The sequence below is a fragment of the Adiantum capillus-veneris genome, chromosome 17 (assembly GCF_014529385.1).
Source record: "Adiantum capillus-veneris isolate H3 chromosome 17, ASM1452938v2, whole genome shotgun sequence".
Classification (NCBI taxonomy): Eukaryota; Viridiplantae; Streptophyta; class Polypodiopsida; order Polypodiales; family Pteridaceae; genus Adiantum; species Adiantum capillus-veneris.
Window position 1 is genome coordinate 85,100,793 of NC_140947.1, and position 144,179 is coordinate 85,244,971.

Consider the following 144,179-nt stretch of genomic DNA (forward strand, 5'->3'; position numbering starts at 1 on the left):
TTTGTCATCCACAAATTTCACAACAAGACCAAGTCTAGCAAGTGCAGATACAGACAAAAGGTTCCTTTTGATCCCAGGTACATAAAGTGCATCAACAAGTGTGAAAGAACTCCTTCCTGTGCCACCTCCAATCGCCACACCTCCCTTTTGAATTGTCATTTCCTCTGCAGATGCCGCCTCCTGCCCGCCTCTGCTCACACCTCCCTGCTATGCTATCAGCTCGCTTGTTTTACTCATGGCACTATCGTTGCACTAGTACAAACCACATACTACTACCTACCACTGCAATCCAATTACATTGCTTGAGCACAAAGGGCCACCTCGTACCTGCAGTTTCTTCCCACTCGCTCTCAAAAATCGACACTCTACACGTAGCACGATTCCACTATATACAACTCTCTTGTTGCTGCTCATGCTTGTGCATGGCGGTTGTGGATCTACAACTGTGCCCAGCATTCGCCTTCTAGACCCACACATGTGTCGCTACACCTTTGCACGCGTATGTCAGCCATGCAATAGCGTCGCCTCTGTGGAGACAGATAGAGAGAGTGCGTGTATATTCCACGCAAAAGTTCAAAAATGTCCTGACATGCCGTTTTCTATTGCTTAAATTCATGATAAGAGGGCTCCCTCTGCCTTATAAAAATCCCTTTGTGTGCACATAAGCCATTCAACTACAATTTTCGATTCCTTTGCACTAAGCAATTGGAAGAACACTCCCTCTTTTTGACTTGTTGGCCTCCTATACCAATTTTTTTTTTTTCAAAACTCACAATTGTGAGTGAATTATATTGATCATCCTAAAAAATTACAAGGTCTTGTCATGCTCGTGTTGAGCCATGAAATCCTCCAGGGACCATAATTACATGCGGCTATCTGGGCAGCCACCCCTTATGACCCGTCCCCTTTTTGACTTGTTGGCCTCCTATGCCAAGTTATAAAAGAGTTTCTCAAGTATAGAGGGTGGTTGAAGGACCCCTACATTTTTTGGGAGACATTTTAGGTGAAGGGTCCTTCCCTTTTTTGGAGGCGTATGAGGCACTTATTATTTTTTCAAGGGTCCCCCAATAAAACCTTTAGAGGGTATGTGGAGGAGCCCTCTATAAGCCATTCCTTTTCTATATCTATACTATTATAAAAAGGGGAGGGATTTTGGCTTTCCACGTGGCAGCCTATCCTTCCGTCAGGACCTCGGTGACTCGCGAGAGAGCGACAGAGGGGAAGAGAGAGAGAGAGGGAGTGGGGTGCCACCGCCGAAGGCAACGACTCTATACTATTATAAAAAGAGGAGGGATTCTCGAACCCAGGTGGCAACTTATCCTTCCTTTAGGCCTTCCATGACTCATGAGAGAGAGAGAGAGAGAGAGAGAGAGAGAGAGAGGGGGGGAGCTGCCACTGCCAAAGGAGATGCCTTCATACTAGTACCATTTAAATTTTCATCATCAAATTTTACTTCTCCATCCTACTAAGAGTCGGGTCTCACTTCAATTTAGCGAGAGTAATGAGTTTAGTTGATAAAGTTTTTACTTTGGACTCCCACACTTATTTCAAAAAACAATCCCATGGTAGCACATTTGTGATTAATAGTCTTTTACCTTTTGTTAGGAGTGCACTTTTTTGGAAACAAGATTTCTCATTCATTAGAAATCACCAAAAACAATCCCATGGGTTGCACTTTTGTGCTTAATAGTCTTTTACCTTTTGTTAAGGAGTGCATTTTTTGGCAAGAAGATTTCTCATTCATTAGAAATCACCAAAAGATACTATTAGAAATCACCAAAAGATATTTGGCTCGATTTCAACTTTATTAAACCAAATCTAAGGAGATTCGCCTCGCCTTCCGCGCCTTTTCCAAACCAAGGCACACTCCCCCCCCCCCCCCCTTTCGCATCACATCTTCTGCTTGCGCTTCCATCATCATCTACTTCCTCCCTCACCTTTCTTGCTCTGATTGTGGGCACCTTTCCCTCCATGGAAAATTCCATCCACATTGTCTTGGCATATCAAAATTCCCCCTCCTCTCTCCATTCACTCTCTGTCATGCCAAATCCAAAGCTTCCTTCAACACAACAAGGCAAAGTTTGCCATTAGAGAAGAGCTTGTCAGCACTCAACATACACCATATAGGGGTCAGATCTGGGCCAATGTCGAATCTTGATAACTCAAATTGGGTTATACTTAGCACGGAAGGAGATCCTTTGTTTGGTTACAAAGCAATAGGAGAAGGATAATATGGGGCTCCAATCTCCGCTACAAGGATGAGCTTCATGGGGCTCCATAGATGAAGAGAGCTTTACAATGAAAAGAATGTGTGTGTAATTCTTACTAGTTTAAGATCTCTCTGCGCCCTTCATGATTTGAATTGAATTGAATGGTATCATAGAGATCTCAATGTGTGAATTTAAAGGCATGTACCTATGGATGATGGCAGTTAGGGCACAAGAAATGTGAATCCAAAGCAAAGTAGTTGTTAACACAGAGATGCTCGATACCCGTTCTTTGAACTCATTTCACGTTTGCTTTTCATCAGGGAACTGCATGGGGATGCAGGAGATTATTTTGTGTGTGTGTTTTTCTCCTTGGAGCGATAAGAGAGAGAGAGAGAGAGAGAGAGAGAGAGAGAGAGAGAGAGAGATCTTCCACGCATCCCCTCGTAAAACCAAAATATCTTTTAACTCATGCGCATCCAGGCTTGCTCATCGCATCCTGTGCAACTCCTCCCCTTGTTTGCCACCTTCCTCTGTTTTTTCCTTCTTGTTTAGCTTTTCAAGAGCACTTTCTTAGATTCAGCTAAACAAACGCTTCCAAAATTGTTCATACTTACTTGCAAGATAATACAAAGGAAAAGGTAAGGGTGAAGGAGATTACGTGAATTAAGGAAGTTGTCTCCTTAAAACTGGGTGATAGCATGAAAAGGTGATGCAAAAGTAGTGTCCTTGACACTTCTTGTGTGGCACTTATGGATGGTGCTTTGACACACTTTTTTTAGGTTCTTGTGAAGACTAATAATTTTAAGTTTTTTAAAACTTTGCCGCCAACGACTTTAACGATTTCTTGGCTTTTGTCTGTCCATCTGCCTTTCACGCGTGCTTCTGTAGCTGAGCACCTCTCTCTGGAGTCTGAGCTCTCTTTCCCTCTCCCTGGAGTCTGAGATCTCTTTCTCTATCTCTGCTTACATGCCATGCAACAATCTACAACAATCTGCCTCCATAATCTGCGTCCATCTCTCAGGAGCCTTCTCTTGAAGCACGCAAGCATGGCTTGTGTAGCCCTCTGCCTCATTAATGTCTACCTGGCTTGATGTAAGCCATATTACAGTTGACAGGTATTGGTGTGGCTGGAGAGAATCTGCAGCAGGGTATTGGTGTGACTGATCAAATGTGGCAGCAAGAATTTGAACAGCAGCAGCCTTCTCTCTACTCTCAATGTGGATGGCAGCCCATGAATAGATGCATCAACAGGTTGGGAGAGGAAATTCAGTACCAACATGTTTTTGAGGGTGAGAATAGCTTGGAAGAGGAGGGGATGTTGCACCGGAGGCACTGGCAACCCCACACGAATACACGCACTGATAGGTTGGGAGAAGAAATTCAGCACCAGCCCATGTGTGTAGGTGTGAACAGTTTGGAAGAGGGAAGTGTGCACCAGAATCATTATCTACACAATTTTGCAACTTGCAATGCATCCCACATCTATGGAGGCAGCAATTGGACACCAACAACATCCAAATGTGGATCACATTGGATGGCAGTCCATGAATGCAGACAATGAGTTTGGTTGCAATGAGCAAGCTTCAAATCCAATGGAGTGGTCTCACTCATCTGAAGATCATGTAGAAGACAATCCAATACATGATGGGTTGCCCCCTCATGGCCGCACCGAGTACTCAACTTCAATTCGCCAAGAAGCCACACGCAGGATGCGACAGTATTGGGCCATGACAAAACGAGAGAGCCGTCAAAGGAAAAGAGAACGTGATGCATCATGCTTGTCAATGCCGGAAGATATGAGTACAGTTTGCACAACAATGGTGCTTTGCTGGCAAGAAGCTACAAAAGGCATGAATCGTGAAGCTAAGAAATCCACCTTTCGATTGCTTTTAGAGAAGCCAACTTTTCGACGGTTACACCATGGAGTAGAGAAATCTATACTCTCCAACATACAGGGTACAGTCACCAAAGTCAAAGCATCATTGTCTGAAGAGGAGCTGAAACTTAAAAGGGCTTTATGCATGATGCTGGTGAATAGCGAAGGGGATCCATCAAGGTCTATAAGCAATTCGGAGATGGCGAGGTTCACAGGACTGCATCGATGAAGTTTTGCAGCAGCTAATGAACGATTAAAACAGGCTGAGGCGGGAGCATTTCCATTGCAATTATGCCAACGCCAACAGCCTCAAAGCCGTTGCATCACACAGGAGATAAGAGACAATGTTTTTGCTTTTTGGCAAACAGAGACGCGAGTGTCACCAAACAAAAAGGATGTGTGCCGGTAACGTCTCAGACAAAAATCTTACATTAAGCATCCAATACATTTGCTTGACGAGTCACAGGTATGCTCTGAAAATGCTTGAATTATTTTGTTCTCTTGTATGCAATAGTATAGGTACCATGCGTACATAGGTAGTAACTACATATAGGTAGTATTACATCAAGTATAATGATGTCTATCAAGCCCGAGAGGTGTGTAGGCTCCAAAAGGTAATCTTTTGGTACTTCTGGAGGACTAGCATTCATGAGGGGATTCAAGTACCTCAAGTATACATAAAAGCAATCAAAGGTGCTTTGGGGCAAGCTGCATAGACTCTTCAATACTACCAAATTTTCTATATGTTACTTTGTAGGTGTGTATTAGCTTGAAGATTACCTTGAGTACCTACATGTAGATGGTAGTAATACTTTCCTGTCAGGGGTTGGTTCTCAAAATCACCAATGTAAACTCATAAGTCCTATTTGGGTACTTTTGGATGACCAATGTACATTCAATGGTAGTTTAAAACAACCTTTGTGAACTCATAGGTCCTTTATAACCATGCATGTATACTATTAGGTCCTCTTAGGGTACTTGGAAGCTTCAAAGGTACCTTGAGATTAGGTAGAAGCTACCATGAGACCAAACATGTACTTCCAAAATACCAAATCTAGGTATAGGTACTTTATAGGTAGTCTTTGTGGTGCTTATTAAAGTACCAATGCAGGTGCTTAGGTACTTTGCAGAAATTGATACTTCTTAAAGCTAGCATGAGACCAAACATGTACTTCCAAAATACCAAATCTAGGTATATAGGTACTTTAGAGGTAGTCTTTGTGGTGCTTATTAAAGTACCAATTGCAGAGGCTTAGGTACTTTGCAGAAATTGATACTTCTTAAAGTACCATTTACAATGTCTAAGGTGCTTTAGTACCTAATGAAAGGTCTAGGAAAGTACCATGTTAGGTAGCAAATTCAAGTTACAATGACTTTGACCTTGTTTTGACTACAGGTTTTGATGAGCTTTACTTTTCATTGGACAGGTGGAGCTCTATAGGAGATTCCAAATGCAGTATTCACACATCAAGATCTCTCTCAAATGTTTTGAAGGATTGAAGCCTTGGTTTGTTCGCAAGTTGAAGGATAGGTACACTTGCTGCTGTATTGCTCACATACAGATGATATACATCAAGGAAGCATTCAACCAGATGAGACAAAACAAGACAGGAGTGCACAGTGAAGGGTGTGGCTGTAGTTGTGATATATGCTTCACAGAAGAGGTCCTAGGAAAGTGTGAAGCTGTTTCGTATACGCACAGTAGCATCAATAGCTTGGCTGAGATGGTATTATGTCCAAAGCCAGATGAGTCTACGTTTCATTAACTGTCTTGCTTGAAGCGAGAATGTGATCAATGTGGATCAAAGCGGTTAGTGCTCTATCCAAGAGAAAAATCTGAAAATGCATTCCAGATTTCAGTATAGGTGTTTGAAGACGTTGCGTCAGCCCATCAAGAAGGCAAGAAGCGCAAGGATCTACTGGTCAAGGAGATGGGATGCAAGGACTTTACATCCTTCCTTGAAAATCATCTAACCGTCTACATCAAACACAATTTTATTGCCAGGTGGCAATCTCAACAATTCAAAGACTGCATTCAAAGGTTTCCTAGAGACGTGGTAGTCTCTGTTATAGACTTTGTTGAAAATTACTCTTTCAAGGAGCAAAATGAAATCCAATCAATGCATTGGTACTCTTCACAAGTCACCATCTTGGTGCACATCACTTATGTTCGGGACGAGGCTGACAGGGTCTTAAAATATATACATTTTTACATATCTGATGACAAAGAGCATGACACATTGTTTGTACAGCATTGTATGCAAGTTCATAGTGTGTGGCTATACACGAGCAAGGTTTCAACTTCTTGAAGCGGCACTGGGTCTGGTCAGACGGATGTGCTGCTCAATTCAAGGCATCTAGACCATTTTTCTTTGTATCAAGGTATGCTAGCTTCCTTTGACTCTTAAACAAGCGTGCGAGTTTTGTGTTCTTGCCTAGTCTTTGAGACGTGTGATTGATCTAGGTACTACTCTTTGACTGGCATTGAGATGCTATGGAGTTTCTTTGCATCGGGCCATGGCAAAGGAGAGAATGATGGGGCTGGTGCTATCGTCAAAAGGGCTCTGACACATGAGCAATTGAAACCTGACGCTTGGCACATGAAGTGTGTCAAGGATGTGGTCAATTTCTTGAAACATAAATTTCATGATGAAAACACCTAGTCAGAGGTGACTCGAATTTTTGGGATGTCGAAGTGGTTGATGTACCTAGGTAGAGGAAATAGAATTTCAAGGTGCACTGCGCTATAGAGCTCTCTCATGTTTTTGTTACCCTTGTATGTCACAACGCTGGAGGCGATGCCTTAACAACACACATGTCGAGAACTGGAAGTACATCAGCATCGAACCATTGGATGGCAGTGATGGAGAAAGCGATCAATCAAGTGACGATGAAGGATCAGATTTGCCTATGTATGGTGGACATCACGATGCAATCAGTGATGCTCTGCGTGTAGGTGACAACTTTGCCATGAATGCGAACTAAGATGGAGTAGACTTCTACCTCTTGAGGTGCTCAAAGGAGAAATACAAAACAGCACGAGCGCTAGAGATTCTTGGGACAATTTCATTTTTCCAAATTCATATCTGGTTGAGGGATACTACTATGAGCTAGTTGATGGTACCGAGGATGTTTATTACATCCCTCCTGAACAGCCAAAAGTGTTGTTGGCATCGCACTTGGTTCGATTCATCAAGATACCCTTGGAACCCTTACATGGTGAACCACATAAGTTCAGATTATCTGCAGAAGTTTATGAAAATGTGTACAATAGCATGCCAATGGTCTTGTAGATCTTTCTATATTGGAGCCTAATAAACAGTTGTTTTGCTGCAATTATTGTTCGTTGTATTTGAGTCCTCCAAAAACACATAATCACAAATGTAGCCTCCTGATTCTTACTTTTACCTTTTTGTAACATATCATTAAATTTGGTACTTTAAGTACTATAGTTCAGGTTTCAAGCACTTTACTGCTTGTTCAGGTACTTATAGGGGGTATCTAGGTAGTCTTAAAGTACCAATCACAGGTTCTAAGTGGATGTTCTTCATTGTAGAAGTGTGCAGATTAGGTACTTTAAGTATCATGACTGCACCATATATGTAAATTTGGTACTCTAAGTACCATTGCTAGTAGTCTCCCAGCATTGTCACATGTATTTGTATGAAGATAGTGTACCATTGTGGGTGGTTACACAGTCCCTTTTTAAAATACCTGTTTGCACATTGGGTACACCAAGTACCATGGTTGGTACTTGTAGTGCTACTTTCCAGTGGTAGAATGCTAAAACAACATGATTGTAATGACAAGAGGTTTCCAATATTGAAACATAGCATGGTAGTAGAAGCCTTCATTTGCCTGTCTCACACACCATCCACAGCCACAACCAAGCACACACTACCCACAAAATAAATTGAGTCCAAAACGAAAATGGTGACATAATGGAATAATTATAAATTCAATTTTCGTGTTGCCGACTAGTTACATGTTAGGCAGTCAGTACAGAGGCATTCTGAATGTTGCCAGAAAAAACATCCCTCATGGGAAGTAGGCATATACATGGCTTTGTGGAGAGTGTTAGCTTACAAATAGGTAGCTGTAATGACAAGTCTGCTTATACAAGGGGTTGCTACAAAAGTTGGCTTCACAAAATTACATAAGTTCTTTACAAATACACCACTACATGACAATGTAGAGACACTGGCGCTTAAAGAGCATTGGCATCAATTGTGGCCCTTTCAAGTATTGTTCATAACTGGTCATCTTTCCACCACACCGAAGTGCAGCTTTAACATAGTCGTCCTCTTATGTATGCTTCACATTATTGAAGGTGGCAGCTTTGGCTGACCGATCTGTAGCATCACACCATTTCACAAGAGCCTCCTTCATGTCCTTGGACAAGAAGTCACTACGCCGCTCCTCTAGGCTAGGTATAATGATGTAGGAATCGGGAGGATTATAATGGCATTTATAGAAATTGTTGTCAATCAATAGCACATTGTTCGCATCGTATTGTTGAACCACCTTCAGAAAAATTTTCAAATTCTTGAAAAAAACTGGTTTTCCACATGTCATGGAGAATGTGGCTACATCACATAGCTGTTGTCCTGACCATCCGCTGAAGTAGTCACAAATCCCCTTAAAACCTGTAGAGACTATTCTGTCCACTCTTTCTAGCATTGCTGAACTCCAGATGTAAATATTTGCCCAGCCCACAGCCCAAGCTAAGAACTATATTGCATCCTTGGGAACGAAGAGGTACCTGAAAACTACAACAATTCCCGATCGATGGGCATGCATAAATCATACATATAGCAAAAATTCTGAAAAAGGATCAACCTGTCCCTCGCCTCTTGGATGAGGTCGAATGCAGTAGTTTCCAGATCAGGAGGGTTAGATTTAAACCATGAAGCGCAGAGAACACCATTAAGATCAAACACTAATGCTGGTCGTGTAGGGTTATCGAATGGCAACAATGTGATTGTGCTTGGAACATAGGGTGGTGGATCTCTGTGATTATTATTTCCTCGATAGGCAGTTTGAGAGTCCCCTTTTCTTTTGGTATCTCTGTAAAAGACATGGTTGCAAATTGAAAAGGAATAGACTAAGCACCTTTCGAACACTGTACAAACGTGACCGTTGCAATAAAGCAAAAAAGACAAATGGAGGCAAACATAAAATTCTCATTTGTATTCCAAAAGCAAGAATCAAAGATTCTTGACATTACAAGAGAGTGAAGACACTAAGTGACAAATGTCACAGTTTCTTGCAAACACTAGGCTTTGGGGGGTGGGAAATATTACTGGGATGTCGGAGGGGAGTACTTTTCATGGGGGACTTCTTCGGGGGAGGCAGTGACTCCGGAACTTCCTTGCTCGTCGCTTTTCCATCTCCACCTGAAACCAAGACCCACTCGACTTACACGCAGTTGAGCATGAACATAAGTTACAGAAATGACACTATCAATGAGCTTGACCTACAAACTTCCTCTATGTGCTAAGATGCTTTTCTGAACAATTCATGCGTAAAGGAGTCTCACCATCACTCTCATCCTCTGCTTTGTTAGATTCCTACTGTGAACGGGTGATACCTGTTGCTCGCGCCTTTTTGGACTATCCAGCTGCACCATAAAGGGGGGACAATAAAAATCATTCAATGCCTATAGGGATCCAAGTCCTGTGGCCAAAACAACTTACCATCATCGTGTTTCTTTTGCTTCTTTGAGATCTTCACCATATCACTAAGGAAGACTGGGGAATCTGGATTTGCGTCACCGTGAACCATTTTTTGCACGGCTTCCACTCCCTCTTGCGCTACAGCATACGTCAAAGTAGCATCAGCATTTTCCATTGGTTCAGTTACCTTTTGTTTTGGTTCACCTTCTGTCTGTTCAGAGGGCTCCACCTTAACAGCTGGGGTCTTGTCACCTGCCACATGAGAGCCTTCCTCGCCAGCCAGAGTTTTGTCACCTGCCAAGGATGAGCCTTCCCTACCAGCTGGAATTGACTGATCAACAGACTGCATGTCTGTGTCCACAGTGGGTGCGTCGAGAGTTGCATCAACATTTCGTATTGGCACCTCAGCTGGTAATGTTGTTGCATAAGGCATATGACTGGAACCTACCACTGCACAACAAAAGTGTGCAAAATAAGTTAAAAGCATTCTTAACAAACTCTAGTAATCAAGGCAAACATGGAGAATAAAAAACCAACCATTATGCACAAGCATTGACTTTGCTGATTTCGGAACACTCTGCTTACAGGAGGGGTTGGCACATACTTTCTCTGACGCAGCCCATCCAGCAAAACACAAAGCATGGTATGTATCACCACATGCTAGTGTATACACACACACGACGTCGTAACCCACAAAACCTAAACCACATGCAGCACAAGCTCCTAGAACACTCACTTTGGCCTGCAATTGACTCCCATGCTCGCCAGCTGTGGGACATAGCAACATTGAATCACCTCTCTTCACTTTCACCAGCAAGCTCTCACAAAATTTGACTTGAGCAGCACATGTAGCTTCTGATGCTACCAGGTCAAGAAGTTCTTTTTGCACCACAAAGGGGAAGTAAATATTAGTCCATCTATCCAAGATTAAATGAACTATCATGATTACTTATACATATAGTACCAAGGGATAGCAAGGGTATGTTGAAACCACCAATTGCAATGTATTGTCAAAAAAGTAGCAAGGATACACTGTAGGGACTTATGACAGTACCAAGGATAGGTTCAGAGTACCAATCAAAAGAACTTACAATTGAAGGTACTTTGCAAAAAAGTAATAGGTACTTTCACAATGTACAAACACGTGCATGGTGCTTTGCAAAAAAGGCAAATATGTACTTTTACAATGTACAAACACATGCATGGTACTTTGGAAAAAAGGCATATGTACTTTCACAATATACAAAAACATGCATGGTACTTTGGAAAAAGGCATATATACTTTCACAATGTACAACCACATGCATGGTACTTTGGAAACAAGAAATATGTACTTTGAAAGATAAATGCATATGATTTATCAATAAAACTATGACAAGTACTTTAAAATCTACCAAGTAATACAACAATATGTACAAAGAACCTATGTGAAACTCATGGAACTTGCAAAAAAGGAATAGGTACTTTGACAGTGTACAAACACATGCATGGTGCTTTGCAAAAAGGCATATATGTACTTTCACAATGTACAGACACATGGATGGTACTTTGAAAAAAGACATATGTAATTTCACAATGTACAAACACATGCATGGTACTTTGAAAAAGAGGCATATGTACTTTGGGCCCAAGAAATATGTACTTTGAAAGATAAATGCATATGATTTCTTAAATAAACTTATGAAAGGTACTGTAAATTCTACCAAGTAATACAACAATATGTACAAGTGCCTATGTGGTACTCATGGTTGCACCTTCAATTTGAACTACCATACAAAAAGCTTCCGTATTAATTAGCTCCAAAAAGTACCTTAAATCATAGACACATACATGGACTTTGTGATTTCCACCAGTATCCCTCAGCTTTGTGAAGCAGTGGACAGTAAACTTCCATTGGTGCATACAAAACGTACCATGATCTATTAAATCATTGTCAAATGGTAAATTTTCAAAGCATGACCTATTTGCTACCGCACCTAGCTCTACAAAGCACCAATAATGTCTCATTGGGTACTACAAAAAGTACCATGGTGTATATTATTGCATTCATGCGGTGAAATTTGACAGTTCTACCTCATTTCTACCATCCCTAAGATTGAGTGAAACATCTATAAGGATCCATTGGTACTTATATAAAGTACCATGTCATATTTAACCCTTGTGAAATGGTGGAGTTTAAGTAGTTCTATCTACTTACAGTGCCTTGTTAAGTACCAATAAGACTCCATTGGCACTTGTAGAAAGTATCATGTGAAACACAATCCCAGTCAAGTGGTGAATATTGAGAGTTGATCTTGTCAACATGGTACTTACACTATCCTTTAAAATACCTATGGTGCTTAGACATAATGTAAAACCTAAATACAAGGTTTACTTTTAATACACAATGTATCAGTCTTGACGCGTACCTCTATACGATCAACATCGGCTCCAATCTGGGAGTGGCTTACATCAGCCCCAAGGGCGGTCAACGCACTTATGAGAGCAACGATCTTTGCATCAATCACCAAAACTTCATAATCAAAGTTACCACTTGCTCCCTTCATGCTGGCCTATAGTGTTTGCAGCTCACTCAATTGCCCTTGAAGCACGGCTACAACTGATGATGTTCCCTCTATCTTCCACATGCTTTGGCTTTTCTCTTGTAGTTGGACTCGGGCTGCCACCTATTGTGCTTTTCACACAGTCTAGTTCTGTCTTTCTTGCAGCCAACATCTGCTCCACTTCTGCCAAAATCTGGAGGTTAACAAAGCTGCAATTCAAATTAGATTAAGGGCCCAAACTGCAAGAAATAAAGCCTTTCCCTATCATCCTCCCATGGTCAATGCAAGACTTCGGAGTGAACTGTGTGGTCTGAGTCACTTGTTCACTGCCCTCACTGCAATCAGCCCAATTCTTGAGCTTTTTTTCCATCCCACCGAGGAGCTTCTTGCAATGGTCTAGGACCTGCTCACCAAAAATAGCCCATGCAACCTTCCGCTGACCCTTTGGACTCTGCATGGCAGTTGGACATCTCTCATATACAAAAAGGGTTGAAAACTTGTGCGTGATTTCTTTGTTGGTTGGCATGGCTTGATACACTTTGTGAAACAATAACCTGCATTCTTCTGCATATTCTGGCCGCACTTGATGCAAGAAGAGCCTGCCACCTTTCTCCCTTCTTTTGTGAAAACTGACAGCCAATCCTCATATGTCACATCCTCATCAGACAAATGCTGGTATAGCATGCCTTCCAAGCTCAAACCGTACTCCTCATGTAGGTCATGTCGTGTAAAGCAGAATCTGGTCTGCTTGGGATATTGCGCCTTCGGAGATGCTACCATTGGATTATAAAAACAGCAAATGTGCATGTAAAACAACCAGGCACAACTTTTACCACAAAGTACTATCATGACAGGGTGAGCCATTTATGAGAAGGAAACGGGTGATTATCATTGCTCTTATCAGAGACAGGAAAGGTGTCCTTTGACGACATACTTGCCCCACTCTTTGGCTTGCTGCTGCTAGAATGCAAGCTGGCGGATGACACCATAGCGGGCGATTTGTTTGGTAAGGTGCACTTTCGTGGGGGCATCTTCATTTCTGGTGTACCCATTAAAAAACATCAAATCTTCAAAAATGTATGCAACACCATGAGAGAGAGAGAGAGAGAGAGCATAATTTGCAAAGACATGGCGCAGCATTGTTGCAACTGACAAGCAGCATCTCTCTCTCTCTCTCTCTCTCTCTCTCTCTCTCTCTCTCTCTCTCTCTCTCTCTCTCTCTCAAACACACACACACAGAGGGAGGGAGAGAGGCATGCGCATAGAAACCTGGGCAGCCATCAAGCAACATTTCACACACACACAAATAAATATGGCCCAGCATTGGGCAGTTGACAAGCAATATCTCTCTCTCTCTCTCTCTCTCTCTCTCTCTCTCTCTCTCTCTCTCTCTCTCTCTCTCTCTCTCTCTCTCTCTCTCTCACACACACACACACACACACACACACACACACACACACACACACACACACACACACACAAGGACTAGGGAGAGAGGCATGCACAAAGAAACCTGGGCAGCCATCAAGCAGCATCTCTCTCTCTCTCTCTCTCTCTCTCTCTCTCTCTCTCTCTCTCTCTCTCTCTCTCTCTCTCTCTCTCTCTCTCTCTCTCACACACACACACACACACACACACACACACACACACACACTTCTGACCAGTCGTGAGTAGTAAATGGCTTGCCTGCTAGATGAAGGAGATCGTGACAGTGTCGCACAGCAGAGAGTAGCGCTGAATTTGCTCCAACAAGTCGTATGAAGCTCACGGGCCTCTTTGCATGGAAGGCTCCTCGACGGTCACTGGACTTCCCAAGTGCCAGTATGCTTGCAATGCAAAAAATGATGAATTCTTGAAATGAACCTCCCAAATCTTGGTACACTTAATCAAGTTAATCTAGACCCTCACCCAACGTGAAAGTACCAAAGTGATCCACCATTTTTTCCTCAAAAACTGACCACCTTTTTATGCTATCACCCAAGTACGTAAATCAAAAAGATGAAGCATGACTCGCACTTAGCAATTTGAAGTTCATTGGCCTAATCTCCTCAATTTAAAGTGGGACTCGGCACTAAGAAATATTTTTTTATGAGGATACCAAAAGAATTTGAGAAAAATATTAACTAGGTTTATTTCTTTTAAGCCATTAGTATATTTATTTATTGGAAAAAACAAATAGGAGAAATTGCCAAGCAAATGACCATTCAAGGACATCAAGGTGCAAGCAAAAGTGAGGCCTCCAAAGACAAAGGTGGACCACCCATTCACTTTTTAATGCACGGAACCATATGGAACCTATTCATAGCCCTAAGTTAGAAGCAATCATATATCTCAAGTGAGAAGCATTGAGAAAGCAATACTCGCTACCTAGTCCAATGTCGCTACTTAGAGAGGTCCAATGAGGATTTAGCTAATTAAGTTAATTGATTAGACATTTATCAATCCCTCTCTCTCAAAGGGGAAAGGAGGTCACTTGTCCACAGACTACCTCTACTGCTTGACTTGACACAGGATTGTGATTGGCTAGGCTTGATATAGCCAATGAGCTTCACGCATGAGCTAGAAGCGGGGGTCAACCCAAGCAAGGAGGGGGCTAGCTTAGGGGTATTCTCTCCTCCACTCTCTCTCTCTCTCTCTCTCTCTCTCTCTCTCTCTCTCTCTCTCTCTCTCTCTCTCTCATTGTGTGAAGTGCAAAGTACAAGAGCTCCATCTCCTTCTCTAAGCTTGTAGAGAAGTTGATAGCCTACACCAACACTCTTGGCTATGGAATAAAAATTCAACCAAGAGAATGGAGCCATGCTTCAATGCTTAAGCTTTCCATCTTCTCCATCTTTATTACTATGCTATTATGCTATGCTAAGCAAGAAGAGTGATGATAAGTGAGGAACTATTTCTTTCTCCTATGAATGTTTCTTCTTCCTCTTTCCTACCCTCATTCCCCGCTAGCTCTCTCCACCTTTGAAGGTGTTTGAGGCCTTGGACTGAGGCCGGGGATGGTTAATGCTTTTACAAGATTATGTTATGCTCGTGATACATGAAGCTTTCCATCTTCATTGTATCACCTAGGTCACAAGGAACACAAAGGTTGTATTGTACCAAGTCTCTCTTGATGGGAGAATCTAGAATACAAAAGCCTATTGGAGGGGGATTGTGTCCACATAAATCCGGTCCTCGATTGTTATGTTCTCTAATTCTCTCTCTTGCAAAAGTATTGTTCATGCCAAGTTAATTAAGTCTAATGATTATGTTGCTACCACTAATTAAGATCTCCCTCTATGTTCTCAAAATAGTCTCACGAAAATGCTCACTCTAATTCTCTTAATTCTGTTATTCGCTCAATTCATAGGCCTTTTCCATTACATTGGTATCAGAGCTACTAGTTTCTCTTTTCTTGCTTAAGAAGAAAGGTCCTTAAGTTTTGTATGAAAGGTTGGACTTGTTCATTGCAATAGGGTAAGTGGGACAAGGATCTATTATCTTGGTTGAGAAGGACTTAGTTTGAGGTACACTATTGGGAACCATAGTCTTAATAATGGAGTCTCTCGGGGCTTTCCTTTGGCTTAACCATTATTGAGCTATGATCAAGCTCAACAAGAACCATAATCAACCGAACAATGTTATACCCTCTCGACTAGTCTTTGCAATCTACAATGTCTAAACCACGGGTATGGCTGCTTGAGAACTTATTTTCAAAGGTAAAGAAGAGTAGCAACTAAGGAATTTGAGGGTACCAAAGCACAAAGTAATCTATACATAAGTTTAATTAGCATGGCTGACAATAACTAAGAGAGTAGAATGAATATTGACGACTTTGATTTTGCACATGGAGGTGTTAATGATGATGCCCCCATGTTTGTTAATTATCTTGTTACTAGGTTGCAAAACAAGCTATAGGCAACCCTGCTTTGCAAGCCAAAGTTACTCAACAAATTTGTGCTTATGGGATTTCCCTTCTTCTCCAAGAGGAGAGAGAGCTTAGGAGGCCTCTTGATGAGACTCCCAAAAGAAGACTCTCTCTCACAAGAGGGGAGGAATCCAAAGAACGAGAAAGAAACGAATCCCTAAGTTCCTCTGAAGATGTGGCTCCACGAAGACGGCGGTCTAGACGGTCGCTGATTCCTCCCAAGAGGAAACGGTCAACCCATAGTCCTCCTTGTCACTCCGAAAGGGAAGAGCCGAAACAAAGGAAGAAAAAGGCAAGAAAGAGGTCACCCTCTTCTCCTTCTTCTTCACCTTCCTCCTCTTCCGATGAAAGCAATAGCTATTCTCCTAGAGAATACAAGAGGAGAGGACATTGCAAATATTACCTTGCATGGTGAAGGTCCCAAAAGCTCAAGAAATTCAAAGAGGGAGGAAATAGTATCTCTTTTCTTACCTATGATGGCACCTTTGGTGCCACCGACAAAGTATTTGCCTTCATCCAGCAATTTGATGTGGCCTTTGGAGACGAGGGCTTCACGGAGTCCTCCAAGCTACACCATATAGCTATGCACTTCCAAAAATCTCCTCGTCAATGGTGGGCTAGCCTTCGTGGAAATGGCAAAGCCCCAAAGACATGGAAAACTCTATGAGTTTCTATCATGAAGCAATTCCTTGCAAGCGATGCAAAGAACAAAGTGCTTACCAAATGGCGAATTTTGAAGCTGCTCTCCAACAAGACTATCCACAAATATGTGGACAAGTTTTGGGATTTACATCTCAAGGCTACTGTCTTTCAAAAGATAGAATTCACCGAGCAAAAGCAACAATTTGTGCAAGATTACCTGAAGATATGGCCGAGTACATCAACTCCCAATGGCTTGGTTCTATCACCGAAGTAATCCACCACACTATGGTTGCTTTGTGCATCAATTTCCAACAAGGGTCTAGAAGGAATGCCACGCCCATGGAAAGCAAAGACAAAAGTGATACAAAGGGGAAAAACAATGTCTAAAAATATTCCCAAGGCAACTACTACTACAACAACAACAACAATCGGTCCAAGGAGAAGGGAGCTTACAAAGGTAAAAATAAACTCTATTTTGAAGAGATAGAAGCTTTTTGTAAGGATCACAAATGATTCAAGTGTGGGGAGCAAGGACATGGCTACCGTTCTTGCCCCAAAAGAAATGCCCGCAATGAGACTCCTAGAGCTTCCACCACGATCGAAGCTCCAAAAGAGGATGCTCATTGCAAAGGATCACCTCTCTCCTATGCTTGGGGAAAGGTAAGGGAGCATGATGATTTCATCTTGTTTGACCCTGGCTCTACTCACAACTACATATCAACGGAATTGGCCACTGAGTTGGGCATTCAAGCTTTTTAGATGAGAGATATTGTAACTGCCACCACGATCGAACCTCCAAAAGAGGATGCTCATTGCAAAGGATCACCTCTCTCCTATACTTGGGGAAAGGTAAGGGAGCATGATGATTTCATCGTGTTTGACCCTGGCTCTACTCACAACTGCATATCAACGGAATTGGCCACTAAGTTGGGCATTCAAGCTTTTGAGATGGGAGATACTGTAACTGCCGATGGAGCTTTCAAGGGACAGCACGCCTCCGTTACTCCCTTGATTGGGAAGTTGACACTTCATGTCCAAAGCTACGTCGACAAAGAAGACTTTTTCATCTCTCCTCTCCAACATGAGGATGTTATCATAGCGGCACCATGATTCAACTGCATGGCTTCCAACATGAAGTTCCCTGAAAGGAGAATCTACTTCACCTACATGGAAAAGAGCATGTATATAGATGCTTGTGAGTCCAATCGTAATATACCACTTGTAGATTCACTTGCTTTTGATAAGTCAATGAAAAGCTCAGTTTTTGCATACATGATTTTTGTCAAAGAATCCTTAAAAAGTCCTAATGTTTATGGGTCTATCTCAACATGGGGCCAGATTCAAAAGGGTCCAAATGAGAGATGGTCTATCAAAGATAAATGTTAGAATGGAGCTTAAAGACCTTAGGGTTAGCTTCATTAAAGACCTCCAATGGTTAGTGTAAAAGTCCTTAGACCTTAGGTTAAAGCTAGGCCTTTGCTTGAGGTCCTTGATGGTTAAAATGCATGAGATGCTTGATAACTAAGGTGCATGCTTGAACCGATGCATGTGCTTGAATTCAAATCTAATCCCTAGAAGGAGGGGGCGAGCCCTCGAAGCTAGGGGCATGAGAGAGAGAGAGAGAGAGAGAGAGAGAGAGAGAGAGAGAGAGAGAGAGAGAGAGAGAGGCCATACTCTTACTAACCCTATGCTTGATGACTAGGTGCTTAAGCAAGTAGGGGGCCAAGTTTCTGATCTTGGAGAATTTCTATGACGTGGATGGTTTATTCTTCACAAAACCAAATGACCTAGCTTTGGCAATATCAGACCTAACAAAATTCAAACTCAAAGAGCAGGTTTAGCTCAAGATTTGTATAAAAGCTTACCACAAACCAACCAATAAGAAAGTGCTAGCTTTTGAATGTTGGGTCCACCCTAACTTGGAGAGGATTGGTCGTGAGGATCCTTGCCCAATGTGCTTCAAATCAAGATTTGAGAAGAATTGGAGCACTTAACAAATACATTTATTCTACATCTAGAAATTAATTGTTAAGGTGGAGGGTTGGGAGTTTGGTTTACATGTAGTGTAACCATTGATCAATAGACAAAATTGAATCTATGATCATATCTAAATATCTTGTTAATGTGTTGGGCAAGAGACAAAGAGATTAAAAACCCCTCATCAGACAAGTGACTCTCCGCTAGTCAAAGGAGAGACCTAGGTGGATCTATAGCACTGTTGGTGGAGAGGATGACATAAAGAATGATGGGGTTGACCAAGAGGTGAAATTTATAGACAAAGGAGAAAGCTATGTGGATCTACAACAATGTTGGTGAAGAGGATGACGCAATAAATGATGGGCTAGCTGAAAGTTATAGACCTTGGTTGCACTCTAGAGGGCATAGAGGAGAATCTAGAGATAGATGAATCAATAAATAGAGCAAGCAAACATTTCGATGCAATTGTTAAATTTCACCTTAGAGTGAAACATTATAGTGGTTGATGGAGTGATTGTTTTCTTTTGATGTATGTGATAATTGTCTCAAATGCCTCAAAATCTCGCCTTGAAAGACTATAAAGCATTATTTCTCTCACTCGTCATATAAATTATACTTTTTCAAAGAGGGCCTTCACTAGAATGGGGGGGGGCAACTACCTCTACTAACATAATCTCATCAAGGATAGAGAGTTTTTTGCAAATGAATATGTGAGATTGTCGTGAAAGGGTCTAAAGATTGCTAACATAATATGTTTCATTGGACTAAGAATATCTCATAATCAATAACTCTAATGAATGTTTTTTCCACAAAGGATGTGCCAAAGTTTCTTCTAGATTATTTTATAATCCCATATCAACTTTGTGATTCAAAACCTATATGTTGATGTTTTTACACATCCTAGATTCATGCTTTGCTAATTGTGGATTACTAACACTCATGTACATAAGTGCATAGTATTAAATCAAAATTCAACTTTTCTCACGAACATTGCTTTAGACAAACAACATGGGTCATTTTGATTCATGGTTGAGGATTTTGGTTGAATTTTATGTAGTATGGTTACCCATAGATCAACATGTATCCCCCAATTAAAGAATAGGGCCGTGAGATTGAGCAAAAACCCCTACTATGCCATAATCTTACCATACAAAGTTGGTGGATTGTAGACTCTATCTATGACTACATTTTGAATCTATCCCAAATTGCTAAAAGATTCATATCTGTAGATATTAATAAATTCCACTCATCACTCACATGAATAAACTTATCTCTATTGCCTTTGAGCTTGCACCCTCGCAGTTTACATCCTTTAAGTACCTTCAAACTGAATGTATAGAGGGAATCTTGTCTACTCATGCATATATTTTCTGACTATCCTTTGACCTCAAAAACACCATTGCTCTCAATATGTGGTTGATAAAACATAATGTCATGTTTATCCAATGCTAAGGAAAAATCTTTAAACAATCTAATGGTATATCTATGGGTCTTGCTTGTTCACCACCCTTATGTAATCTATACATACACTCAGTTAAAGACGACTACACTACATCATAAGCCAAATGACATGATGAAGACATAAGATATTTCCATCTTTGCAATAGTTTCCCTCTCTCCTTCGTGGTCACAACCACATTTTATGAAGAGCATGAGGACATTCCATAGTTGGATAGTGTACTTGGAGTCCTTGCTTAAGGTAGAAAAGATGCCTTTAACCCTAATAAACATCCTACAGTAGCATTGCATCCATATGTTTGAAAAGCATTCATCCTTATCTCTATCACTGATAATTTTTAATAGTAGCCCTTCTGTGAGTGGGGCAAGAGGGGAAAATTATCCATAGTCCATGCCTTGTGATTAGCAGTTGCAAATAAAACTTTCAAACAAGAGGGGGGGGAGGGGGTATGGAGGGGTCAGTGTACTATTCAAAAGGTTTCTTTGCCGTACCTATGGCAAGGCAAGAAGCTTAAAAAAATTACTTGGTTAGCCACAACAACTTCCTCCTCATCTAGCTCATCAGGGATGAGAGCTCTACATATAGTCGTTGTAGGAGAGAGAGAAAGAGACGGTGCATCTTGCAGCATTGGTTTTTCTTTTTCAAATAATAGGTCATTCCTTAACTTTTTGTCTTGGCCCTCCATGAATGGGCACATGAGGTGGGGGAAGCTCTCAAGCCATTCCAAATACGGTCTAATCTCTCTCTCTATTTATTGCAAACCATGTGGATGCATCAAGAAAAGTAAGCAATAATAGATTTGGCCATCCTTCTACAAAGGCATAATATCTAGCTCAACTAGTGTAGTATGAAAGGCTTTATATTCTAGGCAAAGCAATAAAACCTAGACTATTAATGGAGGTGGGGGTAGGAGCCCATGGTACCCAAGTTGGATAAGTGCATGAGACCATCCTTCAGTTTGTGGAATAAACGTCCTTTCTTAGTTGTTAGCCATCGTGGAATATTGTCGTTGACAATGACAATTTTCCATATACTATAAGATTGTTACCATATACATGTGGTAGTGATGTGTGTGAACACACTTAAATTAGGATCACCGGGACATTTTTTCCCTTACTAGGAGGTTTTTTCCCCCATGCATTGAATATACGCCCATCACTCTAGGGTTATCTTATCTTTCCATTGCACACTAAGTAATACACTCTCTGTTGAGTGCCTTGAGCTTCCTTTGTATTCTCCAAGTTGTGTGCATTTCCCTGCAATCCTAATTCCAACAATTGATATCAAAGCAAGTTGCATCCTCCCGAGCTTAGTCACCAACAGCTCTAGCACATGCATGCTCACTTTCTTCGATTTCTGTGAGTTTTGGTGTGCCTCAATAGGTTGACAAATACTTCTATTTCCACTACAAGCAGTGCTGTGTAGGCAATTTTGTCATTTTGTGCATAACAGGTCCCTTATAGTCTTCTACGAGTTGTGCTATATGGCACATGTTGGTCCCGCTTCATTTCTCCTCTTTTTGGGCAGTTTTTCACATCAGGTATAGGCATTTGCCATGGCTAACAACAGCATAGATGTTTTCAAGATAGATGGGGATAATTACCCTATGTGGGCTTATATAATGCAACATGTCCTTGTGTCAAAGGGCGTTTGGAATATTCTACAAGGCATTGATGAACATCCTGGTTCTGAGAATGTAGGCGATGTTGAGGATATTGCAGGTTTTGGTGGCAGGTTTGTTGCTGCTAGATCTCTTTTTCCTACGAATGAGCAAGCTCGTTGGGATGTAAGAGATGCGCAGGCTCATGCATTGATTTTGTTGTCTATGAAGCGCACTATTACTCCTCACATTCATTCAGCAAAATCTACAAAATAAGCTTGGGATATTCTGGCTGGTCTTTATGCAAGTCGTAATGAGGCTAAAATTGCATTGATGCGTAAAGAGCTAAAGTCAAAGATTATGCATGAGCAAGATGAGATGGTGTAAGGAGGTAGTCATAGCATAGGATAACTCTGACAAAAGTATCAATCTGAAGAGAGCATCACCTAGGTAGGGCATGGAAACATCACACAACAAAGTGTGAGAGCGTCATCGGACACAATGAATAAGAGGATTCAAGGGGTCCTTCTTCCCATCGTAGAGAGAAGCCATGGATGGGGCTTTCTCTAATCAAACACGCAATCCTAATCATTAATCACTTTGCACACAATCATGTGATTGAAATTTGCCTCCACATCAATCACCCTAATCACAACTCTTAATCACATACCTACACTAGCATGCAATTAACACGCCTACTTCACATTAGTGTGGCCAATCCGGTCCATTCCCTCAATGCTACTACGCGCACATACACTAATCACACACTTTATAGATTGAGAAAGAGAAGGAAGGCATAGCCTTCACACACCATTGCCAATGGTGTGGATAGGAGAGATTAATTAAGAAAGCATTAGAGATCTAGCATTACACTTTCTCATTCCACATAATCAAGAACAAAGAAGACTAATAAGAAAGAAAGTGCATTTGGTTATTAGAAATCAAGAGCTACATGGGCATGGAAAGACCATGAACCTTATGACCATTAACTCTACAAAGAGGAGTCCTCACCTAAGAATGAGTTATCTTTTAGCATAGGGATCTTTTATAAGCATGGACCTCAAGTCATTATGCATTACAATTGAGTTAAGCCCTTAGCCTTAGTCTATACAAATTGGAACTCCTAAATGAATCCAAGACCTTATACAATGTGAATAGGAAATATTGTGCACATCAATAGCACATCCCCAACTTGGTGCACAATCGGTGTAGCATGTGTTAGCCACTAGTAACATTCCCCCCTCCTAATCTGGCGCACGTTGTTGTGTGCCGCTGAAGCAAAGCACGGTGACATGGTAGAAAGCACATCCATGGAGGAATGTTGAGCTACAAAACATAACTCAATTCATGAGTTTCAAAGGCCAACAAAGATGAATAAAACATGAAGTGCGATGAAAGATTATGAAAAGTGAATTTTTGCTTCTAAAAGATGGATCCATCATAGCCAAAAACTAAACCACATAAAGCAAAAAAAAACACCTAAACTATCATACATAGAAAAACACCTAAACTATCATTGAAAAAAGTAAAGCACATCACAAGGCTACCATCCCAAGGCAAGTCAAGCTATGACTCTTGGCTCCTTGAACCCTCAAGGAGGTGTTCCAAGAGTTTACTAACCTACTAAGGTGACGACAAATCCCCATCAGCCTAGGACATCGATTTAGGGCCTTGACCAAGCGAGCCAAGGCGATTCCCCTTGCCTACCAACAATTGCCAATAAGGCACTAGGCCTAACAAAGACACAAACATAACATACAAATTTCCTTTTCGTGTGTCTATTAGCATTTGTGCTACTCTTTTTTGATTCATTTCTTTATTTTTTTGCATTGTTTATTTCTTCCATAATGAGATAGGCTTATGAAAAATGGACTAAGGGACTAAAGGCTTAATCATAGCCCTAGGTCATATAAGAAATGAGTGGATTATTAAGACAATCACTAAGAGTTTAGGACTAACAAGCAATGATCCTACATTAACCTAAGGTCAAGGTCAATTACCCATGATTATCACACATAAAGCCAAATTTTTAATGAGTTTGATATTCACAAAGCAAAGTGTTGAAACTTTCATGTATGCTTAGCTTTTGAAAATGAAAGGAACCATAGCTTAAATGCAAATATACTTAATCCGAGCATACAAGGAGTACAAAGATAAAAAAGAGCATAGCATGGAAGGATTTCACCTATTCGTGCTCTTTGAGCATCCTTGAGCAATGCAACCACTCTTGTGTAGAAGCCTCTTGATTATTTTTATTTGCAAGCCAAGCTTCTTGAAGCTAAGTGTAAGCAAACACAAGATCCAAAAACCATTTATTGAAAGCCAAGAAAAACGCACCAAAAACATTATTAAATCGTAGTCTCATATACCCAAATATACCAAATGGAAAAAACCCTAGGAAAAAAAATTGTCTTTCATTATGCACATGATGCTCTTTAGTAGCAAATATATCTATGCATACACACCAAGAATGAGAGAGAAAATGCTTCTACCTAAGCAAAAATTGCAATGTTAAAACCTCTCGAGCATGATAAAAAGTTGATAGTCACTAGCTCAAATGAAAATTTAAACGTTAAGTCAAGCTATGAGCTAGAACTAATGCAACTTTTAAGTGAAATGAAGTGGCTCTTGAAAGCCAAATAATGCAATATAAACTTTCTCAAAAAGTTGGCTAACAACTAGCTCCATGAACTTTTACAATTTTAGAGCAAGCTATGCAACTTTTGATGGAATGAAAGTTAATGGCTCTTAATAGACAATTTTTTTGAGTTAATGCAATTCCACCTCCCATCATGGATCAATGAAAGCTCGTGTCTTCCTACAACCCTTTAACATAACGCTCAATTGTTAGTGCCAAAGATTTTTGCATACATATTAAGCGCTAAAAATGCATCAAGCAATGTCAAGCCAAATGTTAATGCAATTTCTTTGACTAAATATCAATGCATCATCCAAGTATAGTGCTCAAAAAGTGAAACCCACATGCAATCAAGAAGAAATTTTCATTTAGTGCAATGAGAATGTCAATCAAACAAAGCACTAAAAGAATGCTCATACCAAAAATTTTGTGCATTGAAGCTCATTTATGCATGAAATTCCATATACTATCATACACTCGAGGCTCACACAACAAATATTGCATTCACAGGAAAAGAGAGACAAAGCTTATGGATAAAGTGAATTCAAAACTTTCTTGAGGCAAGTCAAAGCTTGAGTTGGTCCCCTTGGTAAATATCCCTCCAAAATAATGCTCCATTTTTAATGCAAAAAAATATTTGCAATCAAAACAAGCACTAAAAAGATCATTCTTAATCTCAAACCTCAAAATTTTAGTCCAATCTCATAGCCATTCACCCATATTTGATGCTCAAATATAGCACATTTGGCATGCATAGTAGAGAGAGGGAGAGAGATAAAGTAGAATTTCAATTGCTTTGAGTGGTCAACCAGCACCCAATTGGCCGATACCGCTTCAAATACCATTCTACAGCTAGTGCCTTAAAGCATCTTGACATTGAAATCAAACACAAGCTCAACCATGCAAACATCCTCTTCATTGGCTACGAGATTGGCTAATCTTGCTTTCAAACTTCTTTGATTATTTATTTTATTTTTTTCAAATTTACTGGCCAGCTCAAGCTCATCCAAGTCATTCAAAGAGAACAATTCATTTTTTGTCTTGGATAGGCGGAGGGTGAGAACCTCCCCTTCTCTTTTAAAAATTAAAAAGGAACTCTTTAAAAAAATAAATGCTTTGTCTTCTTCTAATGGCGGGCTATTGCTTGCATGCACCTGCGGACGTGACAGAGATGCAATCAAGGCGAGCACGGGTAGAGGAGGAGATGAGCTAAGACTTTGTTTGCTTAATTGTGTGTGTTTCAATCACTCACAAGCGGTGTCACTACAAGAGGTTGTGTGCACTTGTGACGTTTTTAGCGACAAAAATACATTGGGTTTTTATACTCCCCGATGTCGCTAAGACCGTCGCTAATAGCATCGGTACGTGAACGTCGCTATGAGAGTCGCTAAAACCATCACTATAATTGTCGCTATATAGCGATGCATGTAGCGATGCTAATAGCCAGGCTTACAGGCTACCTATAGCGACGTTGCAGAGCCTTATATAGCGACACCCGAGAGTAAAAAAAATTGGTGGCAATGCATTGAATGCCCTACCACCCATCAACCATATTGAATGTTTCAATAATAGAGTAAACCTAAATGAATCCAAGATAAGCCCAGATTCACCTTTGAAAGAGAGTGCAAGGTATAGACCCAAAGTAGTCACCCACATACAAGACAATATAACCATTAACTCCATCATCCATAGTATTGTTTGTAAAATAAAGATACAAAACTTACAAAAGTAAATTGATGACAGTAAATCAATGACAATTTTACACATCATAGGCAAAATCACTTGAATGTTAAGTTTTGCAAATGTAATAGTTACAATACCATTGTCATTATTGAGAAAATATACATGGTTTTCCTATAGTTACAAAAAGACATATACACATCATCTCATGATACATATGTTATGACAAAAGGAAACTAATGCTATCTAGCTATGGCTAGACTGACGTCGTTTAATTAGACGTCTCATCGCTCCAAAGCGGCGTATCTGTCGGATTCTACAAAAAAAAAAAAAACAATAACACAACTTTCTGTAAGTATAAACATATAATTTACAAAACAATAAAACAAATAGAAAGAGTAAACCCTAATACTAACCATGCCGCCGCGAGAACTCAGAATGTCCATCAGGGCGTTTAAGCCCTTTCTGCCTGGGTACTCACACTCGTACGGTGTGGGGTCACGTCCTGTCATCGACCGTTGTTCAAAACATACAAAGAATCCATTATGTTAGAATTTAAAAGTACAAATAGATGTAACTACCAAACCTAAAGAGAAATGCGAAAACACTTACAAAAAGTCTCAAATGATGCCCACCCACCGTTCCCCAAGTGGTGCGAGCTCCCTGCCTCTACTCGCGCTTTGGCTGCCTCCTTTTGTTGCTTCCACTTGTCAGGATTCTCGCGCGCTGCTCGCTTCACATTCTTCCAATCTTCTTTGGCCAGTCAATCTAGTATGTTACAACCATACTTTATTGTTTTTTGCACTTTAGAATGCTTGTGCTTGCAGTATTCGCGCATTCGAACCTTCATCAGGTATTCATTGAAGCAGTCATCCCGTGTTGACATGGGAAACTCGTCATGCAACATGCTGATGACTCTGTCTTTTAATCCACTTGGCACTTCACTCCAGGTGTTTAGTATGTAGTGTCTAAACACCTGAGAGCAAAGACTGCGCATGTGTGAGATCACCTTCTTGCCTTCATCATCCAAGATGATGCCGCTGCTGAAGTAGACGGAGTAAGGCAAGCCCTCTAGCCTGGACGTGTGAACATGGGTGTCCCAGCAGGGGTCTCTAGCGGCGTGTCGTTGGGGGTACGGACGTCAGGTGTCTCCACTGGAGTCTGGGCCATGAAGCGAGGAGTGTCGAGACTGGGGTGACTCACGGAGGAGTAGATAGTGGTATGTAGCCAGGAACGGCCGATAGTCGCACAAAACCTGGCATAGATGGCAATGTCGTGGCTGGTGTGGGAGCGAGAAAATAAGGGGAAGGTAAAGAGCCTCGTTGAACACGAGGCGGTGTCGAGGCATCAGCGGCGGCTTTCCCACAACAACCGCCGCCGCCACCAATAGAGTGTCGGTGCCTAGACGAGTGTGAAGATCGTCTCGTCGACACCGAAGCTTTGGAGCATGTTGAATGCTCCGAAACAGAGGGAGACGCTAAAGGAGTAGAATGACGTGATGGTGCTCCAGAGCGATGACGATCCTCGTACCACTGCCTCTGTTGGGGTGACAAAGAAGAAAGAAACTCATCATCATCCATACTTGCATTAAACATACTAACATTTAATATTAATATTGAATGGAGAAGATCCATACTTGCATTAAACATATGAACATTTAATCTTAATATTGAATGGAGAAGAAAACATGGACAAGTAGAGAGAGAGAGAGAGAGGACTCATAAAGGGGGAGGGATTCCTGTGTAGAGATATTCCTGTGAAGTTCTTGTGAATTTGTCTCCCGTGTGCATTCTATGTATCTTGTACAAACACTGCGCTTCGAGTGTGATGGAGACTGAGGCTGCAATCACGAAGGAGGTGATCCATCTCTGCTCATAGATGCTGCTCGCCCCTCCACTAGATCTAGTTGATCGAGTGAAAGAGACGGATCACCTCCTTCGCGATTGCAGCCTCAGTCTCCATCGCACTTGGAGCGCAGTGTCGTCGGCATATCAGACTTTCATGACACACCGAGGAGTGTCCCTGCTTGTGAGAACATACCTGGAGCATACGTACCTGGAGTGGACGCAATTACGATTAAACACAATTTACATTTCTCAAGTATAGCCACGTAATACAATATATATTGTAAAATGAAGCAAAATTGTTCAAATACAATGTTTATGGCTTTAAGAGGTCTCTCTCTCATCCTCGCATAGCTCAAGATAACTCCCTATATCTATATAGAGCTCTTCGTTTAGGCAGATGTCCTCCGTTTCATTTTGTAGATCCTCTCCATGCACCCCATAGAGAGCAGCAACTTGATGCTTGTCTGGCACCACCTCAGCGGCTTCTGACTGAGCATCTTCTCCAATCTCCTCCATTGTTGCTGCTGTGATTGGTACATGGTAGCCCTCATACGTCGGTGCACTACGAGGGGCTACCTCTATGACGTACCACCAGTTTGATGCAGACTTTGTAGGATGAAATATCACCTGCAAGAGCCACATAACTTACATGAGAGCTTCCAAGCATATAATTTCTAAAATTGAATAGCTTCCAACCACATAACTTACTTGTTCACAATGCTCGGGTAGTACGAAAGTGTCTCTTAGGTCGGTCCATTTTTTAGTTGAATCTACTTCAAGGAAACCAGACTCTCCTCTGCGCACAGTAGCGTTGCGATCCTCCATGTTTATCTTGAACCATTGCATGTCAAACAAAAGTCGACAAAAAATCCTTTGTAATCGATCCTCAAAATCTCTTGAAGCGTCCTGAAGTAAGTGAGTTCCGCCACCACAAGATTTGCATCAGAGGACCGTCGTCGACTAGACTATTCAAATTTTGCCATGATTCCACAATCTTGAGTAAAACGCTTTTTGTCGATCCGTTCCACCCTAAAATGTCGACCTTTACACCATGCTGTTGTGTATGACTTATACTACAACTAACAAAGATAATGAGTGGCCGTTCAAACGTCTAGAAAGTCACTAGTCGTACATTGCAAACTTACCTTGGTCGCGCAACCCCCAGAGTACTCCCACTCCACCTCAGTCACTTCTTCACCGCACTGTTGTGCACTTTTCAATTGGTTGTGCAACCATCTTAAGCTCATGAATGTTGGTAGGCTCTCGAGACCCGCCGGATAATGCATCGGTGGTCGTCTTCCCCGTCTCCACTAGATCCGTGCCCTTTATCGCTCTTGCTTTCCATCCTCGTACTGTGAAATTTACTTTTGCATCACTAGATTGTGAACCATGCAAAATCAATTGATTTTAGCCTTTAGATCTTCTGTCATCTTCTTCTCAACACTGAGATTGCACATGACAATCCCAGATATGCGCTCATCATCTATGGTTCTCCATAGCGTGTCCCGGGCTTTATCAAATCCTTTTAGCCACTCTCCAATGTAAACTAGGGACTCTGATACCAGCCAACCTTCTACCATGCTACCCTCCTGATGTGCCTTCTGACGCACATATCCCTTAAGTGTTTTCATGAAACGTTCTAAAAAGAACATCCATCTGGAATGTATTGTGCCAGCTATTTCCACCTCATCAACTATGTGAACAAGAAGATGCACCTGAATGGTTAGCATTGTAGTAGGAAAGTGTTTCTCAAGCATGCACACAACCTCCGTAGCATTTAGTTTGGTGAATGGTATGGAGTCTACATTGATCTCCTTTTGTAAGATCCATTGCACCAACTTCGCAAGTTTGTAGATTGTGTTATGGAAGTCAGGAGACAAACATCCCTCAATGGCCACTGGTAAAATAAACTGCAAAACACGTCTAGCAATGATATTAAAGTCCACACATGAATTTGTTACACAATTCCCACTATGATATATTCCACTTCAAACATACCCGACACATTTTATGCCACTCGTGTGACTTCAAACCGGTAAGCTTTCCTTCTTTAGTGAAACACGTTCGGAGCAAGTGCATTACGCCAGTGGGGGTCCGGACAGATCGAATGGTCTCTTTTACTTTGCGTTCTTGGGCTCCTGTGAAAATCCATGGCGCTTTAAGGAGTTTTATCAATCCATCGGATGCTGTCTGCGGCCAATATTGCTCCATACGATCCACATTTCTAAGGTCAACCCTGGCTCCCAAAGTATCTTTCTTGCCGATCAGATGGTCTCATAGAAAATTACCCACATTCTTGAATATGTGCATTGGATCGAGCAAGTGATTGATCATGAGTCGAGGCCAATATGGTAACTCGTACCATAGAGAGAGTCTCTTCATCCCTGGGGGCAACTCTCTCCTTCTGCTCTAACCATGCTTGTGTAGACATCCTCGATGGCTCTCTTCCCAAAAAGCCGTCGCGTAACACATAATTCTCTGGAAGATACGCTTGATGACCTTCATAGATTTGCTTCTTCAATGAGGGCGTCCGACGTGTATTCAGTCTAGGTCCACATGTGACACATGCTCTGTATCCGCTTGTTTGAAGCCATGCATGTATACACATGACAATAGATAAGCTTGACAAAAACCAAGATTTATAGTGTTTGAGTTTGAGTGTAAGTCACCTGAGCATTCTGTTGGTCCGGGATAGTCATGCATGGCCAGTGTCAGAGTGCGACGAGTTATAATTGGCAACAACTCGATTTATAATAGATGGATCGAACTCGCCAAATTCACGAACGTGCTGCAAAGAAACGCGTCTTGTCCATCGCACAACATGCTTGCATTGATTACAAGGACATAAGATCCGTGTTGAGAGATAGGTGTTTCGGTTGGACGGCCCCACATCCTCATCACTACTCATAATGAAGGTAAAATCCTTATAACTTGGACATAAATTTAATCTTCTATTGGCATCCTCCGTCTTCTCTCTCTCTCTCTCTCTCTCTCTCTCTCTCTCTCTCTCTCTCTCTCTCTCTCTCTCTCTCTCTCTTTGTTCACACTGTAAACTACCTCACATTATCTACTCATGTCCAATCCCCGCACACCTTAGTCTAGAGGTACACGGAGATCAGAACCACCGAGTTATAATCTTGTCTTTATTGGTCAATGCCTATATTCGTGGGTACGAGAAATCTACATACCCACGTCTACATGATAGTACATGTAGTGGACAAAACCCCTTTGCCTCTTCTCTAGCTGTAGCAATTCACAGCATCTTAACATCTCTTCACAACAGATCTTTGTTCGAGGGATTACTTAGCACATTACATGTTGGCCTCTAATCTGAGTATCATGCCGTTGAAAGCTTTCCAACTTAAGGTCGCATCCGCAGAGAGGAAGAGAGGGATCACCGTTCGTCTAACTCAAATTTTTTTACCGTAATCCCGAAGGTAGACTCTAATATAAAAACTCAATCCAATATCTAATCTTAAATCTAACCTAATTGAACATGTGGTGATTCGTGGCTAATTGAATATGGTTAGTGTGTGAGTTAATAGGTGTTAGATTCTGATGGAAATATACATATTGTTGTGTAACTAGTATTTGCTCTTTGGGCAAAGCGCGCCTTCATTGACATGCACTAAAACCTAACCTAAATCTAATATAATCTTAAATCGAACATAAATCTATATCTAATCTAATCTTAAACTCAAAATAAACATAAATCTAATCTAAGTTTAAATCTAACCTCAACCTAAACGTAATTTAACTTAAATCTAAATTTAATCTAGTTAATCTTAAATCTTGTTTTAATCTTAAATCTAAATCTAATCTAATATTAAACTCAACATAAAACTAAATCTAATCCAATCTTAAATCCTAAACCTAAATGTAATCTAATTTAAATCTAACATAGCTAGCTAATTTTAAATCTTGCCCTAATTTTAAATCTAACATGATCTTAATCTAGCGTAAATCTAAATCTAACCTAATCTTAAACTCAACTTAAACATAAATCTAAATATAATTTAACCTAATCTAATTTAAATCTTAACCTAATCTCTCTCTCTCTTTGTTTTCTCCCCTTACCTCTCTCTTTCGTCTTCTCCCCCTCTCTCTCTCTTTGGGTTTTTATTCTCTTTCTCTTTCTCCCTCTTTCTCTTTCTCTTTGTTTTTCCTCTCTCTCTCTCTCTCTCTCTCTCTCTCTCTTTGTTTTATATCTCTCTCTCAGTCTCTCTCTTTACTTTATCTCTCTCTCTCTCTCTCTCTCTCTCTCTCTCTCTCTCTCTCTCTCTCTCTCTTTTCCTCTCTCAATGTGTGTGTGTATGCACTCTTTGTTTATGCATGTGTGTGTATATGTGTTTTTTGTTTATGCATGTGCTCTCTCTCTCTCTCTCTCTCTCTCTCTCTCTCTCTCTCTCTCTCTTTCTTTCAAAGACATTGTGTGTGTGTGTGTGTGAGAGAGAGAGAGAGAGAGAGAGGGAGAAAGAGAGAAAGAGGGAAAGGGAACATGAGAGAGAGGAGAGGGAAGGAGCATACCTGGCACTCCTTCCTCTCCTCGTGTGTGTGTGTGTGTGTGTGTGTGTGGAGGGAAGAAAGAGAGCGAGAGAGGGAGAGCGTGGGTTACCTCTTTTGCTTGAGCGCTGAAACCTCAGATCTGAGTTTCTGGCGCTCTCGGTTTATTTTTTACCTCTGTCGGTGTCACTATAGGCGTCGCTATAGACGTCGCTATGCAACAAATAGAATAGCGATGACTATAGCGACGCTCATAGACGTTGTGGATTTTCATAGTGCGACGCTAATGTGAAGTTGTGCAGCTCAACAACTAACAAAAGCAAGAGTTCTAGAGGAGGGAGCATCGAACGGGGAAGATTTTTGGTGTTCATAGCATGCAATGGGTTCTGCAAGCAAGGTAGTTGTGATGTTATGAGCTAGAGAGATAAGTCATCCAAGGTTGGCCTCTTTTTGCACCTGAACAACAAGCTGAGAGCTATTGCAGGGTAGTTGTGCATGCAATGATGCGAGGCAATTATTGTGTTGCGAACGCGAGTGTGGAGGTGTTTGTGTGTGTTTTTCAGAGACGACACATTCTAGCAACATGGATCAACTATCGATGAATGGGTCTGTTGTGAGTCAGCAGGTTATGCCATGACTGGTTTGGTGACTTTACAAGGGCAAGACATGGTTGTAGGACTGTCAGGGATGAATGAAGGAGAGGATGGGAGAAGTAGGATCTGGTAAGGCAGGTGGATTTCTCAGTTATCCTTGTAGTACATGGGCAGCAAGGGATTGAGGGTGAATTGAAGGTTGTGGAGCCCATGAGACAAGTGGCATGCTCATCAGGGAGATGGCTTAGAGTGTGGATGAGCACGGAGAATCCGGGAGGGTAAAGCTGGTTCATCATGATGGTAGTGGGCGTGAGACCCAGGCATGAGTAGTGAGGGTATGGCCATACAAGCCAATGAATGCCAGGGCATGTGCAGTGAGTACGCCACAAGTAGGCCATGATTTTTGCAATCTCCATCTGTATTCATGCGAGTTGGTGACTTGTGAGCAAAAGCTAAATTGAATGGTGTGTGTGTGTAGGTGTTTTAGAGGTGTGGCTAATAATTTAGCGAGCATATCGGACAACTGTAGGCCTGCTAAATTTGTAGGTGTGTGTGTGTGTGAGTCAAGCCAACTCAGGCGGGGAAAAGAGATTCGATAATCTATTTCTCAATTGGTGTGGGTGTGAGACAGTCAACCAGCTCAATGGATGCATGCCTGAATGTCGTGGCAGCCAGTGGATGGGTGGGCATTGGCTAATGAGTGGGTGTGTGTGTAAGCTTGTGAGCTGGTGGCCTTTAACTGCTCAACAGCTGCGTTTTAGCTTTGAATGTGGATTGATGAGTCTATTATGAATGTGCATGTTTGCATGAGGCAAGTGGGTCACCACAACATGTGTAGCCAGACAATTGACAACGCCACTGAGTGGGGCCGAGTCGTCCATTGTTCAATTGATTTTTATTGAAAGGTTAACTAAGAGCTTTCTCGCATGGTGAACTAGAGAGAGAATAGGAGGGACTATGTGTGGATGTGTGCTTGTGTGTGTGAATATCATGGCAAATGTTAGCCTTTGTGAGGCAATCATGAGTCTATTTCACTGAGGCTATCAATTAGCACACTTCACATATAACATATTTTTCCATATAAGTTAAAATGGATCGCTTAATTGCATTCAACATTTGATTGAATTTATGCTCCTTTGAGAATGCCCACATCATAGTTAGTCATGCATATGGTGATATGCATTTTATTACAGACCAAGACTTATGCACAAACATTCAATTGATCTAATGAGAATGCATGCATGCTAAAAAATTCAAAAAAACTTTACCTTAATTGTGCAAGGCACACATGCACAACTCTCAATAGCTTGAACTTGATTTGTAACCATTCCAACCTTCTATTGCTCATTTATCAAAATCTTAAATCACTCAAATGCTACCATATTTGTCATTATGGCACACACTATTGATTATGGCACTTGCAAATGCACGAATCCTTGAGATCTTACCATGTCCAATTGGCATGCTCATCAACGTTAATACACATAGATCATCCCCAATTGCATATCAATTGAGTCATTTCAATGAGGCCTATCCAATGACTGGAATTGCCTAACATTCACATCAATTATATGATTGCACATTTATATACCATCAATTTGTTCAATTTTTATGCATGCACACACTCAAGATTAGGTGCACGCACAATTGAATTTTATGGCAGTTTTTCTCTCTTTGGTGCATTATGTACACAATGATCTTTATGCACACACATGAATTCTTGATGAGGATTAAGCATTATCTTCTCTAATGCTTTCATTATCTACCAATATTTTTATCTTTCACTATGAGGACTTGAAATTAATCCAAAAGTGGTGTTGCAAATGAGATTCATATTAGTGGCATGCAAGAATTACCTACAAAAACCACCCAAGAAAGCAATCAATCTCAAGTGGCTAGTTTCTCTTGATTGTGTCGTGTCCGTTGTGATAGGTGGAGTTGGAATTGAACGATCAAGCAAAGGGTTGGATACTCAAGGGGAAGTTGAAGTAGATGACACCGGCAATGAGTTCTTTGGAAATGTGGTCAACATGCACATTTGTTTGGGTTGGATAGATGCTCATAGAGCTTCTTACCATGGAAAATTGCCATGCCTACCTCTTTGTCGCCTTCTTTCAAACCCTGCCATTTGCACGCATGATGATCAGGTAATGGATTTGCAATGTTCCATTGCAAATAAAGGTTACCAACCGACCATGTCAAGGTTCATTGTTAGGGGCCAAATAAATCAAAATGGCTCAAGTTGCCCATGGCTCTCCTTGCTCGACTAGTTTGGAAGGTATATGTTGAAAGAAATGCAAAATGAAATTGTGTGGATGTTGCACATGTTTTGAGTGCATGTTTTTCAATTGATAGGAAGATTTTGATGCTTTCTACAACAACAAGATAGAAGGTCTGCCACGAAAAGGGAGCTTCGATTACAATATGGCACCAGAAGTGTATGAGCAAAGTATTGCTTTCTCAAACGGAGCAACATTTCTCTCGGAAGCGAGGTTAACTATACACCTAGGAGAAGGGGGAGGCTTGTGTTGAGTGCCACAGAGAAATGCAAGAAGGATGGCAATAAAGCCAAGAGGTTGATGGAAGTTAGCATAACTGTAGCTGTGGGTAGTGCAAACATTGACACTAGTTTGCTAGGTCAAATGCATGAGTTCCTGAGGAAAGAGACTATTGCCGGGTTATGTTCAGTAGAGAGGGGAGGCAGTGTTTTCCACTTGCACTTACAAATGGTCATATGGATATTGGCTAGCTCTTTAATTGCCATAAATAGGAAAGTGAAAGCTTATTTAGGTTGGGATAAACATAGTCCGACTGGAGGGAATGTATTGTGCCGAGCACTGAGACAAAAAAATCTACATACCATTCGACAGAATGGTAGGGTACTGCATGAAGGATAGTGGTGAATCTCAATTCCAGAAAGTGAAGCATAATGTAACTGTGAATGAAATAAACAAAGGAATCGAACTATACAGCTTGTATGGAGCGGATGACACGAAGAACCGTATTTGCTTGACACATAATAATACCTTTGACCGCACGTTGATGTACTGGAGATTCCAAATGAGGCATCCGTTTGGGAATGATTTCTTGAGTACGCTGCACAAGATGCTATGCAGTGATAAATATTATCCTTCGTCGACATGGATCACTCCCTATCAAGGGCAAGGAATGAACTTGAAGAAGAGGAAAGCGCTTTGGAGGTGCATGATAGTTCCAACTTTAACTACGTATTAGGATGTTGTGGCGTTATTTGTGTCGGATGATTTGTATAGAAACAAGCAACAGAGAGTGGATTGGTTCATATCTCGCTCGAAGGACATGAAAGAGTAAGTCAATATAATATTCCTTTTCCCAAAATTCCTTTATAACTATGCGTAATGGCCTACACTTTTCTTGGTGAACGAAGAAGGTAACCGACACGAACGCCACAACCGATTTATGTGCACGTGTTCATGAAACAAAGAGCAGTGGAGACACTGAGGATGATGAGAGGCTGCTAGAGATAGGCAACAACTAGATGCCTTTGGTGTATCGAAGCAAAGCAACCGCTATTGCATGGTACCGTGTTTTACAATTTTGATGAATAAACTTTGAGATTACATTTAATTATTACTTTGTTGACATTGATTGCAAGCGGAGGACTCAACAAACGACAATGATGCGGGGTTCGAGAGACTAGGAGAAATCATTATGCAAATTTGGAAAGAGCTTCACGAGCCCAATAGCAAAGGAAATGAAACATTTAAGTCATACGTCTCTAATTTGTTCAAGGGTTGAAGTGTTTTGTAAATACATCTTATGAATATATCTTGTTGAATCCCTTGGTGGGTATCTACCGGTGAAGAGGCTTTGCATACTCTCTCTCTCTCTCTCTCTCCAATTTGGCAATTTAGATGTTTTGAAGGGTTTTAGGCGTAGAATCCGCAAAATTTTACTAGTAACGTTTTTGCTGCCGCATGGCACGCGAGCAGACATTGAATGAAAAGACTGAGCAGGTGGTTGCGGGGCTGAAGAAGCCTTTACAAGCTTTACGAGAGCTCTTGCAATGGCCCTTCCTTTATACGAAAGAGGCTGCCATCCTCGGCCTGCAGGTAATTCGTATTTTCACACGATGAAGCTTTCACTCTCTCTCACACACACACACCACACTTTAAAAAAATAAAATAAAAATCATGATTTAATTTACAAGTGGGAAACCTCAAAACAAGGAAAACCCATAGTAAAAAAGTACAGTAATCGGAGCATAGAGCGTTATGATATGGAGCGTTCTGATGCTCCAAAAGCTAGAAACAATTAAACAAAATCCTGTAAGCTTCAAGAGAGATATCTCCCACATCATAAGCATAATGTAGGGCTTGTCCAAGGGAAAACTTGAAGTAAGGGAAAGGGTCAATTTCTAATGCATGAAACATGCGGGAGTTGCGCTGATGCCATATCGCCCACATAACCCAAAATCTGACCCAATTGAAGAAGATCTCAAACGGAGATTGTGGTGGTTGAAAAACCCCAAAAATCCAAAATCGTCTCTGAAAGATTCCAGATGGGAAACGAAGGCGCAGAGTAGAGGACACATGCCTGATGAAAGTCCGGGAGTAGCAACAATCCCAAAGCAAATGCGTAACCGACTCGTCAGCCCCATGACACGGACACAACGAGCGGAAGCAATGCGTCGTGCATGCAACAAAGTACCAACCAGTAAAGCGTCTACCATGCATCAAGTGCGTTTCTGTAATCGGTCAAGAATATCATCGATTCTTGGAATCGGAAATGTGTTCTTGATGGTGATTTTATTGAGAGCTCTATAATCAATGCACATTCTCCAAGATCCGTTGTTCTTTAAAACCAACAATACCAGAGAGCAGTAGGGTGAAGTATTCGGCTGGATAAGACCCTTTTCCAAGAGGTCTTTCACTTGGTTCATAATCTCTTCATTCTGGGCTCGGCTAACACGGTAAGGTGGCCGGTTCGGTGGTGTGCTTCTAGGTATCAGATCAATGGTATGATCCTTAGGACGAGATGGTGGCAACTCGCCTGGCAGGCACTCGGAATAGCAATCGGCATGAGTGTGAAAAAAATCTTGGCGTTCTTTATCAAGTTCAGACATATTCGTTTTGTGTTCATCATTTAACTCTTTCAAGTAGATCGAGTAAACAAACAGACTGGATTTCATTAATTTGGAAACGACTGAAGCTGATATAAAAGGGACAGACGTGCCCTTCAGTTTTACACCAAGTACAATTTTTCGGCCCTTTTCATTTGTCAAAGTGGCTTTCTTCGCCCGATAATCGACCCTAGCGTTGTTCTTATGGTACCAAGGGACGTCACAACCTTCCAAGGGCATTATGTAAAAGTCCTCATGTCCCAAATACCCCTGACAATGCAACCGAAGTTTGCCAATGACAAGTGTAATGGCTATGTCCCGTTTGGGTGCCGCTAGAATTGCCTCTGCTGGTGGTCCCATTTGATCGGGTGTAATCTCGAGCTGTGCCGCCAATTTAGGTGAAACGAAGTTGGCCTTGGCTCCTCCATCAAAGAAAATCAGGGCTTCTTGATATTTCACTTTGTCCCAAGCTCGACAAAGTTCTGTACTTTCATAAATTGTGCTTGGGTCAGTACCCATGCAATCTGGAACCTGTCCTGCTTTCATCTTGGCTTTTCTGCCACGTTCCTCAGTTGCTCTCGAACTCTCTGGCTTGTCTTCATGTTGATCTTGCTGTGCCTTTTTGAGGCACTTCGCGGAGACGTCCCATGTTCCCCGCATCCAAAACACTACCCTTCTTTGATGTAATCGGGCCTCTCTCGAAGAGTGAGCCGGGGTCGTGTATCCTTGTCTTTCTTTTCTTGGAAACTCTTTCCTTTCTACTTTCATTGTGAGAGGTCTTTTGGGTTCTCTGAGTCAAGATCTCATTAGTGGGGTAGCTCAAATTTCCCGAATGTACAGCAAAACCCCGTTTCACATGACCCGCCAATTCTTGAATAGAATTTAATTTTTGTTGCAAGCAGTAGTCTCGGATCTCTATAGGAAGTCCGCAGTAAAACTGCTCAATCAGTTCCTTAAACGAGACCTTAAATGAAGAGGTTGGTAGAAAAGAGTTCCAAAATTTCTCGCAATAAGCGTCCAAAGAATCTCCCTTGGTCATCCGAAGATAATTCCAAGCGGTTTGAACATCTTGTTTATACTCTTGAGTCAGCCAAGAAGAAATAAAGAGCCTTTTGAATTTCCACCATTTAACTGGAGCTTCTTTCCTCAGAAGAAGAGTGGACCATCATGTTTGAGCATTTCCCTTGAAGAAAGATTAGCCCTCCTAATCTTGGAGTGCTTTGAGTAATGCCCTCAAGAGAAAGCTATGTCAAACTGTTGAGTGAAGGCCAAAGCCCTCTGAGCATCTCAGAACTTAGAAAAGGATTCAAACTTAATCGATTGTCTACCTTCTTTGAATTCTTTTACTTTCTTGCTTTTATCTTCGAGAAAGTCATATTGGTTGGCTTTGTAAAAATGCTTCTTCTTTGCATAAAACATGTGATCGTCGAAGTCTGAACTGTCTGAGGATGATTCCTCTGTAGAACTGTTAGAAACTTGGTGAAATCTAGGCTTCTTTGCCTTTTTCTTGCCCTTTCCGAAGCTTTGCTTTTTACCTTTTCTGTCTTCCTCGCTTGAGTCAAAAGAGCTAGAAAAACTGTCAAAAGAAGAACTGGGTAGACCTTCAAATCGTACACGCTTCTTCTACTTTCTTGCCGATGCAAAAGAAGATTGACGACCCAAATAACGCGGGAAGTCAGTCCTCTTCTTGTGCTTTCTCTCTTGCTTTTTGGATTTGTTGTTTGCGTCCAAAAGCTGGCTGATTTGTGTCTGAACCACCTCTTGTAATCCTTGCTCTGTAAACATCCTCGGAGAAGAAGGTTTCTTGATTGCCGGTTTGATGGGTGGTTCTGTGGCTTTCAGCCACTCGGTGTGCACTTCGGCGATGGATTGCTGAGACAAAAATTTTGCAAATTTCGGATCCTTCGCAATTTTAATCATCTGCTTTATTGCCTCGTCAACCTGCTGTCAACGTTCCATCTCTTCAAGTTCGAATTGATTAGGCCGAGGTGGCCCGTACTCTTCCTCTGTTTGATCATGTAAATCTTCTTCATGATCTCCTCCCACATTAGCAGATGCAGAAGAAGTCGACTGATTCTTGTTGGAATCCATAAGTGTCGTGAGAAAAGAATCGGATTTCCCGGTAGAAGAGAAATCGGCCGTGCTCTGATACCATTATAACAAACTTGGACACCCCAAGTCAAGATTCTAGCGCGACACAACAGAGATTCACTTCAAAAAGTTCACAAAGACGACATGGCCCGGCGTAGTTTCGTGCCCAGAGGTATTGGCCCCAAAGACTGGCACCCCTTTCGGTATTTCTTTTCATATTAATTTGTGTTCAAAGTACAAGAGAGTCGGCAGACGCTCACTCTCAGACTCTGCGTCCAGATGCTCTGAGCAGTGAGGCATAGCCCACTTATTTATTGGTTCAATGGATGCCCAAAATCAGAGCCCCAAAATCTTTTAACTCAAAAGCTTTATGCCCCAAAAGCAATTCCTTAAAAATCTTTTATCCAAAAGCTGCTAAAAACAGCCAGCATAATTTGCGCAATTCCGTATGGATTGCCACGTGAGCAGCGTAATTTGCAGTGCAAAATCCGGGCTGCCACGTCAGCCTGTCGGCGGAATATCTGTTGTCTTGCAGGTTGCCACCTTCATCAGTTTGTCACAGCTCTGCTTTTAGCAACCCCATGTAATCTCTATAAGTGGCCTCAGGGCCTCACTTCTAAGAGCATCTGGACGTAGAGTCTGAGAGTGAGCACCCGCGGGCTCTCTTTGTACTTTGCACATAGATTAATATAAAAAGAATATCGAAAGGGGCGCTAGTCTTTTGAGGCCAATACCTCTTGGCACGGAACTACGCGAGGCTGTGTCGTCTTTGTGAACTGCTTTGAAGCGAATCTCTGTTGTGTCGAGAATCTTGACTTGGGATGTCCAAGCTTGTTACAGAGTGGCCTTAGGGGCTCACTTCTTAGAGCATCTGGACGCAGAGTCTTAGAGTGAGCACCCGCGGGCTCTCTTTGTACTTTGCACACAGATTAATATAAAAAGAAATACCAAAAGAGGCGTCAGTCTTTGGGGCCAATACCTCTTGGCATGTAACTACGTCGGGCCGTGTCGTCTTTGTGAATTGTTTTGAAGTGAATCTCTGTTGTGTCGCAGTAGAATCTTGACTTGGGGTGTCCAAGCTTGTTACAGAGTCGGCCACATGTTTCTTGGGGGGCCTTAGCGAAGGGCCCTGCCAGCACTTTTGGGGATTGGCTGCACTTCAGCTCATTGCCAAAGGAGTTAGTGAGAGACTGCGTGGCATGCGTGGTGCCTTGAGTATGTGCCAGGAGGTTTTAGAGGCCATTCTTGCAGACTAGCATGCACCTCTTGAGCCCATGGCCCCGCATTGGATGGGTGCATTCACTAGATTGGAGGTCTTGATTGCAGTCGAGCGTGCTCGGACAGTGGCATTTGTCTTTTCTTCGAGGTTCAGAGCGAGGGCAGATTGCATCGTGTCCTCTCGAAGTCTCCAGAGATCTCAGAGTGCTCCAACGGATCAGAGTGCTCCAACGGATCAGAGTGTTGGGCATTAGTGCGATATCGTGCGTGCTAGACCCCGACCCAGCCAACTTAGAGACAGAGGGTGGATACTGTGGGCTTGGGAGAGCCGTCCCTAGCTCGTGTTCAGTGGGATCTTGGAGAGTGGTTTTGGCGAGACCCTTTCACTTCCAAAGACCACCCTAGGATTCCCTTTTTTCGGTACACAGCCCGCCTGGGTCGTCACATCCTGACCATCGATGTGAGATCTCTCCAGCAGCAGTGGACCACTGGCCAAGGGAGGGTGTCTCACTTGACTTTTGGACGTGTCTTTGGGATGGCCAACAGCTCAGGAGAGCCACGATGTTCCTGTCACAAACCAGTGACGTGGCATATCCCTAGGGTTGCAGACTGTACACACACCCACCCCGGCGTTGGCTGAAATGCTGATGTGGCTGTGGTTGTAGATTTCCGAAATTCACGCTGAATGCTGACATGGCATGACTGTACGGCACCCCGCGTTTTGCGGGCAGCTGTACGGAAGTTCCCTCTACGCAAAAGCTGGCCTGCTTTATTCTACACAATTAGCAAGAGAGAGAGAGAGAGAGAGAGAGAGAGAGAGAGAGAGAGAGAGAGAGAGAGAGAGAGAGAGAGAGAGAGAGAGAGAGATTTGATTTGATTTGATTTGGTATTAACGTCCGCGGGGGGCCAGAAATGACCCATGGGACCTCAAAGTGATACATAGTCTCCCCTCACGGGGGTGTATGGTGTGGTGTGTGTTATTCTCGTTTTGTGTTCCTATGAGTGTCTTTTGATGCTCAAGTATGCGGGTGAGGTATGTTCCGAGAGTTGTAGGGGAGGGGTCTGTCTTGGATAATAGGTCCGCAAAGGTAGAACAACCGCTTAGAAGTGGTTGAAAATTAGCCCGGATGTGAGCGTATTCTGGGCATTCCAATGTCACATGTGCTTCATCTTCGGGAGCTTGCATTGTACATGATGTGCATATCCGTTTAGAAGCATCAATTTTCAGCCAGCCCTCTGTTTCTATTTTGAGCATATGTGACCTTGTGCGCATCCAAAAAATGGCTCTTCGTGCCATGTGGGGCATGGGTGTTCGTATGTGGGCCTGGGCTTCCATTGGGTTTGTGCTATAGCCTTCCCAATACTTTGTGTTCACATGCTTGCAATAGTATTCAAATGGTGTTGCGTTGTCTTTCACTTGGTGTGGAGGCTATTTAGTAATGCAATGTCAAAATTCAGCATGTGTTCTCCCTCCTTTCCCTCCTCAATAAGCATGTCCACATATGCCTCTACATTCCATTTAGCGAACCATTTCTTAATGTCCTGTATGAGGCTCGATGACAGAAATTTGCTTTTTTTTGTCTTTTGTGGTGCACATCCCGTTTCCCATGCAATGCGGGGGATTCGAGTAGTAGGCATCGCTCATGATATACGTGTACATTTTTTGCAATGCTTTCATTTCTAGTGGTCTCTTGCCTGTCTCCAAGAGTAGCACGGAGTATGGTGTCGTCTTTTTGACCCCCATGTGTCTACATAGAAACTTTTTCTGAATTTTTTCAATTTCATTCCATGTGTGGGCTGAAATGCTTGCTCCCCAGATTTCCACTCCGTAGAGGATGGCTTGCACCACGCATGTCTCAAAAATGGTCGCTTTTATCTCCCATCTTTTTATGCTCCTTTGTGTGCACATGTTTTTAAATTGATAGTACTTGGCATGGCCGATGTCAATTCTATTATGTGCGCATTGTCCCCAAGCATAGTTGCACGGGATGTCAATCCCCAAGTACTTGAAACTGTCGACTTTCTCAATTTGTTTCCCTTGATACATGAGGGGGGCGTGGATATCCATCTTACGAGTCTTTACAATCATGAACTTTGTTTTGTCTACATTGATTGATAGACCCACATTTTCAGAAAAAGCATGTAACGCATCGACCAATTTCTGTAGAGCTGTAATGTCATGGGCGAAAAGAGCCACATCGTCTGCATAGATGAGCATGAGAAGTGTAAGCATCCCGATGGCTGGTTCATCCCCTTCTAGTTGAGGGAGGAAGCTTTCTATTTGATCAATGCACAATCCAAAAAGAGTAGGGGAGAGAGGGCATCCTTGTTTGACCCCCATGTTGCTCGAGAAAGCTTTGGACAGCCCTTTGTGCGTTTTTAGTTGACATATGACTCTATCATAGAGATGTGCTACCGCACTCCTGAGATGCATCGGTACTTTTATGCATTCCATCCTTTTCCATATACCCAGACCGTGTCAAAGGCTTTGGTGAAATCTACAAAGCAACAGTATAATGTTTTTCCCTTTAGTCGACTCTCTTCCATTAATACCCTGAGTGAAACTAGGTGATCAATGGTGCTATGTTTTGGTCGGAAACCTGCTTGTTCTTTTGCTCGTTTTCCATTTGTCTCCGCCCATGTGCTTATGCTTTGTTCTAAGATGCTTCCCAAAAGCTTTGCCATGCAAGATCCTACCATAATGGTACGGTAGTTGGTAGGCTGATTTACATCCCCTTTTTTGTAAAGTGCTTTGATCCAGTTCTTTTGCCAATCCTCGGGTAGCCCTTGAACAATGGCTTGGTTTAGCATTCTATGTATCCACTCTCTGGCTCTCATACCTGACCATTTAAGCATTTCTGAGTTCAAGTGTAGTATATCCGGAGCTTTCCCATTTGTAAGTTTCTGTATGCCTTTTTTAACCGTTTCGAAATCAAAGTGGTCTTGGGCATGGAGATTGGTTTGCATGTGTGGCATTTCTTCCGCATTATTATGCACATATAGTTGTTCCACATACATGTATATGTCATCTGGGCTTATGTCCCCCATAATATCATGTCTTCGTCCTTTTATTTTCAGCCATTCTTTTTTGAGAGAGAGAGAGAGAGAGAGAGAGAGAGAGAGAGAGAGAGCTTTATTTGAATTGCTTTATTTTATCAAGCAAGGCTTGAGAGTCAAAGAAGCTTTATTTTGGAATGCTTTTGGAATTGGCAGCTTTTGGGGCTCTGCTTTTGGCATCCCTTGTAAACCTTTATAAGCGTGGCTTGGGCTCCCACTCTGCAGAGCATCTGGACGTAGAGTTTGAGAGTGAGACCCCTCCCACTCCTTGTACTTTGAGTTGCAGAGTAATACAAAAAGAAATTCCGAAAGGGGTGCTAGTCTATGGGGCCAATATCTCTAGGCACGGAACTCCACCGGACCGTGTCGAATCAATTGTGAACTATGAATTGTTTTGAAGTGAATCTTTGCTGTGTCGCGGTAGAATCTTGACTTGGAGTGTCCAAGTTTGTTACAATGGTATCAGAGCGTGGCCGATTTCTCTTCTACCGGGAAATCCGATCCTTTTCTCGCGACAATTATGGATTCAAATAGAGATCAATCGACTTCCTGTGCATCTGGGGGATGCGGGAAGAGATAACGAAGAAGATTCTCACGAGGAGTACGGCCCGCATTGGCCTACTCAGGCGGAGATCGACGAGATGGAGCGTCGACAATTGACGATGCAATAAAGATGATGATAAATTTTGCGAAGGACCCGAAAGTAAAATTTTTGACCCATACCTCCTTCAACGAGGTGCACTCACAGTGGCGGCAAACCACGGAGCCAACCCTCAAACCGGCATTCAAACAACCTCCTACTACGAGGATGTTTACAAAGCAAGAATTGGAAGAGGTGGTTGATACATGAATTACCCAGCTTTTTGACGCGAACAACAAAGCCAAAAAAAGCACGGCAAAAAGCAGAAGAAAGGAACCAACTTCCCGGATTATTTGGGTCGTCAATCTGCTTTTGCCTCGGCAAGAAAGTAGAAAAAGCATGTCAGATTTGAAGGAGTATCCCATTGTTCTTCTTCTTCTTCTTCTTCTGACAACTCTTCTAGCTCTTTTGACTCGAGCAAAGAAGACAGAAAAGAGAAAAAGCGAACCAAAAAGCAAAGCTTCGGCAAGGGCAAGAAAAAGGCAAAGAAGCCTAAGTTTCTCCCTGTTTCTGACAGTTCTACAAAGGACTCGTCTTCGGATAGTTCGGACTCCGATGATCACAGATTTTATGCAAAGAAGAAGAATTTCTATAAAGCCAACCAGTATGACTTTTTGGAGGATAAAAGCAAGAAAGTTCGAAGAAGGTGGACAGTCAATTAAATTTGACATGTTTTCTGGATTTTGAGATGCTTCGAGGGCTTTGGCCTTCATCCAACAATTTGATATAGCTTTCTCTGGAGGGCATTATTCAGAGTACTCCAAGATTCGGAGGGCTACCTCTTACTTCAAGGGAAATGCTCGAACTTGGTGGTCCACTCTTCTATTGAACAAGAAAGCGCCAGTTAAATGGCTAAAATTTAAGAGGCTTTTTATTTCTTCTTGGTTGACTCGGGAGTACGAACGTGACATACGAACTGCTTGGAACCATCTTCGGATGAACAAGAAAGATACCTTGGATGCATATTGCGAGAGATTTTGGAGCTCTTTTCTACCCGCTTCTTCATTTAAGAAGATCTCGTTTGAAGAACAGATTGAGCGGTTTACCTTGGGACTTCCTACGGAGATCTGAGATCTTTGCTTAGAGCAAAAGTTAGATTCTATCTAAGAACTGATGAGTCATGCGAAACGGGGCTTTGCCATACACTCAGATAGTTTGACTTACCCCACAGATGAGATCATGACGCAGAAAACAAAACAGACTCTAAAAATGAAAGTAGAAAGAAGAAGAGCCCCCAAGATCAGATAAGGATGCATGACCCCGGCTCACTCCACGGGAGAGAGCCAACTACATCCAAGAGGGGAAGTGTTTTGGATGAGGGGAACAAGGACACATCTCTGCGAAGTGCCCTAAAATGGCACCGAAAGAACAAGAGGAAGAAAGGCCAGAGAGTTCGAAAGTAGCTGAGGAGCGTGGCAGAAAAGACATATGAAAGCAGAACTGGTACCGCATTGCGTGGGGCCCGAACTAAATCAGATGAATGAAAGTATAAAACTTTGCCGCAGTTAAGGCAAAGTGAAAGATCAGGAAGCCCTCATTTTCTTTGATGGAGGAGTCAAGACCCACTTCTTTGAATAGGCAGCTCGATTTGGGATTACGCCCGACAGGCTGAGGCCACAAGCGGAGGTAGTCTAGGGGCACCCGGACGGGATGTTGCCATTACACCGATCATTGGCAAACTTTGTTTGCAATGTCATGGGTGTTACGTTTTGAGAAGGCACGCGTGAGAAAGAGAAAGGAGCGGCTTTTTCCACAGCTTAGCATGAGATACTATGGACCTTTCCAGATTTCCGAAAAGATAAATGATGTCTCCTTGCGACTGAAGCTGCCCGATACTTGGAGGATTTACAATGCTTTTCATATGAGTCTCTTGAAGCCTTTTAAAGGCGATGTGCCCGATGATGGGGAGCCTGATGCGCAACCCAAAGTGGAGGAAAACGAGGAGATACTCATTCCAAGACAGATTTTGGCACATAAAGAAAGAAAGGTAAAAGGTAAAATGATAAGGCGGTTCGTGGTTAAAATCAAGAACTATCCTGCATTGGATGCAAAGTGGATGGAGCAAGAGGACTTGGCAGATACTCCTCAGATTGTGAACCTTTACCTTAAAGCATTTGGTTTAGCATAGTCTATTCCAAAATTAAACCCCGAACTTAGCTGGGCAAAATTTGGTGTAGTAGGTATGCACAAGAGGGGAGTCACTACACTCCTTTGTCAACAAATTGCCCCGATTTTGATACTAAAGTCAATGATGTCTCTTTTGAGTTTCAGGGATACTGTGAACTAACAGTATTCTTCTGTATCACTTCATGAAATGGAATTTCCGATAATATGATATTGATTTGTTCTTGACTTGTCTAAGTGTAGGAACCGATAGACGAAATGACTGCAGCATTTCGGTCTGAAAGATCTCGATAGACATGGTTGCAATAAGGATTAGTTAATCGGGCATCTATGAGGTCTTGAGTGGATCTAGATGCGATTGCTAAATACGTTGCCGATTAATCATGGTCTGAGATCCGAATGAATTTTTGAATGTGATTTGTCAAGTGATGTCCTGTGATGCGATTGTCGATTGATACATGTGCTAGATGTGTGTTCCTAGTGCGTTGGTACTAACAGTCAGTGTCTGCTAAGACAGTTTATGGCCTCTGTCTGTTTTGCAGGTGTAATCGAGGGAGATTACAATGCTTTCAAGAGGGGGTATGTCACATATCAGTGACATGGCATATCCCTAGGGTTGTGTAGCAGGCTACATTGTCACTTTCACAGGACACACAGTTAGTACAGTTGGTTTGGGCTGGTTCACACTGGACGGACTCTCTGGGTTGGGCATTGACACGTGGTAGGGATGCAGACGGCGGTCTAGTGGACATCGTGGCCAGGTCACCACCACTCAGTTTGGGGATAGACTTAGATGGTTGACATTTATGAGCCGTTGGTGGCTCTTTATGGTTGTACATATGAGGAGTAGCTGTTGGGTCATGATGATTATCTTCTTCATATATGGTCCAACGTCGTCTACTAGAGTAGCGAGTCTATACACAGCACGTGTGCACTATCCTTGCACATCTTAGCCTCGACACCCCATTGTACCCGTGAGTCCTGGGCTGGAGCTGAGTGTGCTGCCACGCCAGAGTCTGTATCGGTTCTTTGAGATAGTCGAGTTATATGTTTTGGTCTGCTGTTGTGTCTCTGGGTGATCGGTTGTTATCTATTGTTCCTTTGTTTTCAGTCTGTTTTGAGTGAGATTGTCGAGCACATTGCACTGAGGAGCACCCACTGTAGAGAGTACGACACATTATCCGCGCTACAGGTGCTCTCATTTTTGGCACGCCCGATGGGACCTCAACTGAAGTCTCACACTCTGTTGAGTTACAAATCGAGAAGTTAGCTGGGCTTTACCTAGCTTCGTCGACTTTGCCTTGCACTGTGCAGACTTTGCCTTGCACTGTGCAGCCTGTTGGTCTGGTCCTCTCTCCCCTTGGTCCAACCATCCCCCATCCCTGGTCTAGTCCCTCCTCGTCCCTGGTCCAGCCTGGTGGTCTAGTCACTTGCCCTGGTCTAGTAGAGTCTAGACCTGTGTCCAGCCAGTTAAAGGTCTTCTTGTCCAAAGCTTGGTTGGATTTGTGGTCGCTGCATGACACATACAAGGCGGTCATTAGAGCGTTAAAGCGCACTACTGAGTCCTTTGAAGTACTACAACAGAAGAAGACCCTTGGTACCTAGTAGAAGTCTACTAACCTCATCACCCATACCTCCACATACAGCATCACCCATTCCTCCATCCAGCTCCACTTCGTCCAGGTCACCTTCCCCAGTAAAGCTCTCTCCTATTTCATTACAGCAGGCTATTGAGCAACGATCTCTTGAGCAAGAGGCCATGGAGGCGTTGACCAATGTTTTGGCCAAGGTAAACATCAAGTTTCCTACTTTCAAGGGATTCTCCTCAGAAGATGCAAACGACCATGCAAGGAGGTTTGTATCTCTCTATAGAGGGTCGTGGTCTTAATAGAGAAGATGCTTATTTGTTGCTGTTTCCATCAACATTGGATGGCTTAGCAGACAAGTGGTACAGTCAGTTTGCAAAGAACCATTTTGCAACTTGGGCAGCTTTACGACAACAGTTCTGTGCGGCATTCAGGCCAGGTGACTACCAGGAAAAGGTTTTAGATGAGTTGGCCAATATGGTGCTCCGGCCAGAGGAGACTTTTGCAGAACTAATGACTAAAACCAAGTCTTTGGTTGCCAAGCTTCCTCAGCAGCCTGAAGGAATTTATGGTTCAGAAGTGGGTGGAGAAGGCTCTTCCCAAACTTCCCAACAAAAACTCCGAGAGAGTCTCCGACCTGAAGCAACTCTGGAGGAGTTTGTTGCGGCTGCTACTAGGATAGAGGGAGCTAGGAAGCTGTTCACCAACTCTCCTCAAATAGAGACGCCCTCAGTGTTTCGGAAAGTCCTTATGATCCCTTAACTTCTTTACGTAGGGAATTTGAAGCCCTAAAACTACAACGCGCTCTTCAAGAGGAGAAATCAATCTCTCTTAGACAGGAGAAACCCCCACATCTCGAGGCTTTGGATCAAATCAAGAGAGAGCTAGAAGAGCTTCGGTCTCAGCAAGAGACTAAGGCTATGGTATGGTGCAGCTCGTGTCGCTCTCGAGGACATCCTTCACAGGACTGTCCCCTTCGGGCTTATTGCCACTTCTGCGAAAAGTCTGGGCATGAAGACAAGGATTGCTACTATATCAAGGGATTGCGGCAAATACAACAAAGTCTAGGTCCTTCTCTCCAACAAGGGCTAGCACCTGCATCCAACATGGTTTCACTCTATGGCCATCAAAACCCGATGCCACCTCTGCTTACAACACCTCCTATGCAAGGTATGCACAACAACTTTGCATCCCCCAGTTTTTATCATGTTAGTACTTCTTCAGTCCCCCAAAGCTTCTACACGTCAGCATCCGGCCCCATACAGCAAGGGCCGAGACCACCTCGCCTCTCCAATAGGCCAGTTTTGTGCTACAGGTGCGGGGAGTATGGACATTATCAGAGCAAATTTCTGTTGCGAGAAGGGTCCTCCCTTGCCGACATTGCCCTGAAGCTAAGGATCACTATAGTAAGGACTGCCCAAAACAACGTGCATCCACATCTGCAAGCTCAAGCCAGAACCAGTAGGAGTTTACATTCCCAAAGGTTAACCTCATCACAGACTACAGTAAGCACCATTCCACAGGCCCCGCCTTCCACTCTTGTAGTTGCCTCTCGAGATGGGTTGAAGCAGGTGGAAGAGCAGGCCCGTGTGCTCACACGGGCATAGAGAGCTGCTCTTGGTCTCAGCCTCCCTGGCGGTCCAACTTTTTCGTCTCCAGTCACAAAAATGAGTCAAACTCCCCTAGTAGCTGAAAACCAGCAGGTAGTGCCAAGGGCCAACCTACCTCTCTTCTATCAGATATTGATGGTGCTTTCATGGAAGCAGTAGAGGACTTGCAGAAGCTTAAGATACGAGAGCAAGGTCTGATCAAAAGAGAGAAGCCTACAGCAGAGTCTATCTTGAAAAACACCTTTCAGCAAGTGTCATTGTACGACATGCTTCGACTTGATGCAAATTTTCGAAGTGACACCCTTTCCATCATCCAGTCTCTGTATCCTGGTGCAGGGCCTAGTGGCGGGCACCTACGTGTGCAACCCTTGGAGTCCTACACGACTTCTTATCCAGCTTCTCCCCTCACCGACTACAAAAGTCCTCGTCTCACTGTGTCTATTCTTGGGCATCAATTCTCAGGCGTCATAGTGGATGGTTGATTTGGGATCAATCTGATGCCAGAATTTACTATGTTGGCTTTAGGTCTGCAGCCTACCCGCCCTGCTTCATTCATTGTTACATTGGCGGACTAGAGGACAGTCTATCCAGTAGGCATAGTAGATAAGGTGCCTCTGAAGGTACAAGACTTCACATTTAGCTTGGATTTTGTGGTGGTCAGTCTTCCGCAGGTGGATGGAGGATTTCCTTTGCTTATTGGTAGACCATGGTTGTGGCATACTAAGGCACTTCACGATTGGGGAAACGACGCCATGTGGATACATACTCCTGGCTCCAACATGCAACCGACTCGAAGGAGGTATGGATCCAGCAGCCCATTCCACCTGACGGGTTTGACGAAGACCTGCTGCAGTGGTTGGAAGCTACCCCATCGATGCCATGCTATGTGGTCTCTATTCAAGCCTCACCTGTGAGTGTAACACTCTCTCTCCAAGCTTCTCAGGCCGACACCAGTGTCCCAAGCCCTACAGTAGAAAGTGTGCCAGTCAAAGAAGCAAGCGTGTTAGTCACTGATGACCATGATTCAAGTGTTTCTTTGATGGAAGCCGTCGGCCTTGGTGAATCTATAACGCATCACCGAAGGGGGAAGAAATCTCCTATGCATGAGCTCGCTAATGATCCACCCCTTCCTTTAACATCTCCCGGGTCTAATGCCCTGCCCCGCCCCCTCAAAAGCACTCTGCTATGTTTGTGTCTGAAGATTTACCCTTCGAGGAGCTTCCACCAGGATGGTTACAAGAGGAGTATGCAGAGTTTCCAATCGATCAAACACCAGCCCATGATGTCTCGAAGCTTCAAGAGGCAGCTCTCTTTTCAACTTCCTAAGCACCCTCCACAGTTACACCTCCTGACCCGGTCAAAGAAGTCAACCTGGGTGACCCTGGCAACCCTCAGCATGTCCTCTTAGCAGCTTGGTTATGGGAGCATCCCGCATTACTTGATCAGGTAGTTTCTTTTATACACTCTTTTAAAGATGTTTTTGCTTGGTCCTACAAGGATTTGGAAGGGATCCCACCAGAATTCAGTGTCCACACTATCCCTCTGGTTGAAGGGGCTAAGCCTGTCAGAGGCCGAGCTTACAAGCTCAACCCAAAGTATGCAGAGGTTGTCAAGTCAGAGCTCGAAAAAATGCAAGAGGGAGGGATCATTATACCTGTGGAGCACTCTGAGTGGTTATCACCTATGGTGATAGCGCCTAAGAAGCAGTCCAATAAAATCTGTGTGTGCGTAGATTACCGCGCTCTGAACAAGGTAACTATACTAGATGGTTTTCCCACACCTTTCATTGAGCGAGTGCTAGAAGATGTATATATTGTACAGTTTCATGGATGGGTTCAGTGGATACAATCAGTTGGGCATCCATCCAGGTGATCAGATTAAAACGGCTTTCGTGACTCCTGGGGTATTTTTATCTACACTAGGATGTCGGGTTGAAAAACGCTCCACCTTCCTTCAATCGAGCAGTATATTTCATATTCTGTCCTTTACTTACGGATCATCTTCGCATCTTCATGGACGATTTTTCGACCTTCTCAGGTGCTCAATGTTCCACCCCAATGGAAAATCTAGAGTAGCACCTCGCTTAGCTCTCTGCTGTCTTCCTCAGGTGCAGAGAGGCACACCTAAAGCTCAATAGTAACAAATGTCATTTTTTGGTCACTGAGGGTACACTTCTAGGCCATGTGATGTCTGCCAAAGGTTTAGCGCCTGACCTAGAGAAGATCATGGCCATCTTGAAGTTACCACCTCCCATCAACCCGAAAGGTGTTCAAAGCTTTGTAGGCCACATAGGCTATCATCGCTGGTTTATACGAATGTATGCACGGTGGCTCAACCATTGACCCGACTCACTAGTGCTATTGTACCCTTCCAATGGTCACAACCCGAGGCTGAAGCATTTGCATACCTCAAAAAATGCCTCACTGAAGCACCTGTTCTAGTGGCTCGAGATTGGTCTCTCCCTTTTCATGTGCATACTGATACCAGTCAACTGGCTGTGGGTGCTGTGCTGACTCAACCTAGTAAGGAGTACAACCTGGATCGCCCTGTTCACTATGCAAATCGCCTGCTCACCAAAGCAGAGCGTAACTACAGCACCACAGAAAGGGAAGGTTTGGCTATGGTGTATTCTTTACAAAAGTTTCGTCATTACTTGTTAGGGGTTCACTTCACTATCATCACGGATCATCATGCACTACGCTATCTTCTGAATAAACCCCAAGTTGCAAGAAGAGTCTGGAGGTGGTTACTGATATTCCAGGAAAATCGATTTTGAAGTAGTTCTTAGTTCGGGCAAGCGGCATCTCATGGTCGATCATCTCTCTCGCATATATACAGGAGCCCGATACTGGGGTTGATGATGACTTTCCGGATAGTCATCTCTTTAAGGTCGACATGACCCTAGAATGGTATGGAGATGGGTTATATCTGCTCTCTACTGGTCTATATCTGGAGAATGCTTCTCCCTTGCAAAAAAGAAGACTCTTGCTGAAGTTTAGACCCTTCTCTTTGATTGGCGGACAACTCTACAAATCTGGGCCAGATGGTGTGTTGCGCAGGTGCGTCTCCCCTCATGAAGTAGACCACATTTTGGAAGATGCACACAATGGTCCTATAGGTGGCCATTACCCTGGTCACATCACGACGCAAAAAATCTTACAAACATGCTTATGGTGGCCCTATCTATTCAGGGATGCTATTGCTCATGTCAAGGTTTGTGATGTCTGTCAGCGATGTGCGCCCAAGCCTAGCAAGCAATCCAATCGCCCTCTGCAGGTATCTATGGTGTGGTTGCCCTTTGAGCGATGGGGCTTGGACTTTGTTGGTCCAATTACTCCACCTGCTCAATCCGGCAATCGTAAGTATCTCCTGGTAGCAACGGATTATGCAACAAAGTGGGCCGAAGTGGTGGCTACCATCGACTGTACAGCCGCCACTGTCGCAAAATTTTTGTATGAAAATATTTTTTGCAGGTTTGGGCGCCCTCTGTAAATCACCAGTGATCGAGGAAGTCATTTCGCCAACGACCTGATCTCCACACTCCTCACGAACTACAAGATTTTTCATCGCAAATCTTGCTTTTACTATCCTAGAGCAAATGGGCAAGGTGAGAGCACTAACAAAGTGCTAATCGCGCTTCTCAGGAAAGCTTGTCGCCTGCATCCAACTTCTTGGGCTCAAGCTATCCTCGGCACAGTTTGGGCTTACCGCACCTCCTTCAAGGCAATCACTAACCACACCCCATTCCAACTAGCTTTTGGTCGAGAAGCAATTGCACCATATGAGTTCAACTCAGGTTCAACAAGAGTGGGAAGCGTTCGCGTCACAGCGGGGATTGCTTCCGCAAACCTCTCATCTCTCAAAGTTAGAAGAAAGCAAGATGTTAGCTTCACATGCTCTGCAAGCCGAGCAACTTCGTCGCAAAGCGTGGCATGATCGCCATCTCAAAAAGCCAAAAATAATGCAAGGCACACTGGTGCTACTCTATCAAGCGAAATATCTGAAAAAAGCTAAGAAGCTGGTCCTGGCCTGGCAAGGGCCATTCATGGTACAAGAGATTTTGCCACAAGGGGCTGTCCAGTTAGTCACTCTAGAAGGTGTTCCCTTGCCACTGGTAAATGGATCAAGAATCAAGTGCTATCACTCGCCCTGACTCTTTAGAAATCTGGGTATGTTATCTCTCTCACCAACAACCTTATGACTGTCCCGTCCTCAGCTCTCTCCGGCTTTCTATTTTTCCTTTTCTCAAGTCTTCCTCATATCAGTTCTCATCTCAGTTGTAATGAGTGTTATCTTTAAAATTCTCCTTGTTTGACTGCGTGCATCAATTTTCCTCTCCTGCTATGATCCCAGCGTTACTGCTTTGTTTGTTTCTACTGCCTCTCTGTCCTCAATGGATCTATTGAATGTCCGAGGTTCAACTCTCGTCGGATAGATCTTTGATTTTTGATATTGTTTCTAACACGTTTAAACCTGCTCTGTTGTATCTCCCTTCTCCTCTCTCTCCTATGGTGAGCTCTCACACACACACACACATCTAGTTCATTGCTGTTCTTGTGCGATCTCTTTCGTAACACTCTTTCAATATGCTTCACTCCTGGTGCCATACTCCTTTCATTGCTCTTCCCCTCTCTCTCTCACACTTACATGCAAGTTTGCTCGAAGTTGGGCATGGTTGCTCTAACCTTTCTGATCGACCATATCCTAGTTAAAGGAAGTAGACAGCTGGCAGCACATTGCAACTTTTTATCTCTCCCTTTCTCTCCCTTTCTCCTTTCTCTCTCTCGTGCACTATGCCCTGTACCCCCTAACCGCCCCTCGCCCCCCTATCTACCTCTCGGCCCTACCCTCTTATCCCCTCGCCCCTCACCAATTCCCCCCTAGCCCCTACCCTCTTATCCCCTCGCCCCTACCCAACTATCTACTCTCGCCCCTACCCTCTTATCCCCTCGCCCCTCACCAATTCCCCCCTCGCCCCTACCTATCTAACTCTCGCCCCTACCCTATAATTTCCTCACCCCTATCCTCTTATCCCCTCGCCCTTCACCAATTCCCCCCTCGCCCCTACCCTATAATTCCCTCGTCCCTACCCTCTTATCCCCTCGCCCCTACCCAACTATCTACTCTCGCCCCTACCCTCTTATCCCCTCGTCCCTCACCAATTCCCCCCTCGCCCCCTACCTATCTAACTCTCGTCCCTATCCTCTTATCCCCTCGTCCCTCACCAATTCCCCCTCGCCCTACCCTATAATTCCCTCGCCCCTATCCTCTTATCCCCTCGCCCCTCACCAATTCCCCCGCGCCTTTACCCTATAATTCCCTCGTCCCTACCCTCTTATCCCCTCGCCCGTCACCAATTCCCCCTCTCCCCTACCCAACAAATCTCCCCCTCGCCCCTCACCAATCCCCCCTCGCCCCTACCTTCTAATTCCCTAGCCCCTATCCAACAAATCTCCCCTTGCCTCAACCCAACAAATTTTCCCCTCTTGCCCCCCTATCTAATACCTCTCGCCCCTATCCTAAGCCCCATCGCCCCAACCCTCATCCCCTCTCTGCTATCACCCCTCTCCGACTCACGCTTTTCAGGTTTGCAATTCTAAGGATACAACACACAGTGAGTTCAAGAACAATTCATGATGGCTGGTACAAGCAAGCAAGCTAAAAAGAAAGCCTTGTCTCGACAGAGACTCACTGCAACATCTCGAACTTCTGCAGAGGAAGAAGACGTGGAAACCTCCAGCCATGGCTTCACCGATCTGTCCTCCACTGATCACAGTGATGAGAGTTACAAAGCGTCTGACTCCGGCTCTACCTCTGACTCTGACTCAGACTCAGAGTCTTCTAGCCAACAGGAAGATGATAAAGAGGAAGATACTGTGAAAGACAAAAAGAAGAAGGCTATCACGCAGGTGCTGAGCCATCAAATTCCTCGGCCTCCTTCCTCCAAAACTCAAAACCAAATTCACTTTGAACTTCCATCTACAGTAGCCTCATCAGTCTCTTCAAGAAGTTTTATCAAAAGATCAGCTACATATGCTAGGTCTGTCAGCATTAGCAGAAGCCGATCTGCCCACTGATATTCCCATGGATATAATGCATGAGGTTCTCAAGCTTTTTCCCAAAGTAAGAGGGCACCCACTGACGGCTACACGCATTGGTCACGCTTTGGGAATGACAACCTTTCTTGTAGTAAAACCGGCTACGAGAACCTATTCACAACTTTCGAAAGATGCGACCATTGAAGCATGCAAAGAGCTGCTTAGTACTAGTCATGCTGAATATGCAAGAAATAAAAAGCTCTGGGCCATTTTCAAGTTCTACTTTCTGGTCAGAGCTGCTAAAGTAAGCAAGGGCAGATGTGACGTGCCTACTATGTTTTCACACTGCGATGGCCTTTACTGCCTCATCAACACCATCCCGTGTGGCTTTCATCAAATTCTATTTACCTCTTTACAATCGTGGGCAAAAAGATTCAAAGCTCAAGTGCAGTCTGTGCAATCTAGCTTACAATGCTTCGCAGCTCCCATGTTGGCCTGGGTCATTAACATAAATGTTAGCCCCATGGATGTGGATGCGGATATGCGGCGTAAAATCTCTAAGGCAAAAGGAAAAGCTATTGAACAGACAATGGATCTACCTGGGAAAGTGAAGAAAAAAAGGGCGAAAGTAGTGAAGGACACAGTAGAATCTTTAATATCACTACCAGTTTCGGAAAGCCAGCAGCTTCGAGTGAAGCAACCTGTTTGACGTTCCTCGTTTACTCCCGCTACTTGTTCGATGGTAAGTTCAGGTGCTGCAGATCACACTATGCATGTCACAGCTGTGGCTTCTACAGTGTGTGTTCCTCTCTCTACTGCTTCTATTTTTACTCCTATCACAGTGACTAGCTCCCAAGCCCTAGTTGGAGTTGCTTCTTCTCCTATGCCTAGTCCTGTTGCAGCCACTCCAACCGTCTCTACTCCACCAGAGAGGCATGATGTCAGTCCACCACGAGCAGTGCCACTTGCCACCCCAGTGCCACCAACAGTACCACTTGCGAGCCCTCTCCCGCCTGACACTGTTACAGGATCTTCCACAATGTCTGACTCTACATCACTTTTTCGCCTATCTGAGGATATACTGCAGGAGTCCAGGCAAGCCATTGCCACCATTGAGCTTGGAGCAGAGCAGTTGGCAGCCACACCAGTGTCACGCAGCTACTTACGCAGCTATGGAGGGATCTCTGCGAGTCGCTGAGAGCGCCATCGCCGATCGGGATGCTACTATTTTTGCACTCCAACAGGCCTTGAAGTTAAAGTCTCAAGTGATTAATGACCTTCAAGCTCAGGTACAAGGATTTAGAGAATTGCTCTTACATGAAAATAGGGAAACCCAGCCTACTATGATGGGTATGGGGTATGGATGGACTGGAGCAAGTACACCATTGCAGAATGCAGCAACGGGTCCTTCTCAGCAATTTATGGGACTCTACCCACAGACTCCAGTTCAGTACTACAATCAACAGTATCCTCAAGGGTTTCAGTCGTCACCATTGCCTTAGACGTAGAACGTTCCTTGCTGCGACGGTATTGCTGGAGCACACCGCCATGGCTGTGCTACTCGACGTCTTCAGTACACTACAGGACAAGTGCTACCCTCTGCCCAACAGTAGGTGGCTGGCCCCTTCACAGGCGGCCCAGTTACAGACATGAGAGCCCACATACAGCAGGGCCCCACCATTGATTTGATGGCTCCACCTTTTGAGACTGATGCTTCGAGTGGTGTGGCGACTAATCTTTCTCTTGGGTGACTGCAAGGCGGTTTTTTCATAATGACAATGCTGTGCAGTATTGGTTTCTTTTGCGGTCGATTAGGAGTTTCAGTCACCTCTGTGGATCCCCATGAGAAAGGGACTCCTTTATGTGTCAAGATATGCAAAGGGGAAGCAACCTCTGCAAACTTTCGTATGAACCGCCTGTAGTACGAACACAATCCCAAGAAGCTTCTAACTTCATGGACATTCTTCAAATTGGGCCAATCACGTATAGTCTCTATCTTGGCCGGATCCATTTGCACTCCTGCTGTTGAGACAGTGTCCCAAAAAGTGTATCTCTGGTAGGAAAAATTCACTTTTCTTTGCATTAATCACTAACTTGTGATCTCGTAATGCCTGAAAGACCTGAAGCAGATAATCTTTGTGTTCTGCCTCATTCTTGGAGAAAACAATGATGTTGTCAAAGAAAGTGCCAACAAATAGCTTGTACTCTCGAAAAATCTTGTCCATCGTCCGGTTAAATGTTGCAGGAGCATTGGTTAAGCCAAAAGGCATCACCAAAAACTCAAATAACCCAAAAGTAGTCCGAAAGGCTATCTTGTAGACGTCTCCCGGCGCGATTCGGATCTGATGATATCCACTCTTCAGGTCAATCCTGCTAAAGCACGAGGATCCCTGTAACCTGTCGAGTATATCATTGATCCTAGGAATCGGAAATCTGTTCTTGATGGTGATTTTGTTGAGAGCTCTATAATCGATGCATATTCTCCAAGATCCGTCTTTCTTCACCAACAACACTGGAGAGCAATACGGTGAAGGACTAGGCTGGACAAGACCCTTTTCCAAGAGGTCTTTCACTTGGTTCATAATCTCTTCATTCTGTGCTCGGCTCACACGGTCAGGTGGCCTGTTCGGTGGTGTGCTTCCAGGTATAAGATCAATGGTATGATCTTCAGGACCAGCAGGTGGTAACTCGCCTGGTAGGCCCTCTGAGAAGCAATCGGCGTGAGAGTGGAGAAAATCTTGGCGTTCTTTATCAAGTTTAGAAATATTTGTCCTATCCTTATTGCTCAGTTCTTTCATAAAGATCGAGTAAACAAACAGTCTGGATTTCATTTATTTTTAAGTGGCCGAAGCCGATACAATAGGGACAGACTCGCCCTTCAGTTTAATATCAAGTACAATGGTTTTGCCCTTCTCTGTAGTCAAAGTCGCTTTCCTCGCCCGATAATCGACCACGGCGTTGTTCTTGTGGTACCAGGGAATCCCTAAGAGAACATCACAACCCTCCAAAGGCATTATGAAGAAGTCCTCATGCCCCAAATACCCCTGACAATGCAACCGAAGTTTGCCAATGACAGGTGTAATGGCTACGTCCATGCCAGGTGCCGCTAGAACTGCCTCCGCAAGTGGTCCCATCCGATTGGTAGTGATCTCGAGCCGCGCCTCCAATTCCGGTGAAATGAAGTTGGCCTTGGCTCCTCCATCAAAGAAGATCAGGGCCTCTTGATCTTTCACTTTGCCCCAAGCTTGGCAAAGTTCTGTACTCTCGTCCATGGTGTCGGGATCAGTACCCACACAATCTGGAACCAATCTTGTTTTCATCTTGCCTTTTCGTCCACGTTCCTCAGCTGCTCTCGAACTCTCAGGCCTGTCGTCGTCCTTATCATTTTGTCCTTTCTGTGCCTTTTTAGGGCACTTCGCGGAGATATGTCCATATTCCCCGCATCCAAAGCACTTCCCCTCCTTGATGAATCGAGCTCGCTCCTGAGGAGTAAGCTTGGGTCGCGCATCCTTTTTCTCTGGGTTGCTCTTTTTCTTTCTACTTTCATTCCCAGAAGTCTGTTCGGCTCGTTGTGTCATGGCCTCATCTGTGAGGTAGGTCAGACTGCCAAAGTGAATGGCAAAGCCCCGCTTCGCATGACTCATCAACTCCTGAATAGAAGCTGACTTTTGCTCCAAGGAGTGATCTCGGATCTCTGTAGGTAGACCCAAGGTGAACCGCTTAATCTGTTCTCTGAACGACATCTTCTTGAATGAAGAGGCGGGTAGAAAAGAGCTCCAGAATCTCTCACAGTAAGCACTAATTGTATCTTTCTTGGTCATCCGAAGATGGTTCCAAGCAGCTCATATATCTCGTTCATACTCTTGCGTCAACCAAGAAGAAATAAAAGCTTCTTAAATTTCAGCCATTTAACTAGCGCAGTCTTGTTTAAAAGAAGTGTGGACCACCAAGTGCGAGCATTCCCCTTAAAGTAAGAGGCAGCTCTCTGAATCTTGGAGTGCTCTGAGTAGCGTCCTCCCGCGAAAGCAATGTCAAACTGCTGTATAAAAGACAAAGTCTTCGAAGCATCTGAGTATCCTGAAAAAGTATCAAATTTGATCGAGTGTCCACCTTCCTTAAACTCTCGGACTTTCTTGCTTTTATCTTCCAGAAAGTCATACTGGTTGGCTTTATAAAAATTCTTCTTGTTCGCATAAAAGTTTCCGTCATCGGAATCTGAGCTGTCTGTAGACGAGTCCTCAGTAGAACTGTCAGTCTTTGGGCGAGATTTAGCCTTCTTTGCCTTTTTCTTGCCCTTTCAGAAGCGTTGTTTCTTGCTTCGCTTTTTACCTTTTCTGTCTTCTTCGCTCGATTCTGAAGAGCTAGAAGAACTGTCAAAAGAAGAAGAAGAAGAAGAACTGGGTACTCCTTCAAAGTGAACACACTTCTTCTATTTCTTTGCTTTGTCAAATGTCGATTGACAAACCAAATAACCCGGGAAGTCAGTGCCTTTCTTCTGCTTTTTGTCGTGCTTTTTGGCTTTCCTTTGCGCGTCAAAAAGCTGAGCAATCCGTGCATCAACCACCTCTTCTAGTTCCTTCTCTGAATATTTCTTGTGAGCAGAAGGTTTCTTGAGAGCGGGTTTCGGGGGTGGTGTTGTGGTTTTCTGCCACTGCTCGTGCACTTCCTGAAAGAAGTCTAGCTCATATATTTTGTCAATTTTGGGTCCTTCGCAAAATTGAGCATCATCTTTGTTGCATCGCCGATCAATTGATGACGCTCCATCTCTCGTCGCTCCGCTTGAGTAGGCCGAGGCGGGCCATACTCTGTGCCGGAATCTTCATTGTGATCCCTGCCCGCATCTCCAGATGTAGAGGGAGTTGACAAATTCTTGCGTGAAGCCATAGGTGCCGCGGGAAAAAAAATTTGGGGATCGGATTTCCCGTAGAAGAGAATTCGGTCGTGCTCTGATACCACTATAACAGACTTGGACACTCCAAGTCAAGAATCAATCGCGACAGCACCAAATAACCACTTTAAAACAATTCATAGATCACAATAGATTTGCACTGGCCTGGCGGAGTTCCGTGCCTAGAGATATTGGCCCCAAAGACTGGCGCCCCTTTCGGTATTTCTTTATGTATTAAATCAATGTCAAAGTACAAAGAGCGGTTAGGGTTTCACTCTCACTCTGCGTCCAGATGCTCTGTAGAGTGAGCCCTAAACCGTTTACTAAAGGTTACAAGGGATGCCCAAAAGCAGAGCCCCAAAAGCTTCCAGTTTAAAAGCAACAATTCTCTCTCTCTCTCAAGAGAGTAAATAAAGCAAATCAGCTCTCTCTCTCTCTCTTATTCAAATTGCGTACCCAAAAAAGCTGCAATTTTGTGTCGCTAGGAGGAAAAAGCAACTTCCGCAATTTCCGGAAATCCGTACGCTGGCCACGTGGCAGTTTCAGCCGCTTTAGGGTTTCAGCCAGAAAATTAGGGTTAGGGTTTCCAGAAATTAGGGTTTCCGCTGTTGGTAGCCACGTCATCACTTTGTGACAATTGCTCACAAGGCCGTAGCAGTGGGCAGGTGGTTGGAGCACAGTGGCCACCCCTGAGCGTGCACAGCATGTGGTCATCATAGAGAGACACAGAGGCATTGCCTATGGGATTGTCCCATGGCACAAAAAATATGGCTGCGAGTCCTTCGTTTGCTCCCCTCACTAGGTACAACTAGACAATTTACCTGGGGCTCGCCATCATGGTCCACCACCCTCGTGGGCCCACCACTCCAGTACAAGATAGAGTCAGTCAGCATGATGCAAGATGATCGACCACGACTACGCCCAGCCTTGGAGGTGACCCCCCAGGTCTGGAGACAGGAGGCCGACGGCCGATGGGCCCTCATCAGCAGCCTGACACTGTGGTTCATATGGCGGGCCCGTTGCTTTCGCATTTTTGAGGCTAGAGCAGTTCCACTTGCCGAGACAATACGAGACATTTGGCTAGAGCTCGTACACACCCTACGAGGCCAGTTTGACCAGCTTCAGGGTGGATCGGACCGCATGAGGGAGCGTTGACAGGCCTTCTTACGGTTGTGGAGTTTGGGCCCCTTCTTCACCATTGAGCAGGGGACCCCTCCATGGCATTACCGCCCACCAATGTGGTTCTTCCCACCTCCCATCTCCTGATCTAGCCTACATTTGTACATATATATTCAGCTGTTTCCCTCATGTATCTTTCCCTTCGGGGGTGTTGTAGCCCAATGGGCTATTTTTAACTAATAGAAGGATCTCTATTTTGCAAGAAAAAAAAAGTCTATTGCACCGTGCCTTTGCGTTTTGCTGATCCCTCTCCTTCTCTGCCTTCTCCTGCCCTAGGCAACTCCTCGTGCAACTTCTTTGTAGATCCAAGAGAACCCTGCGACAAGGTTGCTTTTGGAGATTCCACATTCGGAGGCTGTCCACCATTGGAGATGAGAAGTTGTGCACTTGTTGCCGCTATTTTCAGCATATCTGTCCATCTTCTGCTGCTACTTCTGACAACACCAGGCTTGCAGCAGCACAGTGACAGCCTGGAAACCCTATCGTAGCGCAGATCATTTCGAGGTCTGTGTGATACGTGCGAGAGCACAACTACATGCTACAAGTGCAGTGGCTAGGATTTGCATTGCAGAGACCCGCAGGTTGGGTTTTGCATTGGCTGATTTACGTAGCTTAAGGTTTGCGCGTGCCAGACAACGTCTCTATGAAATGTTTTAAGGCGGAAACGTTTCACTCTTGAAACGTGTTGTTTCCCTACGAAATGTTTTGCCACGTGTCCAACTGTGGAACCATACTCCCAAACGCGTCTAAGTCTGATTGATGTATGATTGGGTTTTTTGGACAATTCCAGCTAGCCTTCCCCCTTGTAGCAGGGCTACAGTGTCACTGGCATGGGATAGACAGTCAGTTACAGTTGGGCTGGAGTTCACACTGGACGGACTCTGGCCTGGGCAGTGACACGTGGCAAGTGATACGGATAGTGGTTCAGTGGACACCGTGGTCAGCTCACCACTACAGTTTGGAGATAGACTTAGCTGAACTGGATATTTTGTGTGTTTTTCCATTGCAATCTATGGTTTTGTGCTTCTCTATATTGTTTAAGTGTCATATGTAGACTGTTTTTAGTGTGCTGTATGAAATCCGAGGTATACTTCATTAATGCTTCTGCACCAGGTCGAGTCCAACGTATGGAAAAACTATGGAGCAGATTGAGCAGAGTGAAACGTAGGACCGAGGTGTGCATAGATGGATTTCAAAAAGCCCTAGAAGGTATAAAGTATGGTAACTTCTGGTTGGTAAAATGGCACGTGTTTCACTTGATTAGCGAAACATTTCAAGGCTCAGAGCGTTTCACCTATCTCGTGCTAAAACACATTTCATGGCGACCATGGGCTAGAGCAGGGTTCAACTAGGGTTTCAGCCCCCAGGATACGTGCGGCTTCCCTTCTCCTCCTCAAGGAGGCTTTACTAATGTCTCAAGAGAAGCAGAAAAGAGTCATAGACAAATAGCTAAAACAAATCAAGATCCAAGTCAATTGTTTGGTTTTGCTATATTTCAAAAAGAAAAGGCTTCTCACAATGTGAAGGGCAAAAACGGTCATGACCCTATGTTAAGTTGAGTCGATAGTTAAGGACCTTTTCAGGTGATATTAACCCGTCCTGGCGTTCCACTCGTATCTCCACCTGCTTTTGGAGTGATATACTTCTAGTTGTGTATCAAGGAACCAAGGCTTACGTGCTTCATACTAATATACAAAACTTTGTGGATCAAGATTTAATCTTTCAGGATTCTAACATTTAATGAGGGTGTGTCACCCTCTGTCTCTTAGCAATTCAAATTCATGTGGCTTTATGTTGTGATCCTTTTTTTGTTTGGATGTGAATGTTCATGAAGTTCAATCTACTATACAATGATTTTTTGCAAAGGCTTGAAACGCGTTTCAATTCAGACTGAATATTTTGTTGTTGCTTTTTTTTTGAAGTGGCCAAGAGGACTTCTTTTGTACGGACCCCCTGGTACTGGAAAGGTATTCTAGTGCTTAGCACCAGCTTGTAGTAGGTGACGTTAAGGTCTATGCTGATGGTTTCTGTTTATTCTGATTCTTGATAAATGTGCCTTAAGTGATTTCTGTAGTGCTGCATTGAGTAATATTATTGGTTCCTTGTACATCTAGTTTGGGTGTATGGAGGTGTATCTACTAATTGATGCGTCTAGGTTTTTTGTGGCTGATTGGTGTTCGCCTTTGCTTGCAGACCAGCTTGGTACATGCCATGGTTCGCGAGAGTGGTGCACACCTTATCAGTATAAGGTGCTCTTTTTCATCATTCATCCTCTCTGAGTTTATGACTGCTCTGAATAGATATAATGGTTAGCACAGTGGATTTCTGCAAAAGGGTAGAGCTACTTGAATTCTGACATTTATTCTATCTTTCTTTATTTTATATCTTCCTTCTCTTTGGATAAAGCAGATCCAACGGTATTCTACAAACCGTACAAGCTATTCAAATGCAATCAATTGAGTTATGCATAAGCCCATATGCTTTCCCTTGAAATCACAGTCATCATTTCCGGGGAAGGTGTTGGGAGGCAAGATACATTTCCATCTAGAAGTTTTCTGGAAAAATACTTGATGCATATTTTTGATATATCTTGAAAGTGCTCTCTTGCTCATTTCCCTTGCCTAATGTGGTCATGAGGTAGTCTCTTTTCTGTCAAGGTATAATTAATACTTTTCAAAGATTCAGGTCAATCGTGTGGACTCCACTCAAAGGCCAGTTTGCATTTGGCACACCAAACTTGCCATCAGCTCTGCTTGAATATCCAAACATCACGGCTTATGGTGTCCTGTTTTTAAGTACGGCATTTATAGGTTAATCCTTGCATTTGCAGGGGCTTTGTGAAATAATTTCTGAGTACATCCAAAGTTGAGGAGGAGCTGGGGCTCAGATTGCTGTCACATGTGTCCACAGCATGTTATATGCCGATGATATTGTTCTGATCTCTGTGTCACACGAGGGATTACACATGAACTAGGCGACAAAAAGCTGAGAGAAGTTTAATTACTTAGTCACTTTTTCAAGTCTTGGCACTTATATGCACAAACACAGCAAAAACAGGTCACCTGCACGACTGTCACGCGCCACCCTTGTACACTTTGTACATGTATGCTTTATTCACTTGTGTAAAGTCCAAAAGCATTAAAAAACCATCTAAAGTCTTTGGGGTGGCCTGTATCATTTTGCAAACACACGTCACAGGCCTCAACCATGAAGATGCTTAGCCGGTGATATTCCCTTCAACCTTGGATAGCTTAGCCGACAAGTGGTATAGTTACTTTTAGACAGCCATTTTGTAAATTGGGCGACGCCAAAGCAAAGTTTCTGTGAAGCTTTTCAACTAAGTGACTTTCAAGAGAAAAGGTTCTAGATAAGCTAGGGAACCTTCTACTTTAACAAGATGAAACATTTGCAAAGCTCATGACTAGAACAAATGTCCTAGTGGCCGAACTGTCCTAGCAGCCAGGGGACTTCATGGTAAAGAAGTGGGTCATCCATGTCCTCTTTGTATCAATCTTTGTGAGATTCTTTCTGATAATCCCATTGATCTCTGAGAATGAGAGTGATGGTGTGTCTAAGGAGTACTGAAAGGGTGGAAATTTGTCTACAGTTAAGCCGTGCAACTGAAACTAGGCTGACATCTGTGCATAACAACATCTAGCATCATAAAAGCAGAACATCGAGAGCATTTGTTGGAAGTGTTCAAAGCTCTGAGAGAACATAGATTGGTGATCAATTGGAAGAAGAGCAGGTTCTTTCTACCAAAGTTACGTTTCTTTGGGACACATTGTTTCGTTCAAGGGTGTTAGCTTGGATCAAGTTAAACTGGCAGGCTAATCGTGATTGGCCTACATTGATTTATGCACATGTTTGGGCTTGTGCTCTTACTACATGCGGTTCATCAGACAGTTTCTTGAGTAGAGACTCAAGCAGAAGTTGACTGCTGGGTCCATGTGTATTTACCAGATCCCCCCAATGACTAGCCCTCCAAATGGCTCGAGGGACAATCTAGCATAGCGATGACTTGGGAGCTCCCCAGAAGAAGAGAAGCAAATAAATGGAGACACTTGAGAGAGAGAGAGAGGCAGTCAGAGGTGCCTTGAGTTACTATGGTTTACAGATGCAGGAATTCCTTTCATGGGAGTCCATGTCCTACTCAGGTGCACACTCCTTTGGATACTATCCCCCTCCTTTCCCTGTGGAGCCTCTTGTCATGTTTACCTATCACCTCCCCTTTGGATAGTTATGATAGAGATGATATTCCTCTATCTGTGTTGATGACAGTATGAGAACAGCTTTCCACCTCTTGTATCTGGGAGAGTTGTTTATGTTAGGAGATGTGGGAGGTTGATAAGCAGGTGCAAGTTTCCAGTGTCCATGTAATGACTCAAACCCTCATAGGTAAACATGACAGCCTAATCGTATGTAGTTTTTTGATCAATTCTTTTTAGTAAATGTGACTCTGTCCAGCAAGTATTTTTTCTAATTTATGAGATACATGCTTGAGAAACATGGTTCCTCCATGATAAATTAGATACAGACGGGGAAACATGGGGCTTGGAAATACCTAACTTCCTGTGGAAAATTAAGGGACTCCTTTTTGCTGATGACCTGATCTTGCTTGCTGATTCACCTGAAAGCCTACAAACGAGCCTTGACAAGGTGAGTGAATGGACAAAGACCTGGAGTACGAAGTTTGGAATTGATAAGTGCATGGTCATGGTTTTCCACTGTGACCTGCAGGACCTCTCTATGAGGATCTTTCTACTAAGGTAAGGGGGCCAGTAGAATGGCGGCCCCCAATTCCACCGAGGCTAAAGGCCAATAATATTGCACACGATCATGGCTTCAACGTCCGGGCCTGCAGCAAATTGGCTAGCATGGCGAATGCGGAGCACACGCGTGATGGGTTCAATTCTGCTCCACTTCTGGCTCCTTGCTGCCACAATACTTTCTCTCTACTGTTTTGTGATGGAATTACCAACGGGATGGACACACTTGCATAGGAGCTTTTCCTCCGATCGGCACCAGCTGAGCGAAGCAAGATATGCAGGCAAAAATGCGAATTGTTGGATGTGGTGGAAAAGGGCTGCACGTCAAGTTTTGTGCCATAATATTGGCCCTCTCACCTTAGGGGATGAGATGGTGCAAGCCGGTGAGACTTACAAGTACCTTAGTATTGACGTAGACTCTACCTTCTCTATTGAACGTATCGTTAAGGAGCGAGCGGACAAAGGTAGGGAGAGCCTGCTCGCATGCTAGCACCTACTAACTAGCCGAGCCATCCCCATCTGGTCTTGAGAAACTTTCTTAAGGCGTGCGTTTATCCAGTGATCTGTTATGGTGCGGAGATTATGGGGGGCCATGATCAGTGTATGCTCCATTCTTTACAGTGCCTTGCCGCCACCGGGATGCGAATGTTAGGTGGGAAGGGAGCAAGATCGACCTCCGTGGGGATGGCGACCCTGCATCAAGAATTTAACATCCCTCCCGTACCTGCATTTTGTGGGGGACAGCGAGCTAGAGCTTTTCACAAGTACTGCTCGGCTTCATCCACTTGGATAGGCTCCTTGGTAAACAAGAAGCCTAAGAATCAACTGTTCAAGAAATGGACTTGGATGACCCGAACCGAGAATTGAATGGATAAATACATCTGTGCAGCTGACTTCAGCTTAGTACGCTACCACGCATGGGACAACTGGGATGAGAGGCACTCGTGCCTTGCGTTGGAACCCAATAAGACGGCCGGCTATGAACAGACTCGTGCATACTTATTGCAGCTCAATAGGAGCACTGTCATAGATAGGCGTGATGTTGGTCCTCTTGCGAGTAGGTGGGCTCAAAGTGGCAGATAGTAGGAGGCGCGGACACAGCGTCTGTCCATTGTGCTCCCAGCTAGACGGTCGATCACTTTCGCACTTGATGATGAATTGCTTAGCGCAGGATGCTCCTAGGGGGTGATGGCTAAACCAATTTAACTCCACCTTCAACGATATCGACATGTCGTTGGACACGAATGAGATGACCGTTATCCTCCTTGGTGGGGAGGCTTGCGGGAAACGGTTACCCTCCTGGGTATACTATGAACCGCACTCGAGGAATGGAGCTATAGGGCACGTTCCTGTAGCGAAGTTCCCTGTTGAGGCTGTGGCCCGGTACTTGAGTGCTCTGCATAGGTGGATGGAGGGATAATGCCCTCCTTTCTATGCTTAAACTTTTATTCAAATCCCTCTCGAGGGAAATGTTGTTATTCTCCCGCAGCGACGACAGATGAGCGCTTAGAGTCACTCAAATACCTTGCCCCCCCCGGGGGGGGGGGGGTCAGCCTCGCTTTTAGGGGATTGAGAGGTGGAAGGGAGGCACCACCAATCCCAATGGATGCCACCTGTGAGCCGACGCCCTTTCAAGCGGGTATGGCATTTCCTTTGGGAAAACTGTCGGGTTTCAAGGGCATAGCCTGGTGAGCAATAAGCTACCTGGCGGAGGAAACTCCAAAGGGAAGGCCGAAGCAAGTTCAGCATTACCTAGGCCTTTGATACGAGGAACTTGGTCGTTGTCACGCCCATAACTTCTTAGCGATGTGGGTCTCTCAAAAGCTGTCACAAATGGGAGCGCACACGAATAATCAATAAGCTGAAAATAATTAGAATATCAACCAAAAGAGACGAGGGAGAAGATCGACATAGTATTGGGGACGAGAAGATGGGCTGGTCCCCCCCTTAAGAGAGAATCTTTATTCAAGGAGAATCTTTTTACAAGCACAAGAACCGGAGAAACCCCTCTGTTCTAGATCTTAGACTTTATGGTCAATTCCTTCCTGTTAGGGAAATCCGAGAGACTAGCTCTTAATCCAGTTATCCTTCCTGTCCGTACTCAAAGCATGAAGCTCCGCAGATAGTTTCAGATTCCGTTTCCGGAATTCCCGAGCATAGGCCGAAGCCTCCTTGCTCCTTCTCCGAGGTGGAGTACGTGCAAAAAGCACAAACACAAAAGCAACAAATCGTAGAGCGTATGCACAACTTCACATGTCGCTCCTAGTACAGAAAAGCGACCTCCGTACTCTAACTTCTCGCGAGCACTTGCAGATTCGTACCGGCATGGATTCCTCAAACTGGGGCAAGAGATGGCTTTGGGGCTGCTTTTATAGGCTCTTGGCTGTGGCAAAAATAGCCGGTGTAACTTCCCTAGGAATAGCAGATGTAGGTGGCGCTGGAATAGCTGGGAGAGAGAGGAGAGCTGGCGGCAGCTTTTAGAGGGAGGAGAGAGAGAGATCGCAGCTGCTAGGGCTGTTTTTGGCAGATTTCGGGAGCGCCTCCATTTTTTAGCCAGCCTTATTTAATAAGTGGCTTCCCACTTAATACCACTTATTAAGTGGGCAGCCGGCTACTTATTAAATAAGTGTGTACCCGACATAGATTTCCTCACGGAAAAGCATATGCTTTCCCGGAAATTAGTTAAAAACATCTTGCTTTTTATCAAAAGCTTCGTAGAACCATCTTTATTCGTGTGCTTGCATGTCACAAACTGCTGACGTGTCAAGCCACTGAAGAACGGAGCCAACCTTCAGATTCCGGCCAAGGGGCCAAAACCCTAAGAAAAAAGCAGAAGAAGAAGAAGAAGAAGAAGTTTTACAGACTTACAAAGTCTCGACGAGTGGCCTATTTTTAAAGAAGAGTTCCCACCAACTTACGGGACCCCGTCCGATGGGGCCTAAGTGACATAAAGGCATTAAAAATAAAGCAGAACACATCAAAAGACTTTGCACATCAAAATATGATGATGTGGCACCTGTACGGACATTCCGCAATTTGCGGTAGATTTTTAGAAAAATCCCGAAATTTTAGGAAAGTGTTTTTTTAGGGTTAGCTTTCTATATTTGATGCTTTTAGGCTTTGGGCCTTTAAATATGAGCTTTGGGGGCCCTCTCTGGCACTCTACAACGCGCAGATTGCAAAGGAGGTGCTCTCCAACTGTTGTTCTTTGCAAATCAGCAATAATATACAGAAATACCAAAAGGGGCGCCAAGGTTTGGGGCCAATACTCTCTGGGGTGGAATTCCGCCACTCCGTGTCGCGTGTGCTCTCTCTCTCTCTCTCTCTCTCTCTCTCTCTCTCTCTTTCAGTTCAGTTGTTATTGAGGTGCTAAAAGTCTGTTCAGTCTGTTCTTTTCTATTGGCACGTGGTGCCCGTCTTGTGATAGTGGTATCAGAGCATCAGGCGTGTGCTTTTCTGAAAGCATACCGGTCCTACAAAAGAGCAGATAGAGCAAACTAGAGACTAGTGGAATTTTATTTGAAGTATCTTCGGGTCGTGTCTCCGGACACATTAGCCACTCCCACCCTTCATCGCGCATCGGGCGCGCTTCCGTCTTCACCGCTCATGTCTTACAAGACATAAGCCAAAAAGATCACTTGCAAGAGAAGGATCCAACATTTGTTTCAAGTCACTATTTTTTTCAAAAGCAGTGACATGCAGATGTTGATGTCTATAGCCACCAAGCCGCACACTCCAAGGACTTGGCAAGCTTTCAAGAATTTTTTTGCCCGAAGTTATATAGTTTCTGATGTCTTCTTTCGGAGTGCAACTTCTGGTAGAGTGGGGTATCTTGAAATGCTTGCCATGGAAACCCTAGCAGATTATATCTTGAAATTTCTCGACATCTCTCAGTAGATGTCTCTTCTCGAGCTGATAATCTTGGAGGTCCAGTGTGATTGCTATGTCTTCGAACTACCATCGCTGCCAAAGGAACCTTGTCTGTCCAAGAGCTGATGGACCACGTTGTGGTCGGCTATGACCTTATGGAAAGAAATAACCTAATTTTTGGTGCAGGTTTCAGGATGGAAAGTCAGTCGACTTTTCGAGCTTGACCGATGTCGAGATTGCTTTTTAAGTTTGAGTTCTGTTTGAACTTGTTTGGAAATCCTGTTTGGAATTTGTTTGAAATGGATGGTATCTGTTTTGAACCTGTTTTGGTGCCGATTTGAATTGTTTGACTTTGGTTTTAATATTGGTTTCATTGATTGGTGATTTTACTCTCAGGTGGACAAGTGAGAAATATTGTTTTGGTATTGTTTGAACCTCGGAACGACGCAGGCCGATGTCTGGGGAGTGTTTCGTTGTATGTTTGAAAACCTCGGAACGACGCAAGCTGATGTCTGGGGAGCGTTCCGTTGTATGCTAGAAAACCCTTGAACGACGCAGGCCGATGCCTGGGAAGCATTTGATTGTATGCTTGAACCTCCAAGTGACGCAGACTGTGGTCTGGGGAGCGTTTGGTTGTACAGTCCTCTGAGCTCATGGCCCGGACCTTTTTAGGTTATTTGTGGGGGGAGTGATGAGGTAGTCGTTGAGTAGCTTCATACCGCAGACCGTTTGTCTCGGGGAATGCTCAGCGGCGCTGTTTGTTGTGTCTTGTAACATGCTTATGTGAGCATTTGTGTTGCATTGTGACGTGCCAACCACTGAATATTCCTAATTGGATGAGATTTCTTGGGTATGTAATTTAAGTGCATCAAGACACCCATGGAAGATTAGTGCGGGTGGGTGTGATGGCTAATTTTACTATGCTGGAATATTAAGAGTTCTGATCTAGACGAAAGGAGAAGCAAACTCCTTGATCAAAAGAGTCGAAAGGAGAAGCCAACTCCTTGATCAAAAGAGCCGAAAGGAGAAGCCAACTCCTTAACAAAAAAAGAGCAAACTGATTGTCCCTCGGAATGACCCTCGAAAATTTTTGAGCTAACTTGAGTTGTTTTGCAGATATGTTGTAATCGCGGACGATTACTTTCTTTCAAGAAGGGGGGATGTCACAAACAGCTGACGTGTCAAGCCACTGAAGAACGGAGCCAACCTTCAGATCTCGGCCAAGGGGCCAAAACCCTAAGAAAAAGCAGCAAAAGAAGAAGAAGTTGTTTTACAGACTTACAAAGTCTCGACGAGTGGCCTATTTTTAAAGAAGAGTTCCCACCAACTTACGGGACCCCGTCCGATGGGGCCCAAGTGACATAAAGGCTTAAAAAATAAAGCAGAATACACTCAGAAGACTTTGCACATCAAAATATGATGACGTGGCACCTGTACGGACATTCTGCAATTCTCGACGGATTTTTAGGAAAATCCCGAAATTTTAGGAAAGTGTTTTTTTGGGGTGAGCTTTTCATATTTGATGCTTTGAGGCTTTGAGCCTTTAAATATGAGCTTTGGGGGCCCTCTCTGGCACTCTCCTGTCACAAGACGAGCACCACGTGCCAATAGAAAAGAACAGACTGAACAAACTTTTAGCACTTCAATAACTGAAGTGAACTGAAAGAGAGATGACACGCGACACGGAGTGGCGGAATTCCACCCCAGAGAGTATTGGCCCCAAACCTTGGTGCCCCTTTCGGTATTTCTTTATATTGCATCAACACAGTACAAGACGGTACTCGAGACTCTGCACCTTTTCTAGGAAGCATGCCAGAGAATGAGTCCTAACCTCATATTTAAAGGCCCTTGGCCTAAAAAGCAATTAAAGTGAAAAGCCTTCAAACTCAAAAGCATCTGGTCCAAACTGTGACGCATCGGGAATATCCATTCCCCGGTCTCTCCCACTGAACTTACGGAACAAAACAACTCCTTCACGATGCTTAATGTCACCCATCATATGACACATCATAGATGTGTGTTCCTGATGGCTTTTATCAGTTCGAGTAGATTTACATTTCCAAGTGTACACATATAAATCTTAATTTCATTAAATAGAAATTATTGAGAAAATAAGAAAATAGTCCATGTAGCAACATCTCTTTGCCTTCTAAAGAGTTTTCCTCAATTGTAGTGCTTGTACATATCCTTCGAATCTCGAGATAAGCTGCTAATTCCTGCTCGGTCATCCACTGAGCGTCCAAGGTAGAATAGTTGTTGAACTATACCAACATTTTACTTCCCGGATGTCTTTTGGGGGTAGCAGTTGGATTGTACACTGCAGGATACTTTTCCACTGCAGGGTTTTTAGCAGATATCCTTGTCCATGAGACGCTCTCTTTACAGTTGCAGATTGCTCACTCCCGCTCCCTGGTCCGACTTCCTTTCAAGGAGATGAGAGGGGGTGTTAAGAGTTCAAGCATCTCTCTTGGCTTGTCCAATCGGTCCCAATTCCTGTCAGGGATAGGTGCTAGGGAGTGAGGGCTGTTTTGTGGCTGTGCCCGGCCAATGTGAGGTTGTTTTCTCATGTCGGGTTGTGTTTAGCCATGTTTAGCTTGGGTTTCAGGCTTGGTTCCATGGCCGTTAGGCTCCTGTAGGCTGGGAATATTTTTCCAGCCTTGCCATATTTTTTCCATGGCCACCACTGATTTTTCCTCTTCCCCTCTCTCTATTTTGTGAGGTCGTGGCTGGTGGACAGCTGCCCGACCCACACTTATGGATGCATATACGAGAGGGCAGGGCGCATGGGGAGGAGGTGTGTGCACATGCCTTCACGGTGTAGGGTGCCCCTAGGGGGCAGCCCTCGGGCAGATGCCTAGTGTTTTTAGAGCAGCCAGCCTGGCGTTTTTGGCAGCCCATGTAGTCGATGTCACCAGCAACAAGGCAGCACACCAATGGTGATGGTGGGTAGCAAAGGCATACTCCTTGCGGTTTTCTTCTCAAAGCACCCAGACAAAGACGTTGTGATCATTATCTTGCAGAGCACCACATCCGGGGTGCAAGCAGAGGAGTGGAGATGTCCCATGCTCTCTAGATTGCACCCTTGCCATGAGGCATGTCCCTCTCCATCCAGATCAGCTCTCTTGCTAGGAGGAGATGCTGCCAGAGCTTCACTTTCTCAGGAGGCTAGGGCAGCCCATGACGAGAGTGTGTTAGTGGTCTCGTGTGCAGTAGCAGTTGGCAGCGTCAGTAGCAATCGTAGTTGTGTGTGCCTCGGGTCTATCCATTGGGCATGTCAGTTCTATGCCGGACCACCCTTGGTCACTTGTATGAGCAGATGGTTATCAGCATGGAGAGCCTTTCCCAGATCTCTCTCTCTCTCTCTCTCTCTCTCTCTCTCTCTCTCTCTCTCTCTCTCTCTCTCTCTCTTTCTCTTTATGCCATGTCCCTCTTGAGTAATAGGTCTTGAGTTCAACTCTCCTCGTCGGGTAGATCTTTAAGGTCTCTTGGGATAGTTTCGTATGACGTTAAAATTCTCTTCTTCTTCTTCTTCTTCTTCTCCTCATTCTTAGATGACCTGTCTCTTTCTACCTCAGTGATCTCTCTTTTCCACAGGTGTGCCTTGTTCATGTGTTTGGCATTGCAGGTTCTAAATCGGAGTCGAGGTGCCCGCTGGATGACGAACCGGTTATTGTCTTCATTGCATCTTCCGCTGCCACCTTTGACAATGAAGTGGGTAGCCGGCCACTTATTAAATAAGTGTGTACCTGTTCAAAACTCAACAAAAACTATTAGCTGAAAATTGATGCTACACACAATCTCATGCACAGATGCAATGCAAACATAGATTTCCTTGCAAGAAAGCATCTGCTTTCCCGGAAAGCACTTCAAAACATCCAGCTTTTTATCAAAAGCTTCATAGAACCTATCTTTCTTCTTGTGCTTGCATCTTTACGCGTAATGCTTTTTCCAATTCGGACTTCGTTTGAGACCAATGGAATATTCCCTATCTGATGCTCCAGTGACCTATCTTGTGAGGGATTGGGAATATTCATTCCTTGGTCCCTCCCACCGAAGTTAGAGAACATCTCCTTCGCGATGCTTACTGTCACCCACCATATGACACATGAGAGATGTCCGTTCCTGATGGCTTTTATCAATTCCAATAGATCTGGAGTTCCTAACTTTAACAGTTGAAGTGTGCACATTAAATATCGTAATTTCATTAAATAGAAATTATTCAAAAAATAAGAAAATAGTCCATTTAGCAACAAGAGCTTTGCTCTAAGAGGGTAGATAAGCCTGGCCTCTTGGGGAGACGAGTTCTCACATAGTCTAGGGGAAACTAGTGACAAAAGCATGGGTGCAATGAAGGCTTTGTCGTCTCTTTCCCTCGTATTTAATTTGGATATATCTTCTCTGTTTTGTCTTGGGAAGACGACAAAGGGTACCCATCCCCGATTCCTAAAACAAAACAAAACAAATAGTTGTTTGTAATGATTAGGCAGTTTAGTCTTTGGTGCTTTTCTTGTGTCTAGGCCAATTCACCTATGTTTGTTGACTCTTGTTTTTTAACTTAGTAACCATGTCACTAACTAGCACATAAGCTGTTTGTTCCTTAGACCTGGTGAGAGAGGTGCCATAATGATAGTACTAATTCTGCACCTGCATATCCAGTGCAGGTTCAGTTCATAGAGCTTATGCTGGGGAAAGTGAGAGATTGTTACGTGAAGCTTTTGCAGAAGCTTCAGCAAAGGCGTCAACAGGAATGCCAGTTGTAATATTTATTGATGAAATTGATGTTTTATGTCCTCCAAGAGATTCCAGGTTTGTTGATATTACCTTTCTTCTTTCTTGCAACTTATGGGGTTTTCAGTGTAGAAACGGGTGAAATTTAATGAACCACTAATAATAGGGACAATGACTATTAAGAAAATGAACAACTGTTTAAATCACATGAATCTAAGTTAGCTTGCAAGGGAAGGTAAGTACCATGATTCTTATTATACCACCACCTAGAATATATGCTTTGGGGGGCGGCGGGGGGGTGGTGAGCTGTGAGGGGCTGAGGGAGCTAAGCGCGAGGGGTGGGCTGAGCGGCTCTCACACACACACACGGAGAGAGAGAGAGAGAGAGAGAGAGAGAGAGAGAGAGAGAGAGAGAGAGAGAGAGAGAGAGAGAGAGAGAGAGAGAGAGAGAGAGAGAGAGAGATGAAATGCTATATTAATGTCTTCAAGAGGCCAAAGTGACCTATGAGACCAAAAAGTTACAATTGTTGAATCTGATACAATGCCCGAGTACAGAAAGTACAAAGAACTGAAAAACTGAAACTGAAACGAAATTAGGCGGGGGGGGGGGGGTGTGTGATGGGGTGATGGCCGATATAATGGGTTAGGTGATACAATACTAATACAAAGATGGATACAAATCACTAGTGATACAAATGAGATACCAATCATTAGTGGTAGGCGGGTCAAGCTCAGTTGAGATCCCTCATCGGTTGTTGCTGAATCTCATCAATATCTCCATGGTCAATACTTGGACTCGTCGTCTCGCATGTCGAGCGAGGATGATCTGGATCCTCTGCTGCCGTCTCCGTTGATGATGTGAGGCCCCTCGTGGTCGTCGGCACGTGGATCTACCTTTCTCAATGGCTCAACCAATCAGTGTACCCCCGGTGTGGGTGGGATCTGAGATTTGCTCCTCCTCCTCCCCTGGCTGGTGTAAAGAAGCCTGTGATCTGTCGCTGAGACTGTCTCTCCCGTGATGTCCTCAACAAGCTCTCTCTATGTTTGCGCAACTCTAGTAGAAACAGTCCAAGACATCTCTAATCCTCGTATCTCACGACTCTAGAAAATGGTCCAAAACCCTCTCTCAACAGACAATGGAAGCGGCCTTGTATCTCATTGTACACCGGGCAGTGACATGTGTAGTGCAGCTCTGTCTCTGGCTCTAGGTGACATAGCTGACATATCCTAGTCTCTGCTGGTACCCCACGAAATCGGCCAGTCTCAATCTGAAGCTGATGTGAGGATGTGCTTATCTGCCCAATAGCACACCGTATCCCATGAGATAGGTGCGTATCCATGTATGCAGGCCTAGTCACAAAACCGTCCTCCGTGAGTTGGAGAAGATGCTCTCTATAGACTGGCATCTTCGTGTCCAACTCCTGTGCCGGCTGTATCCATGTGCTCCTACTATCTAGCTGAATCAGATCCTGATGTATGAGTCTGGTGATCTCTGTCCGTGTGAGAGATAGGGAGGTGCATCCAAGGAGTACTGAAATGGAGGCAATCTATCCATGTTGAAGCCATGTGACTGAAACCATGATGTCATGTGCCCAGGCCCCATACCAACATGATGTGTCACCTTGCAATGCTAGCTTGTCGGGATGACTCCAAGGCTAGCCGAGCGTATTTGTCTCTAGTGAGGTCTTATACACTGTGTATAAAGGATACTGATCTAATCAATGCCTCGACCACGAGGGGTGGGCTGGCTAGTTCGGCTCGGATAATCTCATGTGGCACTGAGGCCTTAGCCCGAATCATCCGAGAAATCATAGAGACCAGAGGCCTCTCCATACATCTCTATCCATCCGTGCTGCCAGATCTGCCATGGTGGTCTACTGAGGGTCCCCATATCTGAACTCCGTAAAGCATAGATGAAGTCACTAGAGTGTCAAAAATCCAGAGCTTTGTTCGCGGTTCTTGAAACTGAATTTGCGAACACATCCTCTCTAATCCTCCCAAGGCTGCGTAGGCTCTCGTCAGTTTGGTCTCTGTTGCTCTCCTCAATGAAAACACTGGTCCACTGAAGACTACCCCAAGATAGGTGTATGCATCTGTGTACTCCACTGTCTCTTGGCCTTACGTAAATGTGGGTGCTGACCTCCTGACCCACTGTGATGTGGTGTTGAACACCACAACCTTGGTTTCCCGAAGGTTGGCAGACAATCCACTATGATGAGCAAATGTGTGCAAAGCATTTAAATGAGGTTGCATCTCCTTCGGGAAGTCGGAAATCAAAACACAATTTCATGAGCGTATAGCAACATCAGGATTTATGTCCCTGCTAGCTGAGCACCTCTGTCTCCCTCTCTCTGTACATAGTCTGAAAACTCATTCACATACATCGCAAATAGAGTCAGAGACAGGGGGCATCCCTGCTTCACCCCAATAGTGGAGTGGACCATGTCAGACATACCCTCAGTAATGTGTACCCACCCTACCACTGTCCTGTATAAAGCCAAGATCCCCCAAATCATATCTGTGGGCACACCAATGTCTTGTAGTCTGGAATAAGTCTGGCTCTCGGCATTGTGTCAAAAGCTTTGCGGAAATCCACAAAGCTATAGTAGATCCTCTACCATGGTGTCTACCCTCCTCAATGATAGCTCTAAGTGTCAGAATCTGGTCAAGGGTGAGAAACCTCTCCTTAATCCTGCCTGCCCTGATGCTCGTGTGCCCTTTTTGTCTTCCCATTTACTCAGCTCCTTCTCAAGAATAGATGCATATAGCCTAGCCAACGTGTGACCAACCATGATGGTGCGATAATTTTCTATCATGGGATCTCCTGACTTGAAAATAGGCACAATCGTGGACATACTCCAAGTCTTAGGAAAACCCTCTCACATGGTTCGATTAAACGTCATAGCAAGAAGCTGTGTAAGCATATCTCTAGCATGGATGAAGTGCTCTGCTACCAGACCTTCATGATCATCTGCTCTCCTAGTCTTCAACGTGTCAATGGCTTCCCTTACCCTCTCAGCAGTAAAGAAAGTACAGGTCTGCAGTGGGTCCGGCAAAGGTGGCTGCCTTGATGCTGTGTAGAGAGATGTGGCATATTCCCCCAATGTCTCTGTGGAGGTGATGGCTGGTGGTGGTGAATGCTCATGGAATAGTCTCCATGCCTCGCCTAAGTCCTGACTCATAAATAGCTTATATAGATCTTGCTCTAGCTGAGATATATAAGCCCTCTTCTTTCGTGGCACTAGCCGAGGAAAGACAATCCGTGATTGTCTATGTGTGGTAATACCCATGATCACCTCCCTTTGCAATTTGATCCTCGTCTCTCTACACTCCTCATCATTCCAGCTGTTCTGGGGCATGTTCCGAGATCGTCTCCGTGTAGGCTGACTGTGGGGATATGCCTCTGATTCTGAATCATGGAGCGTCTCTGTCAGTATCTGAGTGAGCTCATCTAGTGGCCGTCCTGGTTCTCGAGTGTATAGCTGTCTGTATATCTCATCCGTGTACATGGCATCCGTCTCCCTCATGAAGGTATACCATGTGCGGTGACCTCTCCTAGTGGAGCTGTGCTGAATTGGTGATGAGCGCGCGGCAGTGTGTGCAAGTGAAAGAGGACGCGAAGAAGTGCAGAGTGTGTGCAGAGAGAAGTGGCGAAAGCCAGCAGGAGAGGAAGCGCTAGCAGAACGATAGGGGGAGAGAGAGAGGGCACGCTATGTTGCAGGGGAATAAGTGAGTGAGTTTTGGGTTTTCCCACTTTTATTATAAGTGACCTTTAAAAAATGTGTCTAGGTTCAATATGAACCTGGACAAAGTATAAAAATGTACAAAAAGGGGTTATTTAGGCCTTTAACCCAACAATTGGAACGTGAGAGTGAAAGAAAAGATAGCATTATCAACTGCTACTCCAACTGGCCTAGTGCCCACTATGAAATCCTGAAAGGATGGAACGAGACATGGCTTGGCTGGGCCATAACATAATCCACTGTGCTAGCCCCATGTCGTGTAAAGTGTGAGCTTTGTCCTGAGGTGTGAGTCAAGGAGAGGAGAGTGGATTTATCCCACATACTGTGGAGCAAGGTTGTAGAGCTACTTAAAGCTCATTTCTTGAATCAATAAACAACAACTCATTTTGCACTACATGCTTGTCTATGGTGAGCTTGTGCTAAGCTAAGTCAATACTCAAGATTGTGTTTATGAGTCCAAGCTAATCTATCTTTGAACCTAATTCACTTGAGTGATAAGCTTGCTTACACACACTCATACACTTGCACCATGTTTCTCTTTCATCCACCATAGCTAGCACGATCCAAATCCTAACATTTGGTATCAGAGCTATGGTGTGCTAGCTAGGATTGTCATTATGCATTAGTGAGTGTTAATCATTAGCATCTCCATTAGATCGATTAGCATTGCATAATTGTTGTCACGGCCCATTAACAGTTTCATAGTTAAGTTGCATATCTCACTAATTAAGCACTAATCTAGCTATGTGTGGGCATGTCCTTGGCACACCCAAGAGGCCACTACCCTCCATGGCTAGGTAGACTTGATTAGAGAGAGGATTAGCATCATTTGGATTGTATTTTAGATTGCATTTTTTGCGTCAATTTTTGCATCATTTGCCTCTTCAATTAAATTCATTAAACTCGTTTTCCTTTTGCATTGTTCACCCCATCTCGAAGCTCTCCTCGCAAGCTTTCCGTCAAGTCCACCCATGCCAAAATCGCATTTGATTTGCCTATCCTAAAGCTTCCTTGATTTTGGTCTCATACACACCCTCAAATCTCTGGAATTTTCTGCAAAACAAATCCACAGGGGCAATGTGTGTGTGTGTGTGTGCCTAAGAGGGCATTCAATGCTCATCAACTTTTTCCCACCCTCCTTGTAAGCCCACGTGGGGGAACGGCCTACTTTTTGGCGAAGTCAAACCCACAAGGGGCCGGCCACACACACCAAGGCGCCCAAGGCAGACTCCAACCAGGCGCTCAAGCACATTGCAACCTCCCTTCGGGTCCGAACGGACCCCGGCTGGCCGCAATCGACCGCGCGCACCCCGTTTGGCGGCTCTTCTCAGTAGTTGGCGACCGACCTCGCGCCTGCCTCGCCGTCCGGCCGCGCCCAATCCCTCGTGCGCTCAACTGACTTTAATTGCAATTTCGGGTCCGCCCCTACGGGGCCCCCCTTCCCACGGGCTGCCTTAAGCGCCTGCTTGTCCACTGGTTCTAAGCACCGGGTCCCGCACTGCTCCCGGCCTCAAGAGCCCCGAAAGACCTTCTCCCTCAAGGGGGCAGTCCCACGAACGTGCTGCCTCAAGCAAAACTCCTAGGGCTTTCTAAGCCCCCTTTCCCACAGCCTACTGCCGAGCACTCCAAGAGGCCCAAAGCCCCCCTTCCCGAGTTGACTCAAGAGCTCCAAGGCAAGTACACCAAAGCTGCAGCAAAGCTTCGGAAAGCTTTTACACCGGCATTCAAAGGCGGCCTCTTCGAGCATACAAAGCTTTTAAAAGAAAGCTTCAAAGACATCCAAAGACAACTTCGAAGGTTCATTTTAGCCATCAAAGAAGAACTCAAGGTTGTGAAGGGTGACTTCACCTCGAGTGAAGAGGTACTTCACATTTTATTAAGAAGACATTAAAACTGGAATCTTGCAGCCAAGCACAACAACTTCTTGCAATGTATGTAATTGTATTTGTCTACATGGATGACATTATGTGCTTTTGTAATGCGATAGAAATTGGCATTGGAGAGTCTCCAAATCGCTAAAATCTCTCCATGTGTGAAGAATTTGTGACAAATTGTATGAGAAATTTCGCATGCTTGGGCTCTCGGAGTATAACCAAGATGGAAGAGAGCATTACTTTTTGCATAAACCTTTTCATAGGATATTTTCGCATATTGTTGCATGTCATTATGACGCATGGAATAAAGCCTGATTGTACCACACAAAAGGGGACAGAAGTACTCATTCGAGGGGAGGATACGAAGTCAGACCATGAAGCAGTAGAAGCAACAGCAGAAGCAACGAAGGCAAGAGACCTGACAGAGGATCAGCTCACATAGTAGAAGACAAAAAGGACGAAGACGAAGGTAGCGTTTGGGAAGACCCATTTTGAAGATGCAGACTCTCTACTTGTAGGGGAGGACTTTTTCCTGTGTGGATACTAGCCTATCATCCTGTGTGGACATCACCATCCTTTGTGGATTGTTCTTGTGTGGATTTTACAATCCTGTGTGGATATCAGTCACCATCCTTTGTGGACTTTATTTTCCTGTGTGGATATCACCATCCTGTGTGGATTTTGTTAGCCTGTGTGGATCATGCATCTTCAGTATCTTGTCTTAGTCCAAACCTTAAGGGGAGGATTGTAAAGTGTGAGCTTTGTCCTAAGGTGTGAGTCAAGGAGAGGAGAGTGGATTTATCCCACACACTATGGAGCAAAGCTGTAGAGCTACTTAAAGCTCATTTCTTGAATCAATAAACAACAACTCATTTTGCACTACATGCTTGTCTATGGTGAGCTTGTGCTAAGCTAAGTCAATACTCAAGATTGTGTTTATGAGTCCAAGCTAATCTATCTTGGAACGTAATTCACTTGAGTGATAAGCTTGCTTACACACACTCATACACTTGCACCATGTTTCTCTTTCATCCACCATAGCTAGCACGATCCAAATCCTAACATGTCGGTATGGAAAACATGGTGAAGCCTCCCGATATAGGAAATATCTGTAGGAGAGACTATGTCTGACTTTCTTCGTGCTCAGAGTCATGCATTTTGTGGCTTGACCATGCTAGTACCTACAGCTCCAGACCTTATCGATCAGGAGTTTGCTGATGACACTATGCTCATGTTACGCTATTTGCTAGCTGCTCTTGATGCCATGTGGGAGACCCTAGAGGTTTTTTGCATTGCCAGTGGCGCACGCATTAACTGGCATAAATCCTATGGGTTACTGGTTGGCAGTGATGACATACCTACTTGGGGGGTAGCTGATGGGTTTCTCATGGCTGCGACCGGGTCAGACGTGCAGATATCTGGGCTTTGAGGTTGGATTCGATGTTACCTCACAGCAGCAGTTTGCACCCGTACTACAGTCTATTCGCAGGAAGCTATGCCATTGGTCTTCACGTCATCTGTCGTTGGCTGGCCGTGCATTGGTCGCCAACCATGTCATTCTGGCTACAGTATGGTATACGGCTTCTTGTTGGATGTTACATTCTGGTGTGATAGCTCCGCTCCGCCGCTTAGTGCGGAACTTTTTATGGAGTGGCACAAATGGGACTACTGATACCCGTGCTCGAGTTCGCTGGTCCACGATTATTCGTCCTAGGTCAGAGGGAGGCCTTGGCATTATTGATCCAGAGTTACAGAGCTGCGCCCTTCTTACCAAGCTTATTGTTGGGGGTCTTTTTCCCGGACAAGAACCTTGGAAGATGCTTCTTCAGACCGCTCTTTGCGCAGTGACTCCACGACTCGGCACTAGAGATGGTCATACTTGGCAGACAGGGTATCGTTTTCTCTTTACTGATGCCCCCTTGTCCACCGCCTCCCTCTCACCCTTCATCCGATCGCTCCTTCAGATTTGGGTTTCCATGCGCCGGGCTATCATACGCTCACCTCCCTCGTGTCGTGAGGAGATTGAGCGCCAGCCTCTCATTTGGAATGCTGCAGTTCTTGATTCTTCGGTTGATCCACCCCGTCAGCTTGGAGAGAGGACTCACATTGATTGGGCTGCTTGGGACACTGGCCCTGTTGCCTCTATGCGGTTGTTTCATGAGACACGTATGCTGGATGCTGATTTTGTGGCAGAACATTATGACATTGGTCGCGGGGTGACAGACAGACTGCTTGAGATTGATTCCGCCGTTCCTTCACAGTGGGATGCAGTCATGAGAGGCACGGTTTAGATGCCTCCCCATTGTGGCTGGGAAGGCCTCTTTGCTCAGAGCACTCTCTTATTAGTACGTTTAGACACCATGCTATTCACAGTTGATACTGACCAGTCTCAGGGGATTCATGCTAGATTGACATATGATGCCACCTCTCCGCACCTTGTCCTTCCCGGAGCTCGATGGGAGGCCATTAGAGTAGTTGGCTCCCGCGGGAAGCGTCGTTGTGTTGACCCCCGTTTCGCTTCCGCTGATGCTGCACTTTGGAGGCTTTGGGTGTGGGAGGGTCGTGCCCTATCTCAGCTTTATTGGGACCCAGGAGAGTGGCATTGGCCTCACTCTGACCCCACCGATGCTCCTGTATCCTTCTTTGAGTACACTGTCAGGATTGGACGGTTAGCATTGATGAGACAGCAGCCAGAGCAGCCCACTCGTATGCGTTTCTGGTTACATTCAGGCCTCTCCCATGCCTATCTGCAGCAGTTTTGGTCCGCTATCTGGGATTTACATGCGGCTCGTCGTATTTCTTTTTTCATGTGGATGATTGCACATGCGGGACTTCCAGTTGGGACTTGGCTAGCTACTATGGGTCATGATCCGTTATGTACTCGCTGTCCTTTGCGACTACTTGAGTCACCTGCACACTGTCTTTGGTCATGCTCAGCTTCCCATGTAGTGTGGCTTGCAGTTTGCTTTCTACTTAGCAGAGCAGGTGTTCAACATGGATTTCTTACTTGGGGATCTGTCTCATGGTTGATGCCGATGCCCGGCCCCCATCTTTTCTACGAGGGCTCAGACACAGATCCAGCCTTTATGCTTACCTCGGTTGGTTATCGGCGAGGGACTTTGAAGTATGGCTATGCTACCACAGATTGCTTGGCAGGGGGATTCTCAGACATGTGATGAAGTTTTTTCAGTCATCACTAGAATTACACTATGGAATGTTTGGAGAGCTCGTTGTCTCCACATTCTAAGTGCGGCTCCACAGCTCCTTCAGGATACCCTCACTGCCATTTGGCTGGACATCATTCACACCCTGATTTGGCAGTGGGATTCTTCCTCAAGTACATCTCGAGCAGCCGAGGCTCGCCGATTTGCCTTCCTTCGGCGTTGGGCACGATCCCCACTCTTCTTCACACTTACAGGTGGCCAGATTACGTGGCATTATGCCCCTCCTCGGTGGTTTCTCCTCCACTCGTCACACCGACCACCATGAGATTGTTCTAGTCGAGTTGTCACTATAGTGGCTCTCCTCCTTACATTCAGCTTGTACACCCCACGTGATAGGCTATTTTGGCATCCGCTGGGGATTATATTGTACTCAGTAATATATAGCCCTGACTTTTTCAAAAAAAAAAAAGAGAGAGAGAGAGAGAGAGAGAGAGAGAGAGAGAGAGAGAGAGAGAGAGAGAGAGAGAGAGAGAGAGAGAGAGAGAGAGAGATGATGTGAAATGTTATACTAAACGTCTTCAAAAGGCCAAGATGAGCTATGAGACCAAACTGATACAATCCTTCTGAATCTAATCCAATGTCTGGGTACAAAAATAAAATGAAGTAAAGTGAAAGAGTAATCTGAAAGGCTAAAATCGTTAGAGTGAAATCATCATCATCATCATCATCATCATCATCCATGCCCGAGGATGCCCAGCATCAGGCGTTGTCCGAGAAAGTATTGCATCGATCACTGAAGAGCTTCGTCAATGTCCACCTTTGTGAATAGTCGTACTGGGCGTCTCCCATGTCGTGCTAGAATAGTCCTGATTCGCTAATGGAGCCTTCGTGGATGTCGTGGTCGCCCTCGTAGATGTGGGCATCTAGCTCTCTCGAGCTCAGTGGTTCTGTCCACTAATATACCTCCAATAGAAGTGGGCTTTGAAGTCTACTGTGAAGCATGCTCATTTGGTTGCTGAGTCCCTGCTCTAAAGAAGTTAGTGATCTCCCTCTGTGAATGTCTTCCATTGCCTGGTCTCCTCAAGGGACTCTCCTTGTGTCTGCGCAGCTCTAGCAAAAACAACCCGAGGCATCTCTGATCCTGATATCTCATGACTATAGCAAACGGTCCAAAGCCCTTTGTGAATAGACAGTGAAAGCGGCCTAGAATCTCATAGTATACTGGACAATGACAAATGTGATGTAACTCTGTGTCTGGCTCTATATGGCATATCCTGGCTTATGCTGGTACTCTCCTAAATCTACCAATCTCAATCTCTAGCTGATGTGATGATGTGCGCATCTGACCAATAGCATATAGGATAAATATTGTTAGTTGGAGGAGATTCTCTCTATAGAAAGCCATCTTCGTGCCCAACTCTTGTACTGGCTGTATCCATGTGCTTCTGGTATCTAGTTGAATCAAATCCTGGCGTATAAGTCTAGTGGTCTCTGTCCGTGTGAGAGAAAGGGAAGGTGCATCCAAGGAGTACTGGAATGGAGGCAGTCTATCCATGTTGAAGCCATGTGGCTGAAACCATGATGTCATCTGCCCATACCAACATGCTGTGTCCCCTGTAGGTAGAGCTATCGGGATGACTCAAGGGCTAGCCGAGTATATCTGTCTCTGGGGAGGTCCCATAAATTATGCATGAAGGAAATTGATCTAGTAAGGGTCTCAACTATGAGAGGGGGGGCAGCTAGCTCAGCTTGAATAATCTCATGTGGCACTGAGGCCTTAGCCCGAATCATCCGAGAGATCATAGAGACTAGAGGCCTCTCCATACATCTCCATCCATCAATGCTACTAGATCTGCCCTGGTGGTCCATTGAGGGCCCCCAAATCTGAACCCCATAGAGCATAGCTGAAGCCACTAGAGTGTCAAAAAGCCACAGCTTTGTTCGAGGTTCCTGAAACTGAATCTGTGAACTCATCTTCTCCAATCCTCCCAAGGCTGCATAAGCTCTCGTCAATCTAGTCTCTACTACTCTCCTCAATGAAAACGCCAGTCCACTGAAGACTACCCCAAGATAGGTGTATGCATCTGTAATATGTATACTCCACCGTCTCTTAGCCATATGTAGAAGTGGGTGCTGACCTCCTGACCCACTGTGGTGTGGTGTTAAAACACCATAACCTTGGTTTTTCTCAAGTTAATAGAGAGTCCACTATCGTGGGCAAATGTGGACAAAGCATCTAAATGACGCTGCATCCCCTCCGAGGAGTTGGAAATCAACACAATATCATCAGCATATAACAATAGTGGGATCCATGTCCCTGCCAACTGTGCTCCTCTATCACCATCCCTCTCAATGTAGTCAACAACCTCATCCACAATGTCATGGTTGTTTCCGTACGTACGTCCGGCTGCCTTCCGTACCGTACGGTACTTCCGTACGTACCGTACGATTCCGTACGTGCATGGCTTTAAAAAAAAAAATTCGGCCGTCGGTTGCTTATCCGCTTGGTCGGACTCTTTGTGCGAGCCTTTTTATAAGCCAACCTATCTTATTACCACGTTACAGAGTAGCAGAAGTTAGAACTCAGTCTCAAGAGTCTGCACAGTGTCTGCACAGAGACAAAGGAAGTGTGGAACGCCGCCGATAAGGTTCTCCCTCCCTCCCTCCCTTTGTGTTTGGAGTCAGCAAGCCTGAAGGAGGCACTCTAGAGTCGTGACCTCGCGAAAGATTGTGTAAGTTTTGTATTCAACTTTGAAGTTTGCGTTAATTGTGTTGCAGAGTTATCATGCCTCGTCGACCTAATCCTCTTTGGGCCGAGCACACCAATGTCCTGAGAGTTGTCAACACAGGAGGCCAAGCAGGTTCAGGGACTCGCACTTGGGTGTGCAAGTACTGCGGAGAGCAGATGACCAGTACAATTACCAGGGTTTTGAAGCACCTCATTGGTATTGGCACCACTGGACATTGTGGGGGTTGCGAGACTATCCCGCAAGCATTGAGGGATGCCTTGATTTTGGAGCATTTTCCTCCAGGATCTACTGCATCGTCACAGTAAGGGGGAGCACGTGCAGCAGCAACAGCAGCAGAGGATGCCTTGCAAGATGCATTACTTGGAGATATTAGCCGCTCTACGTCTGCAGCGCCATCATTTGCAGGCACTAGTAGAAAGAGAGCTCATGTTTCACAGGCTGAGGATGAGGGTGCTAGTGCTTCAGCAGAAAGTGCAGGTGGGGTTGAGGGTGTACGTGGCCCAAGGCAAACCACATTGCCATCACGTGTACACAGTGATTCATGGGTAAAAGAGCGACAGAAAGTTGCAGAGATGGAGATTGCGCGGACTCTCATAGAGTGCAACATTGCATTCAATGTGTTGAAGACTGATCAATGGAAGAGGATGGTGAGAGCTATTTCACAGGTTGGTGCTACAGATTCCTGGAATGGTCTTGACTACCAAAAGATGCGCACTACCATGCTTGACGACCAAAAAGAGATCATAGACCGAGCATTGACTCCAGTGAAGGTTGGGTGGCAACAATTTGGATGCACTATTCTTTCTGATGGGTGGAGTGACACGCGAAGGCGCCACATTATCAATATCCTTGTTTCCTCCTGCTTGGGCACATACTTCTTACGAGCCGTGGATGTAGGGAAAGCTGGAGAACGCATTTCTGCGGAGTTCATCTTCAAACATATTCGCCAGGCCATCAAGGAGGTTGGGGAGAAGAACGTCGTGCAGGTAGATACTGATTCCTGACCATGTGGCATGCACATTTGAATTTTGCATACATTGTCCAACGTAATAATGTCCACACTTCATTTAATATCTTGTCATGACTCATTGTAGGTGGTCACTGATAATGCCTCCAATTGCAAGGCCATGGGGGATATGGTGGAGGCTGAGTTCAAGCACATTGTGTGGACACCATGCGCTGCACATTGCCTAGACCTTCTCATGGAGGACATAGGCAAACTTCCCTGGGTGCAGCCTACAGTGTCTGATGCGTCTAAGCTTACCACTTTTTTCCGCAAAAAACACCAGGCCTTGGCAATCTTCAGGAGCCATAGCATAGTAGACATGGTGCGTCCCTCGACGACCAGATTTGCATACATGTATCTGGTGCTTCAGAGGCTGTTCAAATTGAGAGATCCACTGTTGCAGACAGTTGTGGATCCAAAGTGGAGATTGATGCACCACGCTCAGTCAGAGGCGACCAAGTATATTCAAAGAAAGGTTCTTGATGAGACCTTCTGGACATTGGCAGTGGCTCTACAGCCATTGTATGTACTACTACGGGTCACAGACATGGAGGGCTCTACACTTGGGTTGGTGTATCATCTGTTTATGCAGATGAAGACACACATTTCTGGATGTACCTCATTGACACAGGATTGGTAAGTACAAACTACAAAGTGCTCTAATGTCCTCATGTGACATGTCTATTTATAATTTTTCAAAACACATACTTACTGTGACTATTTTGTTTGCAGTCGTGATGATATTTTGGCTATTGTAGAGACTCGATGGCAGTTCATGCGTCGTCCCATCCGTGGGATGGCTGCAGTTCTCCATCCTCTCTACAAGAGCCAAGAATTGTTTGAGGAGGCTTCATTGCTCACACTACGCTCTGAATATCTGAACATTATATACGATGAGGATGAGCAATTGATTCTGGATTCAGAGATGAGTAGCTACATGAACAGTTTAGGACCCACCTTTGTGCGGTCCGTAGCATTGAGAAAGGAAGCTACCAAGCTTCCTTTAACATGGTGGCAAAACTATGGACGCCAGGGCCTTCCCAAGTTGTGCCACCTTGCATTGCGCATCCTTTCTCAGGTGAATACTGAAGTCTAAATTATAATTTATATTTATGGCATGATGAATCTATATTGTCACACGTGACACTTGTGACCCATGAGTGTTCGCTATTTGAATTGCTGTAGGATTGCTCAGTTGGGGCATGCGAGCGCAACTGGAGTGCATACTCTCTTATTCACACGAAGATCCGCAATCGTCTTAGCACCAAGCAGTTAGAGAGATTGGTTTATTGCCGTGCTAACATGCGGCTTGTGCGCAGCTTTCATGCCTTGGGGACACCCAAGCAGGTGAGATTTACATGCACATTTATGAAAACAAGTCAATGATCAAAAGACAGTGTTGAATCATGGACTATGTTTTGTCTTGTCATTGTAGGTGGATCCCACAGAGTTGAAGATGGTGGCAGATCCTACTGCGGAGGAGGTCGATGCACGGATTAGAGATGAGCAGGAGGAGATCCTTCGAGAGTTGCACAGGGAGCTAGAGAGCGTGGATCGTCGGGTCACTAGATCTCGCTCTCGAGCTTACAGTATTCCTCTTCGCATTGCTGCTGCAGATCCAGAGGTTGCACATAGAGAGAGCATTCGCAGAGAAAAGTTACCCGTTCGGCCTGCTCGTAAACGAGCCAATGAGGCTGTTCGACTCATCCACACCCAGAGTTCAGAGGCTGATGATCCAGATGAGCGTGATGCACCCCTAGCATCTGTGCCAGAGGAGAGAGAGCCCGGTTATGATGATGAGGGCAATGTCTTGACAGATGGAGACATGCTCTCTGAGTCTTTATCAGCCTCTGATGATGATTTTGAGTAGTAGTGATTGCCCAGTGCTTTGGGTCTTGGGACTTGGACATTTGTCATGACTCATTCATGCTTTTTATTTTGTTGCTTGAGCCACCCAGACTCTTCATTGAGTGACTATGTTATTTTTGTATCAGGATTCAGCATTCAGTTATGTACTTTTGACTTACACTATGCCATGTGGTCTGGACTCGATTCTAGCGGTTACTTAACTTGTGGGGTGATTTTAAGTGTTTTTGGAAAGTTGTGACTGTTTAAGTATTGTGCAGTGTTTTTAAACTAGATAGGTTGTATATAAATTTGAAATTCTCTGTATTTTTAGCTTTTAAAAAATATACCACGAATTTTACGTACCTTATGGCCCAATCCATACGGTACAACGTACAGTACATACTGAACACGTACCGAATACTACGTACCTTACAACCTTGATCCACATACATGCCAAATAGTGTAGGAGATAGCGGGCAACCCTGTTTCACCCCAATAGTGGAGTGAACCAAATCAAAAATCCTCTCTGGAGTGTGTACATGCCCCACTACTGACTTGTATAGAGCCATGATCCCCCAGATCAACTCTTTGTGTACCCCCATCTCTTGCAGACGACACATCAATCTAGCTCTGTGCACTGTATCGAAGGCTTTGTGGAAGTCCACAAAGCAACAATAGAGCCGTCTCCCACGTGATCTCCCCTCCTCAATAATGGTTCTGAATGTCAGAATCTGATGAAGAGTAGTGAAACCTCTTCTGAAACCCGCCCGTCCTACTGCCCGTACACCCTCTCTCTCTGCCCATCTACTCAAGTTCTGCTCAAGAATGGATGCGTACAAACGTGCCAATGTGCGTCCAATCATGATAGTGCGGTAGTTCCTAGGCTCTAGGGTCCTCTGACTTGAAGATAGGTACCATCGTGGACAAAACTCCACGTATCAGGTAGGCCTTCACACATGGCACGGTTGAACATCACTGCTAGAAGCTCTGCAAGAAAATCTCTAGCATGGAAAAAATGCTCTGCTACTAGGCCATCGTGATCATATGCTCTCCTTGTCTCCATCCTGTCAATGGATTTCTTTACCATCTCGGCGGTAAAGAAAGCACATGTGTGTGGGCATGGCTGTGGTGGCAGATTTGGAAGAGGTGGCTGCCCCGAGACTGTGTAGAGACATGATGCTGCCCCTTGCCTCCATAGAAGTGATGACCAGTGGGGGGGGGGGGGGGGGAGTGCTCATGGAAGAGTCGCCATGCCTCGCCTGAATCCTGGCTCAAAAACTGTAAGGTGCAGCGGAAGTGAATGTTGAACTTTGCTCAAGATGAGTGCTCCAAACTGTGCTCAAGGTTCCTTTTACTTACGGAAGGGAGAGCCTTCCGTTCCTTTAGTGAGAGAGTGCAATAGACACAAACAAAGTGAATGGACACTGTGAATGGAAGTGCACGAGACTAAGAGATAGAGAGAGAAGAATACGACACCAGAATGTTGTCAAACCCTCCTCCGAAGGCCCAGCTCTCTATGGCGAGAGCGGTCTAGACTCTACTTATGATTGCACAAATCTCTACAATGCTTTGGACTTGCCGACGATGAGGACGACGACGAGACGGGCTGAAATCTGAGAATGCTAAGGGCTGAAATCTGCAAATCTTTATCTGCTGAATTTTGACTTTATGTCGGTGATGATGTCGATGACGACGATGTGACGACGACGCGCTGAAAACGCGATGCTGAAATCTGCGTTTTCCGGGCTGAAATTGCGAACTTTGCGGAATCTGACCGTATATGCTGCGGGACGGTGAGATCTGCGAGGTTCGGGGGTTCTACTGCGAAGTCTGACTGCTGAAAACTGAAAACGCTGGTGCTACTGCTGCTTCGGTCGCGAAGATCTCCAAAAACGCTAGGTCTCTGTCTGATCTAAAAACGCTAGGCTGGTTTGGGGTTTTGGGGTGGAAATCTGCAAACGCTAGGGCTGATCTGCTGTCTATTGTCGCCGTGAATCTGCAAGTGCAAAGAACGCTGGCTGATCTGATGCAAAAACGCTAGGCCTTCTGCAATGCTGAAAATGCTAGAGTTGTCGCGGGGGTTGGTCTTGCTGAGAAGTTGTCTGTTGAGCAAGGTGCTCTTGCTACCTCTTCTGCCAGAAAGTGCTAGTGCTAGGTTTGCTTATATACAAACTTAGCAAAATTGCCCTACCTACTTTCCAACAAAAGTCACTTAAAAATAATAAGTGAAAAATGTCAAAAATAGGGAAAATAGGTCTACGCATTGTACAAATGCTACTGATGGGTTCTGACTATAATCTGAGGGTCATGCTATGTGCAACCAGAGGATATGCATCTAATCTAAGTGTATGGACATGCACGGTGTGCCAGATCACTTCCTATTCTAGACTGACTTGATTGAACTGAACCCTGGTCATGCTGTAGCTTATCCACAGACACATAGGGTTGGATGTGTCACGTGAAATCCCCTCCTTTTCAAAGTGAGGTACTGGTACCGAACTGTCTGGTGTCGAGGGAGATCACCAATAGCATCCGGAATCCTGGAAAGGACTCTTCGCCGGCCCACTCCGATGTGTGGGTCGTGTGATACTTCAACTTCATAAAGGTCTTCAACGCTTGCTTCTTTGGGCCGTGTCCAAAGCGACACAAAGTCTTCTGTAGCTCCTTCTGAAACTGGCCTGTACTTTCAAAAAGGGTGGTAGACTTTAAACTTAAACCTTATTTGCTTTCACCCATTTAATTTGTCGCCCACTTTACCTGTACTTCCGAGACACAACAAAGGGGAAAGGGATACAGGCTGCTAGATTGCACCTGTATGAGTAGACCGACACCAGATTGGCCCCTAACTTAGGCGCCCCTTTCGGTATTTCTTTATTGTTCAATAGAGGGAAATAAACGCTGTGGTTCCCTACAAGCTGCCCCGCACAAACTTGGCTGAATTTCAACTGTTTCGGCCCGATTTCGGCAGCATAACTGTACTAGGACCCTTCACAGTCAGTATTCCCACGCAATGAGCGACTTTCCCGACGCATACGGGCACTTTGCAAGACCTGTCGAGAATCTGCAGCACGCTGAATTCTCTGTTTTCAGCCCCGAAAATGCGCCAGATCACCTGTACAGCGGTCCCCTCGTGTCCGCGAACCTCCTGGGGGTATTAGGGACCGTTTAGGGCCAAAACCCTAAACCTGCAAAAATACACAGCAGGCTGTAATTTACTGTTTCGGGCTCCGTTTCACGTGCCAGTCGCATCCGTAGCAAGTCCTCGAGCTCCCGCACTTGTAGGGCTACGTGCCCTTTGAATCAGATGAGATTTCGAGCGTGAAACCTCTCCGAATTCACCTGTACCTGCGGGGGGGATTAGCCGCTAGCTAATCCAGTACCTGTGCAAGAGGCTCTTGCCTCGGGAATCGCGCATGAACCCACACAAGTGTACATTGGTCAATTGAAAAGCCCACTAGTGGGGCATAACATACTGCCATAGGGGAGAGAGAGGGCAGTGCGTAGCGTGCAGGGCATCACTCCTGGCACTGCATTGTGCATAAGAGGGAAAGCAAGCACTCCATAGCTCTTAACCTGTGACAAAATCTGAAAATCAGCCTCTCCCAGCTTAAAATTCAGCGCCACTTCTTCCTTGAGGAGGCAAGTGCACCAGAATGTGCCACTTGGCGCATTTACAAGCATTTTCCCGTTTTGGGGTTGCCGCCTAAAAATCTCCCAACCGGTTGCCCAGTTGACTTCACGGCAGAGTAAGAAAATGTTCCCCTTGTCATTCCGGAGGTAATGACGCAAACACATTTTCAGGTCCAAAAATAGCAATTCCCTAAATTTTAGGAGATGCTGCCATTGTATCTTTCTAGGTCATCTGGCCCCCTTTGTACACTGCAGCCACACCCAGAACTGAAATGTAGCCTCTGTAGCAAAGGATTCCACTCTGGCTAGTCAATGACCCCACTTTGGCTAACCATAGTCTTTGTCCAACCTTAGTGCTCTCTTGCCCTCAGGCCTGGACTCCCTCTGGAGAGTTCCACACTAGCTATGCAATGTAGGGCAGTTAGATTTCCCGAGGGGTGTTTCCAAAAAGTGAAAGTAAATAAATAATAAGAAAGAAATCAACAAAAAAGATAGATAGTAGTCACACGCTGGTGACATACCCCCCTCTTGAAATCTCAAACGTCCTCGTTTGCATCTATGTCGTACATGCTCCTAGTCAACACTGATGTATTCAACACCTGTCGACACATGTACGACACATACATGCTCATTGTCAACCCTGGTGTATTCAACACCTCGTCGACACATGTATTGCCTGCGTGTGAACCCTGTCCCAGTGACATAGTGGTAGCTTCGCACTCTGCCATTGCTTTGAGTCACTAACTTTCCAATGACAAAATGGTAGCTGCACATTTTGCCACTGTCTTATAGTACACGTTGGATCCCGTAACACTTTCGAGCATACCCAAACCGACAGTTTAAGAATGCAGTTACACATGTACCCTTTAATAGAAGCAATTACTGTATCCTTGACAAACTGACAAGAAATACTCACTTCTATAGCACTAACCAAACTTTTGGACATTCCATAAGAGTAATTGCCAAACTGACAATCTGTACAGCTACATTCATGTAAGAGGTATTTCATTTGAGCTCACTTTAAATACCATGTACATCATTTCTTTCAGAAGCCATTGTCACACTGACAATCCATGTAGCTTTGAAACTCAAGGGGTCAAGGTAGGTTGCAAATCGAAGGCTTCAAGGTAAAGTGATAACATAGTTGGTGACTCTGCAAGTTCACCTTCTTCCATCCACTTAGCATCCATTGGTGGATAGTTTCTGAACTTTACCAAGTAACGCCTAGTAACCTTGCCTTTCACTTTCCTTTCTTTGTGTGCCAAAATCTGTTCGGGGACCAAGATCTCGTCAAGTTCCTCGACTTCCGGCTGATCTTTAGCTGGCATATCTCCTGGCACATCACCCACATAGGGTCTGAGAAGACTCACATGAAACGCATTGTGAATCTTCCAACTGTCAGGCAATTTCAGCCTATATGCAACATCACTGATTATGTCGCACACATGAAAAGGCCCATAGTAACGCATGCTGAGCTTTGGAAACAGTCTTTCCTTGCCCTTCATCTTCTTTAACCTTGCCTTTTCAAAGCGTAGAAGCACCCAATCACCAAGTGAAAATACGACTTCACGACGGTGACGATTAGCTGCTTTCTTTTGCTTTGCCTGAGTCTTTTCTAAGGCCACTTTGACCTTCTTGTACATTTCATCCATGTCCTGACCATACTTATCTGCTTCAAATATCTTGTCCTTTGTATGCAGTATGGGAGGAACTTTCTTGCCACCTTCAACTATCTCAAAAGGTGCCTTGCCAGTTGATGAATGCACTGTATTATTGTATGCATACTCCGCCAATGGCAAATATTGCTCCCACTTTCCTTTATGCTATGACACATAGCACTTCAGCAGATCTAGGACAGTAGAATTTGCCTCTTCTGACTGCCCATTTGTTTGAGGATGAAATGACGAAGAGAATTTGAGTGTTGTGCCCATATTCTCAAACAAGCCTCTCCAGAACAAACTTGTCATGCGTGGATCACGGTCGCTAACAATCGACTGTGGCATGCCATGATACTTGAAAATATTGCTCATAAACAAGCGTACCATCTGATCTGGTTTTATCTTCTTCCTGACAGGAATAAAATGAGCATGTTTGCTAAATCTGCAAATAATGGTCCAAATACCATCGTTTCCTGTCTGCGTTCTTGGAAGATCAAAGATAAAATCCATAGCAATACTTTCCCATGGTTTATCTGGAATAGGTAGTGGTTGCAATAACCCTGGTGCCTTTTGCCTGTCAAACTTGACCTTTTGGCATATTAGGCATTCTCGCACAAAGGCATCCACATCTCTTCTCAATGTAGGCCAGTAGAAGAATGTCTCAACCGCTTTAACTGTAGCATCGATACCACGATGCCCTGCATACGGTGGGACATGACTCTCTTCCATAACTTTGCGTCGCAATGGCTTTGTGACACACAATCTGCCATGCATCATCATGAACCCATCTTTGAGAAGATAGTGTTCATGACGTTGTCCATGCATTACCTGCTCGAAGACCCTTGCAAAATCTTTATCATTTTCATACTGTTCCCTCATATCATCAAGTGCATGATGATAAGGAATCGACACAGCTGAAATTTGTGGCTTCCTTGACAAGGCATCAGCCACAACGTTCTTCTTGCCTTCCACATGCACAATCTGAAAATGGAACATGGACAAGATATTTGCCCATCGCATATGCTTCTCAGATAACTTTGTCTGTGTCAAGAAGTATCGCAAGGTCTGATGGTCCGTTTGGACAACGAAATCTGTGCCTAGCAGGTAGTGTTTCCAACTTAAGAGCGCATGAATCACAGCCAGTAACTCTTTCTCATAGACCTGCATGGTCATCTCTTGTCCTTGCAAAATTCTGCTCTCATAGGTTACTACCCTGCCATCTTGCATTAGCATTGCACCAATGCTACTACCACATGCATCACACTGGACCACAAATGACTTCCTAAGATCTGGCAACACAATGACTGGATCTGAAGTCATCTTTTCCTTTGAGAGATTAAAAGCTGAAATCTCTTTCTGTGTCCATCTAAAGGTGACTGCCTTCTTTTGAAGAGCATGTAAAGGTGAAGCAATCTCAACGAAATTTCGGATAAACCTTCTGTAATAGGAGCATAGTCCCAAGAAGCTTCGGACATCATGCACCGTCTTCAAATCTGGCCATGACTTGATCGCTTCAACTTTTGCAGGATCCATTCTGACACCATCCTTTGAGACAATGTGTCCCAGAAAGTGGATCTCTTCCAGAAAAAATTCACTTTTCTTTGCATTGATGAGCAACCTATGACTGCGTAGCTCTTTGAACACAATGGCCAAGTGATGCCTATGCTCCTCTTCATTCTTTGAGTAGACTATCATGTCATCAAAGAATGTACCAACAAATTGCTGGTGTGGACCGAAAATTCTGTCCATCATCCTATTGAACGTAGCAAGAGCATTTGTAAGACCAAGGGGCATCACTAAAAATTCGTAAAGGCCAAACGTTGTTCTAAAAGCAGTCTTGTGCACATCCTCTGATCTAATGCGGATCTGATGGTACCCACTCTTTAGATCTATCCTGCTAAACATAGCTGCTCCTTCTAATTTGTCCATAATATCATCAATTCTAGGTATAGGGAACCTATTCTTGATGGTATTCTTGTTCAGTGCACGGTAGTCGATGCACATACGCCATGAGCCATCCTTTTTCTGCACCAACAACATTGGAGAACAAAATGGAGATGAACTGGGCTGAATCAGCCCCTTTTCCAACAGCTCCTGTACTTGGCCCATTATCTCTTTCTGTTGAGCCGCACTAACCCTGTACGGAGGCTTATTTGGTGGGCTACTGCCTGGCACCAAATCTATCGCATGGTCCTCGGGTCTCTCTGGCGGTAATTGAGACGGTAATGAATCGGAAAAACAGTCACTATACTGTTGTAAAAACATTGACCTTTCTTTATGTAGCATAGATAAATTTGATTCATCACAATCTGACACTTCACGTGCAAAAACCAAGTACGCAGAAAGATGCTTTTTCATTACAGAAGTAATAGCAGAAGCTGATACAGTGGGAATAGACTCCCCTTTAAGCTTTACATCCAGAATGTGAGTCTTTCCCCTGCTCTGTACAGTGATCCTTTTGTTGTAGGCATCCATGATTCCCTGTACACGACACAACCAAGAAATACCTAACAACACATCACATCCGTCCAGTGGCATGATGTAAAATTCTTCAGCATCTGCATAGGACTGGATATGTAGGCGCAACTTTCCAATGATGGGTGTCACAGCCTCTGTATGGCCAGGACATGCCAAACCTGCCTCTGCTGTATACCCCATCTCTTCAGGTTTGATTCCCAACTTTGAAGCCAATTCTGGGGAAATGAAGTTGGCTTTGGCACCTGGATCAAAGAAGATAAGCACTGTTTGATCCCTGACCTTTCCCCATGCTCTGCAAAGCTCACTTGCATCTGAATTTGGCTTGTCGCCCACCATATCTGGCACTAGACCAGCCATGGGCTTCTTTCCTCTCTTGTCCTCCTTGTCTTCAGAATCAGCTGGCCTTTTCTTTGTAGGACAATTGTAAGCAATGTGGCCAGGCTGTTCACAGATGAAGCATTTGTTCTCTGACCTCAGGACCTTCTTTTGCTCTTCCGACTTGCGAGGAAAACGTCTTTTCCATTTCTTCGCTGGTCCCTTTTCTGATTCAGCCGTAGCTTTGTCTTTCCCTGCGTTGGCTGGCTCCTGAGTCACTTTCGGAGCCTCCTTGGGAACATACTTCTTCGCTGAATTTTTCTTGGCTGATCCTTCCTTGACGCCAGTATTGAATTCACAATCCTCTCCCTTGAGCAAACCATTGCGAGTGTTTGCTACCTCGATGAGCTGCGTCAAAGTAGTGACTTTGGTCTTCGTGCAGTATTTCCTCAATCCTTTGGGTAGGCCACAACAGTATTTTTCAATCTGTTCTGTCAATGGCACAAACCTATAGGAAGTTACTGGAAGTAGAGCTTTCCAAAACTTCCGATTGTAATCATCCAGATTCTTGCAAGTAGCAGCATTAAGCTGGTGCCATTCTGTCATGACATCTGCTTCAAAGTCATCAGATAACCATGCTGCTGCAAAAATCTGCTTGAAGTAAATCCATGTGGACAGAGCTTGCCCTTGAAGCAATAAAGTTGTCCACCATTGTCCCGCATTCCCTGTCAAGAAAGTGGCTGCCTTGCGGACCTTTGAAGCCTCTGTAAAGTTTCCCCCTGCATAGGCCTTGTCAAACTGCTGGAGGAATGAGAGAGCCTTCTTCCTGTCATCAAACCCTGTAAAGGTTGTGAAAGATACACCTTTGCCACCTTTGTATGGAGTTGGCCTCTCCAACGGCGTTAAATTGTCATATGGAAGTGACTGAAACATGGGAACACTGTTAGGGTTCATTTGTGTTCCCTGACCGCTATTAAGTTGACCTGGAAATGCCATATTTGGTTGCTGATTTGTAATTCCAGCCGTACCAAAATTTATCTGTGGCATCCCAAATTGGCTCTGAGTGCTTTGAAACCCTGGTAGCATGCCCGTGACACCATACATGGGGTTAGGCATCATCGTTTGAGCACCCCCGAACACTGTTCCTGGCGTGTAAAACTGATTTCCAGGTGCATGACCAGCCATGCTCTGGAATACCGATCCACCTCCAAAATAGCCAGGGTGTACTGAAGGTGGTGGGAAGACTTGTTGCATAGCCTGTAGGTTGCTTCCCTGCCCATTAGAACCAGCTATAGGCTGTTGAAAGGTGGCTGACTGAACTGTTACAGCTTGAAAAACTGGCATCTCAGCCACTTGTTCTTGCACCTTAGGCACAGGTTGTGGAGACTGCATGTTCTCCATCAAGTGTACAGGTGTTTCCATTGACTGTGCAGTATGAATCACCTGTGCTCGAGCCTTAACAGGCTTTTGAATATGATCCAGTGATCCAACTTGCTGAGACGGAACAGGAGGTTGCAAAAAGGCTAAAAACCTCGGGTTCTGCATTACTTGTGTGAACATAGCCACAACAGTAGCCAACTGGGTCCTGAATATATCATCATCCGTCTGTGGTGGTCTTGAGGACTCACCCACTTCATGTGTCTGTTGACCCTGTGAAGAGGAAACCTCTTCAGTGACATCATCTGGTCTGTCAGCCATAATTGCAATTCCGTGTGTCTGGTCTATGATCCCCTGTGTCTTCAAGCCCAACCTGACCAAGGCTCACTTCTATGGGAAAAAGTGATTTAATCCCGACAATGGAACCATGAAACCGGCCTGTACTTTCAAAAAGGGCGGTAGACTTTAAACTTAAATCTTATTTGCTTTCACCCATTTAATTTGTCGCCCACTTTACTTGTACTTCCGAGACACAACAAAGGGGAAAGAGATATAGGTTGCTAGATTGCACCTGTATGAGTAGACCGACACCAGATTGGCCCCTAACTTAGGCGCCCCTTTCGGTATTTCTTTATTGTTCAATAGAGGGAAATAAACGCTGTGGTTCCCTACAAGCTGCCCCGCACAAACTTGGCTGAATTTCAACTGTTTCGGCCCGATTTCGGCAGCATAACTGTACTAGGACCCTTCACAGTCAGTATTCCCACGCAATGAGTGACTTTCCCGACGCATACGGGCACTTTGCAAGACCTGGCGAGAATCTGCAGCACGCTGAATTCTCTGTTTTCAGCCCCGAAAATGCGCCAGATCACCTGTACAGCGGTCTCCTCGCGTCCGCGAACCTCCTGGGGGTATTAGGGACCGTTTAGGGCCAAAACCCTAAACCTGCAAAAATACACAGCAGGCTGTAATTTACTGTTTCGGGCTCCGTTTCACGTGCCGGTCGCATCCGTAGCAAGTCCTCGAGCTCCCGCACCTGTAGGGCTACGTGCCCTTTGAATCGGATGAGATTTCGAGCGTGAAACCTCTCCGAATTCACCTGTACCTGCGGGGGGGATTAGCCGCTAGCTACTCCAGTACCTGTGCAAGAGGCTCTTGCCTCGGCAATCGCACATGAACCCACACAACTGTACATTGGTCAATTGAAAAGCCCACTAGTGGGGCATAACATACTGCCATAGGGGAGAGAGAGGGCAGTGCGTAGCGTGCAGGGCATCACTCCTGGCACCGCACTGTGCATAAGAGGGAAAGCAAGCACTGGTTGCCCAGTTGACTTCACTGCAGAGTAAGAAAATGTTCCCCTTGTCATTCCGGAGGTAATGACGCAAACACATTTTCAGGTCCCAAAATAGCAGTTCCCTAAATTTTAGGAGATGCTGCCATTGTATCTTTCTAGGTCATCTGACCCCCTATGTACACTGTAGCCACACCCAGAACTGAAATGTAGCCTCTGTAGCAAAGGATTCCACTCTGGCTAGTCAATGATTCCACTTTGGCTAACCATAGTCTTTGTCCAACCTTAGTGCTCTCTTGCCCTCAGGCCTGGACTCCCTCTGGACAGTTCCACACTAGCTATGCAATGCAGGGCAGTTAGATTTCCCGAGGGGTGTTTCCAAAAAGTGAAAGTAAATAAATAATAAGAAAGAAATCAACAAAAAGGATAGATAGTAGTCACACGTTGGTGACACCTTCAATGCTTCAACTTCGTCTAGAGTCATGCTTCTTCCTTCTTCAAGAATCTTCATGGTTGAAAATTCCTGAAACCACTTCCAACACAAAAACATGAACATACCTATTCCATGTAAAAAGTGACTGGAAAAAATCTTGTCTTCCTCAAAAACTGTGCATGCAATAAAGAGACGGAGTGCCAAACTGTTTACCACACACACGCAAACAATGAGATCGAATCTTGTCGTGCTGATTTAAATCAATCAACTGTGGCAAAACACAATGGAAATGCCCATGCTTGGTGCTCATACTTTCTTGTGCTCTTTCTACATCTGTGTCTTGCCGAGGAAGAGACATGGGATGTGACATCCTTGAATGCATACTTTTCAGCTTTTCATGAATAATCCGCATACATCCGTGCTCATTCATGAGTGAACCGCAAATCATCATCCTTATCAGTATCATGCAATGCATCAGGCTTATCATCATGCAAATCCTGTGTGTCATGCTTTGGAGATGAAGAGACTGAGAGAGTCTCCTTTTCCCGAATCTCTTGCATTTGAGCCTGCACTTGAGAAAAGAGTCGCAACATTTCTTTTATGTGTCGGTCATTCATGGCTTTTCTTGCTTTGTTCTCGGGATCCATTTCTGCTTTTCTTTCTGCGCATTCACGATCAAATTCTGCCATTCTTTCTGCTTTTCTTGCTTCGTGTTCAAACTTCCTGTTCATCATCATCATGTCGAAAGTCTCCATAGGAGTTACTGCAATCCTTTGTGTAGATGGGGAAGGGAGAGGGTCAGAAAAATCTCTTGGTGGAGAAAATTCTTCTTCGCCTCTCTCATGCTCATCATTTCCAAGCGAAGTATCCATTCTGCTTCGAGTGATGACCATCCATTGAACTCTTGGGTTCTTGTGGTCTTGGGTTCTAAAGTTCACAAGGAACTTGGGTTCTTGGGGGTCTTGGTTCTTGGGGTTCTTGCGGGTCTTGAGGTTCTTGAGGTTCTTCTTTAGCTTGCAATCTGTGTTAGAGAAGAATCTTCTCATCACCTGAGTTATGCTCTTTTCCGCGGGCGCACCCCTTGGCGGCCTTGCGCTCACACCAAGGTTGCTTTTTCCCACCTCACGTCGATTGGCTGGCCGCTAAGTGCACGGTCCGCTCTCAATGAGTGAAAAGAGGCACAAGGGGAGGCTGGACAAGCCCTTCTTTCTTGGGTTTCCTATCCAGAAAGTTACAATGTGGTGGATCTGATACAAAGTCAGAGTAACAAGATGACAAAACAAAATTCAATGGAATTTTAAACTGCTAGGTGTGAACTAAGCAGCTAGCTTGGATAGCTAGATCACAGGAGATCCAGCATCGATCGTTGGCAGGTCTCTTCAATCTCCTCCATAGTCAGTAGTCTGACCGGGCGTTGTGCGTGTCGGGGCAAAGTGATCCGAATCCTTCGATGTAGCCTCCGTCGATGCTGTGTAGTCCTCCACAGTCGTGGGCGTTTGGATCTCCCCAGCTCGGTCACTCGATCGATCAGTGTGCCTCTGTTGTGAGGCGACGAGCTTTGCTGTGGTAGTAGCCCCTCCGGGTGTCCAATGGCAGCTCTAAAGAAGTGTGTGATCTGTCTCTGAGATTGGCTAGCCTCTCCTCTCATCAAGCTCTCTCTGTGTCTGCGCAGCTCGAGCAAAAACAGACCCAGTCATCTCTGATCCTCGTACCGCATGACTTTGGAGAGTGGTCCAAATCCCTCTCTGAACAAGCAATGGAAGCGGCCTCATATCTCGTAGTAGACGGAGCAGTGGCATGTGTAGTGCAACTCTGTCTTAGGCTCGATGTCACACAGGGAGCATATCCTGGCCTCTGTTGGTACTCCGCTGTATCTCCCAGTCTCGATCCGCAGCTGGTGTGAAGTTGTGCGTATCTGGCCAATAGCACATCGTATCCCATGAGACAAGTGGGTGTCCATGTATCTGGGCCTTGTCACAAAACCGTCCTCCGTAAGCTGGAGAAGATGCTCTCTGTAGAAAGCCATCTTCGTGCTCAGCTCCCGTGCTAGCTGTATCCATAGTGGGGTGGTATTAAATACCATGACCTTGGTTTTACCAAGGTTGACGGACAAACCACTATCCTAGGCAAATCTATGCAAAGCATCCAAGTGATGTTGCATCCCCTCCGGAGAGTCGTAGATCAACACAATATCATCAGCATATAACAATAGTGGAATCCATGTCCCTGCCAGTTGTGCACCTCTATCACCATCTCTCTCAATGTAGTCAGAGATGGTCAACGACACAAGAGCATGATCCACTGCCACACCAACAGGTCTGGGTCCAACCGTGAGATCCTGGATACTAGAGGTGAGGCGCGGGGAATCCATGTAACAATAGTGGAATCCATGTCCCTGCCAGTTGTGCACCTCTATCACCATCTCTCTCAATGTAGTCAGAGATGGTCAACGACACAAGAGCATGATCCACTGCCACGACATAATCCATTGTGTTGGCTTCATGTCTGTGTGGAAGTCATGGAAAACCTTCCGCAGTGGGAAATCTCTGTAGGCCATTCAAGATGGCCAATCCATGTGCAGTCCCCATGTCTATCAAGTGTCGTCCATACTCACTGTGTTCCCCATCGTGTGATAGTCTGGATAGGCCCGTCTCTGCAACATCCAGCTCTCTCAGCATCTCTTGTGAAGTATCATAAAATACTATCTGATGATGGGCAGTCCTAGCATTGAAATTCCCTAGAATGATGATGTCACCATCTCTAGAGAACTCCCATGTCACCACACACACACACACACACACACACACACACACACACACACACACACACACACACACACACAGAGAGAGAGAGAGAGAGAGAGAGAGAGAGAGAGAGAGAGAGAGAGAGAGAAAGAGAGAGAAAGAAAGAAAGAAAGAAAGATTTTTAACGTCTATGTCAGGCCGAAATCGGCCTATGAGACAAATCAAATGTACATGGTGTGTATGTCATCCGTCTATCGGAAAGACAAATGAAACAAAACTGATACAAAACTGAACTGAATGTAGGTAGTGGAGTATCTGAGGAGGGATGGAGTTCTATCTCTAGGGGTGTATGCATGTCTATATGCTCAAGGTAGTACAATCATGAGAGTGCATCAAGCTATCTAGCTCCATCCTGTACTAATGGGGGGATGTAAGATGTGGTACATGGGCGGGTCTGGTGCCAAGGCTACCCGGATGAAGGCTGTCGGGTCGGCCCTCATCTGAGCCACTCGCTCCTCAGTGGCACGGCGCTCCCGGGCTCGGATCTCCTCGATTTGTCGGTGGTGGGAGCTCGCGCCCCTGTAGCCTGTGACTCGTGGTCGTCGTCTAGCTCGGTTCACCTCCGCCTGTGGGAGTGTCACTCCCCTCTGAGTGTCTGGTGAGGGAGGGGCGGAAATCCTCTGAAAGAAGTCTGTGAGCTGCGACTGTCTCCCCTCTGTCTGTGTAGCTGTGTGTGGCTGTAGTAGTGTGTCTCGATGGCTCTGTATCTCTAGTAAGAAACGTCCGAGCTGTCTCTGATCTCGAGATTCCATGATCTCTCAGAGAGTGGGCTGTCCTCTGAATAAGGCCTCATACCTGCCTCTGATCTCAGTGTATGCTCTGCATCTACATACAAAGTGCTCCTCACCATAGTTACCCGGAACGCGGAACGGGAACGGCGACGGGATCCCCGCGTAACGGGGGAAACGGCTAGGGGTCCGAAACGGGAACGGCGCGGAACGGGAGGTTAAAAAACACCCAAATAGTGCATTTTTTAGCTCCTTGTGTTTAAATACAAGGAGTATTAGAGTGCTTTGACTCTAATACTCACAAAAAACTCGTTTTGAAGACCATTCAACCTTGCTATGACTAGATGAAGATGAGAGAGAGAGAGAGAGCTTGAGAGAGTGAGAGGGAGAGACTCGAGAGAGTGAGAGGGAGAGGGAGAGATTTGAGAGAGTGGGAGGGAGAGGAAGAGAGCTTGAAGGCTTGAAGCCTTGAGCCTTGAGAGAGTGAGTCTTGAGAGGGAGAGATCTTGAGAGTGTGAGAGGGAGAGAGCTTGACCCTTGAGGATTAGCTTGTGGAGAGAAAGGGGGAGGGGGGTGCATTTTATGAGTCCTTGAGGCCTTGCACACTTCAAAAAGAAGCCCAAACATTTACTTCAATTTTTCCAATTTTTGCCAAATTTGTTTGTAGCCGTTGGCCGTTCCAGGGGCATTCCGGGAGCGTTCCGGAACGTTCCGGAACGGCCATTCCGGTTTGCACTGGCCACCTGGAACGTCAGACGTTCCGGGACGTTTCGGAACGTTCGGGAAGGGAACTGCCCCCCGGAACGCCGGAACGGGGGCTAGGGGGCGTTCCCCGGTAACTCTGCTCCTCACTCTCCACCTCCTCTGTGCAGGCTCTGCAGATTCGCTCCTCCCTGGGAACACCAATATATCTCCCGATCTCAATCTCTAACCTGTGTGAAGCCTCTCTCAGCTGACCAATCGCCACCCGTGAGCTATGTGGCATATATGTGTCCATGTAGCGTGGTCTCTGTATGAACCCCCCAGACAATATGGTGAGAAACTGGTCTCTGTAATCTGACATCCTCGTCCCCAAGCCAGGTGCCTCCCAGACTCTCCTTGTGTATAGCTGCCACAGATCCTGTCTCAATACCAAGTTCCTCTCACTGCGAGAGAGGTGAACATATGGTGAATGGGGGTCGTACTGGAATGGTGGTAGGCTCTCCATGTCAAGACCGTGTCCCTCAAACCATGCTCTGACCTGTGAGTACCATGCTCTCTCATGCCCATTCTCTGATAGCTGTATAGCTGCCTCAAATTCTCTACGGGTAAGTCTGTCAGGAGGTAGCTCTCTCATCCTCTGGATGAAGCAAACTGTCTGGAATAGTGCCTCTACAACCATAGGTGGTGTGGCGAGCTCGGCTCTAATAATGTCATGTGGCACTGTCTTCTTGCTGCGGAGCAAGCGTGAGATCATACATACCTGTGGTCTCTCAAGCTGTGTCCACTGGTCAGCTGTCAATCCTGGTGCCCATACCGCCGCCGAGTACATCAAGGCTGGGGTGACTAAGGTGTCGAAAAGCCACCCCTTCGTGCGGGGCTCCTGAAAGTGTGCCTGGTGGCATCTCCGCTCTAGCATGGCCAGAGCTGCATATCCTTGGGTGAGCGTGTCAACAGCAGCCTGCCTCATAGTGAAGGGTCCTGGTAGGCTGGTGAATGTGATGCCAAGGTAGACATAGGAGGTGACTACATCAACCTGTCCTCCTGCTGCTGTGAAGGTGGCGGCGCTCCTCACTGCACTGGATGTGTGAAAGATCATAACCTTGGTTTTGCCAAGGTTCACAGTCAACCCCCTGTGTGTGCTGAATTCGTCCAAGGCCTCAAGATGGCGTTGCAAGCCCTCGGGTGACTCTGAAATCAACACAATATCATCAGCATATAACATGATGTGGACCGGAGTACCTGCCAAGTCGCTCCCCTCTCCCCCTGCTCGCAGTATGTAGTCGGAGATCTCGTCGATGTAGAGCCCAAAGAGTGTCGGGGAGAGTGGGCATCCTTGCTTAACACCAATGGTGCTAGCAATGGTCTCTGAAAACCCGCCTGGGCAACGAACCCGACCCGTCACCCTCTCATAGAGAGCATATATGGCCCAAATCATCTCTGTTGGTACCCCAATGCTGTGAAGGCGCTGGAAGAGTCTCTCGCGTGGGACTGTGTCAAAGGCCTTGCGGAAGTCCACAAAGCAGCAGTAAAGCCTCTTCTTCCGCGCCTTTGCCCCATCAATGAGGCAGCGCAGAACGAAGATGTGGTCAGTGGTGGAGAAAGCTCGTCTGAAACCTGCCTGGCCTGGAGCTCGTAAGCCCTCGATCTCTGCGTAGCAGCTGAGCTGTGCCTCAAGTACTGCTCCATATAGCTTGGCCATCGTGTGGCCAATCATGATAGTCCTGTAGTTCCGTGGGTTCAGGGTGTCGTCAGATTTGTGGATAGGCACTATGGTGTGCTGTGTCCACTCCTCTGGGAAGCCCTCCCCTATAGCCCGGTTGAAGACATGTGCAATCAACGGGGCTATAGTGGAGGCCGCATAAATGATGTGCTCACTCTGTAATCCAGTATGGTCAGCTGATCGTCTGTGCTGCATGCGGCGTATGGCCCTCTCTACCATCTCTGCTGTAAAGAAGGAGGAGCACGTGGGGCGTGGCTCGTGTGGCTGTGGGATAGGAGGCTGCCCTGGTACCTCATATAGTCGCTCTGCATAGTCATGCCATATCTGTGGGTCCTCAATACCTGTAGTTGGACGTGGCTCGCGCAGGGTGCGCCATGCCGTCGCGCTATCCATGCTCATGAATAGGCGGTATAGCTCAAGCTCCTGTGCCTCTTCGAATGCTCGCCGCTTTTGGCGTGTCAGCGTCTTCATATGCCGTCTGGCCTCTCTCTCTGTGATCTCTCCTAAGGCTCGCCGTGCACGGAGGCGTCGGTATAGCTCTCTGCACTCATCATCATACCAGCGGTTCTGAGGTATAGTCCCGGGGGGGGGGAGTGCGTCCTGTGTGAGTGGTGTGTGGAAAAGAGCTAATAGCTGAAGTGTGGAGAACGGAAGAGATATGTGATGTGAGAACTGAGAGTGGTGTGGATGGGTGGAGGAGGCATAGGCCATGTTCGATCTTGGTCGAGTAAAGAGAGGCTAGCTCATGTGTGAAATGGATGGTGGTGTGTGGAGTGTGTGCTGTGGAGCTGTGTGGGATGGTATCTCCGGTGATGGAGAAAGAGAGGTATGTGTGGTCGGCTCCGATGGGTATGGGTGGAATGGTGAAGGATGTGATAAGGTGTGTAGCCTCCCTGGGTCCCAGAATATAGTCGACTACACTCCCCCCTCCTTCTGCAACTCCATGTGGCATACAAGTCAGGCCCCCTGAGGTGGGCCACTGGACCATCCCGTTATAAATAACGAGACGGTGCTGGGAGCCAAGTCGAAGTAGATGTCGTCCGTAGGCTGTGACTGGAGCCCTGTCTGCTGTATCTCTCATAGTAGCCTCCTCATCTAGAGTGTGTAGTGCCTCTGGGTCTTCATGGTCATATGCCTCACACTGCTCACTGCGCGTACGAGCATTGAAGTCTCCCATAAGGAAGACTTCACCCAGTGTGGAGTACTCCATAATCTCCTCCGTGAGGCATGCGTACGGTGACTCCTGCTCAATAGGGGCGAATCTGGAGCCTGTGGGAGCAAAGTAGCAAAGGGCAATGTAGACGATCCTGTCTCGTGAGAGCTCGAGGCGAATCCACATGTAGCGGGCCTGTGGGTCCCGGGCAACAATCTGTAGTCTGCTGTGAAGCCCCTGTCTAAAGAGTATGGCCACTCCTCCTGAGCCGCGAGTGGTGTGCTGGCGCATACATCCTCGATGTAGAGACTCTCACTGGAATCCATGTATCCGTGGTAACCCTCTCTCCGGGCTCTCGTGTGTCTCTGTAAGTAGAATGATGTCTCGACCTCTCATCACCTCCTCAAGTCTCTCTGGGTGTGTCCATAGGTCTCCATTGCAATTCCAAACCGTGACATGAATCTCCTCGTGTGTCCCACAGGCCGCGAGTCCCTATGCGATGGTCTTGCCATCAATGATAACCCTACCATCTCGATATACTGCCTTCTTCCCTTCTTTGCGGGCTTGGTGGACTCGAGGCATGCACGCGCGACGGTGATCTTGTTGCATCTTTGTGAGGTCATCATCAAGATAAATCGGGGGGCCTTCTATCCCTCTCAAGATGACCCTCTTTCGGAGGAAGGAAGTTCGAGACTCCTCGGAGGCGAATTGGAGGATGAGAGCTCTCTTCTTTGGATCTTTGCCGGCTCTCCAAACTTTGGAGAAAGGGATCTCTTCTTCCTTGTATCCCACTTTCTTGCATAAAGCTTTCCCATCGCTCTCGGGTGTAGACCCTTCTTCTTCTTTGATGCCGGTCACTCGCACATTGAGACGGCGAGCTTGTCGCATCTTCTCCTCTTCGATGGTTGTGTGTACGATGAGTACTTCATCTTTTTGGGCTTCCTCTCTTGCTACCTTCTTGATGTTCTTTTTGACCACTTCGACCCATCCTTCTTTGGTGGCCTCTAATTTGTCCTCAATGCTTGCGGTGAGGGCTTTGGTGATCTCCTCCTTGAGGGCTTCCTTAGCCTCCTCCTTAATCTCTCCTTCCTCGGGGGTGAGGGATGTGATGGAAGCATGAAGGAAATCGATTTGTGCCTTCATCTCTTCTTGCTCTTTCCTCCATCTCTCCCTCTCCTTCTCGTTCTCCCGTTCCCTTCTCTCCTTCTCCTCTTTGAGATTTTGGATTTCCGCTCTCATGTCCTCCTTCTCTTCGTTCCATAGCTTGATGAAGGTGGCTTTCTCCTCCTTCCATATCTCTCTCTCCATCCGCCATTCTTTCATGTCCTTCTCCAGTTGTGCAATCCTCTTGTTCGTGAGCATGAAGGTTGTCTTCGTTGTCGGTGTCGGCGTCTTGATGATGGGGGAAGACATGGTTGTCTTCGTAGCTACCCTCTCTTCATATTGTGAAGAAGAGGGGAGAAGGGGAAGAGAGCACTCAACGTGTGTGTGTGGGTATGTAACCGTGTGTGTGTGTGTGTGAGAGAGAGAGAGATGGCTGCGGGTACGGCAATAAGCTGGGCTGGAGGTAGCGCGCTGGCCTTCTTGGCGTGCAGGGAGCAGCGCACAGGGGGGGGCAGCGCGCAGGAGGGAGCAGCGCACAGGGGTGGGGCAGCGCGCAGGGGAGAGCAGCTCGCAGGAGGGAGCAGCTCGCAGGGGAGGGCAGCGCGCAGGAGGGCAGGAGAGAGAGAGAGAGAGAGAGAGAGAGAGAGAGAGAGAGAGAGAGAGAGATGTTATATTAACGTCTTCAAAAGGACAGAATGACCTATGAGACCAGAAAGTTACAATGTGGTGGATCTGATACAAAGTCAGAGTAACAAAAATGACAGAATAAAATGCTATGGAATCTGAAACAGCTAGGTGTGATCTAAGCAGATAGGTGGGATAGCTAAATCACAGATCACAAAAGATCCAGCATCGGTCGCTGGCGGGTCTCATCAATCTCCTCCATGGTCAATAGCCTGAGAGAGAGAGAGAGATGATGAAATGAAATGTTATATTAACGTCTTCTATAGGCCAAAATGACCTTTGAGACCAAAGAGCTACATCATGGTGAATCTGATACAAGGGCTGGATAAAAAGAAAGAAACTAACTAAAGAGAAACACTACTAGAGCTGTAAAAGGTGGGTATCAAGAGCGTGAGGGGTAAGTATACAAAAGGTGGGTATGTATCTTAGAGAAAGATACAAAATGGTGGATATGTGTGTATCAGGATCCGGAGGTAGCTCGCATCGGTCGGTGCATAATCGTGTATTTGATTGGTTGCACACAAGCGGGCAGTGGTGGGAGTTTGGTGAGATTTTGTACTTTATTTCTGGTCACGACTCTGGGCTAATCATCAGGCTCGTACGAGGATTGCTGATTTTTAGTGGCCGGTTGCAGAGGGGCAGTGGTGGGAGTTTGGCTAGCCTATAGTGGACACCCTTAGTTTGACTCAACAACATTGCTTACGGGATTGTCCGGAGGCACAACAGGTTTGGCTCATGATTCTTCATCTGATTGCCTCTATCCTTCCAGACACGGTCTCCACTTGGGGGATGGCGGTGTGGTCAGCTAGAGCCTAGTTCAAGCCAGCACTTGGCTATGAGACGGAGCAGGGCAACGTGGCTATTATAATGGCTACAGGCGGGTGACATCATCTGAGATGGGGAATCTTTGTGGATAGATGGGGAATGGCTATCCCAGTTAAGTCGAGCATTGTTGTTTTGATTCGGATTGTACGCTTGTTGGGCATATGTTTAATTGTTGTTCGAGGCATTTTTCATTTTCAAAATTTAAAAAGCTGTCAAGTAGGCACTGTTACAATTGAAGGTAGTCAATAAAAACAGGTTCTTGTTTCTCCAAAGGTATGATGATCAAACAAATCACATGCACTGTTCTTGCGTGAGTATTTCTTCTTCTACACTGTTTATTTATGGGGTAATCTTGGATTATGACGGGATTTGCAGACGGCAACATGAGTCAAGGTTGGTTGCACAACTTTTGACCTTGATGGATGACAAGAGATTGTACTCAAGCCAGTCACGGGCAGTTGTCGTAGCAGCTACAAACAGGCATGTTTGTTTTTCATGTAGTCCTACCTTCATTTTATGCCAAAAGGAATTGAGGCTAGAAGTTTTGGTTAACCTTGCTTATATATTGGGCAGGATCAACTCTATTGACCCTGCCCTTCGACGACCTGGTCGCTTTGACAGAGAAATTGAAGTTACTGCTCCTAATGGCCAAGAACGCTATGAAATTCTGAAGGTATGTCTTTAAACTCAATTATTTTCAATTTACACATCCACAAATGCTTGAAGATGAAAATGTGTAGTTCCTATACAAGAGTTTGTGACAGTTAAATGTTTTTTCCAGCTTCATGCAAGTCGCCTCCCACTGGATGTAGGTGTGGAATTGCGTTTAGTATCTGACATGTGCAATGGCTATGTTGGGGCAGATTTAGCTGCTTTATGCCGTGAAGCTGCTATGGCTTCTCTCAGGAGGAGTTTACAAGATCCGTCACACTGTAACATGCAACAAACTTTAACAATGCAAGATTGGGAGCAGGCACATTCAAAGGTGGGACCCAGCATAGTTAGGGGTGCAGTAGCAGATGTCCCTAAAGTTTTGTGGGATGATATTGGAGGTCTAACTGAAGTAAAGGTGATGATTCCGGTTTTAGACCTTGATCTGTTGCTGCATGATGATTAAGCGCTCTTCACACATTTGCATGAGACTAGGATCACTTTGGCAACAGGAAGTAGGGAATTCCTGTGATGTCTAGATTTTTGAGGCTGTGCACCATATTATCTTTTAAGTGCTCATCTTTGTCATGGGTGAGGTGCCTTACCACTAAACTCTCGGCTTGTTTGTTGACAAACTAATTTGTAGTGTTGGGCTAGCTTGAAACGAACCTGCATATACTTGTGTGCTGTGAGCACCTTATTGGGATTGGTGTAGCTTTGGTTTTTGTTTTGGATTCATGTAGGTGTATGCATATGGTGTAGCTTTAAGCTTGTAAGGTCTGAAAGTTCAGAGGCTAGTAATCAATGTGAGTGAAATGTTTGTAGGATGATTTGTTCAAATGTGCTTCTCCCTTGACAGTATAGATCTCTGGCAGAGGAGCTGTCAGTTGCTGATTCCTAACCCAGCTGTCCACCCTTGATAATCTGCAGAGAAAGCTGCAGCAGACAGTGGAGTGGCCTATCCAGCATGCAGATGCCCTTGCCAGACTTGGTCTTAAGCCTGTACGTGGGGTTTTGCTCTATGGTCCTCCAGGATGCTCGAAAACTACTTTGGTAAAAGCTGCTGCCCATGCTGCCAAAGCAAATCTCTTCTCTTTAAGGTACACACTGACACTTTGGATCAGTGGCTGTGAAAACTGTTTTGAATCTTTGCGGTGATTATGTAAGCAGTGGAGCAGAGCTATACTCCATGTTCGTTGGAGAGGGTGAGGCCCTGTTGCGAGAGACTTTCCGCCGTGCTCGTCTTGTTGCACCAAGTATAGTGTTTTTTGACGAAGCTGATGCAATTGCAGCAAAGCGGTAAGATCAATATTTGTACAGTCTTACCATCTAGAGAAAGCAAGGGAATTTTGTTTTGATAATAATGAAATGGTATGCTTTATTTGCTGGCAAAGTAGAGGTTTCTTTCTTCACAAAAGGGCAAAACTATCAAATATCGGAAAGAAAAGATTATCTTGTGTTTTGTGAAAGCAAGCGAAGGCAATAAAGCAGGTCAAGCGAACATTATTTGAGAGATTATGTCTGAATTTAGTTATGCGTTTATGACTTGCTTGAATCTTACAGGGAAGGGGGGGATCAACAGTCAACAGGGACGGGAAATAGTGTCGGGGAAAAGCTGTTGTCAACATTGCTGACTGAAATTGATGGTCTGGAGCTAGCACAGGTTTCTATACACAATTTCATTTTATATGTCATTATTGGTTGTGATATAGTTTATGGAGTTCGATTTGCCACAAAGGTAGTTTAGTTTTTTGTGAAGCTCTGCATTAGCTGCTGTATTTAGGAGAGTGCTTGGCGCATGTACCTCTGTGAAGAAAAGGAGCTGCTGTGTGTACTAATCATTTCTTTGCTAGGATATAGAAAGCACTCTTTTGAGCCTATGTGCATGATCTGTGTGATTTTTACTTTGTCAACCTAGCTAAATATAGCGGGCTTTAGAATTGAAGCATGAATGGAAAGTTGCAAAGAGCTGACTGTTACCATCTAGTCAAACATCATTTTATTTGATATGCTTGGTCTCAGACCCAGCTTTCTGAATTTCCTCCTCCTAAAATATAGGGCGTTTTGGTGCTGGGTGCAACCAATCGGCCAAGGTCCATAGATGGAGCTTTGATGCGCCCTGGTCGATTTGATCAGGTTATTTCAATCAACTTTTTGAAACTGTGGCTAGGTTTGTATTGGATGATATTGGATGATATTTTGTTCAATTTCCAAACATGGTATTGACTTTTCAGGTTTTATATGTACCCCCACCTGATCAAGAGGGCAGACTAGAGGTATTGAAAGTCCACACACGCAATATGCGGCTTGCCAATAATGTGGACTTGTCGAGTATTGCCTTAGCAACAGATCGTTTTACTGGAGCAGAACTGGCAGGGCTTTGTAGTGAGGCAGGTATGGCTGCCCTAAGGGAGAACCTTTCTGCTGACACTGTATATGAACGCCACTTCTTGAATGCATTGGAAGGAATAAGGCCATCTCTAACCACTGCTGAAATAGCAAGCTATGCAAAGTTTGGGTTGTCTCGTCATGCGACATGAACATATTATATCATTCTGACGACCACAAATTTTGCAAGAGAACCATTTTTGGCAATTCTCGCAATCTTTCCAGAAATCAAAATCAATTGGCTTCATTTACCAACAGGGGAACCATGTAAACATATTTTCAGTCAGCATGTATTGTAAGAGCAATATCTCTTTGCTGACGTTGTCAAGGACAATAGCAACAATATGGGATAGTCTCATTATGGCAAACAAGCAGAGCCTATTGCATGCATTCCTTCTGAAGACGGGAACGACTACTTGAGTGATGGTCCTGGTGCTGGCTGTTCTGCATACTCTTCGGCAACAGTGGTTAGATGTATATGAGAGGGAGGTGTAAGATAATGCAGGAGTTTCTTTCTGGGTTTTTTGGAGCTCCACTGTTGTGCAATATCTGGCTGAAACCATTGTGATGTTCTACTCTTTCCCCAAGTTTTATATTCAGCTCTCTGAAGAACATAATGCGAGGTGATGGTGTTGGTTCTTGAAAATGGCTTCCCCTTTGTGATAGAAGCTATGCTACTCATAGATCTTTCTTTAGGCCTTTCTGCTGTGCTGAGCCATTTTTTATGTGGCTATAGAGGGACTGAGGCAGAGCACGTATTTTGAAACAGCCGCCCTGTTTTGCCTTGATGGGCATAGTCCTGGCATAGTGCCTTCAAAAGAAATAAGTACTTAGGTTCCTTTTGTAGAGAGAATGTTCTACTTTCTTAGTGTTACAATTTTGTACGAGACCGGCCGTATGGCTCTAAATGTCCCTTACAATTTTGTACAAGACCGACCCATGCATGGGCAAGCAAGCTCCTATACGTTGAGTCTGTTATCTTGAATAGATATATACCAGGAACTAATTAAACTGGGAGAAAATTTTTATTTGGCAGGATTGTGAGAGGGAAGCTCAATTTTAGGATCATGTAATTGGGAACAAGAAAACATTGCAAGAGAAGCAAGGTTCTCCTCAGGTACAAAAGGCACTTGGCTTTTGTACCGAAATGATACTCTTCATTCAAGACGTTGCAAGCAGGGTTTAAAACATCAGCCATTGTTTGAAAGAAAACTCAGTGCAGAGCAATAATATGTGCACACAGTACATAGAACATTGCCAAAATTGATCTAAAGGCCTACTCTCCCATAAATGCAGATGACAATTGGCATTCAATTCTTATGGTACCTACTGAAAAAAGCATTGAGAGAGAATCGATTGAAACAAAACTTAATTTCTTCAGGTTTTAAAAGCGTTTCAAGCTATAGGGATGCCAAGTTTTAGGACTCTTTTGGCTTATGACCTTGAGGCTCTCTCTCTCTCTCTTGTATACATCATATAGAAACTTCCACGTAGGGTAAAGGGGCCAATATAAGTCCATCTAAGCTACACATCAGATTTCTGGAGCCCTGGTGCACAAAATCAAGCGTGCATAGGTGCAAATGGAAGCTGAGCCTCCATCGTACGAGCAACAAAAAGGGCAGCGCTATCAGCGTTACACAGATGGCTCACGGCAACAATAGTCTTTTCACGTGGAAAAAAATGCAGGCGAGAAACAATCCGGGCCAAGGGGCATTTTTCAGCCATACGGCCAACAAGGCGCGAACCCAAGATCGAACGGCTACGATTCACTCAGTTGTGCTAACCCGTTGTATTGTGTCCTTCCATTGGAGAAACTTCTACATGTTTATTGGGGGTGTTAAGTGTCCCATTACTGGTACCCGGCTTTTTATTGGCCCCTTTACCCTAAAGTATTTCGAAAGGGAGTACACATCCATAAACTCTCTCTCTCTCTCTCTCTTGGCACGAGAGAGAGAGAGAGAGAGAGAGAGAGAGAGAGAGAGAGAGAGAGAGAGAGAGAGAGAAATGAAAATGAAATGTTATATTAACGTCTTCAAAAGGCCAAAATGACCTATGAGACCAATCAGTTACAAAATAGTGAATCTAATACCATGTCTGGGTACAAAAGAACTAGAAAAGAACTAGAAGTGGAACAAAATACTACTACTACTACTACAATCTAAAACTACGTGGGTGTAGCAGCTGATACAATAGGTACCCGGTAAACTGGATGTAACAGTGTGTGAAACAAAGATGGAAGAAATGGTGAGGATCCATCCTCATCTGCACTCTGGATGTCGAGAGAGTATGGCTCGAATCTTCTGTTGTAGTCTCCGTCGATGCTGTGTAGCTCCTCTCCTTAGTCGCGGTCGTCTGTATCTCTGTAGCTCCAATGCTCGGTCGATGAGAGTGCCAGTAGTGGTCGAATGAGTGTGGGACGAGCTCTGCAGTGGTGGCTGCTCCTCTGGCTGTCCCATATCTAGTGAGAAGAAATCTGTAATGTGTCTCTGGGACTGCCTCTCTCTAGCTCTCCCCAGTAAAGTGTCTCTATACCTGTGTAACTCAAGTAGATATAGTCCAAGACATCTCTGATCCTCATAACTCATGACCCTAGATAGAGGACCAAAACCCTCTCTGAATAAGCAGTGGAAACGCCCCCGTATCTCATAGAACACTGTGCAATGACATATGTAGTGCAACTCTGTCTCTGGCTCTCTCTGGCATAATCGGCATATCCTGCTGTCTGCTGGTATCCCTCTGAATCTACCAGTCTCAATCTCGAGCTGATGTGAGGATGCGCGTATCTGACCAATGGCACAACGCAAACCATGAGACATATGTGTGTCCATGTAGCTGGGTCGAATCACAAACCCATCTCCTGTGAGGTGGAGAAGATGCTCTCTATAGAAAGCCATCTTCGTGCTCAACTCCTGAGGCGGCTCTATCCATGTCCTCCTGGTGTCGAGCTGGATCAGGTCCTGACGAATGAGTCTAGTGATCTCCACCCGTGTAAGAGATAGCGAGGGTGCCTGAAGAGAATACTGGAAAGGGGGCAACCTGTCCATGGTGAAGCCATGCGTCTGAAACCATGAAGTCATCTGTGCATACCAGCATGAAGTGTCCCCCTGTAGAGCTAACTGTCTGGAAGACTCAAGGGCCAGTCTAGCATATCTGTCTCTAGTAGTATCCCATAGGCTGTGCACAAAGGACACTGATCTGGTAAGCGCCTCAATCTCCATGGGGGGGGCAGCTAGCTCTGCTCGAATGATCGCGTGAGGTACGGAGGCCTTGGCTCTAATCAATCGGGAGATCATAGATACCAAGGGCCTCTCCATATGTCTCCAACCATCCTGGCCTACAGAAGGTCCCCATACCTGTACCCCATACATCATAGCTGAGGCTACTAAAGTATCAAAGAGCCATAACTTTGTCCGAGGTTCCTGGAACTGAACCTGCGAACACATCCTCTCCAAGCCTCCCAAGGCCGCATAAGCTCTGGTCAGTCTAGTCTCTGCTGCTCTCCCCAAAGAAAACCTCGGCCCAGTGAAGACTATCCCAAGGTAAGTGTATGCATCTGTATACTCCACAATCTCTTGACCATACGTGAAGGTCGGTGCCGATCTCCTGATCCACTGCGGTGTGGTGTTAAACACCATGACCTTGGTTTTACCAAGGTTTACAGACAATCCACTATCCTCTGCAAAACTGTGTAATGCATCCAACTGTCGCTGCATACCCTCTGGTGAGTCAGAGATCAAGACAATATCATCAGCATATAACAACAATGGGATCCACGTCCCTGCCAGTTGGGCACCTCTATCACCCTCTCTGTCAATGTAATCAGACACCTCATCAACATACATACCAAATAGAGTAGGAGACAATGGGCAACCCTGTTTCACCCCGATAGTGGAGTGAACTAAGTCAGATATCCCCTCTGGGGTGCGTACATGTCCCATCATTGATCTGTATAAAGCCATAATCCCCCAAATCAACACTGTGGGCACCCCCATCTCGTGCACTCTGCGCATCAGTCGAGCTCTCGGTACCATGTCAAATGCTTTGCGGAAATCCACAAAGCTACAATAAATCCGTCTCCCATGTGACCTGCCCTCCTCAATGATAGCTCTGAGTGTCAGAATATGGTCAAGAGTGGAGAAACCCCTCCTGAAACCTGCCTGTCCCTTTGCCCGTACACCCTCACCCTCTGCCCAGTTACTCAACTGCTGCTCAATAATGGATGCATACAATCGTGCCAGTGTGTGTCCGACCATAATAGTGCGGTAATTTCCAGGCTCTGTAGGATCACCTGCCTTGAATATAGGCACAATAGTAGACAACCTCCAAGTCTCAGGTAATCCCTCACACATGGCACGATTGAACAACACTGCAAGAACCTCCATCAGCATATCCCTAGCATGTATAAAGTGCTCCGCTACTAGACCGTCATGATCGTAAGCCCTCCTGGTCCTCATCCTGTCAATGGCTCTCTTTACCATCTCAGTGGTAAAGAAGGTGCTCATAGGTGGACATGGCTCTGTAGGATCTGGAAGGGGATCCTGCCCAGGAACCGTATATAACGATGTCGCATACTGGCCCCACACATCAGGAGAAGTAATCACTGGGGGAGGGGAGTGCTCATGGAAGAGTCGCCATGCCTCGCCTGAGTCTCTACTCAAGAACAACTAATACAAGTCTCGCTCCATCTGGGCCAGGTAAGCTCGTTTCTTCTTTCGCACAAGGCGCCGGAAAGCAATCCGCGACTGTCTGTAGGTGATGACTCCTAAATGAAGATCCCTCTGAAGCTGGGCTCTCATCTCTCTGCACTCCTCATCATACCAACTATTCTGGGGCATGCTCCCAGAATGTCGCCTCCGATCCGGTTGAGTGTGTGGGTATGCCTCTGATGCTGCATCATGTAGTGTCTCAGTGAGTAAAGTAGTGCACTCCTCTACTGAGAGGCCTGGAGCAACTGTGCATAGACGATCCCAGATTGCCTCTGTATAAACCGAGTCAGTCTCTGGTGTAAATGTATAACGGGTGTGTGACCTGCCTCCTGATTTCTGGGCTGTACTAAACTGAAAAGATACGGACAGTGTCAAGAGAGCATGATCCACTGCTACGCCCACTGGTCTGGCTCCCACTGTGAAATCCTGAATACAAGGAATAAAGCTCGGCTGTGTCATAACATAGTCCACTGTACTGGCCCCATGTCTGTGTGGAAAGCATGTGAAGCCTGCTGCTCCAGGAAACCGCTGTAAGCCATTAAGTATGGCTAGCCCATGTGTAGTCGTCATCTCCGTGAGGCATCTCCCATACTCAGTCTGCTCTCTGTCATGTGAGCATGTGTCAAACCCCAGCTCACCCACATCCATCTCTCTAAGCATCTCATCTGAAGTGTCGTAGAAGACTGTCTGACAGTTGCCCGTTCGAGCATTGAAGTCTCCTAGGAGGATGATATCACCATCCCTAGAAAACTCCCATATATCATCGTCTAGAATTGAGAAAGGCGACTGCCCTCTGGATACAGCATATACTGACGTACTGGGGGGGAAGTAACATATAGCAATATATAGAAATCGATCTGTGTCAGCTCTCAGCCTCACCCACATGTATCTAGCCTGATCATCTCTCCGTACAATATGTAGTAGTGGCTGTAGCTCCTCCCTAAACAACACCACTACTCCTCCTGAACCTCTACTCCCATGCTCAGATCTCGTGACTGTTCTGTGGGCTGTCTCCCATTTGTATCCCACCACATGTGGCAACAGTTGGCCAGGGGCCTGGTGAGTCTCTGAAAAGAAAACAATGTCCTTGTCTCTGAAACTGTCCTCAAAGGCACCAACATCCAACCTCATAGACCCATTACAATTCCAAGTCGCCATCCTCAATGTGGTCCCATAGGTCTCGCACCGTCATGTAGAGCGCCGCTCTACAATCACCACCCGACCATCTCTGTAAAAGGCCATCTTCCCCTTCTCCCTTGCCGCTTGAATCTCGGGCATTACTTCTCTCATATGCGCAAGTTGTGAGAGAGTGAGGTCATCGCCTAAGAAAATACCTGTCTTCTTGAGAGTAGGTCTCTTCCTCAAGAATTCCTTCTCTTCCAATGAAGGGAAGCGTAGTATGAGAGCTCTTTCCTTTGAAGATTCTCCGGGGCCCTCACTCTTCTTGCCCACTCTCCATGCCTTTGTGTGTGAAGGCTTCTCCACCCCCATCATTGATGTGAGGCTTGTGACCTCTTTTTCCACATTGTTTATGTCCTTGAGGCCGGTTACCCTCACATGTAGAGCCCGCATCCTCCTTCTTTGTTCCTCTTCGAGGGTCATGTTGATAAGAGTGGGTGTACAAGGAGCTTCCTTACCTTTCCCTTTCTTGGCAACCTCAATCCATTTTTCGGCCTCCTCTACTTTCTTTTGCGTTTCGGATATGACAGCGGCCCATGACTTCTTCTCCTCATTGATGTTGTCAATTTCTTCCCTCAAAGAGGGCTGAAATTCCCCCTCTTCAAGCCCATTCTTTGACCGTGTTTCCAACACTTCTTTGTGGAGGTCCAAAATGCTATTCTCCAACGTGGCGATCTTGTTGAGAAGATGATCCTTCTCGTCCTTCCACCTCTTCTCCTTTTCTTCATTTTCTCGGAGGAAAACGGTCTTCGCGTTCCTCCAATCTTCCATCTCTTTTCTCCATGCTTTCATTTCCAATTCAATGATGGAAATTCGTTTGGAGTGAAGCATATATTTGAGTTTGCTTGTTGCCATAGGTGAGGTTGGGGATGACATGAGAGAGAGAGAGAGAGAGAGAGAGAGAGAGAGAGAGAGAGAAGAGAGGATTGATGTTTCTAAAGTGCAGAAAATGCAGCAAACCCTAAAACGCAGATCTGTCCAACAACCCCCCAAAAAAAAAAAAAGGTCGCGAGCCCTAAAATACAGGTCGCGAACCCTAAAATACAGCAGCAAACCCTAAACGAAAGCATGGTAAAGAGAGAGAGAGATGGCGTGATGAGAGAGAGAGAGAGAGAGAGAGAGAGAGAGAGAGAGAGAGAGAGAGAGAGAGACGTGTTTTAGCTCTTTGAGTCAACCTGATATAGGTCACATAATGAAGAGGCACATGTCTTGGACATTTCACCATCCGAGGTTTCCTCTTTCCCTTTACAAGAGAGAGAGCTGTAGTGGGAATCTCCCTGGTCAAGGCTAGTAAAGCTGAGAAGGTAACCACTGTAGGGTTGCAGCTAGGTTTGAAGGAGGAAACACTAGTCGTAGGTGAGACCATAATAGGGAAAATGCTTGTTGCAGATGTGAGCAAGGTCAGTGTGCCTATCCCCTTGAAGAAAGTTGCTGAAGGAACAAAGCACTCTGTTTGGACGATGATAGAACCAAAAGATGCAGATCAGGGAGTCTAATGTGGGAATGCAATGTGGGATATCAGCAGACTTGGAAGCAAAGGTGGATAAAAATGAAGACTTGTAGAATGCAATGGAGGAATTGAGACAACTGAAGAAAGAAAAACACAAAATGCTTTATTTTCACATTAAAAAACATTTTGTGCGTTTTTTTTTTTTGGGGTAATAAAACCTCTTATATGCCAATAAAGGCATTCTTTTTTACGGTTATGTGCATGAGAGAGAGAGAGAGAGAGAGAGAGAGAGAGAGAGAGAGAGAGAGAGAGAGGTGTTGTAGGAATCAGGGCGGCTAGAAAAAAACATTTTCCCTAACCGAAGAAAATAATGGGAAACCTGAAATTCTCCTAGTTTTTAGGTCAAAATTTGAAGCTTTTGCCGGTAACTACACTAAAACTTGTGAAAATTTCCCCGGTTTCTTCAAGACAAGCTCAAAATCTAACCGGGATTTTAGGATTTCAACCGGTTAAAATACACAGGACCCCGGTTTTTTTCTAACACTGTATGAGCCTGTTTACTGCAATTGTAAAGGAATGTGTGATTGACCTTTGGATTCAAAGAAACATGTTAGGTGGTGGTCACGCGAGGCTTAGTGGTCACTAAGCCTCGACCAATTCTGACATGTGCAGGGATGGTGCACAGGCTACATCGGGTAGAGAGAGGAAGACGTGAGCGTTGAAGCTCACCGGCATAGTTTTGTAGCTATTCCTTTTTAGGTATAGTGACACTACTAAGGAGGTCAAAAGCCGCCGCCGCAAAGCCGTTGTCAGAGCTTGTCGTGAAAACTAAGCCATGGCATGACCATGTCCTTATCTTAAAAGTTTGCATATTTATAGAAGCTACGTGCTCTCTCTCTCTCTCTCTCTCTCTCTCTCACACACACACACACACACACACACACACACACACACACTTTATTTGGGGTCAATAGAAACGTTTTATAGGTGGAATTCCCTCTTACAAACTTAACTTTTCCTTGGCAAAGTAACTTTATTAAGTGGTTGAGCTTTTGGAGTCATCTACTTTTTGTAAATGACACAGGGGACAAGAACTCCAATCGTTGAGGAGAGTGTCAAATGGCTTGGAGGGCCCCAATATCTTCTTGATGGAATGGAATTATTTGAAGGGGGCTTTGTGCATGGGATAATACCTAATCAATGCTCTTCAATCAACCATCTAGGAAGAATGTTTTGAAGCGCTTTATTTAGCTGTTTTCTCTTTCACTTATGTGCAGAAGCATCAACGATGGTGATTTGCAATTTGTCACCACATGGGTGAAAGCCAAGTTTGTGTGTGTGTTTGAATGCGCGCGTGCATGCACGCGCACGTGCGTGCGTGCGTGTGTGTGTGTGTGTGTGTGTGAGAGAGAGAGAGAGAGAGAGAGAGAGAGAGAGAGAGTGTGAGTTTTTTCTCAAATTTTTGTGGAAATTCTCCTTTTTCCCTTGCACCTAAATGGCATTCTTGAATCCTCAAGCTGCACAATGGCTTCCAAGAGAATAGCTCAATGCCTACCTTTTTCAAGGCACTAGAAAATCTCTAGGAGGGCTTCATGGAGAGGCTTACGAGTTCTATCGTCGGAAACCCTTTCCTCTCACTCTCCCCATGAGTCTAGTATGAAGTCCATGAAGTCAGCTTGAAAGTTGATTATAGATAGTAAGTAGCTCTCACTTAAGTACTTACTTATAGAGAACCCCTAAGTTTGAGTGGGATTTGAGGGGTTACCAAAACCTTAGCAAGTTCTACCTTAATTCAGCAAAATAAAGGAGACAAGCTCCTTACTTGAGATAACCAACAGGCCAACCACAAAAGCGAAAACCTTCAAGAACATAAATCCATAAAATTCCCATTGCCATGAGCATAGCATTAATCCCTTTATACCAAGATCCATAGTAAAATCCTTAAAGAACAAAATTCATAAAATTCCATTGCCATGAGAATCATAGTTAAATCTCGTTTAATTACTTGAAGATCTTGAAATTTACCATTCTGACCTTTACAAAATTGGATGACAATGTATCTAAAGTTCTAGAAAACTATGTGGAGATCAAGCATACAATATCGGTAGCAAGGATCGTGTACTAGGGCGATGCTCGGCGAGTGGGTTGATCAAATTGCATCTTGAATAAATCACAAAACTCTACTTCACATGAGGAAGGAAAGAGAGTCAAGAGAAGTGAGTGTAGGATCGACCTTGTCGAACAACTTTACAAAAGTAAGCAACAAGAGCCATGAGAGAAAGCGGAAAGCTTTTCAAATCTCTCTATTACATAAGGGAGCAAGAGCCAATAGATGGTGTATCTTGGTGAGAGTAAGGGTTATGGTAGTAGAAGCCATGGGTTTGGTAAGGGGCACAAACATTGCAAGTGCATGCACTATGTGTGTAGGGAGGAGCATAAGTGTGTGTGATATGCTCGATAGGTGGTGTAGTATAGTGGCTATAGTAGTAGTTATTAGCATAAGGGTTATAGTAGTAGGGTTGGAGTGCGCCTGGCTCAAGGGGTGGTGGTGCGTCCTCCACCCAATAGTCTGCACCCTTGCGAGATTTCCTCACTTTCCTGAGAACCTCACATCTGTCCACCAATCCCTTCACCACCACCTTTTGTAGCTCCCGGTCTATGCTCACCGTGTGAACTCCTGCTTACATCAAGCTAATTTGACACACACACACTCTCTCTCTCTCTCTCTCTCTCTCTCTCTCACACACACACACACACACACACACACACACACACACATACACACACATGCTTGCTCTGGCTGTAGTTACCTTCTATGTTGTATAAAGCTCTTTTGATTCGGCGCTCACATCCTGGGCAATCCATGGCCACGCGCAGCTCCACCACCTGATTTTCGACCACAAGATTTGATGGTGCGTTCTCTCTCTCTCTCTCTCTCTCTCTCTCTCTCTCTCTCACACACACACACACACACACACACACACACACTTTTTTTTTGGGTCCAACTTCAAGGAGACTCATTCTTGTTTAGCAAAAAATTCCACTCGGCAAATAGCAAAATTTGTCCTGCATAGATGACGTAAAGCTAACTTTGTGTAGCTTTGCCAAAATTGCATGGAATCAGCCTAAGCTTTCCCCTTGCGCAATTTTGCCAGCTCTCGCTTGACAATAGAGCTCCTCTTGATCCTTGCCACCATGACTATTTGCACGCTTCTTTTTGCACAATTAGTTTCCAATGACGACGACGAGCTTGCCACAGCTGGGGCCATAATTTACCATGGCTACGCGCCCAATCTCTGAAAGGCATTTTCGCAGTCTCACGGAGGGAGCAACTCGATTCGCGACAGGCACCAAAAAGAGAGACACACACACACACACACACACAGACACACACACACACACAAGCAGGGTTAGCTAGTGTTATAGCGGAGTGTGTCTCTCTCTCTCTCTCTCTCTCTCTCTCTCTCTCTCTCTCTCTCTCTCTCTCAAACATGCATGCACATACACAAAATGTACTTCCGGCACTCGAGCTGGTTCTATCGACATGCTGGGGAAAGGGTTGAGCGCCTAAGGATTCCTCAGGTGGGAGTGCTGCTCTCTCTCACTCACTCACTCTCTCTCTCTCTCTCTCACTCACACACACACACACACACACCCCAACTTGCCTCTTCCATCACTCGAGTCGAATGAAGAAAAACGCTTTCTGTTGCTGCCTAGCGTTTGAGCATTGCAAAGCTACAAGTACAAAAGAGAGAGATGGTTGGGCTTCTTGTAGGCTTAGCTTTCCTTGCACGCTCAATCATCCACCTCTACCATTAAACCAACACACACACACCCCCCCCCCCCCCCCCCCCAAAAAAAAAAAAATAAACCCCAAAAAACAAAAAACACACACACACACATTCATTGCTCCTTTTTCACACCTTTTGGACGGGATCCTTGCCATCATGACCATAAGAGCTTTTTTAAAACCTACTGGGCTACCTCCATTAATTTGTACTTGTAATGCAAATAAGCTTGGCCACCACCACACTTGAATTTATTGAGACACATCTCCAAAAGTGCCCGCATCACAACCTTGAACTCAAAGAAATCATAATTATCTCTAATAAGCAAAGCAAGGCATGTCAATGCAAAATGCCATGCACTCTCACACATGTGAGATGTCATGCAATATGCTAGCATTGCACTTTCAGTGTGAGAGGTTGGAATGTAGGTGATTGGCCCAAAGTGCAATATATATTGCGCTTTTCATTGGTCTCCCTTTTGGAATTTTTACTCCTAAAAAGAAGAAGAAGCATAAAAAGGGGGAACATCTCACCCATCAAGACTACGACCTTTTTGTCTTTTCCTATGACAGGTAATTTGCAATGACAATTTCAAGGCCTAAGAGTATATCAGGTATCGCCCATTGTCACCTTCGCGTACCAAAATTTCTCTTTGTGATCTCTATATACACGACCCTCCTTTGTAAAATCTATCTTCTTTAAAACCCTTCTACTATACACTCACCTTTTGTTCATACCTCAAGGATCCTGTGGTGAACGCGTGACATTGTTGATCCCCTCCCTCGTAAACAGGGCCAAAAAATGCAACCCTTCCTGCCCTTCCTTTGCTGCTAGCCCTGCACATGACGGGAAAATTTATAATAGCCCTTCCTAAGGAAGGACAATTTGTTCGACTGGCCCTGCCCCAAGGAAGGGCATATTTTTGCAAGAACTTCCTAGGGAAGGGCAACCTTTCAAAATGCCCTGCGGAGATTAATCATGTCAATGCTTGACATTGTGACTTTTGGACTTGTACCTAGAGGATGTTCTATGGACTTTGAGAGTCACTAATGAGTATAGAATCTGATTTTGAAGGTTGTTCAAGCATGCATTGCTATACACCTTAAAAAAAGTTAAGGTATACTTTTTAATATAGAGAATTTCAAGTATGCTTTTTAATATAGGGAATTTTAACGCGTTGGGCAGATTGTAAAGGCAACAAAATACGAAGTTTGAACTTGAGAGTTGAATGTTCAATCGCTCGCGAGTTTTCTAATGAAGGCATCATGCTTGAGTGACGGGTCTTGTCACTCATCTCTCTCATCCACCAGATGTTGACACAGAGCTTCTATATCCAAGTTCCAACTGAGATGAGGAGGTTTGAGGGATACCATGTAATCAAGGCTAGTGGGTTGGAAAAATAGAGAAGGTAAGTACACTAGAGATTAACTCAAAGCATGGCTGAATAATACCTTATTGAAGGAAATTACGGAGAGAGTAAAGATTAAGCACTCTTGATGCTCCCCAATTGATTTGCTATGCAAAATCTTTTAAAGTTGTTCTCAAGTATTGATTGATTCTTACACGGGCTCAAACTCACGATCAACTAAAGCTCCAGATTCCAAAATTTCCTAGCACTCTCCCATTATCCATGAACTGCAAGCTCCCCTCGAGAGTCCCTTGGGAAACCTCTAGGTTGTGAGTCCAAATGACTCGAGAGTCTACGATTGCAAAGGTCCTTCAAGCCTCAAGGCTCCTTCACAAATCATGATTCACATAGTGCTAGCCTCCTGGTTTGTTAGGCATGCTCCCAAAGCCTATTTATATGAACCCCTACTTATCACTTCATCATTTTTGAGATGGCACCATGTCTAGCGATTAGGATGCTACAGTTTATGTTGTTATATAATATTATAAAGATCTTATTTTTTTCCGTTGGTGATTCTTAGGGGACGAGAACGACTTAGAGAGAACTTGGAAGCTGGAAGTTTGAAAAGATGTCTACCCTAGCTTCACAGAGAGAATAGTGATAGCGATAACTTCATGAGCTCAAATGAAAGGTTTGTAACTCGGAAGGAGACTCTTCATGGTTACAATTCTAGCAAAGGGCACATCCCAACAAAAATCAAGATATATGATGTCGTCATTGCAGCTGCATTGCACGACATTTCAAGTTCCAAGTATTTGCATGTTCCATTTATAACTTACTACTTCTCTTGCTCATTGTGTATCTTGCAGAAAATGATTTTTAGTATTGCTACGCAATGTTTCAAAAGTGCACCCTTTCTCATTGTGCTTTATAATTTTCTTTACAAGTTACAATCGTCAAAAACACATGTGAAAAAATTAGATTTTGGTAAAGATTTGATCGAAGGGGAGGGAAAATTTTGCCCTTCATTTTGAAGATCGAAATGCCAAACCACCCTTCCCATAGGACGGGCACTCTTGAAAATTTCCCTTCCCTAGGATGGATAAGGGTGCCCTGCAATTTTTAGGCTTGCTCGTAAATGCTACGTTTTACTCAGAGCTATCAGGTGGCCCAAGGTTATGGTAGCAATAGACAATTCTGAAGCACAAAGGATTAAATATGTGTTGTTCACAATATGATTAGCAAATTACAAATAAGAAACAATGTTTTTCTTCAGTTTGGAAGTTTCTAATGTAAGCAATAAAGTTTCTAAGTGTCTAATTAAAGTATGATGCTAAAGGGTGCTAAAAAGCATAAAATCTTTGAGTCATTAATCACCTTGTAGAATATGAAAAATTAACTAAAGAAACCATAAGTTCAATTAGTGTCATTGGTCCAATGGGAGGCCTAAGGTACATAGCAAAATTCTACAGGTACGGAAAGCTCAAATTGGCCCAAAATATCTCTCAAAATATGGCATTGTCTTCTCTTTTTTTTTAGGTAATTGAACATGGTTAGTGGGTGAGTTAATAGGTATTAGATTTTGATGAGAATATACATATTATTGTGTACCTAGTGCTTCAGTGCTTGCTCTTTGGGAAAAGCAATGAGCTTAGCTGAAACTCCCCCTTCATTGACATGCCCTAAAAGCTCTAGTAGGTATGGCCAACTTTTGAAAGCAGGTCAAATTAGGAAGAATCTCGTGAGATAATCCATTTGGGCTTGGGGTCAAAAAGGGGAGAATGACACGTTCACACACACACACACACACACACACACACACACACACACAGAGAGAGAGAGAGAGAGAGAGAGAGAGAGAGAGAGAGAGAGAGAGAGAGAGAGAGAGACGTCTTGCTATGTTGCTGGACGTTGGCATCGACAGGGGGCAAAGAAAGTGGGATATAGAGAGGAGAGGAGTAAATTTCATTTGTCAGCACGAAGACGGAGGGGAAGGATAATTTTTTCTCGTCGCCTTTAAAGGCATGCGCGCGCGCACACACACACACACACACACACACACACACACACACACACACACACACAGAGTATTGTTCTTTTGAGTCAGAATGAGCGGGGAGAAACATATTTTTTTTCTCTATTCCGGTCGTGCCGCTGCATCCGAAGAAGCTGGGAGGAAGAGGGACAGTTTTTTCTGTTGTCCTTCCATGGCGATGGCCTGAGATTAGAGCGATCTATCACTGAGAGCTGGCACTGAGTGAGAGAGAGAGAGAGAGAGAGAGAGAGAGAGAGAGAGAGAGAGAGAGAGAGAGAGAGATGGCCCATGAGGTGGAGCTTTGTGGAGCAGAGGAGCAATGGCCAAGAGCAAGTCGGAGGTCGAGGGGAAAGGTTGGTTATTCGACATTGAGGGGGGTTGCACTCGAACCTGCGTGAATCTACGAAGGAGAAAGCGATGCGAGGAATGTGAATCTGTAGAGGGAGGAGGTGCAAGCCAATGGATCAGGTGGCATGGTGAAAGAGAGAGAGTGTAGGCCACAGAGAGAGAGAGAGAGAGAGAGAGAGAGAGAGAGAGAGAGAGAGAGAGAGAGAGAGAGAGAGACGTGTACTGGGTAGTGGGAACAACCCCTGGGTTGTTTAGAAGGTTAGAAAAGATTAGGTGGATGGAACCTTGGTAACAAATTAATGAAAAACTTTGAATTTCGAGCCAATAGATGTAGCATGGATATGATTACACAAAGTGGAGTGAATTGACGAGAAAGATCCCACTCATGCAAAAAGTTAAAGACTCCTGTAATTTATTATTTATAGATACACACATTTCAAGGCTTTATGCCTTAATTTGTCACTTTGTTTTGCATTTCAATTCAGGGTCCGGTTTGGGGCTTCAATTGAATTCAAAATGGGGATTTTTAAGGACAATTTATCAAACTTTTGTATAATGGCTTGAGACCTTGGAGCTTTTAAAAAAGAGGGTTGAAAATGTGGGGGTCCATGTGGCACCTCACAATATCTCATATATCAAATTCAATGGCAGGTTTTGGGGTACTTATATTGGAGGAGGACCTCAAGTATAAGTATTTATATAAGGGGATTACTTTTTGGGCTATTTATATTGGAGGACTACCTCCTCATTCTCATCACAAGGGACTCCTTAAGGGGCTTGTGGTGCTCGAGCCCTAGTCATCTTGCTCATGGATAGCTCTAGTCATCTTGCTTATGCTAACGCATGTGCATAGGTGGGTGTGGTAGAGTTGATGTCATACGGTGGCATCATTGACATCTGTCGGTTGGCAGTTGTTGTGATGCTTTCATATGCGGGGAGACCCAATGGACTGACTCTTATGCAAAAAGGGAGACTCATGGTGATTGGGTGCAGTGGGTTGTCATGGCACAGTGACAACCCCAAGGGAAAGAAGTTGCGTTGTAGGTAAACACACACAGCTTGGAGAAGACAAAGAAGCTCAAGGCACACAATAGACATTAATATTTCTTAGTGCACGATGATAGATAAGTTATCCCTAGAGTGATGGGCGTATTCACAATGCACAGGGGAAAAAACCTCCTAGTGAGGGAAAAAATGCCCCGAAAGTGCTAAGAGTGTTCACATACATCACTACCACATATGTAAAGTAACTAATCTCCCTTGGGAGTGATGTGGTGACCAAGAGTTTGCACATAGAGTATAGGAAAGTGCCATGCCATGAGGACATGATCAATCCACAAAGGGGAGGGAAAACCCGCTCCCGAATGGGCTGTCGGAGTCGAATGTCTCGTATGTGTGTCGTTGAAGCCGAAAAACTGGAGAAAAAACTTTTGAAGTCGAAAGCACCGAGAGACTACGTGGGAGCCGGGCTGCTTCAGACGGGGGCTAGAGGAGAGCCGATACCGCTCTCGCTCTATCGTTTCCTGTTGTGTCGAGGTTAGAAAATCTTCGTCGATGCTGTCTTCCACCGCCGAGCGAAAGTACGCTAGTCAAATAGTCGCCTGATCGGTGTCGAAATCGATGCCCTGAGCTGTCAATTTTTGAAGCCGGTGTTGAGCCGTCGATGCCGTCGTACAGAAAAATTGCTGAGAGCCGATGTCGTAAAGCGTGTCGCCAAAGCCAAGCCGTCAAATCAATGTCGAAAATTGATGCCGATGCCATCTCCTGCCGCCAGACACATGAGTCTCTAATGCCGAGGAGAACGCCAAAATCGAGCTGATGCCGAGTGATGCCCGGGCTTACTAACCATGTGTGTCTGTACACGCCTATGTGTATGTGCATGAGCGCACACCAAGAGCTCTCTCTCTCTCTCTCTCTCTACTTCTCACTCGCTCGCCCTCACAAAATTGGGCCGATGTCGGGTGATGCCCGGACTTACTCGCCACCTATGTCTGCACACGTGTATGTATGTGTGTGTGAGCGCACACCAAGAGCGCTCGCTCTCTACCTCTCACTCGCTCGCCCTCACTCTCACTCGTGCTCTCTCTCTCTCTCTCTCTCTCTCTCAAGCTCTCTGGCGATGAGAGGATCTCTCTCTCACTCTCTCTCTTTCTCTCAACTCACGCTTTCTCGGGCTTGTGTGAGCGGGGTCTGGACTGCGAGTTGGTGATGGGGAAAGAGGGGTGTCAAGGGCTTGTGGTGGGAACGGACCCTTGCACACAAAATATTTAAAAAAATATAATTTTTTTAATGCAAAACAGTCAAAATGCGCAAGCTCTGTCTGTTGTCAGATGACGGTGTGTGTGTGTGTATGTGTGTATACACCACCACCCTCATCACTATATGGCACGGCTCTGGCCAAGGGGGATCTAGGGCCCAAATTTGGGGACGCGAGGCGGCTTTAATCTCGGCCGTCGGATCACGCAGTGAACTGGGGGTGAACTAGGGGTGAACTCGGGGCAAAAATGGCGCCCCGAGTTCACTCCTAGTTCACCCCCCGAGTTCACCCCTAGTTCACCCGCCTCGCGGGGTGTGGGTCGAACCTGGCACGTCTCGGTTGCCACACGAATGCCATACCACCACGCTAGTGCACGTCGATGTCCATGTTAGCATGTCACATGATCATACCCTAGTTTAAGCGCCCCTAGTTCACCCTTAGTTCACCCACCCCTAGCTTACCCGCCCCTAGTCCATCGTTAGTTCACCCTTAGTTCACCCCCAGTTCACCCACCCCTAGTTCACTGCATGATCCGACGACTGAGATTAAAGCTGCTTCGTGCCCCCAAATTTGGGCCCTAGATCCCCTCTGACCCAGAGCCGTGCCATATAGTGACGAGGCACCACCACCACTCCCAAGCTTTGCCAAGCTCGATATGTTGCCCCTATCAAATGCTTTCAAGCTTCATTGACTAGCGTTGCCTAGCACTACTCGGCCCTGCAAATTTCCCTTTTTCTTCTGCTCGACTTGTTGTTCTCCCAAGCTCGCAAACTTGCTACTGAATTGACTTGCTGTTGAGTGTGTGTGTGTGTACACCACCAGCACCACACAATTCAATTCCCTCTAATTGCCTCCACCCTGCTGTGTCGATTCCTGCACTCGGTGCCTGATGTGCTCTCTCTGCTTGGAAGTGCCAGTTTCCCTCTTTGAGTCTAATGCACTCTATGATCCTCGATTGTGTTGCAAGCTGCCGACCTTGCTCAGCCTGCTACTCGGTGCTACTCCTTGCAACTCGATGCTCAAGCCTTGAATTTTTGAGCTCACCTATTGTTTGCTTGGCATTTGACTCTGCTTTACTGCTCTCGTTACCAGCTTCTTTGCCCGACTCTGTAGACAGGGATTTCAACTTCATATACAATACATGTTTTTTTATGTGATCACAATGTTAATTAACAAAATTCTCAATTCACAACTCTTCACATTCATAGAAAATGCTCATATGACCTGAAGGCTACCAGACGATCGAGTCATTTTTGCTCGCCGGGCAACAACCCTAGCCCTTCAAGGCCCTCCGAGATATATCCCTAGCGCTCTGGGCCCTTCGAGATACATCCCTGAACCTCCGAGAAACATGAGGGGCCCTCCAGGAAGCATCAAGGGCCCTTTGGGCAACATTAATGCCCGAAAAAAGTGATATGCAGAAAAAAATGCAAAATAGCGTGAAATTGGTGTAATGTTGAGGGGAGCTCCATTGGAACAATAGAAATGAGCCCTATGCACTTGCATCACCTAAATGTTCCACGAGGATGCTTCCTACCCAAACCTGTTTCTAGGCCGATAGACACCCAAGGGAGGTAACTAGTCGTAAAATACAACTACGATGGTGTAGTGATGAGGAGCGCTCCATTCCAACAATAGAAATGAGCCACAAGCACTTGCACCTCCTAAACCTTCCACGAGAATGCGTCCTACCCAAACCTGCTTCCAGGCAGATAGACACCCAAAGGAGGTAACTATACGTGGGCATTTTTATAGGGAAACTATGAAAAAATTTTACATGATAAAGCTCAAGGATAAACCTCAAGTTTTAGCTCTAGTGAGGAATCTAGAGAGGTGTGCCAAAAGGGGTGTCTGAGAGGATGGACCATTGTTTATATAGGCCCCTCCAAACTTGGCGCCTCTCTGAAAATTTGGAGGGAATTTCGAGTCTGTCAGGCTACGAAGGGGGTCTGTCGGGCAAATCAAATATCCCACCACACAAACAGGAACTCCCGGTTTGAGTACATCAAATGTGAATTTGATGTTATTAACACTCCCATGGGATGTTAATAACATGAGTTATTACCACTTCACACTTCACGTGAAGACGTGAATGGAATCCCTGTCTGTAGAGCTTGCCAAAAGCTTAGAGATGCCTTGAAGCTCCCAAGATTCCCAAATGCCCGAGAGGGACTGCGTGCGTCGGGTAGCCGGGAACCACGAAGATCCAAAATCTCCTATCTCCTCCGGTGAAGCCCCGATCTGTGTCGGATCTGCTGCTCTGCCACCACCAAGCTCAAGCTTGAGCTTTGAGCTCCGCCATAGTCAACGAGCTTTGTCGCTTTTGAATTGGTCGTGGAAAAGCGATCGCGCGTGCCGTAGTTTTGATACCACTTGTGAGTGTGTGCATGCACAATGCAGTGCGGTGCGTGCGGGGAAGGGGAGGAGCTCTAGATGGTGTGGGTGGAGAAACCTCAGGAACTATGGGTGAGGAGCTCTTTATTCTTCATATAGAAAGAATAAGGTTATGTACACAGGGTGGGCGTGCGACCGAACACCGAACGTCCGGCCTGAGGCAAAGGTGCGGTGCCTTTACCCCAACAGTTCCTGCAACCAATATGGTTTCTCCCTATGGCCATCCAAACCACATGCCCCCTTTGCTGACAACCCCTCCTACTATGCAAGGTATACAAAGTGCCTTTCCTTCTCAAAGTGTTTATCATGCTACTGCCCCCTCAGGTCCTCAGAGCTTCTATAACTCAACTTCTACCCCCATGTAGCAAGGGCAAAGATCACCTTGTCCCCCGTCTCATTCGTCCAATCACCCCATTTTGTGCTACAGGTGTAGGGAATATGGGCATTACCAAAGCAAGTGTCCCCTGCCCAAAGGGTCTCCGCCTTGCCGTCATTGCCCTAAGGCTAAGGATCATTACAGTAAAGATTGTCCCTAGAAAAGGGCATCCACATCTTCCAACCTTAGCTAGAACCAACAAGAGTTCACATTTTTTGAAGATCAACTTGATTGCGGTAAGCACCATTCCTCAACCATCACCTGCTATACATGTGGTTACCCCTAAGGATAGGGTGCAGCAAGTGATGGAGCCCATTGGTGTCCTAGCACTAGGTCACAACGAGCAGCCCTAGGCCTCAGTCTTCCTGAAGGTCCAATTCTTCCATTTCCTGCTCAACAACCTACTCCGCCGACAACATTTGACAAGCCACCCCATGGTGCCAACAACCGACCAACCTCTTTGCTATCTGATATTGATGGGGCCTTCTTGGAAGCAATAGCTGACTTGTAGTAGATCAAAGTCCCAAAACACGCCTTGCCCAAAAGTGAGAAGCCTATAGCAGATACTATCCTAAAGAACACCTTTCAACAAGTTTCCCTTTACGACATGCTAAATCTCGATGAAAATCTAAGAAGTGACACCCTTACAATCATTCAGTCTTTGTACCCGGGTACAGGGCCTAGTGGCGAGCACCTCCCCATACATCCCTCAGAGTCCTACACGATTTCATATCCTGTCGCTTCCCTCACAAATTATAGGAGTCCTCGTCTCACTGTATCTATTCTTGGGCGCCAATTCTTTGGTGTCATAGTTGATGGTGGATGCAACATCAATCTGATGTCGGAGTTCACTATGTTGGCTTTAGGCTTGCAGGCTACCCACCCTGCTCCCTTCATAGTTACATTGGCCGACCAGAGGATAGTCTACCTAGTGGGCGTAGTGGACAAGGTGCCTCTGTAGGTACAAGATTTCACCTTTAGCTTGGATTTTGTTGTGGTTCCTCTCCCCCAGGTTGAGGGAGGATTTCCTTTGCTCATCGGTAGACCATGGCTGCGGCATACTAAAGCACTTCATGATTGGGGGAAAGATGCCATGTGGATACAGACTCCTGGCTCCCGAATTAAACCAATCTGATTTAAAGGAGGTATGGATCCAATAGCTTATCATACTTCTTTGTCAGTGGATAGTCTACCTAGTGGGCGTAGTGGACAAGGTGCCTCTGTAGGTACAAGATTTCACCTTTAGCTTGGATTTTGTTGTGGTTCCTCTCCCCCAGGTTGAGGGAGGATTTCCTTTGCTCATCGGTAGACCATGGCTGCGGCATACTAAAGCACTTCATGATTGGGGGAAAGATGCCATGTGGATACAGACTCCTGGCTCCCGAATTAAACCAATCTGATTTAAAGGAGGTATGGATCCAATAGCTTATCATACTTCTTTGTCAGTGGAGTCCAACCTTGACCTGGAGGAGCTTACCCCACTTGACGGGTCCAACAACGATCTGCTGCAATGGTTGGAGGCTACCACCCTGACTCCATCTTCTTAATACCCACCATTCTACCCGCCTCCACCTCCATCATCCGACCACCAGTAGCTAGGAGCTCCTAGGCGTATTCACCCTCCAGTGTACATACCAGTAGAGCTTTTTGCATATCTTTCAGTCCGCCACTCTTCGGGACGGTGAGTGGTCTTGTGGCAACCTATAGCTGGGCTACAGAGTCACTCTACACGGAAAGACAAGACAATTACAGTTGGTCGTGGGTTCACACTTGGTGGACTTGAAACGTGGCAAGAGTGGTGGTTTAGAGGACACCGTGGCCAACTCTTCTCCGCCACAATTTGGGGATAGGTGTAGTTGGACAGTCAGAGATATTTGAGTTATCCGTTGGTTGCCTTTTTGGGTAGTATATATGCTCACATTTTCTTGAGTCTGGATACATTGTTCTAGATGGTTCATGAGTCTTGATTCTAACATCGAGTCGAGTCTACATCACACAATGCACCCTTCCTGCACATCTTGTGCCTCAACACCCCCATTGTACTCGTGAGTTATGGGCTTGGAGAAGAGTGTGCTGCCATGCTAGAGTATGCATTGGTTCATATGAGTTAGTCGAGTCCCATGCTATTCAAGTTCTAATGTTGAGTTTCTTGTTTACGCTATTCACTGTCTACATTGTTTTCATTCTGTTGGAGTGAGATTTCATGCACATTGCATTGAGGAGCACCCACGATAGAGAGCACGACACATTATTCCCACTACACATGGTTATGGCCAAATTGATTGGAGAAGTTGTATGAGATGGCTTGAAGCTCAAGGCCACTTAAAATATACAACTCCGTATTTTGTGCCAAATGACAAAATACGGAGGCATTGTGAACGACAATAATTCTTTGGCATTATCGTGTGGTGTGTTCTCAGCGGAGAAAGAGGAAGAAGGGAGCCAAGAAGTGGAGAGCAAGAAGCTAAGGTGTACACGATAGGGGAAGAATTTTTTTCTTCATCACAACGTCTTCCACTTGTTTTGCTTTTGGTTTCCTAGATCTCCTAGATGGAAAAAAGGGGGAAGAAACACTAGTAGTTTTGCCTATGATGGGAATATGAGATCACTTGATGATACCTTAATGATTAGAGAGAGTATTTTTTAATCAAAGAACGCTCTTATGTAGTTGTGGATTAATGATGCCCTTTAAGACAGGAGCCAGTAGGGGGTACCCCATTGCAGAAAATGGGAAAATCACCAAAGATACTCTTGGTGAAAAGAAAGTGAGACTGCAGAAGCCGATGACCATGGAGAACTGCAACGGCGAAAAACAAGAAGTCTCGACAAGGGAGGTGAGGCGAGGCAGACTGCAGGAGGGCGAGTGCCAGCATCTGATGAACAACTGGGGTTTTTTTTAATAAACACGAGCGCTATCGTTTACAGCTACCCATGTTGGCACGCCTGGTTACGGTGTTTTGCATGAGAGCCTAAGTGCGGACAGTTGCGTGATCGAATCGCAAGTTCCCTTTTGAAGGGTAGGCATCTCGAGTTAGGAGCCTACCTAGGCAGTGAGGCTCTCGTAGAAGAATCTCAGAAACTAATGAATAAACTAACGTATGAGTCAACATACCTAATGTAAATGGATATAGGGAGTTTATGATATGCAAGGTACTTGAGCGGATGATGCCTTATGATGTCTCATGTGTTGGGGTATAGGCGCCTGTGACTTGCCCGGCCGCCCAGAGTCTGGGCGCCCACTGACTTGTATACCTTATACATAGCATAAGTGTATAGGGGGCTGCTCACTCTTTGAGTCTCCCCACCCATATCTGTGTGTTGTGTGTCTCCTTCTCTCTCTCACTCTCCATCTGTGGTGCTCTCCGACCCCCTTCAATTGGTATCAGAGCGACAGGTGTGAGAGCGTAGATGGACGGCTTCGCGATGAACTCGTCGGCTATGGCGGAGAGGCTAGATCTGAGCAAAGAAATAGAGGAGGCTTGTGGACAGCCATATAGAGGCTTGCAGGAGAGCTATCAGGAGCTTCCTAGTGCTCACAGATCAGTCCACAGTTCCTCTACAGATCAGCCCACTGTGTACAACATCTTCCCTCTTCTCGGCAAGCTTTGCAACGGCTACATCGGCGACAGATTGGAGCTTGGAGCTTCCATAGATATGGAAGCATTGTGAGATTGATACATTCAGCTCACGCATCGAGGTGGGAAGTGAGTTTGAGCCTTTCTATGAGCTCAAAGAAGCACGGAAGAAAGTCGTTCAGTTTTTGGCAGTTTGACAGCAGTCCACTGTTTTGTTCATAACTTGAGCTACAAAGCTCCGACTCCAAAACTTTTTGGTTCAAAACGGAGCTGGCTTCAAGCTCTACAACTCTGTAGAAGGAATTGTTTTCTAATTCGAAGTGCAAGTGGGTCTGAAATTAAAAACACAAAGACTGTTTTTCAGGACAGTTTTGGGCTCTGTTGTTTTCTTTGCTGCAGACAACTTACCCGTGCACATTGTAGGTAGCAGACACATATGAGGTGTTACAAGATCGGGTTTGACTCCCAGGTACAGGTTGAGTCTAGTACTCCCACAGGTGTTGCCAGTTGCAGTTGAGTGGTTCTTCTGCAGTGTTGTGGCTTGCATACATGGTCTTTGAGCGGGTAATGCTCTATGTATGCTTATGTGGTGAGCAGTAGATCTTGTGAGCAAGTGCAGAAGTTGGTTGTGGATGACATGTATGGTCACCTGTGGTACTCTTTGTGAGCATTTGTTGGACACAGATTTGCAGAGCTTATGCATGTATGTTGAGTGTAGTTTGATGCGCATTGATTGCTCATTGTATTGAGCTTGCAGGACAATGGTTATTTTGTGTTGATAGCCATTGTGCGTCAAAACTCTGGCGAAATTTTCCCAGGAGTTTTATGCGCATCATTTATGCGATCTAGGTAGAGATTGCGGGTTGCACTCAGCATTTGCGTGCGGTGTTCTCTGCAGGTGGGAGAGCTGTGCGTGTGTATGTATCGATACCGCACAGTGTGGGCTTGGTGATTAGCTCACGGTTTGACAGGCGTACAATTATCTTGGCACACTCACAGGAGTGAATATTGTGATGTATGCTTGTGTGGCTACGAGCTAGGTAGCCGGATTCGAGCACTAATGGCTTGAGGTTTTTCAGTAGGTTTCAGCTACAGATTTACAAGTTTACAGGCAAGTTGCATGGCTTATTTGGGCGCTGAATTTTCAGCCATTGTTTCCTCTTTGCAGGTGTCCATGTATGGCTCAATTTTAGGCTGATCTGGGACATGTTTGTGACTTGTTTATGCAGCTGTTTAAGAGCTGAATTTTGGGGCTATTTTGGGGCTGATTTGCAGCCATATTTTACAACCATATAGGAGCTTGGTTTACTCTACAGGAGCCTCGTACACTTGGCATTTGGGATTTGCATCATTGCCATTTGTGGAGCACAGTGTGGTTACACTACTACAAGAGATTTTATGCGTGGATTTGCATGAGCATTGTAGGTTCTGGTGAGATCTTTTTTTTGAGAGAATTTTCTCGTTGCAGGTTGCTTCTTTTGGATTAGTTGAGTGCATTTCATTGCTACCGTACCTACAGTAGAGTTACAGCTCTTGGTTATTTTTGACATTCACTTATAGTAGTCAATATGTGTGAGACTTTCGAGTCTAAGACAATGACTCATGAGAGACGGCGTTCTCGTTCGTGTCGACACTTGAGATGTTGGCATTGTGGTCACACAGGGCACATTAGACGACGATGCTTTCGACGTATGAGACAGCACAGGAGACAGGCTAGTCTCAAGGATGCAGTAGATGCTATAGACTCTGTTGACTTGGCAGTTGCAGGATCAGATACAGTGTCTGAGTACCCTAGTGACAGTGAGGTCACATTCGCTTCCTGTATTACTCCTGATTTTTTGACGTCTGAGGATAGTGCACTTCTTTTGCAGTGGGTGCTAGACAGGGATGCTACTTTTCATGTCACTTCGTATCGTGACTGGTTCAATAGCTATTCTAGCAGAGTGCATGATAGTGTGTGATTGGCAGATGGGTCACTGCATGAGATTGCTGGTTCAGGAGATGCGAGACTATCATTACCGAGCGGTGCATCGTACGTGCTTAGAGATGTGCGTCATGTGCCAGATTTGACGATGATTTTGATCTCCGTTGGTCAGCTCAGGGATAGTGGATGTCAGGTATCACTGCTTGAGCGATCTTTTGCGAGAGATGCTAGAGTTGGCACATGGTACCCATTGCACGTAGTACTGGTGCGAGATGGTCGAGTCTCAATCTTGTTATATAGCCATGCAGAGAGCGAGGGACCCAGACAATCTCTTTTGCTCATGGATTGCAAGGTGCTTTGCATGGAGTGCAGAGTAGTGAGCTCGTTGTGCACACAGTGGGGGCATGACTCAGTCACACAGAGAGGTGACAAAGTCAGACATGCATGCTTTGCTAGTGACTGAGCAAAGTAGAGAGTCAGTTGTGCGAGATACTCCTATGCAGGATAGACAGGTAGAGCGGTCTTGCTCTAGTGAGTCACGACAGGAGGACGTTGTGCAAGAGTCTATGCATAAGGAGTTAGAGCATGAGAGCTCTAGTGAGTCACACCAGGTTAAGTGGTCATGTTTGTAGTGGATGATTGTAGAGGAGGCTGAGACGTCAGCGATTATGCAATCATTCCTTTCTATGCTCGACAGTGAGCATGGGGATATAGTTGTGCAAAATATGTCTTTCAACAGACACCTAGAGCAGCTGGTTTGCTCTGAGTTTGCACGACAGGTTGATGCGTCTTTTGCAGACAGTCAGGAGATGAATGTGGCTGACACGCCTTGTCGGTCAGAGATGCCTATTTCCAGGGATATATATGTTGATGCATGCTCCGTAGAGCTAGCAGGGCCCGCTAGCATTGCATCGGCATTCGATAGTCTCATGTATGAGATGCTGATCTTGAGACCGGATATTGCAGTTGCAGTAGGAGCATTTGTAGTTGGGGTTGTCAGTCGTTTGTTGACTGATGATGGCATAGTGCACGAGGGAGATATGCAGGTATTGCGTACATACTTGCAGTACGTGTGCGGTACGTCTGGTGGTGTATGGACTTACACGGGAGCAAGACAGCCGGATGCACACGATCACAGCCAGCCAGTGGGCATCGATTGAGAGCGATTTTCTCTCCCCTTTTGTAGTCTTTAGACTAGGTTCCCTTGCTTAAAGGCACAAGCGCCTTTAAGTGGGAGGTTGTTGGGGTATAGGTGCCTGTGCCTTGCCCGGCCACCCAAAGTCTAGGCGCCCACTGACTTGTATACCTTATACATAGCATAAGTGTATAGGGGGCTGCTCACTCTTTGAGTCTCCCCACCCATATCTGTGTGTTGTGTGTCTCCTTCTCTCTCTCACTCTCCGTCTGTGGTGCTCTCCGACCCCCTTCATCATGGAATATATGACCTATGGAAATTGACTTACATACCATTTGATCCTGGCAATTTTACATATTTCTTGGAATAGTGTACTAGGGGATGTATGAATGAACATTTGATGTTGTTTGCTTCAAGAGGAAATTATGGTGCTTATGGCCTATGCCTATGGATTTTAGATTCTTAGGTTATAATTGCAACAAGGTTTTGTGCTTTCCCCAGCATCCTAGAGAATTTTTGGTTTACATGAAGACAATGCCTGCATATTCACTAAAAATATGTATACATTTTGGCCATGATTGTTTATAAATTTCATGCATATAAATAACAATACGGTTGGCACATACTAGAGAATGTGCAAGTTTAGAAGGGGTAAACATTGTGCCGCACTGTTTTGTAAGCATGATGAGAAAATCATAGATTGGACAAAATTTATGCTCTTTTAAGTCGATGTGGTTTAATGCTTAATGTGTGTGCAAGACGCGGTGTGAGCGGGATGAAAACACACACAGCGCCTCTATAACGACCCGACACACACTCTTGGGATGATACACACACACACACACACACACACACACTATGGGGCACCACTCGGTTTAGACAACACACCTGGCCGAGACAGGGAACACACCTCTGGAGTGAGAGGAGAGAGACTATCCACTTGCCCACTCCACACAGACACACACACACACACACACACACACACACACACACACACACACACACACACCCAAAAAACTCAGCTCAAAAGAGGAGAATTTCTGATGTTTAGATACAATTGAGCTTGGGCCAACACCAATGGGGAAAATAGCTCACACAATATGGGTAAAATAAGCCAGATACAATCACAAACTAGAGCAGAAACTTCGCTCATAGGAGAAACTTACACAGAAAAACAACAGGAAAAGAGTGAGGAATTTGGCAAAATGGACAGCGCCATCGCGTCCGGAACGGCCCAAAACCCCAGTCTACAATGTCAAAGTGCTCAAATCCGACCTCGGATGAGCAGTTTACGGCCAAAACAGGCTCCAAAATGAGCAAAAACACAGCTGCGGCTGTTCCTCCTCTCTTCTCCACGTTTTTTCTGGTCTTCTCTCTGTTTTTTCAGTTCCCACACTTGGATTTATTACTTGGGCACCCTTGGCCTTTTAGATGACCTCAAACGGACCCCCAACAGGCCAAAAACTGACCTCGCAGTGCATAATTGTCACCTTTTTGCATCATTCGCACACCTGGCACTCATCTTTTTTCCAATAATGCATCTCGCCACCACGTGAAGTGGCCCCAAAAAGTGGTCCTAATGATGACCTTTGTGCATAACTCTCACAAGAAAACACCCACGTTGTGTCCGTCCTCATCCGCGTGCAAATATTGACCTCGTTCGCCCTCCTGACGCCACTAGATGTCATCTGACGCACCTGCTTACCTCATGTCGTCGGCCCGCCGATAGCTTCCTCGAGAAGTTTTACGCGCTGCAAACTCCTCATTATTGTAGAAAAACACAGTGGTACTGGTAATAGTGAAAATCGATGCACTGTGTACACCCTGTCCTACCTGTACACATGTGGGCCCCACATAACCACCTGGCTAAGAAAAATGGGCTATCCTTTATTTGATGCACCATGTATGTATATGTACATATGCGCAATACCTTGATCCAAAAAACTCCTGACATAATTTGCCCATCCCCTAGCCTGCTAGATCATTCATGATCAGCAGCAGCAAAGAGAGATATGAGACTCGCCGCATCACAGGTCTCCTCATCCCTCACCAGCACTGCTTGATCCACAGACAGCTCATCTTGCTCCACCATCATCAATCTAGCATGATACAATTTAAGACGCAACCCATTTACCCTTGACTTATGTAGAACACCATCTAGGTTAGCCAGCTGATATGTGCCATTTGGAAAACACTCCACTACCTTGAAAGGGCCTTCCCACTTAATTTGAAACTTCTTTTGGAAGGTGTTGTCCAGCTTACTATTGTAGCGCAAAACCAAGTCATGCTTCTTGATACCCTTACTTTTGACCTTTTCATTTATCTTTGCCAAAGCCCTATCTTGCATCTGCCCATAATGTTCCAATGCACTCATCCTATCCAACTGAACCTCTTGTAGTTGTAAGAGCCTCTCTTTGAATGCATCACTAGGCGGCCCAAGCAACTTCTCTAACATCTTGACCGCAGGCAACTCTACTTCCACAGGCAATAGTGCTTCTTTTCCATACACCAAATGAAATGGAGTAAACCCTGTACCTGTCTTCACCGAAGTACGGTAAGCCCATAATGCACTAGGCAATTCCAAATCCCAATTCTTTCCTTGGTGCTCTGTCACTTTTGAAAGAATCTGTACCAACTCACCATTGAATCTTTCATTTAAGCCATTACACTGTGGGTAATAAGGAGTGGTATGCTGGTGCCAAATCTTCATCTTTGTGCATAAGAAGTCTAGCAGTTTAGCTCTAAATCGTGGCCCCTTATCTGAAAGTAGCTCTTATGGCACCCCAAACTTGCAACATATTTCATCATACACAAATTTTGCCACTTCCTTTGCAGTGATCTGTTTTACTGCTATAGCCTCTGCCCATCTAGAAAGATAGTCCACTGCCGTCAAAATATAGTTTTTGCCCCTGCTTGTGATAGGTAACGGGCCTATTGCATCAATCCCCCACTTTTCAAACACATCAAACGCCATAATGGTTTTTCGTAGCTCTGGCTTCAACACTCTCTTCCCAAATGCTTGACACCTATTGCAAGACCTACACCAATGGTGAACATCCTTGTGCAAACTAGGCCATACATACCCCTCTTGCAAAATCTTATGCAAGGTGATCTTTAGAGCAAAATGGCCACCACATGCGCCTTCATGATTCTCTTCCAACACTCTGTAAAGCTCCTCCCGCCAAGGTACACGTCTCAACACGAGATCAGCCCCTTTCATGTATAAGACATCACCAATCAATTTGTACTTGTATGCTCTACGCACAAAGCCATACTTCTTAGACTTCTG

General features: G+C 45.1%; 3 protein-coding genes and 1 pseudogene across 6 annotated transcripts; 3 read left to right on the top strand and 1 right to left on the bottom strand.

Annotated features, from left to right (window-relative positions):
* The first annotated feature begins 5,648 nt into the window (after nt 1–5,648).
* Nucleotides 5,649–11,408, top strand: LOC147437611 (uncharacterized; annotated as a pseudogene).
* Nucleotides 11,409–36,959: 25,551 nt separating this feature from the next.
* On the top strand, nt 36,960–115,021 carry CDC48B (cell division cycle 48B). 4 transcript variants are annotated; one of them, XM_086487124.1, is made up of 12 exons: nt 36,960–37,238; nt 64,602–64,646; nt 64,873–64,928; nt 75,975–76,124; nt 111,712–111,816; nt 111,910–112,009; nt 112,118–112,405; nt 112,918–113,087; nt 113,158–113,286; nt 113,551–113,650; nt 114,046–114,123; nt 114,222–115,021. In XM_086487124.1, exons 1-12 carry the CDS (start codon nt 37,104–37,106, stop codon nt 114,525–114,527), a joined length of 1,662 nt encoding a protein of 553 aa, XP_086343250.1. In that variant the 5' UTR covers nt 36,960–37,103; the 3' UTR covers nt 114,528–115,021. The 4 variants fall into 4 exon arrangements, with proteins under 4 accessions (XP_086343250.1, XP_086343254.1, XP_086343251.1 ...); XM_086487128.1 differs by having other exon boundaries at nt 37,035–37,238; nt 75,980–76,124; XM_086487125.1 differs by lacking the exon at nt 36,960–37,238 and adding an exon at nt 63,869–63,888.
* LOC147437613 (uncharacterized) lies at nt 89,329–90,596 on the top strand. The gene is made up of 3 exons (XM_086485973.1): nt 89,329–89,661; nt 89,769–89,930; nt 90,019–90,596. Exons 1-3 carry the CDS (start codon nt 89,359–89,361, stop codon nt 90,451–90,453), a joined length of 900 nt encoding a protein of 299 aa, XP_086342099.1. The 5' UTR covers nt 89,329–89,358; the 3' UTR covers nt 90,454–90,596.
* Nucleotides 115,022–123,497: 8,476 nt separating the features above from the next.
* LOC147437614 (heavy metal-associated isoprenylated plant protein 45-like) lies at nt 123,498–125,535 on the bottom strand. The gene is made up of 4 exons (XM_086485974.1): nt 125,376–125,535; nt 124,521–124,596; nt 124,317–124,387; nt 123,498–123,569 (listed from the first exon to the last, which is right to left on the bottom strand). Exons 1-4 carry the CDS (start codon nt 125,382–125,384, stop codon nt 123,498–123,500), a joined length of 228 nt encoding a protein of 75 aa, XP_086342100.1. The 5' UTR covers nt 125,385–125,535.
* Between the last annotated feature and the right edge of the window lie 18,644 nt (nt 125,536–144,179).

Bases quoted from the DNA above. Each gene is read 5' to 3' on its own strand.
- LOC147437613 (XM_086485973.1), top strand. From the start codon at position 89,359: ATGCGTCGTCCCATCCGTGGGATGGCTGCAGTTCTCCATCCTCTCTAC. The intron at 89,662-89,768 runs GTGAATACTGAA...GAATTGCTGTAG, and splicing joins CATTGCGCATCCTTTCTCAG to GATTGCTCAGTTGGGGCATG. The intron at 89,931-90,018 runs GTGAGATTTACA...TTGTCATTGTAG, and splicing joins CCTTGGGGACACCCAAGCAG to GTGGATCCCACAGAGTTGAA.
- CDC48B (XM_086487124.1), top strand. From the start codon at position 37,104: ATGGCACGCGAGCAGACATTGAATGAAAAGACTGAGCAGGTGGTTGCG. The intron at 112,010-112,117 runs GTATGTCTTTAA...TGTTTTTTCCAG, and splicing joins AACGCTATGAAATTCTGAAG to CTTCATGCAAGTCGCCTCCC. The intron at 114,124-114,221 runs GTTATTTCAATC...TTGACTTTTCAG, and splicing joins GCCCTGGTCGATTTGATCAG to GTTTTATATGTACCCCCACC.
- LOC147437614 (XM_086485974.1), bottom strand. The intron at 124,388-124,520 runs GTAACTACAGCC...TGATGTAAGCAG, and splicing joins AGCTTTATACAACATAGAAG to GAGTTCACACGGTGAGCATA. The intron at 123,570-124,316 runs GTTCTCAGGAAA...ATGTTCTTGAAG, and splicing joins GATTGGTGGACAGATGTGAG to GTTTTCGCTTTTGTGGTTGG.